Genomic DNA, 121,896 nt, shown 5'->3' on the forward strand with positions numbered 1-121,896 from the left:
ACAGTCACATTCTCAAGGTTCTTGAGCTGAACAGAGCTCTGTGTGTTTCTCAGGGCGTTCTGTCTAACATCTCGTCCATCACGGATCTGGGTGGATTTGATCCGGTGTGGTTGTTTCTGGTGGTTGGAGGGGTGATGTTCATCCTGGGTTTCGCTGGCTGTATCGGGGCCTTGAGGGAAAACACCTTACTGCTCAAATTCGTATGTATTCAAGTTTTGATTCTCATTAAGTGTAGGTGTAGCCTCCTACTTGTTTTTTTTAACACTTACAGTACATGCATGGGTGTTTCCACAGTCAGTAATACAGTACATACGGGACGAACATCTACCAGAGAGTGCATGTTCAAAGCATTTTAGGCACTGTTAGAAAATACTAGAATAGAATATATATTTGATGTTTGTATGTGAAAGAAGTGAAGATTACTTCTGTGCTTATATGTGACCCTGGACCACAAAACCAGTCTTAAGTGTAGATTTGTACAAATTGAGATTTATGCATAATCTAAAAGCTGAATAAATAAGCTTTCCATTGCTGTATGGTTTGTTAGGATTGGATTTTATTTGGCTGAGATGCACAACTATTTGAAAATCTTGAATCTGAGGGTGCCAAAATATCTAAATACTGAGAAAATCTCCTCCAAAGTTTTCTTATCAATGCATATTACTAATCAAAAATTAAGTTTTGATATATTTACAGTAGGAAATTTACAAATTAGCTTCATGGAACATGATCTTTACTTAATATCCTAATGATTTTTGGCATAAAATAAAAATTTATAATTTTGACCCATAATATGTTTTTTTTTTATGGCTATTGCTAAAAATATACCTCAGCAACTTAAGACTGGTTTTGTGTTCCAGGAACACATATATTATGAGAACTGACACTGTTCATAACACCGTACTTTGCACATTTATCTAATTTACTAATTTATCTAGTTTACTTATACAAAACCATGCTAGGTCTAACCACGCATGTCTGCGAGAAATAAAGTAATCGACCATTGATCAATAAATACCCTTTAAAATGTTTTTCACTTGCAAAAATGATAAAAAAATAAAAAAAAATGTAAAAAAATATATATAACTTTACAATCTGAGTTCACAAGTAATATTTTTGTATAGTAATATTTTGAATGTATGCATTTATTATTTAATATTTTTGGGATTTAAATTGCAAAAATTCTTACAATAGTCTAATTAAAAATTTTGTAATAATGCAACTAGAATTATTATTTTTTTCTTTTTCAGTTTTGCCATTTTGTATGCATGTATGTTTTTATTTGCTTTGACTCACACTGCATAAATTGCAATGCATTTTAGAAACTGATAAAACATTTAATTTTTTTTTTTTTTTTTTTTTTGCTAAATCTGATGTCTGCACAAACAGAAAAAAAATATATATTTTTCTCAATTTTGACATTTTTTTACATTATTCAGTGCAGAAAATGAAATCCTACAGGGGATGAGGTATAGAGGTACAATGACTGTAGTAAAGTGAATGTGTCTCTCTCCTCTCCCAGTTTTCTGTGTTTCTGGGGATAATCTTCTTCCTGGAGCTGACCGCCGGTGTCCTGGCCTTTGTCTTTAAAGACTGGATTAAAGATCAGCTCAACTTGTTCATCAACAAGAACATACAAGCCTACAGAGATGACATTGACTTGCAGAACCTCATCGACTTCACTCAGGAATACGTAAGACTGCAGGCTAGATGTTTCCAGTATACAGGCAGAGAAAATACACTAGAAAGTGAAAACGAGGAAAGGTGTAAACAAGATGAAAGGGGAAAATGTGAGTGCACAGGAGAAAAAAAGGAAACTATCCGTTTATTTGCGCCACATGCAATTACTGAAGCAGTTTCATAGCAACAGCATGACTTGAAGACTGTCTTCACTGTCAGCAGCACAGACAGCACACTTACTGAGATCCCTGTCGGTTCACGTTTCCTCATTTCTTTGAATAGTAAGATGTCCAAACTGTTTGGAATTTGGTTTATTTCGAGGCTAAAATGTGCTGACATTTAGAAGGCTACTGAAAAGGTGCCATCTGAGTCTGAAAGTTGTTGGTTTTCTTATCTGAGAAGTATTTCGTTTGAAAAAGTTGCTATTGAACTTTAAGAAATCTTATTTTTTCAACTCAGACTTGAAGTACTTGAAGTCCAAATCCACCATAAACATTGGGAGAACATTACAAGACAACCCTAATAGCCAGATTAGTGGTCATAAAATATATCTAGAGACACTTTATAGATAGATATAGTGCTTTTGTATTATAATTAAATGTATTGAGGACATTTAAGTGAATTAACCAAATCAATGAAATGCGTATCAAGAAAATACATCTTTGCACTGTAGAGGAGGCACAGAAGATGCACCGGACTCTTTAATGCAGCTCCGAGTTGGACTGAATGCATTTACACTGCAATTAAAGTTGCATAATCCTATGATATCAATTTCTTGCATATAATACTTTTTTAATGTAGAAATTTTAAATTTGACAAAAAATATACTTTATTTTATTATGTCCTTGTTACAGTGCAATTATATATTATATAATATTTTATATTATATAATAAGTACATGTAACAAGGAACTTTAAAACTAAGTCTTACCAAAAAATGATACTTTAAAATATGAAATTAAAACCAGTAAGTGGTGAAGAGTCCTTGAATAATTCATTGGTTCAAATTTGATTGGTTCAAAATGGCTGATTCGTTCAGGAATGAAGCATGTGATTCTTTAAAGTGAGTCATTGAATCATTTGTTAGACTGATTCAAATCCAAAAACACTGATTCCCTCAGAAGTGAAACATATTGCTCCTGCTACTGCAGCTTTGTTTGAACTAATATTGTTGGTGGAATACAGTAGAGCAAAATAACAGACAATACTGTCACTAAATTCTCTTAGTATTAACCTTACAACATGTAATATTGCTAAAAAATATCATATGTTGTAAATATAAGAAATATTTTTTTGTCCTCAAATCTTGAATTGTAATAATTATGGTGGCATTTTGCCCCAAGCTCCCATTAACTTCTAACACTGCTGGTTACATTGATGCAAAGTACCTATAATTACATATCAAAGCTAACTGATAAACAATAATGAGTTATATCACTTAGTTTTGGTATGCCTTTTAATAACCTATTATTGAAAACCTATTAATATTAGTATTTAATATGTTGTGAATGTTGCAAGGTTAAAAGTGCAAACATATCGTTGCGCATTATTTCAGTCAATATTTCATGGTTTGTGTTACACAATATTTCATTACTATTCAAAAACATTTCTTGCGTTCAAACATTTATTTCACGTTCTATATTTTCATATTTTATTTCATTCTATTTTCCTTTTTTTTAGTCTGTGTATTCATCATATTCTGTATTTGTATTTGATATAAATAAACCCATTAAAATGTAACAGTGGGATATACATATTAACTAATATTCTAGTGAAGAAACACAGAAAAACATGCAATTGTCTTGTTAACACTTTTATTATGTGTTTATTTATTCAGTTGCATTACTCAGTTAACAGTGTGTCATCTATCAGTGTAACAAAGTTCGGTTTCCTATTGATGATATAAGTAGAAGTTCACACTTGACACACAAATGACATCGTTTCCTGAGCAAAACCCTGCTACAGTCCCACACTGCACTGCAGCTTTACTGTGTTTTATGCTCTGTACTGCAGATGCCTTTCCTCGGGACAGATTTAATTAGATATCAGAGTCAGGCAGATGCCGTCATGTTATTTCCTCGCTGACCTTGCATGATAAAGAAGACAGACACAGAAAAGCACTGCATGTCAACATCAAATACTAGTATAATGGGAAAACATGGGAGATCACGGCTTGCTTATGCCACATCTGTGACATTGATGTGTATTAAACAGATGCATTTAATGCTTCCTATGAGAGTTTTCTAATATTTCACATTATTGCAATTTAATCTCAGTTTTGTGATGAATGTGCGTTTCAAAACCCAAGAAATTAAATTGCATGAACGATATTTGCCTTTCTTCAGTGGGAATGCTGTGGGGCGTTTGGAGCAGATGACTGGAACCTCAACATCTACTTCAACTGCACAGACAGCAACCCCAGCCGAGAAAAATGTGGCGTGCCCTTCTCCTGTTGCACCAAAGACCCAGCGGTGAGAGATGAATGTTTATGGCAACTGAATGAAAGGTATAGTTCACCCAAACATGTAAATTTGTTTCTTCATAAGATATGGAGAAATGTAGCATTGCATCACTTGCTCATCAATGGATGCTCTGCAGTGAATGGGTGCCGTCAGAATGAGAGTCCAAACAGCTGATAAAAACATCAGAATAATCCACAAGTAATCCACATCACTCCAGTCCATCAGTTAATGTCTTGTGAAGAGAAAACATAGCTAAAATTCTGGCTAAAATATGACTCCTCGGTCTATAATACTGCTTTTCCAGTGAAAAGTTGTCTTTTCTGAATCAGAAGAGAAATACAGTATGCACACATCATGCACCGTTAAACGCAAAAACAGTCTAAATCAGTACTGTAAGAGGACAACAGGACATATTATAATATTTACGTTATATTGGACTATTGATTTGTATTTTGGCCAGAAGCAATCATGGATTTTATGTTAATTGATGGACTGGAGTGGTGTGGATTACTGAGATGACTCTCATTCTGACGGCACCCATTTACTCTAGAGCATCCATTGGTGAGTAAGTGATGCAATGCTAAATTTCTCCAAATCTGATGAAGAAACAAACTCATCCACATCTTGGATGACCTGAGGGTGAGTAAATATTCAGCACTTTTTCATTTTTGGGTGAACTTATTCTTTTGACTTATTACATTTTAATTTGAATATGATGCAATTAAGACTTAAAAGTGTGGGGTAAACGATACATGACAAAGAGTGAAACCAAAGGGGAGTATTAAATAGGATTTGATCTTTGTGAACAGAGTAAAAATAACATTTCACAGAAAGTAAACAAGCACTGGGAGCACAACATCTACAGCAAAGAGGACAGAAATGATGGCCTATTATGAGCTATTAACTCATAACAGATAAACATCATTGACATGAAATGATTAGATTATGAGCCCTTCTGGGAATTCATCATTTCCTTATGAGGGAAACTGCAGATGGTTTAATTTGCTGTAAGTAAGAATAATAAAAGCAGAACTAAATGAAGTCATCTAAGTTTATAACTGTTTAACTACTACAACTTTATAACGTCTACTAATTTATGGAATGTTCCAAATTCAAACTTGTTTAAAAAGGTTCTACACAAGAGTTCCAGAGGTGATTTGAAAGAGGAGGAGTCTATTAATTTATGGAATGTTACAAATTCAAACCTGTTTAAAAAGGTTCTACACAAGATTTCAACAACTATTTGAGGTGAAATAAGTCATGAAGATTGGAAGGGTGACAGGCACATCCTGTTACTAGTTTATAAGGAGGGAGACTTATAAAAATGATGAAGTAACTCCCTCAGAGTTTGCTATTTCCAGTCTTCTCTTCACTCCACCCACACTAGAATTCTTCAAACTGTCAGCATACTTCCTTTAAACTGAAATGTTTCCGTTGTCTTCCAATAACTAATTCCCCATCAATTATGTGTTTTGCAGGAAGATGTCATCAATACACAATGTGGATATGATGTTCGGGCAAAACCGGTGAGTCTTTGCTCTCTTGTGACTTTACACTCCCTCCATCAGTGTTTCCCATGTCTTCTGCACTTCACCTCTGCGTGCTTCTGAGAGACAATATATCACCTGCACAACTCTCAAAGTTTGGCTGACTTATAAAAAAGGAAGCTTTTATTCATTTCATACACAATGGTAAAGTACAAACCCGATTCCAAAACAGTGGGACACTGTACAAATTGTGAATAAAAACAGAACGCAATTATGTGGAAGTTTGAAATTTCCATATTTTATCCAGAATAAAATATAGATGCTATAGCAAATGTTTAAACTGAGAAAATGTATAATTTTAAGGGGAAATAAGTTGATCTTAAATTTCATGGCATCAACACATCTCCAAAAAGTTGGAACAAGGCCATGTTTACCACTGTGTGGCATCCCCTCTTCTTTCTATAACAGTCTGCAAACGTCTGGGGACTGAGGAGACAAGTTGCTCAAGTTTAGGAATAGAAATGTTGTCCCATTCTTGTCTAATACAGGCTTCTAGCTGCTCAACTGTCTTATGTCTTATTTGTCGTATCTTCCTCTTTATGATGCACCAAATGTTTTCTATGGGTGAAAGATCTGGACTGCAGGCTGGCCATTTCAGTTCCCGGATCCTTCTTCTACGCAGCCATGATATTGTAATTGATGCAGTATGAGATCTGGCATTGTCATGTAGGAAAATACAAGGTTTTCCCTGAAAGAGACAACGTCTGGATTGGAGCGTATGTTGTTCTAGAACTTGGATATACCTTTCAGCTTTGATGGTGTCTTTCCAGATTTGTAAGCTGCCCATGCCGCATGCACTCATGCAACCCCATACCATCAGAGATGCAGGCTTCTGAACTGAGCACTGATAACTACTTGGGTTGTCCTTGACATCTTTAGTCCGGATGACATGGAGTTCGTTTTCTAAAAAGAACTTCAAATTTGTATTCGTCTGACCACAGAACAGTTTTCCACCTTGCCACAATCCATTTTAAACAGCCTTGGCCCAGAGAAAATGCCTGCGCTTCTGGATTATGTTTACATATGGCTTCTTTTTTGACCTGTAGAGTTTTAGCCGGCAATGGCGAATGGCACGGTGGATTGTGTTCACTGACAATGTTTTCTGGAAGTATTCCTGAGCCCATGTTGTGATTTCCATTACCGTAGCATTCCTGTATGTGATGCAGTGCCGTCTAAGGGCCAAAGATCACGGGCATCCAGTATGGTTTTCCAGCCCTGACCCTTACACACAGAGATTGTTCCGGATTCTCTGAATCTTTGGATGATATTATGCTCTGTAGATGATGATGATAACGATAACTTCAAACTCCTTTCTGATATTGCTCCACTATTTTTCATAGCAGCATTGAGGGAATTGGTGATCCTCTGCCCATCTTGACTTCTGAGAGGCACTGCCACTCAGAGAGGCTCTTTTTATACTCATTCATTTTGCCAATTGACCTAATAAGGTGCGAATTGGTCCTCCAGCTGTTCCTTATATGTACATTTAACTTTTCCAGCCTTTTATTGCTACCTGTCCCAACTTTTTTGGAATGTGTAGCTCTCATGAAATCCAAAATGAGCCAATATTTGGCATGACATTTAAAAATGTCTCACTTTCAACATTTGATATGTTATCTATAGACAAGTTTATGAGATTTGTGAATTATTCCATTCCTTTTTTACTCACATTTGTACAGTGTCCCAACTTTTTTGGAATCGGGTTTAATAATAAAAAATACTCTACATAGGCCTAATGTAAATATGCATGCATATAAAAGATATTTTCACAATTTGTCCTATTTATTCTTAAGTGCAAGTTATTGAGCCTCAGTGAGCATCTTTATCATTTAACATTAACCCTGAGATATTTGCACATTTATCATGTACAGAACCAGTCAAAGGTTTGGATATGCATACAGTACTCATTATTACAGTTTTCTGTTATTTACTGTTTTCATAACTGTAATGAAATAACATAAATTGTATGGGTATTACATAGAGACCAAAAAAAAAAAGGAATGTTACATTGACGCTTAATCATGCTTGGAAATATATGTATATATATTCAGTGCTGTCAAACGATTAATCGTGATTAATCTCATCCAAAAGAAAAGTTTTTATTTACATAATATGTGTGTGTACTGTGTATTTTATATATATATATATATATATATATATATATATATATATATATACACACACACACACACACACACACACACACACACACAGTAAACACACATACTTTTTGTAAACAAAAACTTTTCTTTTGGATGTGATTCTATATATATATATACATACATTATATATATATATATATATATATATATATATATATATATATATATATATATATATATATATATTTATATATATATATATATATATATATATATATATATATATATATATATATAATAAACCTTTGTTATTAGGTACAATTTATGCATTAAGAAAATAATAATACTTTATTTAAAATATTTTTTTCGTGAATGACATAAATGTATAATCCTTTAGATTAAAGATCTGTAAGGTGACATGGGAAATAAGTATGTGTGTTTTTAGTCTAATACTGTGCATGTGTAGAAGGAGGACAAATCACTGATCCTGATCTCACGTGTTCATCATTAGGACGCAGACCAGAAGACATTTATTAATGTCAAAGGCTGTGTGCCACAGTTTGAGAGATGGCTTCAGGACAACCTGACCGTAGTGGCTGGGATCTTCATCGGCATCGCTCTGCTGCAGGTGAGAACCATCGCCTTCATCTGCATTCGCTGACCGCATCTTCTGCTTCCACTTCATCTTTCTCTCTCTTTTTCCACAGATATTTGGAATATGCCTTGCACAGAATTTAGTCAGCGATATTGAAGCTGTGAGAGCCAGCTGGTAAGAACACACACATGCAAACTCACGACTCAAGCTCTACTTTTGCATACTACCACAGCAAGCAGCTTTTCTCTTTCAACCCGGTGCTTTAATGCCTGTGCATCTTCTACTTTTATTCACAATGCACATTAATGGCTCACTTCTTTAAAACTGTTAATGACTCAGCCAGCGTATTTAAAATAAACTCCAAACAACCTTTTTGTAGTTAGCTGTTTTTGCCTTTGAGAGGTGCCACCATGTGGACGAAAGGGGAAATAGATGAAGATGATGTTTGATCGAAACTCTCTCAACTGTCAGTGTCCGCTCACTTGAACTTAAAATTACTGTTAAAATACATCAAACTAAGATTCATTATAATACCAGCCTGCATCATATTTGCTGACTTAAATCCAATACTTGTTTCGTTCTAATTTCGGGTGCTGATTTATAAAAAATATAACACGTTATTTTAAAACTGAAATTTTGACATTTGACTTTTGTTAGCTTGATAAGTGCATTAAAGCAATAGTTCACCCAAAAATGAAAATTTGCTTAATATTTATTATTTACCCTCAGGCCATCCCAGGATAAGTGTCCTCTGCAGTGAATGGGTGCCGTCAGAATGAGCGTCCAAACAGCTGATTAAAACATCACAATAATCCACATCACTCCAGTACATCAGTTAATGTCATGTGATGCAAAACAGTAGCATGTTTGTAAGAAACAAATCCTTCATCAAGACATTTTAAGCTTCTATCCATAATATTTCTTTCTTCAGTGAAAAAGTGATCTGAATCAGGAGAGAAATATGCACTGATCATGCACCGTTTACAAGTGGAAACTGTGTGTGTATTTTGATGTGAGAGGACAGCAGCAGATGGATGAAGTGTTATTATAGATTATAGACTCGTATTTTAGACAGAAGCGATGATCTAAAGTTAAAATGCCTTGATGATGTGTTTCTTACAAACACAGCGTTTAGTTTTACAAGATGTTAACTCATGGCCTGGAGTGGTGTGGACCACTTGTGCTTTTATCAGCTGTTTGGTCTCTCATTCTGACGGCACCCATTCACTTTCCCTTTAAGTGATGCACAAATATATATTTTTTTAATCCGCATCATCAAATTAGATAATATTAGCCCTTTTTTGTATTAATATTAGAATGATATTGGAGCATTTATTTAAGATGCATGGGTGTGTAATCATTTAGCATTCACTTTAGGCTAATGTGCATGTGGTTTGACTCCTATTTCATCTCTTTGCGACACACACACACACACACTCCACTCTCTTTCCTCCGTCTTCTGTCACATCCACACCGACTCACCTCACAACTTCACTTCTCCTCCTCCATGCCTTCATCAGGGTGCCGCCTCCCTCTTACGTCGCCCGCCGCCCCCCGTCCCACTACAGCAAGAAGGCCTCGGCGTACTCCTGAGGGAGGTGTGAAACGTTCCTGCTTGTGTTGTGTGTGCTCTGTGTGCTCTCCTAGAGATCATCTGCTGAGTTAGTCAGTGTCCTCGCAGTGTTCCTCCTCCTCCATCACAGAAATCATTCCACGTTTAACCATCTCCACAACACACCTGGATGAGATTCTCTGATCGATTTTGAAGGATCAAGTGCAATTCACCATAAGAAAGTTTTTAATACCCTTGAGTGGTTATTAGAAAAATATGCTTTAAAATAATATGCATGTTAGTGCAATACGATTGTGATGTTTTCAGACATTTCATTGCATTTTAATTTTAATTAAATAAAAACGTATTATAGTTTGATTTGATATAAAGATATGGTCAAAACCCATAGCTCAACATATGTAAATTAATAATGACTTCCATTTTCTTAGTTATATGGTTTAAATGTAAAAAATTAAATAAAAAATAAAGATACATTAGTAAGTACCTCAATTAGATTGTATTTTACATTATTTATAAAATTGCACATTATTTTTAGTGAGCTTTTCACATAAGTTGTTATTCTGATAATATATTTGTAATGAAATATTTTCTATTAAAATATGTGCAAAGTTTTAGTAATTTAATTGTGTTTTTGTTATTTTTATTATTATTATTTTCTTTCTTTTTTAATGTTTTTGCTTCAGTTTATTATAAGTTACATTAAATGAAAATGAGAAATGTTGTCTTGGCAGCTATATGTTTTTATTTATTTATGTATTTATTTGAAAAAATTATAGCAAGTACATTAATTTAAATGTATTTTAAAATTTTACATTATTTGAGTATACTTATATGTATGACATCAATTACTAATGTTATTTTTTTTTTATTCAGCTTTTCACATAAATTGTTATTCTGATAATATAATATTTTGTAATAAAATATATTCTATCAAATAATGTGCAAATGCAATTACTACTTTCCTCCTTGGAGCCGGTGTTGTTAAATGTATTTAACAAAAATAAAAATTAACATTTTAAAGGAAACATTAAAATAATATTTCATTCGAAAGATATACTTTCCTTCAATTCTGTTCTCTCCAAAAAAAAAAAGAAAAGTTCTACATACTATATTCTACAAAAGTATATTTTGATATGTTTTTAAATGTTTTTAAAGTGAGTGATTGATTAAATCCGTTTTGCATGGTCTTTCATAGAGTCTCAATCTAACACACATCCTCACAGTTCCAGTCTCACAGAGATCTTCTGCAGTGAATGTGAACGTGTCTCACTCCACGCTCATCGTCATCTTAACTCCGCTCCTCTCTCCCACTTCTAGCCCCGTTTAGCTCCTCGGACCGTGTGCTCATTGCTGCATCCCTCATCAGTCGCGCTCTCTCTCTAGCTGAAACCAGTCGGTCACACTGTAGACTGCAGTTCTGATTTCTCTGATGCAAGGCCCCATTTGTCAAGTTGGCACAAAAAAAAAATAAAAGCTCTACTTTGGTTTTATTGGAGAAGTCGGTGGAGTGATGCCAACTCCTAATGAGGCCTTACACAACTGGCTCTAGACTTGTGTTCATGAACCATGCCTTCTTTTTCTATCTTTGTCTTCTGCAGTTTGTTCACATGAAGCGGCAGCTAGTCGTTCAGACACTCGCAGGTAAATAGAAAGATCTGATTTGACGTGGTTGTTGTGAAATAGCTGCGTTGTCCAAACTGTATTTCTTTCTCTTTGTAAACAGGCCTGCGCCAGCACCATCATGGTGGAGAATGATGGACACGAGATGCCAAGTGCACTGTTTGTGTGTGTGTGTGTGTGTGTGTGTGTGTGTAACCTTTCACCATCTGTAAATAGTGTTTCAAGTGTCAAAACAGGTGTAATGTGAAATATTAAGTGTTCACAGAGGTTGCGTTAACCCAAAAATGACCACCATTTACAGGACTGTAAAAGCATCACACCACAACTGGCTCGCTAGTTCAGTTTTTAAGACACTGGGGATTAGGGATGTCTGGTGCACTGCAAAAACCAGTGAACTAATGTTAAATATCACTTAAACATATTAATAACAACAAATGAGTTTATTTGGCGCAGTGACTTTCATTTATTAAGCTATAGTCAGTGTTAACATCAGGCTTTCGGGTAACGTTTATTTTGTTAATCTCCCAGTCATCATTGTTTTCTATTGCATGTTTTAAAACTCCACCGCTTTGATCATTTTTTGGAGCATTTAAAGAGACAATTTGAGAGATCCAGCGTGACGCATGATATTTATTAGAGTTTTAATTATTCCGTTATATTGTTATTGATTTTATATTAAAAATAACTTTGTATTTTGGTCATGCAAACTTGGAAACCACACCAAATGTAATGTTTAATGCTTTCCTCTCTTTGAATATGAGCTTTATGTTCCACTATTTCATACTATATGACCCTGATGTATCACATATGATACTCATCAAAAACACATGCTTATTTAAACTGTTGCATTTTTTTTTTTTTTTTTTGTTCTGACGTCTGGCTTTACAAGGTCAGTTCTTAAAATGATGATATGATCTACATCTAGGCCTAAATAATAATCCAGGGAATTAAAAGGAGAGTTTGTTGAGTGGCGAACGCAGCCTCTGTCGGGGAGTTTCTCATTGACCGTGTTTTTTATTATTCTGTTAACACGGGTTCATGCACTTCAGCTGTACATTACATTTCACTCTTACGTAGAAACATTCCGAAGCAAATCTTGCTGCTTGTGTTCAATAAAACAGTCAGGAAGTCATTCAGACATTTAATTTAGTAAACTGTAATTTACAGATTAGAGATCCCAGGAAATGTTTATCTTTCACAAGCAATTTCTGATCAGGAGAAGCATGCATTTCTGTAGCGTTTGGACTAATCAGAAGCTTGTTTGTTGGAAATATCCCAGTGATATTTTAGCACTCTCACAATGCAAACACAGTTGGATGGTAACACACTACTGTATGTAGCACACACGTGTAATTGTACATCACTAAAACGGCTTTTAACATGCTTTATGTCTTTTTTTCTTTTAAGGACGTTCTGATGTAGCTTTTACAGTTACAGTTCATTTCAAATGTGTTGAAGGGAGAGAGGGTTTGATCTGAAGGTGTGATGATGATATTAATGTTTAGGCTGTGCTCCAGCAATAAGAACAAACATTTTCAATAAATGATTTCTCAGCATTGTAATGGGGTTTCTGTATAATACAATTTTCAGTCCCATGTTACCATTTTTGCATATTGCACAAATTTTTTGTCATAATTATGAATTTCTCATCATTTAAATGAATTTTGACTTCTAATAATTCAGATGTAATTATGATCTCATAATTATGACGTATCCACAATTTAGACTTTTTATCTCAGAACTGTAACTTGTCAACTTCTGCAAATTATGACATATTGACAGATTGTGACAAAAGTCAATTTCATCTGATTATGAATATGGCTTTTTGTCAATTTTGACTTAAGATCTCATAATTGTTACTTTTTATCTATGTCAATTTAAACTTGTTTTATAATAATGACCAAATTTTGAGTACTCTTATAATTTCCACTCATTGTCTTAAATTTGACCGACATAATTTCAATGTTTTGCCATGATATAGTTTTGACTTGTCACAATATAGTTATATTGATTCCATTATTATTATTATACAGTTATATTATCTATATTAACTGCAATTTAGTAGGCTCCCATGTCATAATTTTGATTTATAATTAACTTTTTTTGTTTCTCCCTCACGTGATATAAATGGGCTTGCATATTTTACTCTATGCGTGTTTATGCATGTATGTTTTTAATAATTTAAATCTACACAACAACAACAAAAAGTCCCTGCCATTTTATTAGAGCTGCTTTAGAATATTTCAACATCCTTTTTGACAATGATGGATTTTCTTACCCCAAAATGCATCACTAGTGATTCTTGTGATTCAATCCACTTTCTCAAATCATTTTATTCCCTACTTGACGTCGAAATGGAAAAGACGAATGAGGGAGTTTTTATTCAACCTAAAGATTTATGCAGTTGAATAAAAGTCCAGTGCAGTGTGTTATTAATCTCAAGTCTTTCCCGTCAACATTCACGTAATAAAGCATTTCCACATTAAATAATATTAACTTTGACAACAAGTCAAGGTAGAATCCCAGAGCATAAATTTGTCACCAGCAATTGTTTTAATAAGTTTAAATCTTTGAAATGTACAGTTCAATGACATTTACAACTATTATTTCCGTTTATATTTGTACGGCTCTACTGTAGATAAACTGGATTGCCATGTGGATCCTCGAGGGTACAAACATGATAAATAAGAAATGTTCACAGTATCGGACATGCAAGGAGGTGCATGTTCAGAGGATACTGGAGAGGATGGAAAGAAGGACACATGCAAAAAAACTAAACAACACATTCTCAAAAGAAACATTCACAATGATTGTTTGTCGTCTGAGACATAAGTATTATTATCATTATTATCCGGTTACCTTGCTCAGCGGTTTAACCTGTCCCAGCCCTTACATGTCTCAGTAATCTGCCATGATGTCTACTGTATGTGTGTGTGTGTGTGTGTGCTAATGGCGTACTGGCAGTCATGCTAGTTATTTCCTGACCAGGAATGTATGTTTAAAAGGCATAGTCCTCCCAAAATGGAAAAACATGTCATCATTCACTCATACTCATGTTGTTCCAAACCTGTATGCATTGCATGCATTTTCTCTGGAGCACAAAAGAAGATATATCGATAAACAACATTCCCATTGACTTCCATAGTATGGGCCAAAAATACAATGGACGTCAATAGGACACAAAACATCTTTAAAATACCTTCTACAGAATGTTGCCATTCCTTTCTTCACTTCACTTCAAATGTTTAGTGACCAACATTCATCTAGATATCTTCTTATTTGTATGTATCTATAGAATGTTGGAATTCCTTTCTTCTGTGGAACACAAAATAAGATATTTTTCAGAATTTGTTAACCAAATGTTAAATGTTATGAAGATTATTTTGACGAATTTTGGTATCCAAACCGTTTCAGTCCCACTGACTTCCATAGTATAGACAAAAATACAATGGAAGTCTTTGGGACACTAAACTGTCTGGTTACCAACATTCTTCAAAATATCTTTGTTCGCTTTTCGGGTCTTTGAATTTCTTTATTTGGCTCTAGGTCCATTTAACTTTCATAGCACAGATAAAATGTACCATTCAAGTCCAATTGAATCCAAAAATATCTGGTTACCAACGTTTTCCCAAAATACTTTCTATAGAATGTAGGCATTTCCTTAGTTTGTGGAACAAATAAAAATATATTTCGAAGAATTTGGTTACCAAATAGTTTCAGGTTTCACTGACTATATAATACCATGGAAGTCAAGCCCCAAAAAATGCTGGTTACCAACATTCGTTACCAACATTCAAGTATCTTTTATGTACACTATATATGTTAAATGTATCTATTCAATGTTATTCATTTTTTCTGTGGAACACAAGATATTTTGCAGGATTTGGTAACCAAATAGTTTCATCCTTCAAAAAAGAAGGTTATTTTGAAGAATTTTGGTAACCAAACCATTTCGGTCCAACTGACCTCCACAGTACAGACAAAAATACTATGGAAGTCAATGGGACTTGAAAAAATTTGGATACTAAATTATTCAAGATACCTTCTACAGACAAAAGAAGGAACACAAAAGAAGATATTTTCAAGAATGTTGGTAACTAAATAGTTCCAAGTCCCACTGACTTCCACAGTATGGACAAAAATACCATAGAAGTCAACAAGACCCAAAACTGTTTGGCTACCATCATTCTTCAAAACATCTTTTTGTGTGTGCTAACAAAAGAAAGCAAGCCATAGAGTTTTGGAACCACTTGAAGGTGAATAAATGATGAAAGAATTGTTTTATTTTTTTGGTGAACTATCCTTTTTAAGTTATTGATACTATAATGACGTCACTTGTTTTATTGAGGTCCTGAAATAATCAAACTCATGTTTCCAAGAGCATCACATACAACGACTGTAGTCCTCGGTATCAAGATATATGACTTCTTCACACATCCATATGACAATAATCACAGATTTTTGTAAATGCAACAGACTAATGATATGGAATTAGCTCTTTCCAGTAGATATGGATTATGGGTGGCACGAGTACCAGGAGGCAAAATATGAAAAAGTCCATGCGCTGGTCCAGAGGTGCCCTATACAGTACAAACACATTTCATCTCTACTCTTCTATGTAAATTAGTAAGCAGAAGGATAGGGGGCGTGGCATATCATATGGGCGTGGCTTGAATAGCTGAACATCAACAAACTGGACAATTAAAAAAAAAAAAAAACATGCACAAGTTGGTGATTTTACATGTCATGAAAGCACAGCTGCGCTAATCCACTGCCAGCATGTTCTATTTTTATCTCGACTATCTTTATAGGTGAATTTCATATTGTTTTGTTTTTTTTATCACAGCTATGGTCTTTTAAAAATATTTTGCTGTTCGGGTATGAATCTATTGCAGAAGGCGGTCTACAAAGTATGGCCGCCTTTGGGTAACACGTCTCTGCATGCACGGGGCAAACAGAGGGCTTTGAGAGTCTGTAGCAGGGAACGCGGAGGGGACAACAGCTTGGCACATGACAACGAGAGATACGTGTGTGAGGGGAAGCAGGCAGGGAGGAGATGCTGTGGAAGAGTCCTTTAGCTCTGCGCCGTTAACCTTTGCTCTGTGAGAGAGGCCTGGTGCGCCACCGTCTTGTTCTCATGTGAGCGCAGACCGGACACCACGTCGATGAAGGCCAAGCTCTGCACTTCTTTATGCAGCGGCTCTGAGGTTGAGAAGAGGAAATGCACATATTCAAAGTGTAGTCAAACAGCATTCACAACTCATTTTACTTCAGTAAAGCCAAACATGATATTAAACTAGTAAATGATAAAGAGTTATTAAAATGTATAACATTATGAAGAAAACATAAAAAAATCAGAATAAGGTAGTGATGAATCGTTCATAATAACACTAGGAATGTGCGTTATGAACGTAAATGGTTTTCAAAATTCTCATCATCTAAAAATGGTCAAGGAACAGTTTTCACATCGTTAGCACGCTTATGATTAATGAAAAAGAAAGCAATGAATTAAAATGAAATTTTGAAGCAGAAAACATAATCCAGTAATCTTAATTGTATTGCTTTATTTACAACTTAATGCGTGTATTGCATTTTTTAACCTTGTAATTTTTATATATGTAACACTGGTGGATGAAGGGCAGCTTGTTATATGATGCATGCACTAGTCACTTTGTGCAGCATTGGTCTGCTCACTACCTCATTCGGCATGGAACTGACGTCATTCCACTACCTCATCAGTCAGTTAAATAAAATAGCTGCTCTTGGTCACTTGTCACTTTAATCAGACTTAATAAGCTTTTGTTTTTGCACTAAATAATCTTTTATCTGCACTGTTGTTCACTTCATTGATTTGCACTATATCTGTAATTTGCCTTGCGCTACTTTATTTAACTTTATTTTTAATTTTATTATATGCCTTTTTTTTTTTACATTCCCTTATTGTATAGTTGTATCTACATTTTATATTTGATCTAGATTTTTTAGGTTTTAATGTTAATGTTATCTGTATGCACCGGGGTCTGAGAGTAACGCAATTTCGAATCTCTGTATGTATGTTCTGTACATGTGGAAATTGACAATAAAGCAGACTTGAACATGAACGTGTAAAATATAACAAGTTTCTTGGTTTTTAAGATTTTTAATTGACTTTATTTTAGATAATTGCTAAAACAATTTCCATTTTTTGTTTGATATTTTCATTTCATATTTATATTTTATGTCAGTCAATGATAATGATTAGTTTCAGTTTGAGTTAACAATAACAACACTGGTATAGAAAGCAGACGTGTGAATGCGTTGAATCATTTGTTTGTGAATCTCCTGGCTCACCTGATCCCATGATGGAGCAGATGAGGATCATGGAGTTGTATTTGATCTCCGGTGCACTGTGTTCATCTGTTAGTAGTCTGTGTAGAACCTGCACCAGATTAGCAGCGACAAAGTCCTTCTCTGCACAGTCTGAAATCAAAACCATGATGTGACTCAGTTAAAAGTCCGGAATAACTCAAACAAATGCACTTCTTCGGCATTTCTCCTCTTCTCTAACTTGTTTCCTAATCTAGTGTGTAGTCTGAATATTGTTGGCTCTTTGATGAATTGGTTTTGTTTCTCTTTTGCCAGATGTTTTGGAAAAAAAACATCTGCTAAATGCATAAATGTAAAAATGATGTTACTAAAGGCTTAAATTATTCAAATAAATTTGGTAAGACAAATACAAATTGTGCATATATATATATATATATATATATATATATATATATATATATATATATATACATACATATACATACCTTTACAAAACAACAATTTTACAAAAAATAAAACAAATACTACCAATTGTGTTAATATTTAAGTTGAGCTATTTCGGTATTTCAATAAGGCTATCAACCGCAATAAATTGCAACTGAATCCCTGAATCTGTTCAATTTAGGTGAATTTAGGTAAATTAGGACTCTTTTTGCTATTCATCACAAAGACAAACGTTAACTAGTTTACATTTATGCATTTAGCAGATGCTTTTATCCAAAGCGACTTACTGTGCATGTAGGCTACAGTATACTTTTTTTTTTTACCATTATGTGTGTTCCCTAGGAATCGAACCCACAACCTTTAGCACTGCTAACGCAATGCTCCACCACTGAGCCACAGGAACTACTTTACAAGGGCTGTTACTGTTAAACGGACAGTTCACCCAAAAATGAAGGTTCTGTCATAATAGAAGAAAAAAAAACTATGGAACTCAATGACAACCATCAACTGTTTGATTACCAGCAGCACAATGAAATGACTAAACTTTTAAATGAACAAACTAAAATGAAAACTATATAAGCAACGCTAAAATGATCTTATATAAGTATATAAGATACTTTATGAAAAATATACAAGTAACACTGATATCAGCCTGCTTAAAGACTTTCAGGTCTGTCATCATCTCAACAAAAATATATATATGTAGGGGTTAATTCAGGATAATTAGGGCATATCTTCCCAGTCATATCAATGGCAAAAAGTGCCACAGTTGACCTGAATTGACCCTAACATACAGTAGTATTTGGTTTTTACCCAGGTCTAGTGCCGCTATGAGACCCAAGGCCACCAGCGCTTCATTCTGCATGATCATGTGTTCGCTCGTCGCCATGATTACCAAGTGCTTGACACCTCCACCTTGTATGACTGTTCGGACCACATCCTATTCAGAAAGAAAAAAGCAGTCAGAAGCTTCCCGAGGACAGCTAAGTAACACCCTATGAAATCGGTTTTTAATGTTTGAAAAAAAAAATTCTGCATCACAGAAATCATAGGGTCCTAAATGAGAGACCTTTGACTTGCTGTGTCGGATGAGAGCGGACAGCAGGCGGTTGGACTCTCCCATCACTCCGGCGTGGTCTTTCGCTTCACACCACTCCACCAAACGCTCCACCAGTTTTGTGTTCGTCCCCAGCTGCTCTGCTGCGTCAGCTGCGACACACACACACACACACACACACACACACACACACACACACACACACACACACACACACACACACACACACACACACACACAGCGATAAACATTAGCTACTGAACACAAACCACCATAGAATCCACCAAGAAACCACCAAGTAATCAGAGAAAAATAGGCTTAGTGCAATTACCAAATCGTAAAATCTGAGATTTAATTAAATAAATATATGGACAACATGTTTCAGAGTGAAGCATGGCACTGTGTTCATTAACACACAATATCACAAAGCGATGTTTACAGTATCTCAAAATCCTGGAATTAAATGTATTTTTTCTGTTAATCTCCGCAAAATTGGAATGAAAAGCGCTTATTTTTAATAAATTTGTTTAATATTATTTAAACTAAAATAATTTAGTTTCATATTTTAGACTTAAAATTTAAATAGAAAACACAATTTTTAATCAGAAAAATCGGAATTACCCCCCCCCCCCCCCCCATCTCTCATGGCACATTCCTCTTAAAAGCATTTTCTGGCATTAAATGTAACATAATAAATCATGTCTGATAAAAACCATTGTTGTTCCATCACATGCTGTACACATATTTCAGTAGTTGTTTTTTGACACTCTGAGATGGGTTGAAATTATTTTCTGTGGTAATTGACAGACTGTCACTGATGCTGTCGATACAGTTCAAGTTGAATTCACCCCGGAATATTCATTTTAAACCCAAGCTGTCATTGAGAGCTAACACGGCTGGGCTGTTGCCAATGAAAGACAATGCAAATCGATCCTCCGCTCAACTTAATATCAGAGACTGACTGCTGTGTGGCAGCAGCTGAGACAGGCCTGAGATCAAATCACACATGCTGTCTTTGACTCAGGTAAACAGCTGTAAAACATACAGGGACCTGTAAGCTAATCAACTTCAGTTAAATATCAATGGGATCAAGAACTGTGTCTTATTTTGTGGCTTTTAGCTCATCTTTGTTTGTGGTCATCCGCATGCAAAATGTTAGCAGGCATACACATTTGAAGCTCCAATTAAATCAGTGTTATTTTAATCTTTCATTTAAATACTATATTAATGATTATGAATTAGCTTTTATTTTTATACTTTCAGTGGCCAGTTGAATTTTAGTTTAAGTTTTAGTAATTTTGTTATGTGTTTTTTGGTCATTTTGATTAGTATTAGTAAATAATAAAGTAATTATTACAAAAAAATAATAATAATATTAATACATTTAAAAATAATATAATATTCATACTTGTTTAAAGGGCACCTATTATGCAAAATCCACTTTTACGGGGTGGAGACGGGATGAGAATATGCAGTTCATTTGCATTTAAAGTGATGCACTCCAAAACAGATATTTTTTAGGCACGCCCCCAAAAATGACATTTTCCAGCTGTTAGGTATTTTGGGCTGAAACTAGACCAATCGAAATTGTAATAGACCAATAGCAATAAATATAAGTATATAGAAGTAATTAATATAAAAAATAATACAAAATGTAAATAACATTAAATTAAAATTAAATTACATTTTTTTTAAAAACATACACTACAATATCCATACTTGTTTAATGAAAATACACAAGTATGAATATTCATATTTGACAGAATTTTTTTATTTTTTTTTACAATTGAAAAATAAATTCTCTTTCAGAAAAAAAGGAGCAAAAAAAACTAATGATGCAACCTGCACTCGTGGGCGTGGCCAATTTTGTCCAATCACTTTCTCTTTAGAATGGTATTGTCCCACCCCCTAAAGAACTAAAGGGATTGCCTGTCCCAACTCACTGTTTCAAAAGGATATATGTTAACACATGAATTCATAATTAATAATCAATAATACTTAATAACAAAAACATTTTGACATTGTATTTTTGTACATGGAAATTGTATAATTTTGACAAATTTAGTTTGAGCATCACAACCAGTCAGCACAGCAACACCAGCTCAACCAATGGTATGATTCTGGGGTTAAACTATCTGTAGATAGTTGTTTTGTTTTCAGTTAATTCATACCCTGAGTGTCGATGAGCATCCGTAATGTTCCCAGAAGCTTGAACTGGACTGGAGGCATCTCAGATTTGAGGAACTTCAGCACTACATCCGACACACCAGCCAAGAGCATCTTAGATTTGTTGACCACTAGAGAAGAGAGAAGAAGATGGAGCAGATCTAGTTTTAAGACACTCCTGCACAGGTGAGTGAATCATTCAACGGTTGAGACTGACCCGGGATGGCGAGGTTCCTCAGAGCGCTGAGGGCGGCGTGCTGCACCGTCACGTTCCCCTCTTCAACATGTCTGTCCAACAGCTCCAGAAGCTTCTGTACGATACCAGTGTCTACCATGTGGATGCAGTTCCCATCTGTACACAAAACGTACAGTATAGGGGTAACGTATTACAAGTAATTAAGAGTTACGTCATCAGATTACTTTTTTCAAGAAATTAGTAAATAACACACTATTTTTGTAATTTACAGAAATGTTATTTTTCAAATAAGTAACACCAGTTACTTTGTCTTCTCATTTGTTGATGGACAGCGCCCCTGTCCCCATGTTGAGAGAAATCAAGTGTGCTGTGTAAACATGACGCTTACTGTAACTCAATGTGAACATGCATTTACTAATCTCACTTGGAGAAAAAAACGGATTTAGTATTCCTTAAAATTAATTAAAAGAGTGAAATGCAAACTCATTAATTAAATATGCTAAAAAGCAAACATATCCTTTATGTATTTAATCCCTATTTTATTAACCAATGTCTTTGCAGTTGACCTTTGATGATCCAATTTATCCATATGAATGATTTTAGATAAAAAAAAAAAGTTGTGCTCATAATTTTGCATACCCCTTGCAGAATGTGCAAAATGATGATAATTAAGAGGGATAATGAAAATTGCATGTTATTTTTATTAAGTACGGTCATGAATAAGCGATTCCACATAACAAATGTTTACATATACTACACAAAACAAATACTGTATGTCGTTTCCTGGATGATCTACGACTGTTTTTATATTTTGTTATAAGTCTTCATGAATCCGTTGTTGGTCCTGAGCAACTGCCTGCTGTTCTTGAGAAAAATCCCCCCGCTCCTTCACATTCTGTGGTTTTCAAGCATCTTCTGCATATTTGAACCCTTTACAACAGTGAATGTATGATTTTGAGATCCATCTTTTAACACTAAGAGCAACTGAGGGGCTTATGCATAACTATTACAAAAGGTGAAAACATTCACTGACGCTCAAGAAGGCAACACAATGCATTAAGAGCAGGGGGGTGTAAACTTTTGAACAGGATGGTGATATGTAAATTTCTCTTATTTTATTTAACAATCATATTTTTTTCCATTTAGTACTGGACTTCAGAAGCTACATAAATACTTACATGTTTCTCAGAAGACAAAATAATTTCAATTTTCCCTAATCATCCATTTAAAAAGTTTACATCCCCCTGACTCTAGATTCATCGTGTGGCCTTCTTAAACACCAGTACAGTACAGTAAGGTTTTCACCTTTTGTAATAGTAATGCATAAGTCCCTCAGTTGTCAGTTATAATTAAAAGATGGTTCTTTTAATCATACATTCACTGTTGGAAAGGGTTAAAATATGCAGAAGATGCTGGAAAACCAAAGAATGTGCCTTGAGTTTGGGTATTTTTTTCTTTAGGAACTGCTCAGGACCAGCAAGGGACTCATGAAGACTTATCACAAAATGTAAAAACAGTTGTAGATCATCCAGGAAATAACACATAGTGTTAAGATTCAAGGGTGTGTACACTTTTGAATGGGCTCATTTTTATCAATTCAGTTCTTGTTCTTGTTCAGTTTTGTCTTGTGGAGTATATAAACATTTGTTATGTGAAATAGCATATTCAGGACAGTACTAAAAAAAAATTACATACAATTTTCACGATCCCAATTATTTTGTTTCAATTATTAAAATTTTGCAAATTCTGCAAGGGGTACGTTAACTTATAAACACACACAACCATAACATTTGTGATTCATTGTTTACATTTTTTTATTGCTGAAATGTGTCGATTGTTCTTCTCATGCCTCTTATTTCTCCACATCTGAAAGGTTTGTTTGAGCTGTGCCCTCTACTGTACACATGCTATTTTACATTTCACCCAGCCTGAGGCTTATTCATTTCAAGTTTGGTAGGATATTTGCCACCAAATATATTTGCCATGAAATAACTTTTTTATATTAAAAACAAACAAGCAAGCTCAGCCCAGATGAGAAAATGTAATGCAAAACAAACTCAATGCATTACTTTCTATTAAAAGTATCCAAGTAATGCAATTGGTTACTTTCTAGGCAGTAACGTAATGCATTATTTTTAAAAGTAGCCTTCCCTAACACCGCTGAAGTCTCACCATTGCGGGCAAAGTTGGCGATGGCGAGCGCTCCTGCTAGCTGGAGCTGGTGGTTGTTGGAGGGCACCCATGAAAGGACCCTCTGAAACACGCTGCCTTTACCCCCCTCAAACAGCTTCTGCATCGACTCGTCTACAGGAAAACACATCACACACGAATACATTTTAATATGACAGAACGATGCAAATTACAAAGCCCTTTAAGGCCATTCACACTAAGAGCGATAACTATTGCCATCCAAATCAACAGATCATCTGATAATTTGATAACAATCTGATAATTATAAACACATGCTGCAGTTTTGTCATCTACTGCTTTAAATGCTTGAGCTCTTTTAAGGGTGGATCCTGACTGGCTGTCAATGATTTTACCATTCATCAAGATATCAATGAACCAGCAAGGCAGGTTTTTTCTGTTTGACATAATTTTGCATGCACCAGTGTTTGTTCTTTCAATGCTTTTATTTAAAGCTAATCTCTGAGATTTGGTCCTGTACCTCCCAACAGCAGAAGGACCATGAGGTCTGAGGATGTCTTGAGCTGAGCCACGTCCTCGTCCCTATCGCTGTCCACCGTCTGAGCCACCACCTCCAGCAGACACTCCACCAGACCAGCATCCACCAGCTGAAGCTTGATCACATCTGACACAGAGACACAGATACTATAATACCTGAAGCTTCACGGCACACCTTCACTCACACGTTCACAGCGAACTGAATGAAGTGATAACTATTGGTCTTCACAATTCTTTTGAACTATAATCTGGGTAAAATTTTTAACTTTTTTGGTGTATTGTTTTATTTTATTTAAATGTTCAGTTATTTGTGTTACTAAAAAGTTATACCCCTGTTATTCTGTTTTCAGCACTTCTAATTTTCAAATATCGAGTTGGATTGCAGTAAAATGAAGTAGAAAAATGTATAGCAGCATTTATTTCAGTTCATTAATTTTGGCTACTAATCAATTTGCGCTTTTTGGCATTTGCAAATGGATTCTTGTATCAATTTTAAAGTCTAAAAACAACCTTGTAAAAGTATAATCTTTTCAGTTTTCAGTGTTTTCATCAATTTAAAACACAATATTTTGTTTAAAAAATTGTTTGATTACAGCCATTGTGAGTACATCTGATCTCATTTGCCATCATTTAATTATATTAGTTATACCTCAGCATTACATTAGTCTAACAACAGCCTTTTCTATAGAAAATCTTTTACTGTTAAATAATATAATATAATATATAAAAATATATTAAATGATATTTATACATCAGAATTGCATTAGTCTAACAACAGTTAGACTGTCTATGCATAAGATATAGCCAGTTGTCTGTTTTTCTAAAGACATTTGTTTTTGTACACGAACATACATACATATATATACATATACATTATATATATATATATATATATATGTATAATGCGTTGCATTATTCTAATGCATTCTTTATGAATAAAATCAATAAGATATAAGGTTGTTTGATTTCGGCAATCATTATACAAAATATGTCAGACCATAAATCTGGTGATTTTTAAATGCTTGTTTTCCCCTTCAAATGCATAACAGAATTACAAGAATTACATAATTCTCTGACCCAAAAAGACTAAACCAGACAAGTGATGCAACAAACGATACAGCATGAAACAATTTCTAAGATATAAACAAATGCAATTTGTATGATTCCAAAAAAATGCCAGATAACAATCCAAACAGGCAGATATTGATGATTCATACATTGTCAGCGAATGACACAACAACCCAGAGGGAAAACCCTGCACGGAAGGATGTCTGAGGTCAGACTGCTGCAGACATATGGCCGTCTCACTACGCATTCGGCTGGTTATGAAACGCCTGCAGTGTTCACCCTCTCCCCTCTATATCCCTCACACACACACACACACACACACACACACACACACACGCTCTTCCTGCGCTCCTCGTGACTGGCAGAGCTTCGCCTGTAGTGCTGTGGAGTGGATCTAAGTAGGCCGTTGTCTTGGAGACTGGCAGTATGGGATGGCGGCGCTGTGCGCTGAATGCTAACAACCAAAGCGGCGCTTTCACACATGCTCACGGCTTTCCATCTCCCACGTCTGCTCTCGCTCTCCCGCTGCTTTTATCAAAACATACAGGAATTCTTACACTTCAACCGTTTTATACATTTCATATGACTTTTCACTCATACAGTACAAGTGAAATAATCTGAACACAGAATAAAATCAAATACTGGTGGAAAATTAACCCAAAATAAGACACAAAAAAATTACACACACACAAAAAAAAAAGTTTTAAGACATGTTTTTAAATCAGGGTTATTATTATAGTTTACGAAAACCATTAAAAAAATGGTTTTTGAAATTAACATTAAATGAAATAAAATATAATAATATAAAATTTTGTTTATCTAGATTTACTAAAGTTGAAATATATATATTAATCGCGATTAATCGCATCCTAATATAAAGTTATTCTTCAGATAATATTTGAGTGTATACTGTGTACATTCTTTATGTCTATTTAAATACAAACATATGCATGTATATATTTAAGAAAAATATGTTTATATATTAAATATATTTATATATAATATAAAATATTAGAATGTATCTTTAAAAAAGAAACATTTAAAATAGAAAATTAGCAGAACCAGTTTTATTGTAGTTAACTAGAACTAAATTAAAATAAATAAAATGTACCTTGATGTACTAAAAATAAAACACAAATATAAAAAATTACAGTAAACAAAAATAATCTATCTATCTATCTATCTAGAAAATAGATGTTTAGGATGTTTTGTTGACAAAAACAAACACTTTTTTATACACAGAACAAATAACACCATATTATCTGTTTCCCTTCAATACACACTTCAACATTCAAGTTTCAGCACCATCCCAGCACACACTCGCTGTCTTTCACACACAGCTTTCTTCCAGGTGCACATTTCAAATCCTCAGACGCGCTCGCAGACACACAGACCCCTAGAGTCCTATTCTGAGGAGACCATGGTGCTGGCGACGGCAGTGATGACACTTATTATCCAAACAGAGAAGAAGCAGAGAAATCTCACGCATCTGCCTAATTGTAGCTTTCTCTCCCACGACTCAACCACAGGTGATAGCCAGCGTCTTGGAAAACTCGTTTTAAGATATTTTCACCATCAAATAAGCCAGGTTTTGCACTGCAAGAGATGTCGGTCTCTATGGCTCGGCCGGTTTTGATGTTCCAGCTTACATGGAAACTGGAACATTTTTAAGAATAATATTTTAAGCGTAAACTCTTGTTGGCTCATGCTCAAGCTTTCAGAGTCCAAACACAGCTGCAAACGCACGCATTCGTTCCATAAAGTGTCTTGTTTCTAACCACAACAGGTGTCAGAGTTGGACTCTCTATAGAAGCAGCACAACACGCTCCGTCCCTGGGTCAGTGGGTCTGAGGAGAGCTGCCTGCTCAACAACTGCAGACCCTCAACTCATGCTGAAAGCAGAAGCAGCACGACTAACTGATGCATTCTGGAAATAACAGAACAGAAATACATCAACTGTGAATTAACAAAACACTCGTGGTCATTTAAAACGCAAAGATAAAAAAAAACTCCTTACAAACACGTACCAAGATACAGTGACAGTTATTGCTATGGTACTTTATGTATACCATATTGATATATCTTACCAATAATAAGGTTCTCCACAATACTTACAGGTTCATTTTGAGCATATCGGCACTGGGCTTTTTTTATTTATTTTTTTATAATTAATTTCAAAGACTTACAATAAATACAAAAGTATATTAAAATGTATAATTTTATACTGTAATTTCTTCCATCTACAGCCTTGTTTATGGATAATTTTTTTTTTTCAAAAGTGTGAATTAATTGAAAAAAAAAACAAATATATATATGTGTGTATGTGTGTGTGTGTGTGTATATATATATATATATATATATATATATATATATATATATACTGCTTTATTTGAGCTATTTTATGTAGATCTTGCAAATCAATATGTGATTGGTGTGGGAACAATGTTTTGATTTTGTACTCAAAAACGAAACAAGAGACACTCATTAGAAAGGTTTATTGATTGATTGATTGATTGAATGGAATGTTTTTTTTATTTTTTTTATTGAAAATAAATAATAAGAATTGTTTTAGGTGAACCAGGTTTATTATAGTTAACTGAAAGCCACAAAAACATTGTTGTACTTCAAATAGAATAAGAAAAAATTGGTCTATTTGAGCTAGATGCCCAAGCAACATTTCTCATTAGTTTATTTGTCTTGGGTTTAACTTGTAAGTATGTGTAAGTATGTGTGTGTGTGTATGTATATGTATATTTATATACACACACACACACACACACTCAATGAAAATACTATAGTAATTATAATTATGGTATATTAATTAGCCAAAATAAAATATATGTTAAATTTAAAATGCAGTCCAGCAATAATTCCAGTCAGAATAATCAAATATTTATTTGCATGTCGAGCATTTACAGTAGGCTTTTATTTACAAAAGTATTCAGAATGTTAAGTAAAGAGACTGAAATGAAGGGGAAAATGGATATAAATGAATATAAAAATATAACCAATACTAATTGGATAACAATAATAATAATAATAATAGGCTAATATACAAATATTATGAGGAAAGATGATTAGTTAATGGACTTACAAGACTATAGGATGGATACAAATGCACTTTATGATTAAATGATTAAAATTATGAATTTTATGTAACATTTACTCATTATAAACTTCATTTAAATGCTGACTTTCGCACATAATAAAGTCTATGCCTATGGTTGATATAATGATTTAATAATTAAATATTATCTATAATAAATAATTTCTTAATTCAAAACAAAATATGACTGAATCCGCCTCTGATAATCCCGGGTTGCATGGTTTGTTTACGCATTAAACTCGTGGCAACAAGAAAAATAGTTCCCTCAACATGGCATCTCGAGGCCATGGCATAATTTCACGTTTCCACGAGTTATTATGTCGTGGCCATGACAAAACTAAGTGAACCGACCATCGTCTCTTAGGGGCACCATAATATATATAACACCACTGACAACAAAAAAAACATGACTTAACGTGGTATCATGCTAAAGAAGAAGTAATGTACTTATTGTGTTTCCCCAAAAGACACTATACGGACTGGTTCATGTTCAATCATTATCACTGCGATTCTCACCGTTCTCAGCCAGTGGTGCCAACACCTCGAAGATCATCTCCTTCTTCTCGTGCTCCACCTGCTTACGGAAGAGGCGAACCAGCTCCTCTGCAATGTTAGTAGAGGCAAACTGCTCCTTACTGGACTCTGTTTGAGGATCAGACAAAAGAGACGTGCAAGATTTATCCAACATGTTCTGATGTATTGTAGTAAGGCAGTGTGACTGAATTGAATCAGTAACTCACCCAGCTCTGCCAGGTTTCCAAAGGCAATGAGGCACATCTCAGTGAGGGCGGTGTTTTGAGAATGAACTCCCAGCAGTCTGACCAGTGTTGGGATCACACCCATGATGATCAGCTGAGCCTGCAGCGAGTCTAGACAGGAAACAGCAAACAGGACACGCTCTTTATTCTGGTGCATGCACAGCTTTTTCTGACAACACAGATAATACAGTATATTAGTCATTTACATTAACGGTTAAGTAATAAATATCCATAATTCTTCTGGTAATTACATTGCAATAAATTGAGCTTATCCAAACAATTTTTATTTTCATTACAGATATTTATATCAAATGCCACACAATGAAAAAAATATTTTCACAATGAATAAAAATGCGGTTACTTGCTATCCGCCACCACTGTCATCAAAAATAAGTTTGTATCAGTGTTGTTATCGATAACTACAAATGGAACTAAAACTATTGAACATAATTTTTTTAAATGAAAAAAACCTTGATAAAAAAAATGAAAACCCTTGAAAATAAAATGAGAAATTAACAGAAATTAGGAATTAATAGAAACGGTTTAATAGAAATGGATAGGAAATAACAGAAATAAATTAATAGAAATGAATAGGAATTAATAGAAATAAATATTTTATATTACTTTTACTATTTTATTTTTTAACTATGACTCATTTAAGTTTCTTTTTTTATGTACATGGTTCCATTTCTTCAGCAAAACTTCTCAAACTAAATTATGTTAAAAGTAATCAAAAAATAATCACTTGTTATGAATCAACATCATTTATATCCTGCAATGTTTGAGAACAAGCTAGAGGCTGAAAGAGCTAATTTACCAGCTCAAATGCAGCCACATTATATAATGCTCTGAGATTTCATTTTTGTAAAGTGCTTTGCTGAGACTAGCACAGAAAATATAGTCTTGACCTGAAAATGTGAAAGATAAATCAAGACCACAGTGGAATAAAGGACTTCTTAGCCATCACATTTCATGTACATACACGGGTCCTTCACCACTGAAAATACTTGTTTTCCAGTAGAAATATCCAAATGTCTTTAGAACAGAAATCTACCTGAGAATTAATTTTTAATCAAATTTTTATATATTTAATAGAGAATATCTTGTTGGTAATTTTGGACATACATACAACACATACATTACCAGGGCCGATATATCTGAAATTATTAGCATCATCCTGTAAGCTTTTCTACTTGGCTGATATTTTGACTTATTTTTAGTGGTTGACAAATACATTACCAATTCATCAACTGTTATAAAAATAAATAAATCAATATCAGCTCTCAACTACTTATTGTTATATTGCCTTTATATCAACCACTGGTCATCCTGCTCTCCAAGATATCGGTACAGATCATTTAAAAAAAAAAAAAATACTGGCTGACAACTACTTATTTTAATATCAGCTTTAGAAAAGCCATTGGTCACCCTGCTTTCTAAGATATTGTTTTGGTGATAAAAAAAAAATATTGGTTGACAACTATTTATTTTAATATCGGCTTAATTTTGCTCATAGGTCACCCTGCTCTCTTAAGATATTGGTTTTAGAAAAAAAAAGCAATATCGGTTGTTGACTACTTGTTTTAATATCGGCTTTATATCACTCATTGGTCACCCTACTCTATAAGACATCAGTATCAGCTTTAAAAATAAATAAATACATATTGGTTGACAACTATTTATTATAATATTGACTTATTTCACTCATTGGTAACCCTGCTCTCAAAGATATCGGTATCAGCTATATAAAAACCAAATAAACACATATTGGTTGCCAACTACTTATTTTAATATCGGCTTTATTTCGTTCATTGGTCATCCTTCTCTCTTCAAATATTGGAATCAGGAATAATAATAAAAAAATCATTATCGGTTTACAACTACTTATTTTAATATTGGCTTTATATCGTCTATTGGTCACCCTGCTTTCTAAGATATCGGTATTGCCCCTAAAAAAAAATCAATATCGGTTGACAATTACTTATTATAATATTGGCTTTATATCACCCATTGTCACTCTGCTCTCTAAGATACAGCTATAAGCCATTAAAAAAATCAATACTAGTCAACCACTGCTTATTTTAATCTTAAAGCTCACTAAATGTATCATTTTAGGTCTCGTTTTTACTAACAGTCAAAGTTTGCACAGCTGCACAAGTAAGCCCTTAAATACCCAGTGAAAAGATGTTTCAGTTTGTCTAGAAATGTCTCGATGAGACACCAAGATGTGGGCGGCACCGGGACACATCTGGTGCCATCAATTTGTCAGGAAGCAGCTCAGTAAATTCAATGAGGCAAAGAGGAGATGGCAGATGAGACAACAGAGAGCTGTGTTAAAGAAGACGGCCCAGGCAGAGGAAAACATCCACAGTTAAACAGGAGAAAAAGTTATTGAGTATGAAAGACCATGGAAGCAAAGTTTGGTACAAAGAATTGTAGCACATAACCTTTAAAAAAATTATGCAACAGAAGTCAAATTTAATAAACAGTTGACAGCCCAAAATGATTCCTCCCTACTACATAATTGCTTGTTATTTGCTTTATCGACCACAGAAGCTTTGTTTGCTGGTTTGAGAGCAAGAGGAACATTTGAGCAACAGCTATTGGCTAAATGTACCACCTAAGAAAACACAACATAACAAGCCTTGGCAGAACTGGACATTAGCCAGACATCATTGAGGAACTCCTGCCAGTAATCGAAGCCCAAATCACGTCAAGGAAATGTCAACCGGGGACCTGCAGATCTCACTGATGGAGAATGAGTCAGGTTTCCTAAAAGAACTGTGAAGTATTGCATCTCATTTAAAGCTCATATAAGATTGAAATGCTTTAAGTACTTTACTTTTTTAAATCTAGATTTTACCAAATAACTGAATAATGAGTAACTTTACTCTTAAATAACACAAACACATGCATTTAAAAAGATAATTCAATCCCTGGATGCTGAGTGGCCAATGTAGCTTCTCAGGCATGCTAAAATAATTGATATACTAACAGATATGAAGCAACAACATTCAACAAGTACATAAATATGCCGTGTTTATTAAGTGTTGGGTTAAAAGAGCACTCAAATTCTGCTAATAGTATTTAATATAAATTTTAACTATAATACATTTTCATTTTATTGCAATTAGCATAACATTCAGTTCATCACACTTACGTATATCATTTTAAAGAATATTATTTCTGTAATAGTTAAGATAAACTGTAATAGTTTAATGATAAAGTGTGCTGCTTCTTCACAAAGGAATGAATCATCACTGAGAGACTTGGTTCAGTAAGTATTTTGGTTGCCAAGATATATATCATATATATAAGATCTGACCAGTCAAGTACAGTGAATGATGTACATTAGGGCTGCACGATTCTGGATAAATTGAGAATCACGATTTTTTGATCTCATATAGAGATCACGATTCTCCTACGATTCTTTATTATTATTATTACTATTAACATTATCATTATCACAAGTATATAAATTAATTATTTTATTTTGCAAGGATTCTTTAAATTGATCAAGTGTGACCAAGACATTTATAACAAAATATTTCTATTACACACAATTATTGTTCTTCTGAACTTTCTATCAAATAAATCTGAAAAAAATCTACTCATCTGTTTTCAACATAATAATAATAATAATAATAATAATAATAATGTTTTTTTTTAATGGCAAATCAGCATATTAGAGTGATTTCTGAAGATCATGTGACACTGAAGACTGGAGTAATGATGCTGAAAATACAGCTGCACACCACAGAAATAAATTACATTTTAAATTACTGTTTTTGCTGTACTTTGGATCAGATAAATATAGTTTGGTGAGCAGAAGAGACTTTAAAAAAACATTACACATCTTATGGTTCAAAAACTTTTGACTGGTAGTGTATATATAATATATTTAAAACCCCAGTTTTTTTTAATATTAGGATGATGAAAAAGTTGTTTAGATCACTGATTCAACGACTCACTCATAAACCTACTACACTTGTTTCATTTCTGGATGAATCAGCGTTTTTGAACGATTCTCTTGAATGAAAAATTAATTCATTGACAAATAAATTAAGACACTTGTCGCCACCTATTGGTGAAACAATGCAATCGACACAAACGTTATTTAAAGCGCAGTACTTTCAAAAGGGGGTTTGTTATATTTTGATCGCTGCCATATAGACATCAATGTTTATATTTAAACTATAAACTTTATCCCAGTATTTCTGTGATAATATAAATGACTGTAAGACAGATATAATATTGTGTAGTTGAAAAGACTGTTTGTGAAGATGTTTCTTAACCAAACATGGTAAGAGCTCTCTCTGTGTCAGCGGCAGTGCGCGCACGGATTTGAATGATCCGGTAAGACTTTGTCAAAGGTTTAACAGACTCGGGGAATCGTCCTCTTTTAGAAATGAGATCAAGAGGGTGTCTGAATCGGGATCGCGATCTTTTAACGATTAATCGTGCAGCTCTAATGTACATACTGTAAAACGTCCCCAAGTGATAAGCTTATGTGATTAAATGAGTCATTTATATGGTGACTTAGTAAACATGATGACAGACTTTAAGTTAAAACAGATACGCAATGCAAGGAAAAGCAATCTGTTACATGGCACAACATTTGAGAGAAAGAGAGATGAGGGAAAGAAAAGACTGGTTCAAAACATTGTGAGGATGATATTCAGCATTAATAAATATCCCACTGGCTTTTTCTCCATTAAAATCATATCTCACCATTTATTTTCATCAGGAAACCAAAAAAAACTAAAATGCCTGACCTAAATTTGTTGATTTGCACTAGCCTCTGGAAGCGAGGTGTAATAGATCGAAAAAAGCTATTATCATTTCAAGCCTTGCTGGCAAACCGGGATGAGGGAAGCAGAGCTTGGCCTGTCCATCAATTATTCAAGGACATAAAGTCACAAAGATGTACATTCACTGCCTGCATTCCCTTAAATATTAAACAATGCACTGCACTGCTGAATAGCACAAGGCCAGAGCCTTATGTAACCTCCTGGGCATGCATGATACAGACACTGAAAGCTATAGGATCTTCCTGGGTAAACTATTCTTTTAAATGTGTCATTTTTTAAATGGTAAAAACCTAGTTTAATATGAACAGCCAATCAAAATGTTGCTCTGTTTGTTTAAGCAGTACAAACAAGAGATAATTATTGGAAAGCTGTATGTTATCATTTCCATTAGTCTCAATGTCAGTTGCTCAGCTGGAGCATTCAGCTCTGGAAGTAGTAAACCTGCATGATAGACTGTTCAATTAAAGGGATTTATTTTTTAAGTCAATCCACAGTAAAATTACCTCAAGTCAGTGGAAGACTGAACAAAAAAAAAAAAGCGCACAGTGCCATGTTTTTTTTTTTTTTTTGCATTTTTTTTTTTTGTGTCAAATACACTATTTTGAAAATAAAATAACAATATATATATTTTAAAAAATTTTTTTATTAAAAATATTTTATTAAATAATTTTAAATAAACATAAAAAAATAATATGTTTTTAAATTAAAAATGTTTTATTAAATACTTCTAAATAAACATAAAAAAATTATCTTACATAATTTTTTTTAATTAATATGTAATGTAATTAATTATTATTTATTTTTTTGCTACTGCATGCAACAAAATGTAACTATATTTATTATACATTGTCATATTAAATAAAAAAAGCAAGACATACATTACTAAACAGTAACACCATCTCCACCTGCAAAGGACATGGACGCTAATCACCACACAAAAGGAGCAGATTGTAGCCATTTGGTGAAAGACATTAGATTCAGAATACACAGAAGTTAAACAACACATAGGCTTTCTAAGAGTGGTCCCCTACAGATATTACCGTTGATGTTCAACTCTGAGGAAACACTGACTTCAGACTCAAACCAAAACACTTCTGTTTTTTAGAGAATCAGAAAAATCAATAAAATGCCTTATCTACTGTATGTAGTACTGAATAATTTAGAGAACATCTCAGACTATACCAATAAGGGACCATTCAAAAACATCGCCTGGTTTGGGGGATCGGTCATTACCATTATCATTGCTATAGTTCATCAGCATGCCACAAAAGACAGTCAAGAGCTTCCCGGTGGCCGGGTCAGTGCTTTCGGCCAGAGACTTAATGTGCTCGGCAACTATCTGAGCACCGCCCGCTGCGTCAACTGCACTTCTGCCCTCATCTGCAAAACAAAGAGGTCACATAAAAAAGAAAGAAACAATAAAAAAGGCAACCAATGACACAAAGAAACATCAACCTGGAACAGAATGACAGAAAAAGAGGGTGTTAAAGGAATAGTTCAAGTCTTCTCCGAACCATTCCTTTAATGGAGATATTCATGAATGCATCCTTATGGAATGTAATATGACAACTGATAACGTAAACACAAGAAAAAATAAGCATTTTGAGATAAAGGAAGAGATCAAAATGAGAAACTGTTTGCTGGAATCCATTGGATTTGTTTACGGCAGTCAGGTTGACATGAGGTGCAGACGTAACTAAAGGCAAAACCAGAGACCAGAAGTGCAGTAGAAGCACAGCAATCGAAATCCAGACTGCAGCAGAATCGCTAACAAGGGAAGGAGTTAAAAGATCCTCAGAGACGCCGTGGTCCAGCGGAGGCCAGCGTTATTTACTCAGAGCATCAAAGTCAAGAGCGTGGCTGGATCTTCCGACTGTTTTAAAAGCAACATGAAATGCAAACTAATTTAAAATGCAAACTAACTTTTGCAGCTAAATGTATCTCAAGCACAATTCAATGTAGGGTGGGACTCAACATTATACATTGGGAAAAACTCAACAGTAGCATCTGGAAAGGTTTAAATGTCATGGTGTGGAGATGTTTATATATTCACGCCGTGCAAGCCTACTTTCATGGCGTTCTTAGAATAAATTACACAAGGTGTACAATTAACAAAAAGACATTTCAAATCTACACTAGACAAAAATTATAAAACGCATTCAGGTGAAACATTTGTAAATAAATCCGTTAAACACACCTCTGAATAAAACCACTGTCTATTTACATTGAAAACAGTACAATCTAATAAAATATGCTTCCCAGTCATTTCAAGGCATGATGTTTTAAAACTCCATGTGCGAGTCTTGTATGACCTAAAAGACTCCTTGTACAACAACTTGGTCATACCTAGATTTAAAATTAGTACAATTAGTAATTACCAAAACAGCACCTAAAATTAACATTTTAATTGCACAACAATAATTAAACAGTATATAAATAACACTAAAATATGACTGCTGATGATCACCTGTGCAAAACTCAATGACAAAATTATACAATGTTATTGATGTTTTTAGCAGATTGGTATGTGGTGGGAGAGTTAGTGCTAGTCAAATCCCCAAGCCCATCTCCAAGTCTCCCGTCTTCACCATCCTGCATTACAAGATGCTTTGACTACCTAAATAAAAGTGAAGCGGAGTCTCTTACACAGCACTTTAATTCCATTTTTAGACATACAAGTTTTCCAGTAAGCTCTGTGTCCAGATGACGGTGTTTGCGTGTCAGACATGAGTCAGCTTAGCTGGTATGAAGATTCTTTCAGGTTTGTTTACACTGATGCGTGCCCACGCAGAGTCTACGACAGCTACCTTCTACCACACGAATCGAGGAGACAGAGGACACGAAGAGAGAACGTGATTTAGACGCAACAAAACAAAGTAAAAGATCCGAATACTGAAAACAAAGACATTGAACGATTCCCAAATTGGCTTCTTTGATGGGTTTTGGATGCGGTGCAGTGAAAAGACAGCTTCTGCGAGGGGTTTGCAAGCGGACGAAGCCCTTGAGTGAAACGCATGATGATGACAAAGGGTCCGAGCCATCCAGGATCAAGTTCAGCTTCACCATTAAACACATCTGTGTCCGTTTGCCAAGGGCTTCTGATGCAATGCCATTTGTGTCTCTCTGCTATAAGTATTTGGAAACTGAACCGTTATCATCACTTTTTACTTAATTGCTAGTAATACATGTGTGACACTGGAACACAAAACCAGTCTTAGGTCTCTGGGGTATATTTGTAGCAAAAGGCAAAAATACATTGTATGGGTCAAAATAATAGTGTGACGAGTGGGGCGGGGCCGAGAGGCGTGGGAACGAGGAGTGAGGCCAGGTGTAGTGATTGGAGATGAGCTGCATCTGCGACCCACCACCTGTCTCGAGTCCCACGTAGGAGATGGAAGGATATAAAACTGGAGCGACGACCGTGAAGGACGAGAGAGGACCAGGCCTGGGCAATATTTTATGTTTGCTTTTTATTTTGTGCGCACTAGTCGTCCGTGAGGGGCTGGTGCGCTGTTTTGTGTTTATTTTTGTCATTAAAGTTTCATTTTGATTGTGCGCCGGTTCCCGCTTCCTTCTTCCGGATGAATACGAAAGTTTTATTATTACTAATAGATTTTTCTTTTATGCCAAAAATCATTAGTATATTAAGTAAAGATCATGTTCCATGAAGATATTTTGTGCATTTCCTAACGTAAATATAATAAAACTTAATTTATGATTAGTAATGTGCATTGTTTTGGCTTCATTTGGACATCTACTTATTCAGCTTTCAGATGATGTAAACATCTAAATTAAAAAAAAACTACCCTTATGATTGGTTTTGTGCTCCAGGGTCACATATTAGAATTAAAAACCATTCAAATAATAATTAAAAAGCAAAATTATTATTAAATACTTATGTCATAATTTCAGATTCTGTGAATCTGTTATCTTACAATTTATCTGTCACTGATGTAGAAATACACCTCTGTCTGATGCATTCATAGTATAAAGAAAGTCATATGTATGACATAAAACATTTAAACATTTTTAATTATGATACAGTATACTAAATTATAAATCAAAAAGTCAAAAGTATGATATACTAAGTGAGACAATTGTGACATAAAAAGTTGATCTTATAAGATCTTTATAAGATAAAAAAAGAGTCACAATTAGGATGTAAAAAGTCTAAATTAGATGAGGTATCAATCAAACAAATGAGATACCAAGTCACCATTTTGAAATAAAAATTCAAATTTTATAATTATGAAATAAAATTCAAATTAATGACATAAGTCATAAGTATGAAAAAGTCAAAATTATGAGATAAAGTCACAATTGCCGATTCAAATCTAAAATAGTCACAATTATGACTATTTTTTTTACTTTATTTAATTTTTGGAGAGATTTTGACTCTTCATTTCAAAATTATTACCTTTTTTATGTTACAATTATGTTTTTTAATCCCTGTGTGGTGGAATTGTCCCTCCCTTCATATTAGCTACTTACAAACAGATAAATAAACACATACATAAAGAAATTAACTGTTTTAAAGGTTCACTGTAAAAATATTGAGCGCACTCACATGAGCTGAAGACTCATTATATCAGCTGCATAATAAAACTGCAGTTTTCTTTCTCATTTTTGATGTATTTTTTATTAAACACAAAGTTTAGGTGGTACATTACGACATGCTCGTCCATTTTTTTAAAGCCACCAGGCTATAGTTAGCTCACAGCACTGAAGCATGATTTGCTGCCTGCTAATTGGTTGTGTGTTATGGGAGTGAAATTCCCGCTCTAGAGAGCTTTTGACTGAAAAACAATCTATGCAGTGCAGTGTGAGTCAGCAATATTTTTCAACTGTAAATTTTCAATTGTAAATACCCCTTAAAAGTGAATTTGTCAATGTTAGTACATAGTAGTACACTAAAATAAAACACAAATAGAGTAAAAATCACACTTTGAGATATGATTTATGTTTAACAGGTTTAAAGAGCCACAGATTCGAGTCACTGGATTATATTCAATAAATCTCCAGAAAAACGTCTGCGTCCTCGTCTTTCCATCAGTCAAAATCTCTTGATCCTGAGAGCTCCTCAACTTCCCATTTTTCATCCATTTATTTCCCTAAACTCGACTCGTCCCAAAGTTTTCAGATATATATATAACATACAGTACATGTCACCACTGTATGGTTAAGATTACTAAGAAAAACGCATTACAGCCTTTAAATATTTGTACACTCTCTCTACAACGAAAGGAGAAAAAAATGTGATATAATTTAAATTATCAACCACTGCTAGGTCATCAATATGATTCATGTACAAAATAATTACCAATGGGCTACTTAATTATTGATGCGAAAGTGTGCACGAATTCAATAATTCAACAGTCTAGAGTCTAATTATTCCTCTTCCACCACATTCACATTGGGACGTAGTGTGTCGATAGACGATGGTATTGTTTATCAACAATAGTCAGAGATATTGGCCTCTTTATAATACTAATCAATATTAGGGCTTATTTGTTCCATCATATTTATTTTTGCATGTTTTTACATCGTTGTGCGTTATAACCAATCACACGGGACTACGTTGAGCTTATGAATGCAGGGGCCAATCAGATACGTTCAGATGAGTCATCGCTGAGTTTTGTTGCTCACTGCTCTCTCGCAAATTCTCTCATCATGGACAACAATGTGCATAACATGTGCATAATATCATAATATGTGCATAACGTGCATAAACCCGACTGAGCTTGTGATTGTGTTCTTTGCTCATTTTCTGTAGCTGCTTTTTGAATAACTCCGGAAATGTAAGCATTATAATTAGCTTACAATGTTTCTATTGAATTGTTATCATGTTAAATTCAAATTCAGTTATATGTGACCCTGGAGCACAAAACCAGTCTTAAGTCGCTGGGGTATATTGGTAGCAATAGCCAAAAAATAATTTTATGGGACAAAATTATAGATTTTTCTTTTATGCCAAAAATCATTAGGATATTCAGTAAATATCATGTTCCATGAAGATATTTTGTGATTTTTTTTACGATAAACATATCAAAACTTGATTTATGATTAGTAATATACATTGCTAACAATTAATTTGGACAACTTTAAAGGTGATTTTCTCAATATTTAGATTTTCTTGCACCCTCAGATTCCAGATTTTCAAATAGTTGTATCTCGGCCAAATGTTGTCTAATTCTAACAAACCATACATCAATGGAAAACTTATTTAAATTGACACTTAAGAATGGTTTTGTGGTCCAGGGTCACATATTAAAAACATTAGGCTGCTTTGAGCCTTGCCTTACACTGGATATGGTTCACTTTCTGGCTACGAAACTAATTAGCACGATAATATTGTGTATCAGGGATATCGCAGGCTGACGACAGGTCGATATGACAATTGAGCATATCACACAACACTATTGGGACATCATCAACCAATCAGAATCAATAATTCAGCAATGGTATAAGCTCTTGTACAATTACCTTTGCAAACCATGTGTGAAATGAAAAAGTGCTCAACTATCAGCTGCTCTGCCCGCCTCATGTCACTCATTCAGACAACTGTAGCAGCAGCTCCCCTCCAGATCATCCCAAACACTCAGACAGATCTCACAGTAGATGCAGCTGAGGGGGTGATAATGGGCACTTACGGCTGTCGTAGCAGATGTTGCCGAGGGCTCGTCCTGTCTGGAGCAGTATCTCCTGGTCCTTGGAGTTTAGCAGCTGAACCAGTGGAGGAATGAGTCCTGCTTCCACACACGGGCTCCTCATGAATTCTGCAGAGAAACAACCCTTTCAGCGCAATAAAACTTTATTAGATAAACACTGAATGACTAAAAAATGTGTTGATAATTTACCAGGTTACTTAGATGTGACAGGTTGCAGATTACACAGATTACAAATCTCACGGTTCGAATCACATTACAGTTTTTGATCCACAGTTCGGATCATTTTTCAGATCAGCAAGAAAAAATTATTTGAATTTAAATTGCTATCCATTTATTACTTCTATGATACCATTATTACTACTTCTATGCTACCACAGCAAATACTACTAGAAGAAAGTTTAAACATAATTAAAGAGACAAGAGAACAAATAAGAACAAATACACAAATTATATATATAAAACAAGCATAGATAAATACAACACAATATGTATGTAAAATAATTCATTTCGATGTTCGCCCGGCATCTGAAACACGTTTCATGTGTGTGCGGCTGTGCGCCTGGAGAACTGTGCGCGTGTAACAAAGTACCCTTTTGCCTTTTCTCTCTGGAATGGTTTAAAATACACTTGTGTGTGAAATAAAAATAAATACCGAAAACACTGACTCACGCCCACTCAAAACAGAATGCAGCACAAGACTCCCTCTCGTGACGCAACATGACACGATGTTAGAAAAAAAAAAGTGGTTTTTAAGAACTGTTAGGGAAACCGTCACTTTTTCTTCTAAATTTGTGCCCTCGCGTTTTGTTAAACATTTTCAAATACTGCATTAACTGTTCATTCGGTATTTTTCATACAATGTTATATATTATTTAGAATTTTTTTAACATGCAATATGCCTTTAAGCTTTAACAGCATTCCATCCAGATCATCAGTAGCAAACAATGTAGACTGATGGACAAACTAAGTTATTGCACCATTTCAAGCATTTTATCTGAATTATATGTTATGTTAAAAAGAAAAGGTTCATATTGGCAGCATATTCGCCGATACATCGGCGAAAGGCTCATATCGGCCGATAATACTGGCAAAATCATATTATTACATATATAAATGTAATAATCATTTAGTACACTATAATTTTGTTTATTAATATTTTGATATCCTAATATTTTTAATTAGTTTTTATTTGTATATTTTCAGTTTTTTATTTTTTTATTAAGTTACAATAATTTTGTTTTGTGCATTTGTCATTTTTATTAGCTTTTAAATATTTCTGTTTAGTTTTACTTTGTTTTTATTTAATACATTTTAGTATGTCAATTGAAATGTATTTTGTTTCAGTTAGCTGCCAATGCAACATTTGTTTTGTTTGAATCGGTTGAATTTTTTTTTTCAGATAAATTTGAATTAGCAAAAATAAATAAACAATTTCATTTTAATCAACATTAACAAGACTGACAAGCAGCATCAGTCACATAAAAAAAATAAAAATTAAATAACCAAAACAATTAAATATTTAGAAATGTTGAAATGTTTGAAATTCCAGGAAAATTATGTAAATAATGGCTTCTCATGGAAAGTTTTTCACCTAATTTATAGAATTTATTTCAGCTTTAATTCAATTAATACACTTAAAATTAAATTTTATTTATTGATTTATTCGACCATTTTTAATAGTTTTAGTTAACAACAACAACACTGGTGCTAAGGAATTACCCTAATCAATGCACCAAAGTAACAGCTCAGTAAACTGTACTGTAGCAAATGCATCGCTTAAATCCTATGTATCCTGCTCCTGTTAGAAAGTGCTGGAGACATTGCAGATGAAACGCAGAGGTTCCCCGAGGGACGCTGACAGCTGAATGCCAGCAGAAGCTGCCAGAGATCTGGCACACCAGCAGGCCACTGTCATTAGCTACCTAGCAAACTGCTAAAAGGCCATACATTATTTTAACCTTTTTATCTCAGGCATTCTCCATACACTTCCAAACCCCATCTCTATCTGTCTGAAGTGTGCTTTAAAGAAACACTTGTGTAATTAGACTAAAAGCTTAAGGTGAAGAAGCACAATGATTTTGCAGGACTGCAGGTTGAGCCTGCATAATGTAAACCAGGCTAATAAAATATATATATATTCTAAAGATTTAGTACCAGTGATCAGAGAGAATAATTAAGCTGATCAAAAACACAGAATTACATGCTGTGCTGAAGTGTTCACACAATAAATGTAATTGCCGATTTGCTGTTGCATAAGCAAGGTAACTTATCTGATGGCGAATGAATGTTTCTGTGAAACAGAGTTCAAAAACTGAATGAAATTACATCTACAAAGCAAAAAGGAAAAACAGATTCTCAGCTCCACAGAGAAAGCTCTCCTGTATTCTAGTTTAGTGTGCCAAGCTGTTATTCAACCCTGATAAAGGTGTCATATGTCGTTGCTGAAAAAAACATTATTTGGTTTAATGAAATGTGTTTATGTGGTTTAAGGTAAAAAACAAAAACAAAAAAAACATTATTTACCACATTGTTTCTCCTTATGTCCCGCCCTCTGAAGTGCATAGATTTTTACAAATCTCATCGGTCTGAAAAGCAAGGTGTGCTCTGATTGGCCAGCTCTACAGTGCATTGTGATTGGCCGAATACCTCAAGTACGTGACGGAAACAATACGCCCCTTAACAAGCTTTGTGTTGTGTTTCACGTTGTAATGCATTTTTTTTTAAGAGAAAACCTACATGCAATGAATATTAATATTTAATATTAATAACGCATTTATATTTAAAAATCATTTACTGTACAGCATACATTCACATATTATTTAATTGTTTTGCCATTTAATTTATAAATTAAAGCAATAATTGACACTTTCGAAACAATTGTTAAATGCAGAGAAATTAAATTTTATCAAGAGTAGTAAATTAAAAGTGCTTACTGCGGTTATAAATATTCATTTTCTCATATAGCACTGCCTATCTGAGGACTGCATCACGCATAGTGCGGTGTGTTTATGAGTCAACTCAATTTTAATCTGTTTGTCTGTTTTGAGATCGACTGGTTCCACTGGGCAGATCTTATAGCTTAATATTAATAAAGACATGCATGAAAAGCCACAGACTTGACTGCAGCATCAGTGAAACTGAGGGAGAAGCAGCAGAGAATAGCAGAAACAAACAAACAGACCTGAGTGGCGATCATTTCAGGTTTATTTATCATTTCAAAGCAGGTTTCTATTAGGAATGATAATATAGAGCTGTACTAAGGCAAGTGAAATGAAGGCAGTATATTAAGACATTGATTATATTATTTTACCATCAGGTTTTTTTTTCCTTTCATTACAAAATATATCTCTGAAGAACTGAACAGTCATTTTTGAACATGCACAATGTATATTTTAGTTATATCAGTAGACTAAATAAATGGCATAACATTGGCCCAGTGTTATTTTATCATCATTGGGGTAATATTCTAGCAGGGCTTTATAATTAGCTTTATTGGAGGGCTGGATAATCGAATTGAACATTTGAAGGGGAACAAAGGGGTGGGGGCCGTCCCAATCTCTTCCTCGGGGGCCTATAAAACTAAAAAATGTAAAAATTCTGCAGTAAGATTAAATAACATTACCAACACAAACATATACTGTATAAAAGTTTAACATTAGTGCTGTCTGCCAATCCATACAAAAAATTAACTAATCACAATTTTTTGTAATTAATCGTGATTAATCTCATACTAATATATTTATATTGTCAATTTCACACTGAACCTCCAAATTAATGTAGAATCAACAAATATGGTATATTTTAAATATTTGTATTATTTAGTTGTTTTTTTTTTACCAAGTTACCTATTTATTAAGACCAGTACCATGATATCAATAATGCTAATGATGTCACTATTCCATGAATTCCCCCTCAATTTTATCCATTAATTATAGCAGTATTATTGAAAGCCATTATTTTTAACATTTAATATGATAAAAATGTTGACATGCTTCTGGCACGCTGTCTGATTTGGCCGAACGCGCAGACTTTCAAACTATACTCCATTTGACAATCATCTTAGTCCAGTGTCTGCGCTATTTCTCTCCAGAAGTTATGACTGATAACTAGGGCTAGGCGATTTGGCAAAAAATAAAAATCTAGATTTCTAGCTATTTTTAACTAGTCATATTAAAAATGTAACTACAACATGATTCAAATGACTTTTTCTTTATTAACCCTCTAGTTAAAGAAAATTCTTTCAGCCTGTCACCATGATGCAAACTTGATATATAAGACATGCAGTAGTGGTTCTTTACAGGTTTTTAATTTGCTTGCGCTGCTTTTCCATAGATTTCTATATAAACATGGATGCGCTTCTCATGCATTAAACTGCACCCTAAAATAATGCCCCTTAAGTTAAAAGTTCGCTCCCATCTTCTTGCATTTTTTTTTTATTATTCCACGGCCCATGTCACATCTTTGACGACAAGGGAGTGCATTCTGTGTGAATGTCAACTAGCGATATGAGCGCGTCACACACGAGCGGTTAATCTCGTATGCTGACATGCGACTGATTGTTCTTCTCTATTAACTGTTATCAACGGCATATTGTCAGTGTCTAATTCTAACATTTGGTAATATTTCTATTCAAACTCGTGACCCCTCGATTTAAAAAAAAAAAAATAGTGGCAAAACATTAAATTTGAATTAATCGATAAAATTAGAAAAATCGCCCAGCCCTACCGATAACACTGCCATTTTTCGGTTGTGAAACGATAGCCCACCAGCGTTGCCACCTTGTGGACAAACTCGTTAGTGCAAATTAGGCATATGTGCAACCTGCGTGTACTCTTCCCTCGGGCTGCCAACTGAATAGCCCTGTAGTTTTGATTACTATTTTAAATGTGTTTGTTTGTTTTTCTACCATTTAGCAACAGACATAATAGATTAGATTTGTTTTATACAGGGCCATTTTTGTCCAATTAAGTGGCATTTTTGCCCGCAGCCAACACACACTCTGCCTATGATTGTGTTGTAAATGTAAGGATCTCCTTGTCAGAATAGGCTGGTTTAAGCCACTGTGAACTTCTGCATGAAGTTGCATCCACACCACTAGGTGTCAGTATGTCCAAAATGATGTAGCAAGCAACAACTGGCGATCCAGGAGCACTTACCATTTTTGGCCACCTCTGCAATGATGTTGGCTACTTTAGGTGTGCATGAGTTCTGCGCAGACAGAAGAGCAGGCATCATGGCAAGAACACCCATCTCCTGGATCTTTCCACTGGTCTCCACATCTGAAAACAGAGCGAGGAACATTGGTTATGATGGTAAATTTGACATCTTTCACTCTTCTGACAGCCATAATCAAAATCTATTTCTAGCTTTCCATTTACTTTTAATCAGGTTTTCAGTTGGCTACTTTTTTCTTGCCAATATGACACAGCAGAATAAAAAATAGCTGCAAGGTTTTTTCATCAAAATGGATTTAGTTCAGTCCCACATTAATCTGAATATAAGAGGCCTACGCTGTCCTTAAGTCAAGGCTCCTGCCCTTTTCAATCATTCTTCATTTCAGCTGATGCTGTGAGGAACGAGGAAAATGAACAGCTATATAAAAGACATGCAGACTTACTATTGTGGGCCAAAGCTTTGAGCAGGCAGTCCAAGCAGCCCTCGACACTGTCCGCCGACGAGAGCTTCAGCGTCTTCAGGGCTTCGCTCAGGTTATCTGCTGATGGACCAGAAACAATGGACAGCTTTATCTCTTCAGTGGTTCACAACTGCACAAAATCATGAAACGACAAATCACCTATTTCTATAAAGCACGGCGTTCTCAAGGAGCCCACATCAATAAACTGCTGTAGACAATCTACTGCATGCTACATCTACCTCTGTCCTCTGATTGATAGTTTAGACTTTTTTGCAAATCAAAGGCCTTTTAGTATCACTCTGTGATATCTTTATTGATTTTCATAAAGTAATTTTAAGATTAACTTCTATTTTTCAAAGTAATATTTCAAGATTACCATTTACAGAAGCAACTAATGACATAATAAAAAAAAGTTAGAGGTTTAGAGAGCTTTGATTATATAACGTAAGCATTTTATTATCCCCTTAATACATTTTTTATTTCAAGATTATCATTATGGAAGCAACTAATGACATAATTGAAAAAAAAAAAAAGGTAGAGCTTTGGAGAGCTTTGATTATATAACTTTATATATTATCCCCTTAATACATTTTTTATTAAATAAATTCCTAAAATAAATCCCTCATTCATTCATTAGTAAGACATTTATTGGGAAATATAATATAAATAATAATAATATAATCATGCATTATATTTACATGCATTTGATTTACTCAACAAGCTATCATGATTTCATATTAATATAGAAAACGGCATCTTATTTTAGATATATTTTAGCTCAGTGTGGGCCTCAAAAAAAAAAAAAAAAAATTATATATCAAATATATATATCTTTGTCCTCAAGTATGACCTCTATATTGTCTTATGCTATATATATGTATATGTATGCATGTATGTATGTATATATATATATATATATATATATATATATATATATATATATATATATATATATATATATATATATATGAGCCATAATACTTTTATGTATCAAATATGATATGCAACATATGAAAAAAAATAGATTGGATTAGACTAGATTTTTTTCAGTGTTTTGTATATAATAGGTCAAGTAAACTGTAACTTTTTTTTTAATGTGATTTTTTTCAGAGTTACTTCATCGTTTACAGGGACAGGGTTAATTTGATAACTAAACATACCAATATTAGAATTACTAATAAGAAAGTTTGTCTTACAGTCTGTATGTTTCTGAACTTCAACCTCAAGACAGAGCAAGGGTTGACAGTGAGCACTGAGGTCAACAGGGTCGAGTCCAGATCTCGGGGCCCAGAACTCATCATAATACACTCATTTTGCTGACGCTTTAATCAAAAAGTTTTCATGCATTATCTGGGAACTCGACCCATGACCTTGGTGTCGCAGATGCCATGCTCTACTGTCCGATTCACAGAAACATCTGTCATGATTGGAAGCTCTTTACTAAGGTAGAAGAGCTCAACCATAAGCCAATTAAAGTGTGAATGGTGATTCTGAAATATAGTTGTCACTCTGGGGATGTTTAAAGCCAGTGAAGCCTTCGTTCCATTAACAGACTCCAACAAATCACGTCGAGATAAAGGCCAACAGAGACCATGAGTCAGATCTATCATCAAATCACCCGTCTACTTTATATTTAATCAAGAAAAAAGAAATAAAAGCACAAATTCCCTAGAACTTTCAGATGCAAATTAACTACATCATTCTCCTGCATAAAGCATAACTACTATAGTATACAAACATACTAATTAAACCAGCTCCAAGTTCAAATGAAAATAAAATCAGTGTTTTCTGCAAAAAATAAATAAACAAATATATGGTGCAATTTTCTACACAAAACGATTGTGTCTTCTTTGTGTTCGTTTGGATACCAAAAAAATGAATTTGAAAGACAAATTGTTCAAAACAGCTAAAATTACTTAAAAGTTTCATATGTTAAAAAAATAAAAACACTGCAGTTGAAGGTAACAGAATCAAGCATGCTTTTGGTGTGAATTAATATGTTGTAATTATACCAAACTCCGCCAAAATAGTATGCAAATAAAATTAATTATCTTAATTTTGTTGTGCAATATTTTCGAAATGCACACATTTGATTTAAATAGAGGGATAGCACATATACAAATAATAATTTTGTTATCATTTACTCGCCCTCATGTAGTTTCAAACCTGTATGAGTTTCTGTCTTCTGTTAAACACAAAAGAAGATGATTTGAAGAATGCTGGTGGCTGAACAATTGCTGGTACCCATTGACATCTATAGTATGTGAAATTAAAAATACTATGGAAGTCAATGGATACCAGCAACTGTTCAGTTATCAACGTTCTTCAAAATAATGTTCTTCATTGTTTAACAGAAGAAAGAAATGTGTACAGGTCAACTGATCAAGCTCACTTTTTTTCAGCTCTATTTTCAACTCGGCATGAAATCAGAACTGATTCTATTTATTTTCTTGATGCATGTTACTGATAATATTGTGAATTATTCATTCATGCATTTTTTTTAAATAGTTTTACTTTGTAATCTGTAATGGAAATAAAAGCTTTAAGATTTCATTAGCTGTTTTACTTAGTAAAACATCATACTACGGTAGTTGCAATGTCGGTTTCATATCAAATGAGATTTTCTTTTAAATTTGTCAGCGTTTTGTTCATTAAATGGAAGTCAAAGGAACATTACAGTAATAGCATGAGAGTACATTTCTGGTTGAACTATCCCTTTAAAGAAAGAAAATAAAATAATGTGTTTAAGCCCTAAAACTTGCACAGATGACACACGTAACAGAGTATAAATGATAGCATCAGTTAATAAGAACTAGTGCTGTCAAACGATTAATCGCAAAATAAATGTTTTTGTTTACATGATATGTGTGTGTGCGTTATATTTATATTGTGTATATTTATTATGTATATATATAAAATAATACACAGACATATAGTATATATTTTTAAAATATTGACATGCATATATTTATATTAATTATATAACAGATAAATACATTTAATATATAAATAAAATATTTGTCTTCTATATATGTAGGTGTGTATATATTATATATAGACATAATAAATATACACACATATATTATGTAAACAAAATGTTTATTTGGGATGCAATTAATCGTGATTAATCGTTTGTCAGCACTAATAAGAACATATTTCTGATTTTATGTCAAATAACGTTACTTGTGCCTACTGCTGGAGCAAATGTCTGCTCATATGTGACCTGCTTTTCTGCCGACTCACCATCTAACGGTTTCATGATCCAGATTGTTCAAATTCATGTGAATCGGTTTGACAAGGATGTTCACCACACATGCACTGATCTCCAGGTGTCTACTTCACATATTTGTGTCAAGTATTGCATCACAGGCTGTCAATCAACACAAGACTGGGATGCGCTGGGGATGTCTATGAAATATGAGACGTGTTTATTAATCCCACATCTAAATACTCATTGTCTTCAAGCACTGGTGATCATCTCACCGAGCCAGATTAATATAAGTAGCTCAGAAATGAAAGATGAGCATGTGTGATCCTGTTGTGCATGTGTTAATAATCCATCACAGCCTGTCTCTGAAGGATGGGCTCTATCTATAATGTGAACACGCTCTGTTACTGTCTGAGCCATTGACTCTCACACTCACTAGCGTGCATTAATCATTTGTGTGTTTAATATTAATTACTGATCATGAGGAGTTCATATTCTTCAGCAGATATCTGCAAGTCGTCATGTTTCGCGATACTCACCCATCTGGCAAGAATGTGATGGTCCTGACGGGCTCTGAGTGTGCTCTCCGGAGGACTGAGTGTGCTGGTTATCTCGAGGCGGGTACCGGATCGGTCTCGGTTCGCTCGTCAGACAGATATCCGGGCAAGGCCCACCTTAACCCTCGCTGCTCCGGTGAAAACAGCCTCTGCCGCTATAGATGTAACGTTACCGGAAAGATGCATACAACCGGGTGAAAGCCCTCTGTGCTGATGTTAGGGATTACGTTATTTTACCAGAAGAGATGAAGACTCGTGTGCATCAAAATAAATACAGCTGCACTTCCTTCTAGTGAGCGAGCGGACTGATTCTCCGCACCGTAAGCCCCGCCTTCCACTCAGCTGATTGGGTTGTGGTCCGCACAGAAGGTTCTTGTCTCCACGCTGATTGGTGGACCTCGATATCGTTAAAACAAGCCACGCCCTTTAAAGGGTTTCGAGTCATGTTGCTTGTGTGGAAACTGACTCGTCAACGCGAATCGGTTCTTTCGAACGGTTCGCTTTAAATCGCCGGTTGTAAAAATAAAATAAAAAAAAAATCAGTTATTCGTGTGCGCCATGACGTAATTACGTCATCACGTGGTCAGTAAAGCTGTTTGTTAGTTTTTATTTCAAGTACTATCTATCTATCTATCTATCTATCTATCTATCTATCTATCTATCTATCTATCTATCTATCTATCTATCTATCTATCTATCGATCTATCTATCTATCGATCTATCTATCTATCATAGAGCATAAATATAGTTAGCAGTTGCATTTTATTCGTTCGCATTACGTTTTATTTAGAACATATGAACGATAAACTCTCTTTTATCCCCGTGTAAAATTAGTGGTGAATTGAATTGCTTATTTCATTTTTGATCAATTTTAGAAAACAACAGGAAGTAGAACACCTCTAAATAATAACAATAATAATAATAATACCACTAAATAATAATATTACGCCCTCTACTGGACATTTTTGTGAAGTAAATGATCGAAACAATTGTAACTGTGAAAATAAATATGACAATGGTGTAATAATTAATATTATTTAAATATATTATACAGCTCCAAATCCAGCAAATTCAGCAAATTGGTTATACATGAACAAAAATACATGTATTTATGCAGAATTAAATTTTGGTGATTAACTCCCTTCTATGAAACACTAATGACCTACTAGATTTGTATTAAATCAGAGGAAAGCAGTGTTTATTTGTTCATTTCAAAATGTTAATCATAAGATAATTATCTAATTTATAAAAAATAAATAAATAAGATTAAGTCTAGTGGGATTGGTTGCTATTTGTCAACAATTTAAATACAACCTTTTACATGATTTGGCAAAGCATTAATTATTAACTAAGCAAATAAACTATTAAACGAACTATTAATTGCAACATTATTATCACATTTTATACTGCATTACATTCTACAAGAAGATAGCCTTCTAAAGTCAAATACATATCTGATAAAACAAAGCTCACATTAATTAGCTGCTCTAATTTTCTATAATAGTAAATTTTATTATAAAACATTGCATATTTCGATTAACATTGAACAATATTGTTCTATAATAAAATGTTCTTATATAAAGAATTAGAGCAGCTAATTAATGTGAGCTTATTGTTTAATCAGATGTGTATTTGACTTTATATTAATAAAAAAGCAAGCAGGCTCATTAGCTCTGCAGCTGCAAACAAAGCAAATACTATTTTGTATTTAAATACATTTTGTCTTAGTATATTTTGTATTTTCAAAATACATACAATATTTTATTCCAATCTACCTCTTTATTAGACGGCTCATTTCTGCATCAACAAGTATACAAAAATTCTAAGATTAAATGTATTTATATATAAAATAGGTTTTCAAATATAAGTATATCCCTGCAGGGAATCAGCAGTCTAATAAAGAGGTTGATTGGAATAAAGTATTTAAAAAATACTAAAATACTAAGATTAAATGTATTACAATTATTTTTGATTAATCACGATTATAATATTTGTGTGAGTATTTATTATGTATATATAGACACACAGCATATGCTTTGAAAATATTAACATGTATTTAAGTGTATATATTTATATTCTTAGAAATTATGTCATATATAAATACATTAAATACATAAACATATATACATGCATGTGTGTGTTTATAGACATAATAAATACACAAAGTACACACACATTATGTAAGCAAAAACTTTTACTTTGGATGTGATTAATCGTGATTAATCATTTGGCAGCACCAATTTAAATGCATTGTTTCTTTTTAAAGGTATTTCAATACAAAATAGTAATACTGAAAAAAACAGCATATGCTGGTGAGGTATGTTTTGGTGCTGGTTTATGCCAGTCCTTTGCTGGTCATGTGCTGGTTTATGCTGGTCCTTTTGCTGGTTTATGCTGGTCCTTTGCTGGTTTATGCTGGTCTTGTGCTCGTTTATGCTGGTCTTTTTGCTGGTCCTTTGCTGGTTTATGCTGGTCCTTTTAGTGGTTTATGCTGGGCCTTTTTCTGGTCCTTTTGCTGGTTTATTCTGGTCATGTGCTGGTTTATGCTGGCACTTGCTATTTTATGCTGGTCCTTTTGCTGGTTTAGGCTGGTCCTTTGCCAGCACATTACCAGCATAAACCAGCAAAAGGACCAGCATAAAACAGCAAGCACCAGCATAAACCAGCAATGGACCAGCATAAACCAGCAAGTGCCAGCATAAACCAGCAATGGACCAGCATAAACCAGCAAGTGCCAGCATAAACCAGCAAGCACCAGCAAAAAACAGCAATGGACCATCATAAACCAGCAAGTGCGAGCATAAACCAGCAGTGGACCAGCATAAACCAGCAATGGACCATCATAAACCAGCAAAGGACCAGCATAAACCAGCAAAAGGACCAGCATAAAACAGCAAGCACCAGCATAAACCAGCAATGGACCAGCATAAACCAGCAAGCACCAGCATAAACCAGCAATGGACCAGCATAAACCAGCAAGCACCAGCATAAACCAGCAAGTGCCAGCATAAACCAGCAATGGACCAGCATAAACCACCAAGTGCCTGCATAAACCAGCAAGCACCAGCATAAACCAGCAATGAACCATCATAAACCCACAATGGACCATCATAAACCAGCAATGAACCATCATAAACCCACAATGGACCATCATAAACCAGCAAAGGACCAGCATAAACCACCAAGTGCCAGCATAAACCAGCAAGCACCAGCATAAACCAGCAATGGACCATCATAAACCAGCAAGTGCCAGCATAAACCAGCAAGCACCAGCATAAACCAGCAATGGACCATCATAAACCAGCAAAGGACCAGCATAAACCAGCAAAAGGACAAGCATAAAACAGCAAGCACCAGCATAAACCAGCAATGGACCAGCATAAACCAGCAAGTGCCAGCATAAACCAGCAGTGGACCAGCATAAACCAGCAAAGGACCAGCATAAACCAGCAAAAGGACCAGCATAAAACAGCAAGCACCAGCATAAACCAGCAATGGACCAGCATAAACCACCAAGCACCAGCATAAACCAGCAATGAACCATCATAAACCCACAATGGACCAGCATAAACCAGCAATGAACCATCATAAACCCACAATGGACCATCATAAACCAGCAAAGGACCAGCATAAACCACCAAGTGCCAGCATAAACCAGCAAGCACCAGCGTAAACCAGCAATGAACCATCATAAACCCACAATGGACCAGCATAAACCAGCAATGAACCATCATAAACCCACAATGGACCATCATAAACCAGCAAAGTACCAGCATAAACCACCAAGTGCCAGCGTAAACCAGCAAGTGCCAGCATAAACCAGCAATGAACCATCATAAACCCACAATGGACCAGCATAAACCAGCAATGAACCATCATAAACCCACAATGGACCATCATAAACCAGCAAAGGACCAGCATAAACCACCAAGTGCCAGCGTAAACCAGCAAGTGCCAGCATAAACCAGCAATGGACCATCATAAACCAGCAAGTGCCAGCATAAACCAGCAAGCACCAGCATAAACCAGCAATGGACCATCATAAACCAGCAAAGGACCAGCATAAATCAGCAAAAGGACCAGCATAAAACAGCAAGCACCAGCATAAACCAGCAATGGACCAGCATAAACCAGCAAGTGCCAGCATAAACCAGCAGTGGACCAGCATAAACCAGCAATGGACCATCATAAACCAGCAAAGGACCAGCATAATCCAGCAAAAGGACCAGCATATAACAGCAAGCACCAGCATAAACCAACAATGGACCAGCATAAACCAGCAAATGCCAGCATAAACCACCAATGGACCAGCATAAACCAGCAAATGCCAGCATAAACCAGCAAGCACAAGCATAAACCAGCAATGAACCATCATAAACCCGCAATGCACCAGCATAAACCAGCAATGAACCATCATAAACCAGCAATGGACCAGCATAAACCAGCAAAAGGACCAGCATAAACCACCAAGTGCCAGCATAAACCAGCAAGCACCAGCATAAACCAGCAATGAACCATCATAAACCAGCAATGGACCAGCATAAACCAGCAAAAGGACCAGCATAAACCAGCGTAAACCAGCAATGGACCATCATAAACCAGCAAAGGACCAGCATAAACCAACAAAGGACCAGCATCCCAGTGTCAAAACATACCTAGCCAGCATATGCTGTTTTTTTCAGCAGGTATGACAGCTTTAACAGCTATATTTAGCCTAAATTGCCTGAGGAAAAAAAAAAACATTAAAATAGGTCTATTTTAAGTCTAATATCTTTACAGAGACATTTAGAATTCAAAGTTTGCCATAAAACAAACATAACAGCAGTTAAATAGTTGTAAGCATGAACACCATCCCCGTGATAATAATTGTCACAGAGAGACAATTATTGTCAAAAAGGTATTTGAGAAAGTAAATGAGAGCGTGTCCTCTTAATCTGAGGGTTAATTGTTAATCTGACCAAACACTTACACATAAAAAATAATAAGAAGAAAGATTTTTAATGTTTAACTACTGAGTGAAAGAATTCGATGTTTATATTGTAAGATAACAATATACCAGATTACGTTGCTTAGCAACATCAGCACACATGTCAGTGATACGTCGTGCTTTCTAAATGTTAATATTTTTATACCTCCTTTATAGTCCTATGAGACGAAATGACGGTAAATTATTTTACTAAACCGGAGGTCAAGTTGCAATAAACGAGCGATCAAAGGTTATCACGAGAGCCAAGAGCCCGTGTTACAGACAGCAGCAGCAGCAGCAGATGACACCCCCTCCCATCAGCAGCAGCAGCAGCTCACATCACTCTCCAGCGAGACTCAGCCACGGAAGCAGGATTCACGAGCCTCCCGTGTACTGTGTGTCTGTCGGTCATGGATGCGCTGGGTAAGAAAGAGCGGAGAGAACGGGATGTGAAGGGCTTTTTGAAGAGGAACTGGATTCTCATAGCGACCGTCAGCGCGGTGATTCTGGGTAAGATGGGCCACATTTCTCCGCATCGCAGATCTCGCTTCGACGTTAATTATGTATCCAGTGCTGTGGTTTTATTTTCTCTGTCTGTGCTCGCTGTTAGATGGATGTGCAACGCCGCTGTGATATCATTCAGTGCCTGGTTTGACAATAAGGGCAATTCAAGTGTTTGTGTTTGTGTTTGTTGCACTTACATATCTGCAGGTGTGTTGATGGGTGAGTGTGATGAATGAAGGCATTGATCAGTGTGTGTGCGTGTGTGTGTGTGTGTGTGTGTGTCTAGATATTTTACTACTGGCACAGAGAAACGTGAGCAGACTTCCAGTATGCCACAAGTAAAATCTAAAAGCTAATTGAACGTGCCCATAGTTAAAGGTTAGAAAAAAAGACTGGACTCACTGGACATGTGTTGATCTTAATTTAAAGGAATAGTTCACAAAAAAATAAGTAGTCGCTGATAATTTGCACCAAGATGAGTTTGTTTCTTCATCGGAGCTGATTTAGAGAAATTACATTACATCACTGGCTTACCAGCGTATGCTCTGCAGTGAATGGGTGCCGTCAGAATGAGAGTCCAGTCATCTGATAAAAACATCACAGTATTCCACATCAGTCCATCAGTTAACCTCTTGTGAAGCGAGAAGATAATCATGAAGATTGTAATAAATCTATCATTAAGACTTTTTTAACTTTATCAACCATTGCATTGCTTGCTAGGAGTCCTCTGCCCATGGTACAGCTTTCTCCATGCACTGTATTTAATCAATTTAATCTCAATCAGGAGATAAGTTTGCATAATTTGCACACAGTTTAAAACCGTTCTAAACAAATATGTGTGTGGATTTTAATTTGAGAGGACAGCTACAGGAGAAGGACGTTTTCACAGGAGGAAGCGTTATTGTTATTTCGGATAGTTTAATGTATTTGCTGCTTTCAAACACGCAGATTTCACTTCACAAGATGTTAATTGATGGACTTTAGTGCCGTGTATTACTTGTGGATTATTGTGATGTTTTTATCAGCTGTTTGGATTCTCATTCTGACGGCACCCATTCACTGCAGAGCATCCATTGGTGAGCAAGTGATGCAATGCTAAATTTCTCCAAATCTGTTCAGATGAAGAAACAAACTCATCCACATCTTGGATGGTCTGAGGGTAAGTACATTTGAACTATTCCTTTTAAAAAAGGCGTATTTTACTAAACGTTTGTGTTGAAAATGCTAGAAAATGTGCCAAAGATGATTGCTGGTCTCACAGTTTGACAATTTGGAAAGCATCTTGAAATAGATAAAACCAGCAAACTAGCTTGTGAAAAACAAAACAATTCAACATGCCACGAAACACAGTCAGATGTGATGCAAAATCCGTAATTAATAAATAACAAAATGCAGAACACAAGTGAGAAGCTTCTGAGAACACAGTTGAACCTTTCTGTTAAGATATGTGCTCAACATAGTTGTCTTAATGCATGCCAGCATTAATTATGTGCATTAGTTTTTTTTTTTTCGTTGTTATTTTGCATCTTGAGGCCAGTATTCACAGCATTTAATACTTTAATACAGTTTTGATGCGGAATTTGTGTGATTAAAATATATAGCTTTACAGTTACTGAGACAACTTTACCTGAATGCCAACTCTCCCCTATACATTTTTGTGCAGAAGTGTACAAAAAAGTATTTATGACGACCAATTTATAATAACAAATGTGTACAGTTCTTGAAAATAAAAGCATGGTATAATAAATTGTAAATAATCATAAATGAGCAGTTATTTGCCTTGCACAAACTGGCCTGTTTGTGAAGGCTTAGTCATCACAACATTAATGGTTTAATGCTTGGAGAAATGCTCAGAACTTATGGGCTGTCCAATTAAATCTCACTATTGCTTTATTAGGCATTTCTTATCTGATCCGTGAGGCAATTAAGCAGCGGTCATAGATTATACACTATATGTATTGATGAGAAACGTCTTGACTGCAGTGATGGCATGTACTATTTTATATCAAATGAATAACTTATGCAATACTGCTATCATAATATTTATAATAATATTATTTTGATTGCATTTTTTAGTGGTTTTGTAAATATAATTTTACATTTAATTAGTGTTAAATGTTTTAAACTCTCACTCTTCTGCTTGTTTTATACTTAAAGTTAATCATGCTATGTTTATTTTATTTTATTTTATGGATTTATACGGCCATGTTCGTGCACTGGTCAAAACACAGATTCACTTTTTGATGTCTTGCAAGCTTGTGCAGAAACCTACAATAAAACAAAAGGCAGGTCAAGCCAGTCACTCTTTCAGTGTTTTCATAACATCTTTTATTTACTCAGTCATAATCATTATGATGCTAAAATGTAATAAAGATATGTTACATTACAACAGAGACTAGATAATTGTCTGTGGTCACCTGGCTTTGGTTTAGCCTCGTTAAACATTCAAGACGTCTTCAGGACGTGTACTCAAAACGGAGAATATCAGATATGGCATTACATGTTAGAAATACGAATAGTTGTGAAGCCATCCCTCATGAAAAAGAATCACGTTTTTGCATACTTAGTACTAAAATAAAATACTTTAGAATAAAACCGAATGTAATCTTTGCAGACACTTAACTGCGTGTTAATTTCAAGCTAGTTTACATGCAATTAGCTTAACTTTAGGGTGACACTTAAGTAGGACTTTTCATCTATAATTTCAGAATTACTATTATTGTCTTTGAACATTTGGAATGATGTTGCAGTTTAATACATTTAAAAATAATTGCTTTAAATGTAATATTAAATAAACAGTTTTTAAATGTACTTTAGCATGTAAGTCAACAAAATAAGTGTAATTCTTTTAAGCGTTATTAAAAAAATTATTTAAAATGTACTTTAAAGTAAAACTGTTCATTTCATTTTAAGCATTACAAAGTTCAGCTTTTAGAAACCTTAAGAAAGTGTCTCTCTTTAAGTGCACTTAAGTGGCCTTTTATTTCATTAATATTATAAAGTTGTCCAAATGAAGTGCTTATCAATGTGTATTACTAATCAAAAATTAAGTTTTGATGTTTTTACGGTCGGAAATGTACAAAATATCTTCATGGAACATGATCTTTACTTGATATCCTAATGATTTTTGGCATAAAAGAAAAATTGGTCATTTTGACCCATACAATGTATTTTTGGCTATTGCTACAAATATACCCCAGAGACGTAAGGTTTTGTGCTCAAGCGTCACATATAGCCAAATCCATCTTCATAAAAGAATGAAACTGAGATGATCCTAAACTCAAAATGACATCTGTCTGACACGTGTCTCGTTTTGTGCATCTGATAACATTTATAGGAATATTATTTTTCCCCTGAACATCACAAAGCATTTACAGCTCGCTATTCTTAATGTCAGTGAGATTGGAGATTTGGAAGATCTCTAACTCTTGCTGTGAAATCACTCTGAAAATCAGTGATGACACTTAGTTTTTTATCTAGTAATTACAAATGAAGATGATCTTGAGATATTATGGGAATATTTAGCTCTGTACATTCAGACTGGCTTGTTTTGGGGTTTGTGTAGATTAGGCACAATGGAGAGTTTCCCATCTGCACTCAGTTTGATGTGCTCTCTGTCTGTCTGTCTGCAGGGATCGCGCTGGGAGTGCTGGTGCGGGACTACACCTCTCTGTCCCAGCTGGAGAAGCAGTACTTTGGCTTCCCAGGAGAAATCCTGATGAGGATGCTAAAGCTGGTCATCCTGCCTCTCATCGTCTCCAGCATGATAACAGGTATCGCTCCCTCTTCAGCCCAGATCACATCTCCATTTATGTCTCGCAGTCAAAATTCAGAGGTTGTAAATGTTGCCCTTATGTTACCATTGTCCAGGGTCACCTTCAGGGACGAGGGTCCACCCATAAAAGATTAATCACAGCCCTGCAGGGGTCTTCTGCCTTTTTCAATCACATGGAATTTCAGAATCACCCACTAGCTATAATGAAAAAAGTAAATTATATTTAAAAACCATTAAATTTGCAGCATTATAGTCATATATATTTATGACTTCCAAACATGTTTGTCAGCCAACCATTGTTAAAGTTAAAACTACAGCATAAAAAAAAATCAATTTTTCCCAAAAGATAACATTTCTCGTTTTAATTTGGTTTAAGTTGAGGTCCTAAAATAACTACAACTAAAATAATGATAAAAACTATAAGAGCCTTTAAGGAATACAAATGACAAAAATTAGATTAATAATATATTATATTAACAACTAACTACAATAGTAGGGTACAATAGATACAACATTATACTTTGTTATGTGATATGATTAATACCATATTTTCAAATACAGTTGTTTCATTATAAATATAGTGATGATTATCTCTAAGGTGGTGTTACGCCACGTCTAGGGGTAAAGGACACAACATGAAAAGAGAAAGGAAGCAGGGATTCTTTTGAGGGTTTTTAATGGAACCAAACAAAAATAAACTCTTTCCTAAACCCTAACCAAAATTAAATAAGTAGAATATTTTAACCTGACTCCCTAACCAAAACAGATCAAAAAGGTTACAATAAACAAAATGGCATCAAACACCTTACTTTCTCCCAACCCTCTATATTTACAATAATTTACAAACTATTTACAAAATCAGGCAAACAGAGTTAAAAGGAAAATCCAAATCTGTGTCATAACAAGCAATAGGGTCAAAATGTCAAACAGTTCCTACTTATAAGAATCGTATAAAAACTCAACCAAACAGCCAAAACCCAGCAACTCTCGCTCTGCTCTGGAGAAAGGAAGTGACATCAGGGCTTTTAAGGTGTGGCTAGTTTTAAATGCACCAATCCAGATGGGCCAGTCATTAGCCTGCAGGAACCAATCAGCATCCTACCTGGTCACAAACACTTTCAAAACAAAAGAAAGACAGAAAGGAGAAAATGCTAAACAAAAAAGGGTTGTAACAGGTGGACAACCAACTTAATATAACTGATTATTATTTACCACCTGAATCTAACCATGGCATGTCAACAAATGGAAAAGTCAGCCAGCTATTTATTATCATGGTGATTATTGTGTCATTAGTAAAATCTATTGTGCTTTTTACCATTACCATAATTTCTAATTCTTCTGTTACTGAAGATCTGTTGCTTTACTTACCTTAAATAAAACTGAAAAACATTAACAATCTGTTTGTCTCAAAACCTTTGCTACATAAATCTACAACAATTTAAAGAACATGCAATATAAGATTAAATTAGCTTTGCATTACTGTTTGTGATCAGACAAGGAGCAGCCAAATTTTTAAGTGCAAAGTGAAGGTGCTGAGGTGAATTCTGTGCCGTAGTGTTTTATAAGAGTACATAGTTAAATTCAAACCCCACTGTGTTACAGTATTTTCCTATATAGAATTTAAGTTAATATTTCAATAATTGAACAAACCATTCACGTACAGTTCTTTGATGTTGGTCAATGGTTACATTCAGGTGGAAACTCATCATCTTTTATCTTTTTTAGTAAGTGGTTTATCTTAATTGTTTTTATTTAAAAATTTAAATTTGACATTTTGTGTTTTAATTAATTAACTTTTGTTTAGGAAACACTGGCATATTATAGCCAAATGTCTTATTGCTGAAATATGTACAGTCCGAAAGGATCCGTCCGTCCGAAAGGATGGAAACGCACTCTGTGTCTAAGTTATCAGTGGACGATATCAGTTTGTGTTTTGGACATCATCTTTATCATTTCTGGGCATAAAGGCAGTAAAGTTCTTACAGTAATCATTGAAGATCAGCAATAATGATTTTATTTTGATTACATACTGTTATAATGCCAATATACACACGTCACAGTCAGATGTGCAGCTTTGGCAGATCCAGTGCTTGATTACTGGATTAAAATGGCCCAGGTTTATTCATCTGACTGAACACCAATTAAGCTTAGTGTGTAATAGACCAAGCAGTACACAGTTAAGAAATCATTTATAAATACCTATAATATTTTTCCATGTTCTAAATGTGTTCAAACTTTGCATTGTCACTTATCAGTGCAAATCATCTGCATTTATGCTACTGATAATGTCTGAAACCTCACATCTACAGCGCTTCCAAACGTTTGGAGAGTAACTGGAGCTACAGAGCTTTTTTGTTGCATTTAACCCAATTGCATTGGTTAACATTCTTTGTTGGCATTGTCAAGTGTGTTCTTTGGAGAATGCATGAGAAGTATTAACTCCAGGTCTTGTTTGTGAAGGAGTGGCAGCGCTGGACTCCGAGGTGTCTGGAAGGATCGGTCTTCGTGCGGTGGTTTATTACCTCTCCACTACCATCATTGCTGTCATTCTTGGTGAGTCACGTAAACATGACATCAATAAGCTTTAAAGACATAAATTGTGATTGTTTAACAATGATGTTGTGCTTAAAAGGAATCGTTCTTGTGACGACAATTAAACCCGGGGTGTCTCAGAGTGCTGATAATATCGAGAGAGCAGGAAGCACTCCCAATGTGTCCACCGTTGACACCTTACTGGACCTGGTTAGGTAAAAATCACACCAATTACAGGATGTTTTTATATGTTTTCCAATGACCTCATACAGTATGGCAAAAGTTCAAGGGTTATTTTTGGTTTCTAAGTTCATGACCCCTTTAAGGAATACATAAAAATTTACAAAATAACAAATTTGTGCAATGACTTGACCATTTTAGGTATGGCTTAAATGCACAGATAACAATATAATGTAATGTAATATAATATAATATATTAATTTGGTTACACTTTAGTTTGGGCAGCAGTTCTCACTATTAACTATGATTTTTGCCTCAATAAACTCCCAGTTTGCTGCTTATTAATAGTAAGTTAGGTAGTTTAGGTATAGGGTAGAGTAAAGGATCTAAAATAAGGTCTTGCAGACCCAAAATATGTGCTTAATAAGTGCTAATAAACAGAGAGTATGCTAATAATATGCATGCTGGTGAGCAACTAGTTAATAGTCAGAATTGGTCTCGAATCTAAAGTGTTACCAATAATATGATCATGAATCTCTTTATGCGAGTGGTTTGTTTATCTCATTCCTTCATAGGAACATGTTTCCTGAAAATCTTGTGCAAGCCTGTTTTCAGCAGGTAAAATATACAGTTTATACAACTTCTATTAAGTCAAGCAAATATACTATATAGTTTGAATAAACATCATTTGTGTTTTAGTATAAGACGCAGCGCAAAGAGATTGAACCATCGAAAGCCAACATAAGTACAAGTAACACGACTACATTTCCACCGTTCACCACCATTATCTCAACAGTTGCACAGGTGAGAGAAAAATCAAGAGCAAATGAATGGTAAAGATGGAGAATGTACGTACTGATTTTTGGCTTCTTTTTACTATAGAATTTGAGCAAAGACTACAAGATCGTAGGCTCATATTCAGATGGCATTAATGTTCTCGGTCTGATCGTATTCTGTGTGACGTTCGGTCTGGTCATCGGCAAGATGGGAGAAAGAGGCCGGATCCTGCTGGAGTTCTTCGATGCTCTGAATGAGGCCACCATGAGACTCGTTCAGATTATTATGTGGTTAGTTCTGAATGACCAATTCATTTGTCAAGTTCATGACAAAGCATGGAAGATACATCAGCCAATAAATAATGTGTTTCTTGGAATATATCGATTATAAATGTAATGTATTTTCTCTGGCAGTTACATGCCTGTTGGCATCTTGTTCCTGATCGCTGCCAAGATCATGGAGGTGGACGACTGGGAGATCTTCAGGAAGATGGGCTTGTACATGGTGACGGTGCTCAGCGGGTGAACACGCTTCTTTAATCTTCTCTTGTTGATTAGCAGAGGAGCAGATTTACTGTGGGCTCTGTTCACTCACAGATAAGAGCCATGGACATTTAAAACTGCTCCAGCTGCAGATGTGCTTATTATACATTTCATAAACTCCACACTTCCACTAATCTGAGTGATAAAGGTGATGGAGCATCAGTCAGGAGATTCTGTAGCTGCAGTTAAACAAATGCCATCTGCACTCGTGTGGAATGAACTGAACTCACACTGCTGAGGCAGACAGAATACAGTGTAGCTCTTACGAATAGAGAGGATATAAATCCAAGTGACCTTGGTAAAAATAGAGGATGCCTTTTAAACCAGTGATCCTCCAAGAGGTGCGTGAGATAACTTACAGTTCAAGTATGATATATTTAATACTTTCATGGTTAATAAGTTAAATAAATTTAAATATATTTGTGACCCCGGAGCACAAAACCAGTCATAAGTAGCTGGGGTATATTTGTAGCAATAGATAACAATACATTGTATGGGTCAAAATTATCCATTTTACTTTTATGCCAATAATCATTAAGATATTAAGTAAAGATCATGTTGCAGACAGATATAACATAACCGAATGAAATTTCTATTGGTGGAACTGAAAATAACTAAAGTTTTCTCAGCTTTTTGTTCAAAATTATCCTTTTTCTATGAAACTTGCAGATTTTCGAGAGTGGACAAAACATTTTATTTAACATATTGCATGTTCAGATATTCATACGACATTCTGGAGCTGTGAGATGATCAAAAATGCTTGCAATGGCTCACAACTTAAAAAAAAAAAAGCCATTTTTTACAAATATAATTTTTATTCTATTCTAATGTACATTGCTTTAAAATATGTTTTCCTTTCACAGACTAGCCATCCATTCCATCGTATTCCTCCCCCTGATTTACTTCGTGTTTGTGAGGAAGAATCCATTCACCTTCTCTCTGGGAATGGCACAGGCTTTACTAACAGCTCTCATGATTTCCTCAAGGTGAGTCGATGAATATTTTAGCGCCGGTATATTGACTAAAGACTAAAAGATGCACTTAGTGAGTCGAAAAGCTTCAGCCAGTTTGCATGTAATATAAATGTAAAATCTAATACATTTACAAGTGCTCTTTTTTAAAATATGCTAAAGTGTACCTCTGATCCTTAAAAGAATATTTTATATATCAAACCTTTTTTATTACAACTAAGAAAAAACAATTTAAAAAGAAAATATTTCGTTTTTTTGATGCAATAAATTCTGACATTTTAGATGGGACTTTAGTGTGCCAATACATTCTGCACAAGCAAAAGACACATTTTCTCTTTTAAATGCTATGAATAATTCTTTAAAAAAAAAAAAAAAACTAAAAAAACTTTAAAATAATCTGAGAAGCAGCCTTTGGTTTTGTGTTTTTATCATTATTTTGAACTTTTTATAGCAAGGCTGCTCAGCCCTGCTCCTGAACACCTGTTATTCCAGTTTTTAATATTTTATTTTGACAGAGACTTTTTAAACCAATTTAAAATGTAAAGAAATTGCTATTATGCAATAACAAGAGTCTTTACTGTCTCAGCTCAGCCACTCTGCCCGTCACGTTTCGATGCGCAGAGGAGAACAACAGGATCGACAAGAGAATCACTCGCTTCGTTCTTCCAGTTGGTGCGACTATCAACATGGACGGCACTGCACTGTATGAAGCTGTTGCTTCTATATTCATAGCTCAGCTGAACAACTACGACCTGGACGCTGGCCAGATTGTTACCATTAGGTAAGTGGGATATAAGCCAACTGGTGTGATATAATAGAGTTAAGTGGCTTCATGAAGGACAAAGGCCCGAGTGATACTTTTTTTAAACGTTCATTCCACAGTATCACGGCAACCGTCGCCAGCATTGGTGCAGCAGGAGTTCCAAATGCTGGACTGGTAACCATGGTGATAGTGCTCACAGCAGTGGGCCTTCCTGCCAGTGATGTCACCCTCATCATCGCTGTCGATTGGCTGCTGTAAGTATCTGGTTTCCATGACCAAAATGTCAGGTGTAATTAATGTGCCAACCCATATCACCCAGGTTCCCACTTCAAAAACCCAGTAGGATTTTTCCATTGGCTTTTGGATTGTTGCAGAAAATAAACTCCAACAAAATGAACACAATTAAATTTTTATGTTAAATACAATTGGCAGAAGTATAAAGCTAAACGAAGGCTACAGATTAACTAAACCAGTCACATGACTTCAGTGTCACCACCATTAAGTTTCTGACAATCCATCCTAAAAGTTTAAGTTAGAATAGTTTGCACCTATTAAGTATTTTACCTGTTTATTGTGATGACGTTTAACGTTGTCCCATTTAACCGTTCATTAGCAACTGCCTTTTTCAATGTTTTTAAATGTTTTACTGGTGTATTTTATGCCGTAGAATGATACGTGAAAATACACTGAGCCATTTTTCACCATAGACCTTAACTGGAACCAGAAGTGCTAAAATGCTAAGTAGTTTCTGGGTTTTGGCTTACAAAAATACATAATTCCAGCAGCAGTCTATCGGTTCATTCAAGTCATCCTGGAAAGTTCGTATTTACGATTTGAAAAGTTGTTATTACAAAATCAGATGTGTTTAAATCACTTTGGTTAGGGCAAGATGGCGAAGTACTCTATATATTCTATCATTACGGTACAATACTGTCATATTTAGTTTATGCCACTTCGCTTTTTTTTTTTCTTTTTTTTTTAGTTTAAATGGAAAAATTATTATAATTCACAGTCACTGTATACATTGTGCCATATTTTCTTACTGACATGCCCCCAACCCAGAAACTGGCTGAAAGAAATGGTGCATTCAAGTCATGTTGGAGAAATTGTATTTATGCATTTAACGCACATGAATGTCACTCGTAATTACAAGTGGAAAACTCTGAACTTTCTTTAAGCCTTGAGTTGGGGGCATCAATGACAAACATGCCAGACGTGATGGCTGCAATGTTTTTCATTTACAATAAGCTACTGTATAAATTAAAAAGAATTATTGGTCGGGCAATATATCAGCAGATATTAGAAAAAAATTCAAATATCGGCCGCAATATTTTCCTTGGCGATATATTTGTCGACCACTAATTATTTTTAATTTATACAGTCCAACGATAAGTTTTTCTGTTTGGCTGATGCGTTCAAGCCGGAACTTCTATTTTGATAGAGCGACAGACTTTTAACTTTAATAAAACGTTAAACATACTTTTTAACATACTATTAAATTACTAATAAATTATGTTTCATTGATTTTTTTATCCATTATTTAAAATTTCTTTATCATAGCTGCTTTATATCGGCCATCAGCCAATATCGGCAAAATTGGTCGACCACTAAAAATAATTTAATTTATCTAAGCATGTAAGAAATATGATAATATTGTACAATTATGAGACACATTGGCATCTTTTGGAAGCCCATTTCTGTCATGGAATAAAAAATAAAAAAAGTTTATTTCATAATTTTGACTTTTTCCTGCAATTCTGAGATGTAAACTCAGAATTATGAGAAAAAAATGTCGGAATGGTAAAATGTAAACAGATTTGCAATTGTATAACTTGATATAAGATGAGATAGTTATAAACTAACAATTGCAACAAAAAATTAACATTTTGGGAAGAAATTTAGTGAAATAAAACATTGTGTGAAAAAAAAATTGTGGTTGCATTTTTATTTTCATAATAATTCTTTATATAATTTATTAATTAAAAAAATTAATATCTCAGAATTATGATCAAAAAGTCAGAATTATGAGTTTAAATTTTTTTTCTCAGAATAAAAAATAACAAAGTAATCACAAATTTGTATCCCACAATTGCTACTTTTCTTTCCAACATTTTCTTGCAATTGGGAGTTTAAAACTCACATCTCACAATTCTGACATTATATCTGACAATTTAAAAAATGCGAGTTATAAACTCAGAAGTGAAAGAAAAAAATCTGAATAGTGAGATGAAAATTGCTTTTTTTTTAATTATGTGATGGAAACAAGCCTCAACTCGCTCTCACCAAATGACTTCAACACACCTGACAAAGTAAATATGACTTCCTAACTCATAAATACAAACTCCCTAGGCTGCAGCCCTCCAGGAATTGAGTTTGACACCTGTGTCTTAGGAGTTCTTAAATATAAACTTCTGACATGACTTGAAGTACATGGTTTCTGAAGGACCATGCGATTCAAAGACTGGGGTGATGACTGCTATAATTTGAAGTTTACATAGATTTTTCCTATTAAACCAGCGATCGTTTCCGTACCATGATCAACGTGCTGGGAGATGCCTACGGCGCTGGAATAGTCCAGAAGCTGTCAAAGCGAGAACTAGAGAGGATGGATCTGACTTCAGACGTGGACGCAGTCAACCCCTTCGCCCTGGAGACCACGATGGACGACGACGAGTGCGAGAAGAAATCTTACGTCAACGGTGGATTCACTATCGACAAAAGCGACGCTATTTCTTTCACTGAGACCTCGCAGTTCTAGAGGTGCACGGTGCTCACTGCTGAACATGTGACGGTGTAAAAAGGAGTTCAGAGAGGTAGGAGCCATTCATAAAACCAGTGCCATGATTAGGACGGAAAGTCATTAGCGAGGACATGATTGAGCACCGACATTAGCAATACCACCTTCTTCCTTTATTTTCCCAACCGTGCTCTTGAACTTACGTGTGCGCTAGACTGAGAGAAAACTGTGCTTCCATAGTTCATTAACATGTTGCCATGAATTATGCAAATTGCTGTTTTCTTTTTATTAACGGCCGTTGTTTCCTTTGGTTTTGTACTAACGAATAGCTTTTTAGCAGTAGGCGATTTTCGTATTTGTGTGTTTGAGAAGGAGCTCTGTGCAATATCGTGCATCGGCAGATTAGTGTAACGTACGCATGTTGCTAACTAGCCAATGTTGTTATACTCAGAAAACGCTGATTTTAAGGTTATCGAATTCCGCTTTCGAAAATTTTCTTCGCAAATTATGTTCACTTTTTCAAATTCGGTAATGTGTGAAATGTTGCCAGTTCTGTATTTGCACTTGCTATCGAAAGCCAAATGTTTATGAGCTTTGCGTGTATTTCATTTCAGGTTTGTGCCAAATTGAATGTGTTGATATGAAGGGGAACATTTTTATTCAAACGTTGCATGATAAGGACTTGATATGGGGTACAGAAATGGCCTTTGGAATGAAAATGAGATCCTTTGTACACAATTATTTAGTCATGATACTACAGGTGGCAAGCCTTAATAGTTTCTTCAGCAAGCCACTAATTCATTATTGTTCTGCTTTTGTTGTTGAATCAGAGCTATTCTGGAGAATATTTTGAAAAGACCACACCGATGATGTTGTCAGTGCCAAATTTCTGCCATTGAGCCAGTTTGAATTTTATTTGACAGTATTTAATTTCTTTATACTTTGGGTTACATCAGAAATTAGAGAAAATTGTCAATGTGAAGCATTAATGGTCGGCGGTTCTGAAACTGAATAAACACTGTAAAGCACACCATTGTACAACTGTATTTATACAGTACAGTAGTCAAATTATTCACACTGTATGATCCAACGAGTACTGTATGTGTATCCACAAAATAATAAAGACAAAGATGTCAACACCTGAAAAAACATCCCTGAATTGACTTTTTTCCATTTATTTTTTCACTTAAAAAATTATTCACTTTCACTTAGATATAGATAGATAGATAGATAGATAGATAGATAGATAGATAGATAGATAGATAGATAGATAGATAGATAGATAGATGTTCTTCGTTTAATACTCAAGGGGAATGTCACAGAACAAGCCTTTTGTACTTGACTATCAACTAAAGGAGGTATTTAATTTGACTTGCTAATGAATGAGCAGCATTTGCATAAAGATGCTAAAAATAAGAAGAAAGAATGTGATCAAAGCACTACTGATTTGTCACTTTTGATGATTTTATTTCTCTTTTTAGGGGGTGGACTTCTGCCTTTTTTGCTTTATATAAGAATTGCATTATGACACAATGCAGGCTGGTCTCAAAACAAACTATGATCTATTACTGCACCACAGCTCCAACAAGGGAGCCAACCTTTTTGTTATGAGGGTTATATTAAGCACATGTACCATTTTAAGTGTCTGGAGAGTCCGTTTTGCTCGCTGTCTCCACTGAAACACACATTTCAAGTGTTTCTGAATCAGGTGTGAACAGTTGGGGGGCCTCCAGAAATGGTTATAAACCAGCAAGCTTCAAAAACACTTACTACACAACTACAAACAAACACACTCGTAATTGAATGGAAAAAGATGGAAAAAGATGCAATGCCACAGGAAATCACACAATCCTCTGATTCATCTGTGGATAAAAAGAAGTCGAAGTAAACAGTCTTTGTATACAACCCTTGTGCACTCAAAAGTGTGCTTTACTGTATTAAATGCAAACTAGTGCACATCAAACCTTGTTATATTTAAGTTATATTTAAACAACTATACTTCTAGATATTATAATATTAATGAAATAAAAGGCCACTTAAGTGTACTTAAAGGAAGGGCATTTTAACGACTATGTTTCTGAACACATTTAAGCACACTTTTAAAAGCGCTATGTAATCTTATCAAATTACAAATTTTACTTTTTAAATCATGTCTTTTTAAATCATGTTTCAATAACCTTTTTTTCGTGCTTTAAAGATAAACACTTATCTATAATGTGGTGACTAACACAATAAAGCACATGTAAGATATTCGATTATAATTTTATAATTTTCACTTAAAGTACCATGTTTCTTAACACACTTTTAAAAAGTACACTTTGTAGTAATGTCAAACATTTTACTTTATATTTCAAATCATTATGTTTTAATATGTTGTTCTGTTTTAAAGAAAATGTACTATATGGCAACAAATATATTCAAATCCGAGGCATACAAGTTTCAATGGAAATTACAATAAAGTATATTTTAGTTTATCATAAATGCATGTCAGAACATTCAGCAGTACTTTAATATTTCGAAAACAATAGAAGGAATTATAAAATTATATATACAGGTTTACTTAAGTGAGTCAAAATGTTTTTGCTATCTGTGTGTAATATAAATGTACACTATAATATAAATTGTAATAGTAGTAGTAACGTTGTAATAGTAGTTGCGCTCACCTTTGACCTTTCAAAATCTCAGAAAGTAAATTAAACGGGGTGAAACACGTGCTGTACAGATATGGGACGTCCAGGTACGGAAGGTCAAAGGTCAAAAATGGAAACTCTAGTATTAGTCATGTCGAAAATGTCAAAATCGACCCCAGAGTATATGAAAGGTCATGGGTAAACAAAGAAATACCAAATAAAAGGACAAAGACCATAATAATCCCCAGAGATTATGAAAGGTCAAAGATAAGCGTGACGTGGGTGGTCAAGGTCAAAGTTTACCATTAGTCAAATTTTTTGTCATTTTGTGCTCTGCATTTACTACTAACACATTAATTTAATTGCAATTAACCTGCAAGTGTCTGAAAACATGACATTCAGTTCACAAATATATATATATATATATTTGTGTATATAGATAGTTACTATTTTTAAAAGTATGCAAAAGTGAAACAAAATAAATATCCATGTATGAGAAAACTTATTATATTTAAAGACTTGGCCATTAAGTGAGCACATACATACCACTTTGTTATCGTACACGCTGGTGTTTAGAACGGGCATGAGTGGGCCAAAACAGATCTACGTGTCAATACCTCGTCTATCTCCGAGTCGGTGGCACCCTGACATCAAAAACAGAGGCAGAGGAGGCTTAACGATCCATCCCACGATGGGCATGACATTACACAGCGTTCATTAAAAACAGGAGTGTGTGTGTTTGTTTGAGAGGTACTCACACAGGCTAGTCTATGAACCGCTTTGGGAGATGTTAAAAGACTCTGAACCCGTTCCTGAACTTCCTCCCACAGGTCAGCAGAACCCAAGAGAGATCTGCAGAAAACAACACATCATTTATCTCAAAAAAAGGCATCACTATTACTTTTGTTCATATAAGGTCAGTGATTTGAACATACTCCTTGAACGGATGTATTAGGCAACTTATACTCCTATGAACATGAAGTATACTTCAGATTGCATGGCATGGATGTGGTGTTCTACAAAAAAACATCGATCAAATCCATTCATGCAACTCTACCTGGGGAACACAGTAGCAAACATACCCATTGTGCCTCTGGCAATCCATACTAGAGTGTCTGGAAGATCCCTCATATCCCATGAGGGAATGATGACGGCCAACTTCCTCTGCGTAGTCGAGGAGATCGTCTGTGTCTGAAGAGTCTTCATCAGCCATCTGAAATAATGAAGTACAGTGGCAGTTCACAACATTAGTAAAACAATAGAATATGCAACCAAAGTACAGGTCGAAATAACCTTGTGACAAAAGAAGTGCACTTAATTGTATTCAATGTGATCTTGTAGGGTATATCTTAAAACACTGTACTTGCAGATCAGAATCAGAATCAGAATCAGAAAGAGCTTTATTGCCAAGTATGCTTACGCATACAAGGAATTTGTTTTAGTGACATAAGCTTCCAGTACACAGAGACAACAACACACAGAAAAAAAAAAAAAAAGAGATGTACAAATTGGCAAATAAATAAGTGTTTAAACAATTGTGCTATAAATGATAATGGAATAGGATTGAGTGAGAAGCAGGAATGTTCTAGGATGGAGGGTTAACAAATAAATATAAGGATATTGCACGTTTATAAGCATAAGTGGGGAACATTTAACTGTTCATGACAGCGCCGGCCAGATGGCAAAAGTTCAAAGATGGGGTGACTTGGATGTGAGGGATCCAGAGTGATTTTCTGAGCCCTTTTCCTCACTCTGGATGTATACAGTTCTTGAAGGGTGGGCAGGGGAGCACCAATAATCCTTTCAGCTGTCCGAACAGTTCTCTGTAGTCTTCTGATGTCTGATTTTGTTGCTGAACCAAACCAGACAGTTATTGAAGTACAGAGGACAGACTCAATGATGGCCGAGTAGAACTGTTTTAGCAGCTCCTGTGGCAGGTTAAACTTCCTCAGCTGGCGAAGGAAATACAACCTTTGCTGGGCCTTTTTAACAATGGAGTCAATGTGATTGTCCCACTTCAGGTCCTGAGAGATGGTGGTTCCCAGGAATCTGAATGACTCCACTGCAGTCACAGTGCTGTTCATGATGGTAGAATGGAATCAATATGTAAGTAATGAAGTAAATCGTCACTTAATGGGATAGTTCAGGCTACAATAAAAATGTGATGTTTGAGATGTAGGTGACTTTGTTTCTTTAGTGGAACACAAGCCTAGATTTTTAACTCAAACTGTCGCAGTCTGTCAGTCTTATAATGGAAGTGAATGGGAATCACAGCTTGGGGGTCATTGACACTCCTACTTGAGATTGTAGATAGAGTGTCAATGGTCCACTTGAGATATAGGTGGCAGAAAAGCTCTTATAAGTCTGCGATCCGCCATAAAGCAAGAAGAAGAAGAAGACGCCTCACACGCCTGCTTTTGAGAAGGCGCTCAGGAAAGTTTGGACATTGCGGTGAAACAGACTTACATTTTAGTCTGGGACTAGGCTTGTGAAACCTGGGGTACGTTTCTGAACACATTTAAATGTGCACTTTGTAATGTTATCAAATTAAACGTTTTACTTTCAAGCAATTTTAAATCATGTATTAATAATCTTTCATCATGCTTTAGAGAAGTAGACTTATTTTAATGTTGACTAACACACTTAAGCTCACAAAATATTTTATTATAGTTTTATCTGTAGTCTGTTATTCAATATTTAAGGCAAATATATTTTAAATGCATCAAATCACAACGTCATTGCAAATATGCAAATACAAATATATCTAAATACATGACAACACATTTGAAATATATTTCAAAAACAATAAATTTAAATATAAAATGACAATGACAAAAACACTCTGAAGACTATTTACAGCACATTTAAATTATAATCCATTTCCATTTCATTGCGACTAACATACATTTTAGTGTCAGTTACAGTAATGTTACAGTATGTTTACACTTAAGTGTATTCTTTTAAAGTCTTTTATTTCCGTAAGTACTCTTATTGAAAGTAAACTAAAGAGTATTTCTTTTTCACAAAGGTTGTCCTGCCCTGACTTATCTTTTAGTTAATCTAGACTGTAATTTACTTCCAGATCCGTATTATTTGTTTATTGGTGTATAGTATAGAGAGGGACGAATAATATACACAACTAACCCAAGGTCTGGAATAGCTTCTTCTTTGGTCTCCTGAAGAACAAATAAATGCAGTTAATAGTATAGTCTGGTTAACCGGTTAACATTATGTTGCTAAAATAAAATAACTCAGGTAAATCTTATACAGATCCACAGCATGGACCAGTTTGACAAAAGTGCATGAAGAGTCTAACAGTGTTCATACTTGATTCTCCTGATGGTTTTGATTGATGTGGTGACAGACTCATTAAACTGGAGTTTCTGGCAGAGACAGGTGAATAATGGGAAGAGGACCGTCCACGTGACCTTTGAACCTACACACACACACACACACACACACACACACACACATAGGAACTGGAATAAAAGTGTTTAATCCTACAATAAGTTGTTGTGCCTTCTAGCCCTCACTAATTCATAAATAAATAAAAAAAAAACACTTCAACTAGGAAAATATTTTTTCAATATGCTACATAGCAAATGTGTAATTACAAACATATATATATATATATATATATATATATAACTTACAGGGTTAGATACAAATTGCATTGAAGTATAATGTAGTGTATTATAAATACTTGTCAGTACATTTACACTTAAGCATATTTCATAGACATTAGAAATAATAATGAAAATGCATATAAAGATGTACTTATTTCCCTCTTAAGTGGGTCAAAATCACTCTTAAATTGCATTTGATATATATTTTAATTATAATACATTTTCATTTAATTTCAAATAGCATGCAATTAACTGGCTAAAAACATTGCATTTAATTCAAACTTAAGCATGTAATTTCTAAATATATTATTTACACAATTACTGCTATTTTAATAAGTGTACTTCTTTTTAACAAGGGCACATTAGCAAGTATTTACTCCTGTTCTGTCTTTAAAAAAGTGCAAATGAGAAACATCTGATACCTGATCTCTGTCGTGATGCTCTCTTGGACTGCATGGAGCAAAAGAGAGATGTCTTCGGGATGAAGAGCTGCCCTGCTTCGGTGACTTTTCTGAGGTTTTTCTCGTCATTGCCCTCTAAAGACGATAAAGCATCTTACAAAACTTTATAAGGCAATCTAGCTAAAATCTTGCATGTCAAAATCTGTATTTTTACCACAGGAACGGTCAGGAAACTATTGTCACTGGAGATTTCTCTGAATGTCGTCTTTGTGGAGAACTCTAATCTTGGAGAGATACCCTGAAATTGAATTTAAAGACCTTTTTTATTTTAGCTTAATAATGCAAAAACTCATTATTGTTGTGTTTAAGCAAAGCAATTCAATTAGTGCGGTAGATAAATACGCACTTACAGGAAAAGTGGGATGCCGTGTCATCAATACCTCTCTCTCTACTCCAGAGAAAGATGGGACAAGCTTCGGTTCTGGGAAAAGAAAACTGCGAGCATCTTCTTCAAAACTGGCCAGTATTTCTCCAGCTGCATAAAGGGAATTTCAAAAGCAAATACCATTTTCTTCAATCTGCAACATTAATCATTTAATAAAGCCTGAGAGTTAATATCAGTTGTACCTGGAGGAATCAACTGAATGAGTTCAATTTTCACTGTTTCGCCTGAGGAAGAGGAGAAACACACTAAAATAACCCAAGTAAACAAGAACTGTGTTCAGAAGTGTGCTTATATTTGAGTGTGCACTTCAAATCTTAAAAGTACACTTAAAAAAAACATATTTGCATATAATAAAACTGAAAGGCCACTTAAAGCGTGCTACTTAAAGATAATAGACATTCACGATGTAACACACTTAAGTACATTTAAAAAAAAAGAGTAGTTTATTACGATGTCAAATTAAAGGTTTTAATTGTTTTTAATAATATTTTGTCATGCTTTAAAGAAGTATTTTGATGTGTTGACTACGAAAGCACATGATATTTAATTAAACTTTTTGTTGTAATGTTATTTCATTTTGCATGTAAAGTTAAAATTTGTATCCACTAAAGTGGAAATTCTTCATTACATATGTGTAATTACAAATGTATTTAAATACATGACATCTTGTCAGTGCATTGAACAGTACTTCAATCATATTTCAAAGACAAAAGAAATAGTTATGAAATTACAAAGATGTAGCCTACTTAAGTGGGTCAAAACCTTCTATAGTTCAACTAACTGATATTAATATAGATGTATATGACCTATAATACATGAACACTTTATTTAATTGCAATTAACATGTAAATAAGTGTCTGAAAACATTATAACATCATATATTTTATTTTTGTAATAAGTACTCTTTTTAGTTAGTGGAAAGCATGCTTAAGCCTACTTCTTCTTCACAAGGGAAGACAGAATTAAGGAAAAAAAGAAAGAAGCATCATCTCACACTGCAGGAATTCTGCTATCGCTGAAGGATCGGTGGCATAATTCAGGATCTACAAGGGAAAAGGCGAGAGTTTATAAAACAGTGAGACTGCTCTTGAAAACGTTATTTAAAATAGATAGAGTAATAAAATCTCTCCACCTTTTCAAATCTTATTTTCTCCCGGATCAGTAATGGAAACACTGCAGGAACACATTCAGTCTTCCTGTATTTATTCATCAGACTCACACTGACGTAAACATCATCTTTGGCTGGTAGATGCACCCCTGGACAGGTTATCTAACATACAAATATAACCAAATAATTACATATCCGCATGTAAATTACCAGGACTAACGTTACACAAAACAGATCTTCTCAGTTAGTTCAGTTGATCTCGCTAAGCTTTATAACTGTCAGGAGATCCTCACCGCCCTCAGGTGGACTTCAGCGACCACTTTCACTGCTTTTCGAAGCATGTTGTGTCTCGTTACCGCTAACTAAATAACTATTATTTTCTCGAGATCATTCATAACATGGTCTATCCAGGAAAGCGTCGCGTTTCCATGGCATCATGGAAGTCTGACTCGTTTCCGCGAATCGGTTCATTCGAACGGTTCATTACAAAGAATCAGTTCAAACACGACTCAAGTGATGCCTTTACGCAAGGTATTTTTTATAAAAACATTATTTATTGTTATTAATAATAAAAAATTCATGTATTCAGGTTTGTTGGCTTTTCTAGTTAATAAAAACAAAGTCTTCTAAATCCTAAATATAATTTGAATTCACCTTAAACATTAATAAAATAATTTTATTTACTAACACGAATTTTAATCTCAAGTAGTAAACCATCCGGGAACCTTTGGCATAACTTACTTTTTAACATAATATTATGACTTGGGACATACTAATTCTATTTAGGATGGATAACATGCAAATTGGGAAGCAGCAAGTGCATTTTATATGCCATGAATAAAGTTATTAAATATTTATTTTAAAAAAGTTATTAGTTATTGCTAAGTTTTTAATTATTTATTGTAATTATTGAAATTTAATGTGTCCCAGTTTGTTGACTTTTTCATAAAAACGAAGCCTAAATATAATTTGAATTAACCTTAAACATTAATAAAAGTTAATGTAAAATGTATTTGCCTGAATAAAAGGTCACTTTTCTAAAGATGTTATTTATTAACAATTATTATAACCGAATATTGTCGACAATTCAGTCATATTTGTGAACCGGTTCAACAGATGAAAAGATTCTCTAAGTAACGAAGCGGACCTTTATTTTGAAACGGTCCGGAAATTAGATGTTACCCAACATGGGAGTTGTAGTTTTGTAGCTCATTTGTAGTTTACACTACTTTGAAACACCATCAACAATGGCATGTCAAATAAAGAACATATTGTATATCTATCTATCTATCTATGATGTATTTGTATATGTAGTACTTCTCACAGTTGGGACAAACTGAGACTTAAGGAAATAAATAAAATCCTACAATTGTGGACACAGTAGCTGTGGAAAATTTAATTATTGCACTGCTGATTCCATCCACATCCATATTAAATCTTAAATAAAGCGGTTTATTTCACCAGCTCTGAGATAAAATGACAACAGACAAAATTGGTGTGCACTTGGTTTATAAGGTCATTGTCAGGGGTACCAGAAATACAACTGAATACCAAGATAAAAAAAAAAAAATTAACTGCAAATAAAACTTGCACTTCAGATATACAACTTAAAATAAAGCTACCCATCTACATTCATTTAGGTATGATAATAAAAGCAAATCAAGGTAACAACAGCATATTAGACTTAAGCTGATAACAGAATACACTTTAGTCCCATTTCTGGACTGACTGACCAGCGAGTGCTAGTAAGAGACCAACTAGAAGAGCAAACGTTCATTTATAACCAGAAATGTGTGAAATGAGCTTGACTAGGAAAGGTCTGCATGTTATTAACGGATACACAACTGCATACAAGCAGAAATCAATTCGAACTGTAACAGTATCAGTGGCATTTTCATAGCATTAGAGCTTTGTAAGAACCGGCATCTCGGAGAATTCTTAATAAACATCAGAAATGACTGTCAGACCAAAGGATAGAAACATGAGAGAAGATATGACAAACCCAAAGTGATAAAAAAGTGCATCTTATGCGTCAGTGCAGAGAGCTCTAGGCTGCCAGCATGACGTCTATAGACTGATTTAAAAGGAAGAGAGAGAGAGAGAGAGAGAGAGAGAGAGAGAGAGGGGAAGAGGATGAGGGTCGTTTCTCTTTGGCTTTATTCTCCATACACACTCTCGTCACTGTAGGCAATGTAAAGGAAGAAATCTTCTTCATGATGTTCCTGTGTGTGAGAAAGTGTAATTATAAGAGATACAAACTGATTTTGGTGTTGACAAACTAATCAGAGTGAAAGAAAGAGAGAGAGAGAGAGACCTGGTACAGTTGGCCCATGGTGGCGGAGGTTGGGGGAATGACGTTGTTTACAAAGAAGAAGAGAGCATCCTCGGCTCGCAGGTGGATTCGCTTTCGGATGAGGAAGTAAAACTGGCCCACTAAAAAAAAACAAAAAAAAAAAAAAAAAAAAAGGACAACAAGCAGTTGATAAACAAACAGTCTAAAAGGGGCAAGTTTTTTTATTTTTTTAAGAATAGAATTAGTATAAAGAGTGCTACAGTAAGAGGGTCAAAATAAAATAATAATAATATATTCTAATACAATCAGCATCATTTAAAATGAACATCATTTAAAAAATATATATATATATATATAGTCATAAAAGCACTTACCCGTCAGGTCAGAGGGCACCAGGTATTTCTTCTTGTCTAGGTCACCTATTCTGGCTTTAGGTGCTTTTTCCACAATTACCTGACACAGAATCACACAAACACTTGTAAGTGTAGAAAATGTAGTGTACGGTAAAAAAAAAAACGTTCACCCAAGAGTGATATTCAGCTGACAGTGTGCTCATCTTCATCAGATTTGGAGAATTGTAGCATTGAAGAAACAAACTCATCTCCATCTTGGATTGTCTGAGGGTGAAATTTGCAGCTAATTTTCTTTCTTGGGTAAACCACTGGTTTACTTTCAATTCCTTTTTACTCTTCACTTTGTGTGATTTTTGACTCCGAGCAAAGAGGATCTGAGAAAAGCTGTGCTATTTTTTGATAATTAGGCTGCAGATGAGGAACAAGATAACACTTCAGACCCATGACTATTTAAAACTACTATTCAGGGCTTTCCCCCAAATGCAAAACATCCATCGGAAGGTCAGAAATTAGCCAGGACTTGAGGAAAATGCCACCAAAAGTATGAAATATCTTATAAAATTGCCCCGTTACTGAATTCTTCAATTCATGTTTGTAAGAAATTGCGTGTTTCAGTTGTGTTAACTGATTCAGCCGAATCAAGCGGTCAGTAATCTTTTGGTTAGGTTATGTATATTGTGGATGTAAACATGTTGACTGAAGGACATCTAGGCTATTTCAGGAATCCTCACTTCCACATGGTCCTACATGTATTATTTTACCCCACAAAATCAGATCAGTCAATTTAAAACACCTGAACAAATCTTTAACTGTTCGTCTTTCTAAGCAGATCCGATTTGAAGACTGATTTCAGATACGCTCTTAGGAACCATAACACGAACGCGCATGTTATTTAAATCATAATAAAGAAGCTGAGAGGTCAACAAGGCCCTCAGCAGCTTCGCCCTTCACATGCTATTAAAGATAAACCCGAATAAACACAAGACGAGCTTGTTTTAAGACGGACGAATCGGTTAAATCGTGGAGATGCATCACGCGCTTTACTTGTTTGTTGTGATTCATCATCGCGCTAGCTTCTGTTTACGTTATATCAAACCGACTTACAGGAACCCTGTCTGGATATTTCTTCCTGATTTTCTCTCCCTCCGATCGCCTCTTCTCGAAAGGATGCTCTTCTTTGTATTGAAACTTCATGGTTGATAAAGGAAAAGTAAATTAGTCTTAGAAACAGAGGGACGTAACCGAGCGTTTCACACACAGCTGTTGTGCTTCCCTTCTGCGCATTGATACCGCCACACTATATTTACATTATTTTTGTCAACTTAAAATAGCATTTTCCCGAAAATAACACATCCAGAAAAACGATTTGAAATATTTTATACAAGGCTTATTACAGTTACCAAATATGTTTCTGATATCGCGTTATGCTGTGTTTGTAAGAAGGGACTACTTTTTCTGCTCACGCAGTTATACGAGCGGTGCTGCGGTCAGTCATATGACCATCTGCCCTCACTTCCGGTATCCGAAGTGACGCAGATGGGTTTTTAAAAATGTTACTCGAATGATGTAATAAAACGTAAAATAAAACTAATTTAATTCATACTAAAACCCTGGAGCAAATGTGACAAAGGTTATGTACACCCTTTATGTAAATATCTTCGAGAGAGAGAAGAAAAAAAAATCGCTTCGCTCGTAAAGTGAGGATACCGAACATATTCTTTACAAATAAATGATACGCATAAAACAAGATTACTTGTATATACATATGGTTTAGAAAGGAATTCTAAACAATTTAAATTTTGTAAGATAGGATTTCTTAATATATTGGTTTTATTACCCCTACAACAAATTACCTTCCCGTATTTTTGTTTTTAGGCTAAATTGAAACTACATTAAAACAAGTTTAAACCTAAAACAAACTTATTCTATTTTGTTTTCGTTTAGTTTCGTTTTTTTTATGTAAAAAAAACTTTTTTTTTTGCATCAAGAGGAATGAAATATGTTTTGCCTAAAGAATGTTTAGCATTAAAAATTATTTCTGCAACTGGTCCATTAAACGTTAAATAAGATTCTAAAAGAAAACTGAACCCATAGTATAGTGACACGTTTTTATTAGAAACGTGCACAGGTCTATGGACTTGTGTCCCAGGAAGCTGCCTCGAGACTCGACAAGTGTTAGATTGATGAGAACAGAACTGACATTATCTGAAGTGTGCAGAAAAACCACCATAGCCTTGAGTAAAGAAAAGAAAAGGTGTCTGTTGCTCAGTCGGCTCTTCAATACAATGAAGTTTTATAAATTCAAGTCTTGCCATTATTACACTTTCAGGAGATAGAGAAAAAAAAACACATTTGTAAAAAGGCGTCCAAGTGGTAGGATTTCATAACCTACCACATACATTCTGTAGAGAAGAATCAGAGCAGATAGGCTTAAAATCTGTCATTTGGCTTCTTCAAAGCTCGTATCTACTACATCCTCCCTGATAATCATGACAATTTCATTTACTGCCCAGAATAAAACAGGATGAGAACTAACCAAAAGAATAAAATTTAAGAATCTGCCACATAATCCATGAATTTGGACAGGTCTACCATTGAGAAGTCATTAAAACCCCATGTCTTCCAAGACTGTACCTTAATAACAGCATATACAACTCTACCATGATGACCCTGAAGTCCATCAGTCCGTCATAATCCATCTCAACAAGAGTTTTCCAGTGAACTCTATTAGATGTGCAGAGTGCTGCTGGCCAGTTATGAGCAGATCTCCACCTTTAAAAGTGAGGTATGACGTCCCAAGCGGAGTCACGAAAAGGTCTGTTTTCTTGCCTCAAATATCTTCAAATGTCCTCATACACACATACCACAAACATAACTCACACACGCGATCAGCACAGGTAGAGCTGTAAGGCAGAGACTCCATCTCAAAGAAGGGAAAAGAAAAAAAAAAAACGGAGGGAAAAAGCTTCCCAAAGACTTTGCCTTTTCCATCCCATCTGAGTTCGGGACAGACTCTGCTCCCTGTGGCCCTTACATAAGGGCGTTTCTGAGAGGTGAAGAGTCGAGGGAGAACGGACAGGCAGATGTCACGTAGGGAAGCAGTTGGGAAAAAAACTAAAAAGAAGAGCGGGCTTGAGGAAAGCCCTCGGCCGGATGATCACCAGAGTCGATGCTGGTGGAGGTTCCTGCTCAGGACGGACCGTACGTCTGCTGTGAACCTGAGAAGAGAGCACACAGTGAAGTGGGGTTCAAGTTAAAGGGTTAGTTCACACAGAAATGAAAATTAGCCTGCGTTTTACTCACCCTCGAGGCATCCCAGGTGTATACGTCTGTCTTCTTTCAGACGAATCCGGTCAGAGTTATATTAAAAATGTCCTGGCTATTCCAAGCTCTATCGTTGCAGTGAGTGAGTGTTTTTTTTTTTTTTTTTCAACAGTCCACAAGACGTCAAATAAACAGTGCACATCTGTGATACAACATGCCTCACGTGCCTCCGGGGCGTGAATAAAGTCCTCATTTAGCAAATCCATGCATTTCTGTAAGAAAAATATCCATATTTCAAACGTAATAAACACTTTTCTCTCACAAGCGTTCCAGCAGATGATGTCCGTTCTTTGGAAACCAGTACTCCCTTGGCTTATATAAAAATCATCATTTTTCTTTGCAAATCCTCGGTTTGTACTTATTCATACTAATTTATTATTATTATTCATACTTATTCGTACTAATTCATGACCGGCGTTTTGTTTTCTGTCTCTGCGCTTGTCACTAATCACATGACGACTACGTCATCCGCCGGAACTACTTCCGCTTATGAAAGCTAGACGAAGTGAGAGAAAAGTGTTTATTACACATAAAATATGGATATTTTTCTTACAGAAATGCATGGATTCACAACAGGAGGCCTTCATTCACCCCCCGGAGCTGTGTGAGGCACATTTTATTACGAATGCACGCACTTTTTATGACATTTTTTTTATGTATTGTGGACTGTTCAACAAAAACACCCACCCACTGCAATGATAGAGATTGGAATAGCCAGGACATTTTTAATTTAACTCCGACTGGATTGGTCTTAAAGAAGAAAGTCATATACAGCTAGGATGCCTCCAGGGTGAGTGAAGCACAGGCTAATTTTCATTTTTTGGGTGAACTAACACTTTAACACCATTAAAAAAAAAAAACATTTTTGCATGTTTTGAATTTTTTAGCTCTTTACCTTAGTGCATCCAGCATGGGCAGCAGGTTAAGAAGTGCTGTGTCGCTTGGGTCACTAAACCACGACTTTATAGGTATTGCATTATCTACAGGCAAAAAAACAAAAACAGGACATTTGTTTTTACAAATCATCACATATTTATAAAAATCCCCCCCTCCACAGTAGTGACTTTACATCTCGCAAATCAGATTTTTCTGGTTTTCATTCTTATTTCATGCATATCTTGGTTTAATAATGTTTAGCTTTTTGAGGATATTTGCTTATTGCAGTGCATGCCACATTTAATGCCATGACTTTATGAATTTAAGACCTTTTTAAGGCAAGGGGAAATTTTGAAAAAGATTTTTTTAAGACCTACAGAAACCCTGTATATATTTTCAATGCAGAGTGCAAATGCTTTAATTTGTGCTATAAATGACAGCTATCACAAGATGTGTATATTGGTGTAAGGCTGTGAGCCTGTTGCATGAAATAGTGAACTGCAGTGTGTGCATTTGAGGGAAACTTTGATGCTTGTACATCAATTGTAAAAAAGAGTGTAAAATACTGAAATAATAATAATAATTTGCAGTCTTTTTTTTGTTACTATTAAAATATTGTTAACGAGTCTTCAAAGATCACATTCCATTACGTCATTCCTGATAACCATGATAAATTAATTTAGTGCCAAGAATAATACAGGACGGGAATTGACCAGAACAAAAAACTTTTTCATGCCCCTTTAAGTAGATTAGCAACCTAAAGTTCAGATGTTCTCAACATTAGATTCATGTGATCGATCCTTTTAAAGCCAGCATTATAATATACTTCCATAAAGTCATGCATCTGAGAGTAAAATTATTACGGGGCTTTGTTTTTATCCAAACTAATTGAATTCTGTAATGTTGTCTTTATATGACTACATAATATAACATATAAAACCTGTATTACATCTGATGTTTGCTTATGATTCACATTGCTGTGATAATGAAACATGATAAACATCATGCAGAGAGACCAGCTGGACAACCGCTCACACACACACAAACACACGTTAATCCTGGTCTTACCTGGATGACTGCGATACGCTCCCGGCGAGTTGTCAAGAATGACTATACTTGATAAGTCGGCATGTATGACGGACAGGTCTTTAATATAACTACCTGAATCCAGCGTACAGTGCTGCACACGATAAAGACAACACAAAGACGACAAAACATAAATTGCATATCCTTTACTAATTTCTTCCATTTTCGTTCTTCTCATGGCAAATGTTGATGCGAAATGAAACCTCAAGAGTTCTAGCGGTCACCTGTCTGTAGTATCTTCTTTTGAGGATTCCCTTGTTGTTATCCAGTTTATCAGCTACTGCAGAGCCGTAGATCTCCATACTAGCAGTGAACACCACCAACTCATACCACTGACTGACCACCTCCAGGAAGAAGTCCACATGAGGCCTTTTATGCACAAAGAATCGCACCGGATGTTTGTCTATCACCACCTGAAAAACAACAACAAGAACAGATATTTCCAGGTGTTCGCTGAGCGTGGTAACCTTTGTATGTGCATTTTTAAAGCGTCAAACGTAGCAAACCCTTACTTTGAGGATGAAGTCTGGCGGTGTTCCCGGCCGCACCGTAGGTCTGAGAACGCCATCGTGATGCGAGTGGATCAACGTCTCGTCCAGATCTAAAACTAAGATCTTTCGCTTCACGCCGTCTGAACAGAAACACACACTCCTGTGTTACTCAATCAGCATTTGGAAACACTGCAAACAAACAGCGGTCTCAAAGACACACTCACACCCAGATCAGGCTTTCTGTTGTCATACCACTAACTTTTAACTCGAGGGGAAGAAAAGAAACACTCACCGAGTCTGTTTCTGGATAGAGGTGACAATGGTAAGATGTCGTAGCGCACTGTTTGATACTGGATTATCTAGAACAGGAAGGAGACAGAACAGGACACAGACACCTCAGCACACATGTATGATACAGAAGACAACAATCAACACGCTTTTAACAGTTCATTTAACATGCTACACTGGTTTTAATTAAACTTTTTTACATTTTTACTAAAAACATATTAAAAACCCACTCATCTTTAAAGACAAGTGAATAAAGGACGTTTAAACAACACATTACATGACCCAGAATTTAGATTAAGAAAAAAAAAAAACATACAGTAAATATAAATACAATCCATAACTGGCCAGTTGAGGGATCATTCAAATTACTGTTTCAAAAAATAATAATAATAATAAAATAAATAATAATAATATTATTAATATTTTATATATATATATATATACATATATATATATATATATATATATATATATATATATACACACAAACAAATGTGTAATATATATAAATTTTTTAAACAATATTTTAATTTAAATAACTGAATATTTAATTTATCTGGACTGCTCTCTAGATATCAGGATTTAGAATAGGCATCAGCAAATAAATAAATCTGAATCAATAATAATAATAATAATAATAAATATTAATTGATAATATTTACTATTGCCATTTTAATTTGTTAATATTAATATTTACAAAATGTTTATTAGTTAATATTGAATTTATATTAATTATAAAGATTTACAATGTTTTAATGAGTCATATTTTAATGAGATATGATTATTAAACTGATATATTGGCATAAGGGTACTTCAGACTCCAGATATCAGGATATAAGAAGGCATTAAAAAAAATGAACAACAACAATAATAATGTATTGGATAAGCATAAATAATTACTACTGACATTTAAATAAATGCTATTAAATACAGTAGTCGTCATTTGAAGGGGAAGACAAGAATGCATTGTGGTTTAGGTTTTAGGACAACTTTGATGAAAGATTTTGATCCACTTAAAATGCTGACAAGTGCATTCATACTAATATTCATCATTTATATTGGTTGATCATTAATATTAACTACAGAAATTGCTACGGCTAGTGTGTCGCTAAAATGTTCTGTAACAGTGGGAACCCTGAAGTAATAAAAACAAACGTAAGAGCTGTTGTGGAGTTGGCCCTTTCACAACTGGTCATTTAGCAGCTTACTCAAACACACATCCATCTGGAACGAACCTGAGCTCGAACTCAGACGGCTGCCCCTTTAAGAGCTGCGAGACCCTCGCCTCGGCCACAATGAGCATACTCTTCCTCTCTTTCTCCAAATCCCTCTCTTCTGAGCTATCTTTAGCCCTCCCAGCTGTCTAACAGTGTCAGAGGAACTTGGGAGAGCACAGCTGAGGGAAGCTGCCAGGGTGACTTTGAGAAGGGGGCAGTTTATTCCCAACCTGATTTAGGCCTCATTCATAATGTTGTGACTGTAAAGTGTGTTTAGTGAAGTGACTGCTCCTCCAGTGCCCAGATCAGAGTCCCAGACAAGCAATGCCTTTATTATTGTGCCTTAACGATCATCTCCAAGATTATTATACAACTGGATTGCCAAAGCCTGCTGTGCACAGGCGGCTTACAGCATGGTTTCCAAACCCAAGTGTTTACATACTCTAAGCTAAGGCATGAAATTCAGTTATCAGCTACTTCTGAAAAACATTTAACCTATTGGATATTCATTCACATATGTGAGCATGGACCACAAAACCAGTCTTGGTGTCAATTATTCAATAGCTGAATAAATAAGCTTTCCATTGATGTATGGTTTGTTAGGATCAGACAATATTTGGCTGAGATGCAACTATTTGAAAATCTGGAATCAGAGGGTGCAAAAAAAAAAAAAAAAGCGAAATATTGAGAAAATATCCTTTAAAGTTGTCCAAATTAAGTTCTTAGCAATGCATATTACTAAACAAAAATTAAGTTTTGATATATCTACAGTAAGAAATTTACTAAATATCTTCATGGAACATGATCTTTACTTAATATCCTACTGATTTTGGTAGATAATTTTGACCCATACAATGTATTGTTGGCTATTGCTACAGATATATCCCAGCGACTTAAGACTGGTTTTGTGCTCAAGGGCCACGTGTTATATTGCCATTATATTAATTAGTTATATATTAAGTATATTTTTAATTTAATGCCATGTCAGCATCTTAGGCTATTTTCATGGCAAAAACAATAAAAAATACAAGTATAATAAATACAATAAAAGCCAGCAAACAAACAAACATTTTTTTTTTTTGGTAAATTATTTTCTAACATATATTTACTAACATACATAATATTTTAATTTAAATTATTAAAGACATTTAATTTAATTTATTTGGACATTATTAGGGACCAAATCATATCTTACCCTGAATTTGCTCCATACTGAAACTTTCTACTGATTTGTGTAATTATGTTAATTTTGCTGGTAAGTGTTATTGTACTCTAATGGTTAATGCTCGACTGTCCATTAACACTTTAGGCCCACAGCAAAGTGTCACATCAGCTAATTTTAGAAGCTGAGGAACCTGCAGCATCCGTTTGTAAATGAATGAAGTCAGTCTAACATTATTCACAACCAGCAGAAGTCATTGCTCTTCTCTAATTGTGTAGTTAACAACGAAACAAACTGGTCTTAATGGACACCCAAAGGGTTAAAGGATACATACCCACAATAAAAAAATATTAATAATAATAATATAGAGATCTATATTAAACACTAGCGTTTTTAAAGCATACTATAGTAAAGTACTTGAATAAATGTGTCAGTTGCAGTGGTAAAATAACAACTATAGTAATATAAACAAATTAATGTTACTAACAATACACTGCAGCAAAAACTAAAGTATACTACAGTATTTATTAAAGTTTATCAGCTTGCTAATACTACAATATGCTGTAGCATGCATTAACAAAGCACTGTGATACTATACTACATACAGGATAACACACTTAACTGTAGCATTGCTCAAAACACTAGTATGTTTCATGTGGGTATATTAAAACAAAAGTTTGAGAACAAACTGACGGTTTAAGAAGCCAGGCAGGTGTCTGCAGTCTCTTTTTAGACACTTGGGTTAGAGTTCAGAGTCATGTCATGCAACAGAAGTAGCTCAGAGGTGTAAAAGTCTCTGTTTTGGTGATTAACTCACCGTTCGTATGTGCTTCCTGAGGATGTACAAGAACAAGCTCCATATTCTGGAGGTCAGTGCGAGGAAGGAGCGCGCGCCGAGCAGACACTGGCGCGTCTTGATCATGTCCACCATAACCCTGGAGTCCGAGAGGAGGGATTCACACCGGAGACACGAGCAACACCGTCACTAAATACAGTTTAAATCCGACACTGGAGAGCAGCACGGGCCGCCATCGCTTCCTGACGTCACTTCCGTGAAGGCACCTAAAGTTCGTGCTCACGTGGCCTCGGAGGTTTCAAACGGACCAGTGTTAATTTTGACACGAAATTTTAATTTAGTTTTAGTCTTAGTCTTTTGACTATAATTCTTTTTAGTTTTAGTCAAGTTTTAGTCATCTGATTGTTTTAATTTTAGTCTTATTTTAGTCGACTAAAATTGCTTGGTATTTTAGTCGACTAAAATTGCTTGGTATTTTAGTCGACTAAAATAAGACTAAAATCAATAACAGATTTACTAGACAATTTTTTACAGCTGGTATAGGAAACAAACTTAACCAAAATATATAAAACACAAATTCAACTTTATTTCAACACAACTGTGTCTTTATTTCAATTCAAAAGCTTTTATGCAGCAACAAACACTGTCATGATAATGTAAACAATAACTAGCTGCCAATTGACCATCAATAAAAGAAAAATAACGTTAGGTCCAGGACCTTAAAGCTTACAGCTGAGCTGAACAATAAGTGCATACATTTAAAGTAAATATTTAATAAGTTGGGTGGATAAAAAAAGTAACAAGATTTTATAAGGTATTCATTTGTCTAGCAATATTGTATGTTTTAAATACTACAATATTGCTAGATTTGTATGTATAATGATAGGATGTGAACATTCATGTTTCACATGACTAATATAGAAATATTTGTGATATTGTCAACAAGTAGAACATTATAAAATATACTAAACATTAGTATTAATCAAATGTATTTATCATGATATTACGTATTAGTATTGTGCTCGCATCTTAATTTGAAGAAGGGGCTATTTTACAGTACTTTTCAGTTCGTAATATTTAATGCTACAACATCTATACACTGCACTATTCCAATTTTGCTTAGCTCAATAAACAAAAGAACATCGTTGTAAAATTACATTTGAGAAAATGTCCGGGTGGCTCGTCTGTAAATGTCTTTTCAAATTGGTTGTGTTCTTGCCACGAATGAGCGCTCTGCGTGCTTTACACTTTGTTTTGTTTTGTTCGTCGTCAAACGTGAAGTGAGCTGTGGACATTTTGTCGCTCTTTTAGACAGTAGGGACTTTAAGCAACAGCTGCGAATGGAACGGCTACAGCGACCGGAAGTTTGCCGTCACACCTGTAGCCAAGAACGTAAAAGTCACTAAGCAACGGTAAAACAGAACAGCGCAACGCAGCATTAATTCATTTATTGAGATCCAAAAAAATATATAATTTAAAAAAGCAAGAGAATGATTGCTTTTGGCGTTAAATGACAATCTTTTGTCAGAAGAGGAGTTTTTAATATTGTATGATGTAAATAAGTCTAAAAACATAACATTTATTTACCTAACCTCTCACGTTGTAGCGACTCCGGCAAATCAGCTGTTCTCCCGTAGTAGACCGTTAAATTAGAACGTCACAAAGTAGCAGTTAAATTCGCGCAGGCGCAATACAACGCCAGAATGGCGTTGCCGTTCCACCAGAGGCTGTTGCTTAAAGTCCCTATCACCTCTTCGAATGCCGACTTCCCGGGAGCTCATTAAAACTGAAAACCTTCGCTTCACGTCTCAATAAGTCAGGCTCTGATTGGTTCTCTTCTCTCATGCAGTCTGTTCTGTTTTGCCGGTTCTTTTGCTCATTCCTCGCATCTCTCCCGTCTGCTGATTTGATTTTCGTCACAGTCTATTTTCGTCTCGTCCTTTATTCGTTGACGACAATGTCAATCAATTTAGTCATAGTTTTAGTCTCCATCAGTGCCTTCTATTTTAGTTTTCGTTTCGTTTTCGTCTGCAAAAATATATTCGTGACGAAAATAATGACGAAAATATTTAGTCAACGAAATTAACACTGAAACGGACTCGGCTCTTGAGTTACATTTTTATTTACAATTGTCATTTCATTTATTTGGCCCTTTAGCACTCTCTGTTAATATTCTATTTTATCTATTCGTTTTCTTTTTTTATTAAAAAAAATATATATATTTTTTAAAACTCCTTACATTTAGCAGAAAGCGACTTACAAATGAATCAATAGAAGAGCAATGCTATTATCTTAACGCAGTACACGTAGCAAGGCTTTTTTATTATATAATAAAAGAAAAGAAAACAGAATTGAAAAGGAATAGATCAAGCTAGTTAGATGGCTTTTTTTGCTTTTGTTAATTGTTTAGTAAATAAAAAGAAAATGAACAGATAGAATAGATAAAGAATATTGAAGCTAGTGTTAGTTTTTTATGTAAACAAGCAGTAAATAGAGGGCAAGTCTAAAAGTGGCAAGTTTTTGTAAAGAATAAACTTACATTTCTCAATTATTTATATATTCTATTTGTTTTCTTTTTACCTGTCATATTATTAACAAAATAAAGTGCCATGTAATTTATTTGGCCCTCTAGCACTCTCTATTCTAATTCTATTTTATCTGCTTGTTTTCTTTTTAATCTATTTTTAAACTCTATTTGTTTTTAATTTTGTTTGCTAATTTTCTGTAAAACATACAAAAAAAAATACAAAAAAACCTCGAACACTAGCTCTCTCTATTCTTATTATATTCTACATTCTCTTTATATCTATTTTAACATAAAAACATGACCCTCTCACTCTAGCACTCTCTATTCTATTTCTATTTTATCTGTTTTCTTTTGCTGTCAAACAATTAATCGCATCCAAAATAAAAGTTTGTTTATATATTCTTATATTATTATTCTGTTTCTTTTCTTTTTATCTATTATATAATAAAAAAAAAAACCTTGCTATGTGTGCATTGCATATCATTGCTCTTTTGTTGATTCTGATTGCTTCCATTGTCCTCATTTGTAAGTCGCTTTGGATAAAAGCATCTGCTAAATGACTAAATGTAAATGTTAATATATGTTACTGAATACAGTTGGGGCTCTTTGATTATTGATGATGTGGGCTGTCTTCATTTACACATTAAGATCATCATCTGGATCCTCCTTGTTGGCATCAGACTAGTACACTAATCTAAATATTGAGGAAATCGTCTTTAAAGTTGTCCAAATGAAGTTCTAAACAATGCATATTACTAATAAAAAATTAAGATTTGATATATTTACAGTAGAAAAGTTACAAAATATCTTAATTGAATAACAACATCCTAAGGATTTTTGGCATAAAATATATATATTTTTTGGCTATTGCTACAAATATACCACAGCTACTTATGACTTATGGCTCCAGGGTCACATATGTTACATCTAGCATGACTTTGTGCGTCTTGTGGTCTTTGCCACAGAATGGCGATCATTGTCTGCAGGAGCCACAGAGATAACAGTTCTGGCTAAATGGCACACAATACCCACAATGCCTTGCCCATGCATGTCTGAATGCAATGATAGTTTTAGCTTCTCCTAGTGGTCAGTATAAAAACAATCAAACAAGAGCATTATTTCCTAGATCTAAAATGTCAACAATCAAAAGCCAGTCTTTATAGAAGTATCTGGGCCAAAACGTTTCACCTTTCCTGAAACGTTTTCCTTATTAATGGCTAATATTAATAATATTAGTAAAATGTAATACTTTTGCTGATGTGTTACAATATGTATGTTAATAAACAGCATGAATAATAAACGAAATAATAAAACGTATTAGCAAAATAAACAGACATACCCCCCCCCCCTTTTTTTTAAAAGCTGTGCATATGTCGCCCAAATTATTTAAAAGAAGTCACTTGATCATATGGCTAATATTATTAAAATATAATAGTTATATTATATTATATGAATTATATTATATACCATAATAAAATTCTTGTAAGTTTGGCATCTTATTGTATATTAATTAATAAGAATAAATAAACACATATATTTTAATTTATGCATTCTAAATAAATAGAGAATATTATTCAAATTAATTAATTAATCCTTAAAATCTTTAAAGATTAATAAATGATGAAAAATATATTATACAATATAATTAGTAGAAAAACATAATAAATGTAACAGATATGTAACAGAAAATAATAATCAAAATATGATTTTACACATATTTATAAAATCATATTTTCACCCTTTAACTGGGTCTTTACACACTAAAGTATGAAGATGCTGTCTCAGTATATTTGAGGAGCCTGTGGCATCTCAAAGACGGAAAACCCCTTGCTTAACACATCTGATCTCTTAACCATGATTAGTATTATCAGTCCTGCTGTTTTTAGCCTCTAAGTCTGAACATCTCAGTATCGAGCAAGGATATCTTTATCTTAAAGGCACTAAAGCTCGTCTGTCTCCTAAAGGCCCAACATTGCCCTCTATCGATATTAAACAGAACATGGGAGGTATAAACAAGTCATTAAATTATGGCATAGCATATTTTCTTAGCGATAGATGATATTTACACTATGTTAAAATAGCAGGATTTTCTATTTGGAAATAGTGGTAATTATCTGCACCTCAGTATTATAGTACATTATAAAACAATATGCAGTAATAACGTATTGAGTGTCAATTATAATTTTAATTAAAATTAAATGACCCATTTTTTTTTTTATTCCAGAAATCATTATGATGTTAAGTAAAGATCATGTTCCATGAAGATATTACGTAAATTTCGTAAATATATCAAAACTAAATTTAGATTAGTAATATGCATTGACTTTATTTAGACAACTTTAAAGGCGTTTTTCTCATCATGTGGATTTCTCATCATCATTCAAAAATAGTTGTATCTTAGCCAAATGTTGTAATATCTTAACAAACCATGCATAATGTATAAATAAAAACAACTGACCCTTATATTTTTTATGCTTTCATTTTTTGCGGTTTTGTACTCCACATATATTTATTAATATATTAACTTATTTTATATAATACATCATACATAAAATATATTTCACAAAACCCAGTAAAACAGTGAGTTATTTTTTTATTATTATTTTAATTTAATTTTTAAAAACAGTAAGTAAACCACCCGTTTATTATTAATATTATTGCACAGAATTACACAATCCATACAGTAACAATAACAATACAACACAATTAAAGCTAGGGGAGATGTAAACAAAATTATAGGAATACATTAAAAAAGTGTACATGCTTGCAAAATTCGAAATTCTTTTTGTTTCTTTGAGGGTAATATAGATTCAATATAGTTTTTACCTAATTTTTAAATGCATGTTTTTTTACCTGCAAATTTACATTTATGAATATGAAATTTAGCCATTAAGATAAAAAATAATTAATAAAACAAATACAGGACTGTTTATCTTTGGAGTTTATGCTGCACAGACGCTCGAGGCGCGGATCGGCTCCTCTGTGACGTCATCAGCGCGCGCCGCTGGTCTTCAGTCTGCTGGCCTCCGGAATGGGCAGATATCACCAGCCCACACTGAACCACTGATTTATTGACCGAGCTCCAGCGAGAGTGTGTGTTTTTGCTCGTCGTCTACACGATGCCATGCGGAGGTGAGTGTTTCCGTCGAGGAGCGCTCGGAGAAGCGTCTGTTGAAGTCGGTGGGAAAGCGGTTAGCCTGTTAGCGGGGCTCCGCTGTAAACCCCAGCCTCTCGTTTACTCCTGCTTCACTTACAAACACGTTCTGACTGCAGAAACTAACTTTAACGGACTGAAACCAACGCACCAAACCTATTTCTACAAACTAATGGTTGTGTTTCCCGTGTGAAATGTGTGGTTAGTGAGGTTACAGGTTTAATAGCAGCTGGCTAACGCTCGAGTCTAAATGAAAACATCAGTAACGTTTGAGTCTCTATCTCTGATTCACCTCAGTGCTCACTCCCAGAACATCTAAATCTGCTTCATTATGTGCTTAAACATGTCTCATCACTGCTTATTAAGGGTTTTCGCTTTTCTGTGTCAGTTTGATAAGTGTCAGGATAAGAACGAAGTTTCCGCTTCAGAGAAACTCTTCATTTATGCGTGTAATTCTGTTCATTTTGTGTGATTCGTGTAAAAGGCTACTAAAACGAGATATTACTGTATTTATAAATTAGGAAATCCGTGTCACTTGTCACGTAGTGTCGTTTGCTACTGAAATGGGCAATTTTTTAAAATATTCAATTTTTCGGAGCATTTTGTGACCTTTTAGATATGCTTAGATTGGAATATACCACACAAAAAAATGATAAAATATCTTTCTTTCTTTTTCTTTTTTTTTATAATAAATGCCTTTGTGGCTCTCGGTTTCGGTTATTTTTTTGATATGGCAAACGTGGAGCCCAGCGAATGAGAATGAGTGTCTGTTTCTTTAAGAGAACAAGGACAGAAATGGTGCAGGCTGTTTCTATTTTGCACTTGAATGTGCATTTTCTTTCTCTTCATTGAATTTACTGTGTGTAAATCACAGAAGCTTCATGAGCACAATACAGTTAGCCTGGAAGAAATGCATTTTGAGTGCCTTATCTTTTAGGCCTAATTCTATTAAGTATTATGGCTGTGCTTGGTTTTTATTAGATTTTTTCTTCTGTGAGATACAAGGTTAAATAATATTGTTTTATATGAAATGGTTGTAGTATTCCAGCTGATTTATTTTTTTAGGGTAAGATAGCAACTTTAGTGATTAAAATTAAGTAAAATATGGTGAATTTTACGTTTTGTAGTAAATTAATCTAGTTTTCTTGTTTGTGTTGATATATTTAGGTTAAACTGGAAGACATGTTTGTGCATTTCCTCGGTAGTTTCCAGTGGGTTTTTAGAAAAGTGACCTGATTTGATGAGTAAAAAAGGTCTGTGGTTTAACGTTACTCAGACTTCCACATTTTGCTCTATAGTATAAATGACACAGTCATACTGCAAAAAAATATGTTATGTTTTCAATGGAAAACTTTGACAATTTGTAACCAGCTTCATAATGTTGTGACGTTAAAGTTTATGTCCCACTTTTGTCATTTTTGTAAGTTTTTTTTTATTTTTTATTGTTATATAAATATATTTATATATAATATAATATATATATATATATTTTTGTTTTAGTCATTTTAGTACTTCATCAAAAACTTATCTTGTTGTGTATTATTATTATTATTTTTTTAATATTTATTTTTAATTTGCAAAATAAAAAGCAAAATTGGGTTATAAGTGCATAGTGTCCAAATAATCTGAATGGATTCGAACTCTAATAAATCTAAAGGTTTGCATCAACGCTGACAGAGATTTTCAAACTAAGATTTAAAGGGCAATATCTGGGTGCAGGTAACAAAGAGAAACACAGTGTTCATTATTCACATGTACTACTGACATTGCAATACAAAACTTGTTGAAAATTGACAGACTTGTCTTTTAAAAATGTTAATAAAATGAAAACTAAATAGCTATATTGTACATCATCTTTGTAAATTGCTTACAAATTAATTACAAATTAATAGTACTTCTAATGAAGCACATATTCTGCATGACCATATTCTACATCCCTAAGCCTACCTAAACTTAACAACTTCCTTGCTAACTATTAATAAGCAGCAAATTATGAGTTTGGGGCAAATGTAATAGATGAGAATTAGACCTTAAAATAAAGTGTTACCAAACATATTTAGTTTATACATTATTTCTTTCTGCATTCAGGTAAGGTGATGGAAGCGGCCAGCGGGAGGGTTTCAGAGCTGATTCCAGTGGTGCTTTTTCCGCGGCTGCCAGGCTTTGTCCCATCCTCTGTTCAGTAACAGCACCCATTCTCATCCCCAATCACCATGAAGCCAGTCCACGAGCGCAACCAGGAGTGCCTCCCTCCCAAGAAGCGCGACCTCCCTGTTGACAACAACAGCAACACCTCTACCAACAACAGTCACAGCAGTAGCATCAGCAGCAGCTTTGGGAGTGCAGGAGGAGGAGGAGGAGGAGGAGGTGGTGAGGATGCCCCGTCTTCACAAAGCTCTGGAGTGAGTGGAGAAGGTAGTGGCGAATGGGTGCGAGCCCAGCAGAGCATGCATTATGGGGTGGAGTGTGCCGAGGGTCTCGTTGGGCTTCCTGTGGATCAGTATAGCATGCTTTATAAAGTAGCTCTGCCCGCTGGCACCTACTCGCCCACCAATCTGCACCCCGTTCTCAGCCACATTTCTCCTGCCTACACCGTTCCCTCCCCGGTGTTACAGCACACGAGCGTTCCCTATCCTCCGCTCTGCTACACCCACATCCCTCACTCCTCCCTGCAGGAGTTTCCCTTGTATGGTTACGCCATGCCTCCGGGATTCGTTCCCAGCCCTTTGATGCCACCTCAGTCCGCTATTTCCCAGCCACACTCCGTTTCCCACCTGGTTCCGTATCCATCAGTCATTCAGGAAGGAGTTGGCTCTTCGCAGCAGCAGGTTTCGACCCATGCATACACCAAAATGGGAGTTCCTCTTGTGCAAACGGCAACACAAGCACAGCTCGGGACTGTAGGGATGCTGCCTGCCGGGGAGCTCAGCCCGAGAGCGCTGTACTATAACCCCACCATTAGGGGTGTCCAGCCACAAAGAGACCTGCACAGCAGCTCCATGGAGCAGGAGAGGGAGGTGAACGGAGGAGACCGAGAGCACGGAGGCAGGGAGAGCCATCAAGATGTAGTTTATTTGGCCAGAAGCACACAACTGTTGCAGGCCACTGCGCCCGAGCCACAGCAAGACAAGAGCTTGAAAAGCCGCAGGCCGGAGGGCCGAATGTCACCAGGACAGAGGAGCACACCGGACACTGATCTCGAGGTGAGGGAAAGATGGTTTATTATTATAGGCTCACTCAGAGATTGCTAAAAGAGTGCCTAAATAACTATTTGAAAAGAGAAGTGATTTCAGAGGAAGAGCAAGTTATTACAGTATCACCAGGAAAGTGCTTTAAGTAAATAGAGTGATGTTTTGATTTCATGTTGACTACATTTTCCACATCGCAAGACATTTGAGTGCACATTAGAAAAGCTGAAAAGTGTTTAAGAATAATGGGAAACTTTAATTCAACACTTAAAACAGTAGTGAAAATGTTTATCGGGCAGTTTTTCTGATGTTACTCATTTTGCAGCAACACATTTTCATGTTCTTTTTGTCTAATCCATGTATTGAAATCAAATCTTTGTTTGATCTATATATATATATATATAATATGAGGAGAGCTCAGTTAAACAAATAACAAAATGTTTAAAATTTTAATAGCTGTTTTTAAATGATCAATTATTTTGGTTTTAATGTGTTCGCTGGGTACCATGAAAAATCCTATGATGTTATTTATTTTCTTGTTGAAATCAGATTTTCTGGATTTTTGATCTGACTGTGCCAGTGTTATTTTAGCATTAATATTAACTTATGTTTTTTTATATTTTGTATTAGCCTTTATTTTGTATAAATTTTTAGCTAGAGTAATTATTTTGTTACTTGCTTTTGTCATTGAAATTATTTTTTAAATGCTTCTGTTAAGTCTTACATTATTTTTTTTGTTTGGTTTTTGTTTTATTTATTCTTTTTATTTAATTTTATTTCTCCATCTTAAACCTGATTTCAAGGAACATTTCAAATTTTCGGTTAGGTTTATTTCTCTGGATCGGGATCATATAGCCCATTAGTTCTGTGAATGTCTCTTACTTCATCACTAATTAATTCATTTTCAGAATTTTGCCTTTTTTTGAGGCAATTCTTGTGAGTCAGCAGCTCCAGTTACACCACTTCCTTCCTTTATTAGCTGTTCTTTGGGTGTGTTAAGGATTGAGTCACTCAGGCTACTACTTAGAAAAAAACAGAGATTGTTTTTCGATTCATATCAAAATCTCCTGTGAGTCCAGTCACTTTCCAGTTGGTGCTGCTTTCCAAAAAGCAATTTCCCTTTCAAATTCTAAAATAAAATGACACTTTAAATGTGATTCCTTTTCAGGTCCAGCAGGTGGTCGGACGACTAGCCTCTCCTATCCACGGCATGAGCCGCAAGGAAGCAGCACATGTCCCTCTGAACCTGTCTCAGAGCTCTCAGAGGGGTCGAGAGACTCAGGGCGAAGTCAGAACACCTTATGCATCAAATCAAGCTGAATCTAGAGCACAAACGCAGCAGTACATTCAACAAGGCCATGCCGTTATCTTGGCCAATGGGCAGCCTGTTCTTGTGCCTCTGGACTACCATCACCACCAACAGCAACAGCAGCAACATTTCCAATCCAACGATGTGGCCTCCGCAGCAATCGCTGCTTCTCCCGCTGCATATACTAAAGCCATGGATGCAGGAGCATGTCTCCCAGACCGGGCAGTGGTGGATCTGCCTCCCCAACAGGGGCAACAGCCCTCCCAGCAGCCTCCTGGTACTTTCTCACAGGCTCCTCTGCTGGCACCCTCCGGCCCGTCGCACTTCATGAAGGGCGCCATCATACAGTTGGCTACCGGAGAGCTCAAGCGTGTAGAAGATCTGCAGACTCAGGACTTTGTGCGGAGTGCAGAAGCGAGCGGCGGGCTGAAGATCGACTCAAGCATGGTCGTGGACATCCGCGCTAGTCAACAGCGGCCCGGTCTAGTGGCGCTGCATTTCAACGTGGGGGAGCAGCAGAGCAAAGTGACTATAGATGTTCCCCCCGAACACCCGTTTTTCGTTTTTGGCCAGGGCTGGTCATCTTGTAGCCCAGAGCAGACTGCACAACTTTACGGTCTAACCTGCCACCATCTGCAAGTGGGTGACGTCTGCGTGTCTGTGACGATGCATCAGCAAGCCGCGCCGCAACAGAAACCTCCTCAGCAAGTGCAGGCCCGGACTCCAACCAAAGTCAACTCCACGTCAGGAGCCCCACCTCAGCCCATGGGCCCCCCTGCACCCCAGCACACTCCTCGGCCACAAAGCCAATTAAAAATGGAGCGTATCCACCGAGAGAGGGACCGGGACAAGGAGGAGCCCATGCAGGTCGGGGGTTCGAGACATGTCGACATGCTCCCAAAACCGAACAGGACTTCAGCAGAGCACAATCGGAGCCAGAGCAACTACTATTTGCACACTGAGGGTCATGCTCCACCGGGAACTGGAGCGGGAGCCTCCTCCGTAGGAGCGTCCCAGAGGCGCTGGTCTGCGCCTGGCTTCCAAAGATACAGCTTCAAGAACGAGGATGGAGGGAGTTTAGCATCAGCTGCCACCTCTGGCTCCTCTCGGCTGTCGTTTATCCCTCAGGAGGTCAAGCTTTCCATCGAGGGCCGGTCAAATGCCGGGAAGTAGCAGACAAAAGTGATTGTCCATGGGAGCGAAGTGTCAATCGGGCGAACAGATGCGAAAAAGGGAGCGTGGTCGGAGGGAGAGAGAATGTAGCCTCAGAATGTTTGAGATTTTGCACATAATGGAAGATTCCCCCTGCCGCCCCCTTCTTCAGTTCTGGTCTCGAGCAGAGGACTTTTGTGTCAGGTCATAGTCAGCGTTCGCAATGATCTGCATGGGCAGCTTAATCCGGTAAATCACGTACCAAAGCCTGCGTCGTCTGCGTGTTCCTGTGGGTGAACTATCATGTTTGGCAGTGATCACTTGCGCGAAGATATCTTGCAGTTCCTCGAGTAGATGTCTATTTCAGAAAGGCCAGGGATAAGAATGGGATACAGCCATAGAGTCTTGACAAGCCTTTACAATAATAATAAATATATATTTTAAAGAAGGACATAAGAGGATGGATTGCTCAACAACATTTCTCCCCTAATAGACAGGCTCTTTCTCTGTAAATGTTGACTGTTTCCCTTACAATTTGGACAGGTTTTAATGCGTGTCTCTCTAGAGGTGTGTTTGTCCTCACTTTCCTACCCTTTCCTCCTCTCCCTGCCTCTTCTCAGGGTGCTTCTGCTGAGGAATCCTTTCTAGTCTGGAGTTTGAGAACAGTTGCCCAGTGCCGTCACATCAATCAATTGATCCAACAATCTTTCTGCAATCGGGAAATATTTCCAGATGAAGTCTAGCGTGCATCTTAACCGTTGCATTAACAACTCCTCAGAGGTTTTTAGTTTTGATTCAGCAGTGGTTCTGAATCTGCATTCCAGTTTCAGTGTGATCTCTCCTGCCCAATCCATTGGAGTTAACATTTCCCAGAAAGGCCGGCCTAGGAAAACCACCTCCAAATTGTACCTCATGGTTGGAAGCATCCTTCAGTCTGATTATTAACATTATTAACTTATATTGTTGTGCCCTTTTCCTGGATGGTGTCAACCAAAATCAGCCCTGCTTGCGAAGATGAGACCAAATGTGGATTGACCCTGCTCGGTAATCAAAATCAAAGCAATATTTGTCCGAACACATTTTTCTTGTTTCCTTTCTTTTTTTTTTTTAAATCCCATACAAGAAAGATTTCTCCTTGTATTTCAGTTTTTCTATGTGCAGCAGTTGCAGTCTGTATGTAGAAATGTTTTTAACCTTATCCTACGCTTCTCTTGATTTTCTAAGATGATGCAGTTTTACTTTGTGATAATCCTCATTCATTTAAAGCATGCAGTTACCCTTAAAACAACACCTCTTTCATTTAGGTAGGTTTTCTTTCTGACTTCAGAGATGACTAATATGAAGGCACACCTCAAAATGGGGCTTTTCTAAAACACCCACTGATTAGGATGTTCAGAATCAGCTCTTGTACTTCATAGAAATGTCTTAGCGCTTTACATTGTGTCCTAACCAGGTATAACCCCGTAAGTTGCAATGTGTCGCGTCTGCCAAAAGGACTAAGCAACAGGACGCTTAGTCTTTTACATTTGTTGGTTTTTTATTTTTGTGGCATTGTGCTCGGTAGCTCCTCCCACTTTTAACCTCAATGGTCCAAATTCGTTCCATAGGCTTTGACAGGCAGGCATGTTTGGATGGACAAATTCGCTGGGAACTTGTCACATCATGCCTGGCTAGGATCAGTGTTGAACTGAAACAGCTCTTCTATAGAAAGAGCCTCATTAATATACACTTTCTAATCTGTGCAGAGGTTTCTTCTTTGGGTTTTGTAAATGATGAACTCTTGTACAGTATTGCGTTCTGTCTCTCTTCTTGGCAATATTAACCACGAGCGATTTTAAATACTTTTACTGCAGGTCTTGTATTGCACAGAGAAGTTCAATTGATTCACGCTGACTCTTTAATGGGAATCAGATATGCGTTTTATTGTTTTTGATAATGAAGGGAATATGTTTGTGTTTTGAAGTATTCATTTTAGTTGATGGTTTTTGGCTCATGAGAAACTGACAGGCAAGGTTGACACTGTTTACACATTAGCCAAGAGGAAATGCTGCAGTTTCACTTTTCGTAGTTACTGAACATTTTCAGATGGATGAAATCATGACTTAAGTGCAATTAGACCAAATATTATAAACATGAAGAAGCTCATGTTTTATTTCAAAACAACATTCCAGAAAGAGCCTGACATTCCCACTTTTTTCTAGTTTTCTTCTTTCTTTCTTTTTTCTTCTTCCCTGTCAATATTTTGATGCCACTTACGGATTTGTCAGAAACCAATTTTTATTTCCATTTTGGCCCAAGTTCTTACATGAGACCTTTAACATTTCTCTGCATTGTTGGCTCTTGGCATTGCTGGGCTGTCTGTGTTTGGACCAGGATTTAATTAAACTCTTTTGGCCTCTTACAATCACTCAAGGCTTTCAGAGAAGATTATTATTTTTTTGGTTCTTTTAGGTAAGAAATAATATATTTTTTTTGTATAAATGTAGCTCTACGCTAGCATTGGACCAGTTAGATTTCGACTTCCACCAAACTGCATCGACCTCAAAGATACCACATGTCTTTGAAGTTTTTAGTCCTCTAATGTTAAAGAGAAGGATTTCTGAAGGGTTATAAGCAAATTATGGTGGTGCGTCCCCATTGATGACGACCCTGGTATAAACCCACCTGGTTTTCCAGCATTACCAACAAGTCTGATTTAAACTAAATGAAGGAGTGGCAGTGTGTGTATTCAGTATAACAGGATTTGGTTTTGATTTCTAAAATTGGTTCAAATCCATTTGTTGTTTCCATTTCACAAGCTGTCATCTGTTAGTATTTTGTTTAAAGAAATCCTATTCCTTCTTAAAAGGAGTCCCACTCTCATGCTATTTATAATCTGGTCTCAAATCTAGTTCATGTTATTTCTTCCTTCCTCTGTCCCCTTTGTCCCAGAACGTTATGGTGGCCCTTTAAGTTCAGAGAGGTTACGTTGTTAGTTCATGTTCAACCTGGTGGGAACCATCTAAAAAGGCCAGAATTGCCACCCAAAGCCTTGTAGACAAATTGAATATCTTTCCGACCAGGAAAAACTGCTTAAACTGGCCTGATCTGGTCTTCCTGGCTCAAGCCAGTTGGTCTACCAGCTTGAGAGGCCAGCTTCAGCTGGTTTAAGTTATTACATTGTTCCTTCACAGCCAGGAAAAATGGCTTTGTTATTCAGAATTCAGACCTGTTCCATTATTTTAAGTATTAGAATTGAATAAAAGCAATACTTAGCAGATATGATACAGCTTTAGCATGAGCTATGCAGTAGAGACTCAGTCAGCACCCTAATGCAGTTTCAATACTCAGATCTCACCAGAAGTCAGCTGCACGCTTTTCTAGTAACCCACAGGCTGTGTGACCTTTATGGTAGTGGTTAGTTATCTCACTACTAAGTCACGTAACCCAAAGCTTATCTGGTGTGGCTTGTTTGGTGCTGTATGTTTTTTGTATCCGTCAGCAGTGGTGCACTGTTCTCGGTCTTCTCAAATGCACTGCCTTACCAGCCATCTCAAGTCGAGATGAAATCTCCAGTCTGCAACCTTCGAGGCAGAGATGGACTGAGTACGCTTTCATTAAGAACTGAGCTACTATCATGTGCACTGTAAACAAGGAGAGTTGATGCTATGTTTGTGCCTTCCCAATGTCTTAACTTTACTCTGGTCTGTCTTAAGCTTTGTTCTCTGGGAGAGTTGTGTGTCTCCATTTTGCTCTTAATGTCATCACGTCATGTATATCTCTCACAGGCTTGAAAACCCTACTGTGCTGTTGAGGGCCATTTTGATCTTATCTAAACATCAGTTTGAAACTTCATGGCATCATACATAGATATAACAACAGAAATTTAGTAGAAGAATGCTGCAGTGATGGCCAACCTGAAAGTTCATCATCTTTGTTCCCTCAACAAAAACCAATAAGACTTTTCCATTGGATTTCAGATTATTGCGGAAGATAAGCTCTGTGACTAACAAAAGTTTATGAATCTTAAATGTTTTGTTCATCATATGCTTCACAAATGAACACGAATTTATTGAATTTTTAAGCCTTAATCCAATTGCCAAACGTAGGCTGTAAGCGGACTACAGTCATTGCATGACTTCAACATCAGCACCATTAAGCTTCAACTTTTTGAAAACCTTTTCCTGGAAAGTCTGAGTTAGAATAGTTTACAAGAGTTCAATTATAAACACACCATGGCTATACAAGCAACTAATGAGAAGATTAATTTACTTCTCTGGCCTGATGCTATTCAATTTCCAAAAAAACACTGTAGTCCCATTTAGATGCTTGTTAACATCTGCCTTTTTCAAGACAAGTGAAAGCTTTAAAAAAAAAGTGTTACTGATTCATGTGAACATATCTTGAGATTGTGTTCAATAAAGACCTTATATTTCAGGCATTTAACCAAAAACACATTCTAGAAACCCCACTGACTTCAGGATGATGTAACCAGAGGTGCTAAACTGCATTTTTAGGTTTTGGTCTACAGAATCGAGTCGTCCCTGCAGCACGAGACCAAATTTGGGGGGAAATGTGTAAAATGTGACTATCAAGCTGAGATTTTAATAATTCAGGGTAAATTTGGTGTTGCATTTTCAATGGTAACAGCACAGGAGGGTTTAGCACAAGCTAGATTCCTATAGATATTTCATGTCTGAATTTCCTTCCCTCTACGGATGTGTGAAAATTAATCAAATCATGTCCTTAACTCACCCTTGCATAAATGTCGAGTACAGCCTTCCTTTTAAAAGCATTTAATTTCCCTTTAATGATTAGGGCATCTGCATCCTAGATAAACACAGGGTTTCATGGTTAGGGTTAAAGTTGGATAAGTTGAAATAAATTGCGAATTTATTTTCCATAAAGCACAAGCATTCCAGTCTGCAAAAGAGTGTATTGCAGTTCAAATTCAGGTTTTGGTCACATCACATGATGTGATGGTTTTCCTGTTCCCCAACTGAAATCGGAGGATATTTCTAGAGTATATCTGGTGTGCAGAAGCCCTATTCGTCTTCGCATTAAGGGAATCCCATGTTGTTCTTCCATAGAGCCTCACCTAATCATGTAACATAGAGGTTTGTCACTTTGATGCAGTGAAATGTCCAGCACTTATTTCCCCTCACCTGTAGTGTTATAATAAATGTTTTGCCATCATACTGAATCATTTGAAACTGTGTAAAACAATCATCCATTTGTATGCTTGTACAGATATGAAGATAAGTTTTGTATAGTATTAGCTTGTTAATAACGCCTTACGATGTGCACCGTTCGTAAACGCTGTGTAGAAGTGACTCCCCGGTCGTATGATATCGCACGTTGTTGTGACCGTGGACTCCTCTGAAAAGGTGGTTTGGGGTGCTCACTGACAACAATTAGTGACGTTGCACTTACTGATTGGAAGACGATAATTTGGGACTAGCTCATAATGTGTATCTTTGTTGAACACAATGTAAGCTTAACATGCGTTCTAAATCTTTAATGTTGTATTTATATTTTGCTCTTGTTAGGAGGGCAGAAGTGAAGTGGTTTGAGGAAGTGAGTGAAAGCGGAGTCTGTGTTAGAAGATGCTGCGTATAAAGCGAGATTATCTGCAGTTATTGATAATAGTGTTGGCTGAGAGTCCTGGGAAAGTCCATTTTAGTCTCCCGGTTGACTGTCGGTGTGAATGGCGAGTTTTGAGCTGACATGTCATAGTTTGTGAAGTGTGAGACCGACTGAACCCAGCTGAGGATAACCGTCTGGGTTATGAATGAAAGCGCAGCTCAGTATCAGTAACATTTCAGTGTGTAATAGTGGTAACATTGCTTTTTTATATTTCATTGAATGTGTATATATTGTTTTGGAAGGCTTTATGAAGCTAACACAGACAGAACTCGGTGGCACGGCAGGCCAGAGTCAGTAATGTCGGCTGAAATCAGGTTTCAAACGGTTGCAAGGTTTTAAAGGAGTCATTATATACTCTCGAATTTGACATTGTACTTCTTGGCACTAAGTGACACTGCTTTTTATGTGATGTGTGACCGGTTTGAAAAGAAATGGCATCTTTGTTTAATGCATAAAATCTGCGAAATATATGCAATGATGTACGTGTAATATTCAATCCTCAAGTATAATCCAGGTTGTATAAACTTTGTATAGTACATTTTAATATCGTATGGCCGTACCAATATGTATTAATTCTTCTCAGAAGCCTTAGAGTCGTCTACCCAAAGTGCTCCCTTAGACTACCCTACACCTACCTGAACTTTACAAAGCATTAATAACTATATTTTGTTGCGTTTTTATTTGTACCCTTTTTTGAATAAAATAGATTTGTACTGTATATTTGTACCTCTTTGTGAACTACTTAAGGCTGTTTTGTTTCATTTTTGTTTTCCTTGTTTGTTTTAATTCTATGTAAGGACACAAAGATATTGTATTTTTATTGTTACAGCTAACTTCTTGGAAACATTGCATTTATCATGTTTGTTAAGTAAACACAATATAATATAATATATATATATCTATATAATATTAACATGCTGGCTTGACGTCTGTTTTTTTCATGTGTTCCATTCATTTATAATTGTAATGAATTCTAAATAGAGTTATAAAAGTGCATCGATGCACCTGAAGAATACAATGTAGGATCAATATTAATTATGATTACAATAATATCCAATGTATTATGCATTCTTTTTTTTCTTCTTTGAAATGCAACCCTTTGTGTGAGTGTGTATACCACTTTGTGTTTTGCCATTTAATTTTTTTTTAAATATATATTCCGGAAGGGGTTATATTATTTTTAATCATGCTTTTGAATCAAAATATATTATGACCACATTTAAGATGAAATGCATTATATCTACTACAGTGCATCTTTTTATTAATGTGGGGCCTTAAAGTCTGAGACGAGAGAAAAACAAAAGACAAAAACAGACTCCTAGCAGTAAAGTCAATGTTTATTCCACATTCTGTTCCTGCTTTTATCATGAGCTTTCAATCTGTTAACCCAATAACAGAGCATGGCTTTCTGAACAGGACCATTTGGCATTGTGACTTTTAAGTTTCATTCATTTTGGCCTTTTAGATTTGTAAACATTATCATGAAAATATCTAGATGGACTGACAAAAAGGCAATTCATTACTGAACGCCAATCCTAAATGAAAAGCTCCTATAAATGCATTTAGAACAAGTAGTTTATAACATGCAAGGTCCATTTCCAGGGGTTTACTGACTTAATATACACAGACATGTAAAATAAAATAGTTGTTAAATACACAACATGTCACATTGCAATTCATACCACTAAAAATACTAGTTTAGGAAAGACTAAATAGGGTTAATGTTTGAAAATACTCTTTTATATTTTATCTTCAAAATAGACAATGCATCCAGCCATATCATTCTGGAATATATAGAATCATTTGATTTTATCATTGCATCAGAATGGGTTTCCACATCTTTGATGCTATTGTATGAAATAACTCTGCACTTTATTATGAACTTCGGGGGAATTGGTCATAAAAATTGCATTGTTCTTCCTGAATACATCAACTCGGTCCTTATCATCAAGGGTGCAACTGAAAACAAAGCTAAGGATGGATCTGGTGGGCGAGGGTTACGGACTTGAGGACCAATGGCTTGACTGTCAAGAGTTGCCTGAGGTTTGTGATCTCGAGCATGAGTCCATTTACTTTCATATAAACTGCATAGTAGTAATACAAAGTTTCTTGAGTACAGCTCTCAGTTGCATAGTGATGCGTCATCACATGTACATTAAATCATTTCTTTTACTTAAGGAGCCCATCATTAATACTTCACAACAGCATAAATGTGGGACCAGTATCCGGTTGCATTCAACTGTGCGGGAAAGCTCAACTGCTTCACTTTGAGTATTGGAGGTATCTCTAAAGAAGGTAATGACAACATTGTGAATTTAAAACATTGAAATGTGCATCATTCACTGCAGTAATAAATAAATTGTAAGTATTGGAATGAAATATAAGACAAATCATACACAGAAAGTCTACCCTGTTTTCAAGAGGTATTTAAAGATGTACAGTGGTCCGTTTTAACATGACATAACTTTTTGCCCAATATGAAACACTGAAAAGTGAGTAAAGTTGGTGTGTAATGTTCTCTCAACTTGGAAAGTGGTTTTCAAACTGTTGTGTGCCAGTTTAGACAATAAAAGTAAATAAATAAAAGCACCAACACTGAATTAACTGACTAACCTACTGAATTGATACTCATTTTATGTTCTCAAATTGGACGTAAACTTTTCATCCAATTTCTTAGCCAGCAAATAGTTGGCTCATCAGTTTATTAGCTAAAAGAAATGAGTTCCTATAAAAAAAAAAAGAAAACAGCCTTCTTAAAGGGCATTGAATGAAACCCCTGATTGAGATTTGGTGGTCTGCCATTGTTGTTTTACTCTTGAAGTGATTGACCCAAAAAGTTTTAGAACCACTACCATAAACACTGTGGTGCTTTTTCTTTGTATGTCAATATCTGAATTGGTTAAATTTTGGTGGGGGATTACCTGTTTGGTGAATAATGGAAGACAGGGGGCAGTGTTTGGGATGCAAGTGTTACTTTGGCCATCAGATGTTGATCAGCAATTCTACACTTCACCTTTGAATTGGTGTAAAACGTTGGCAAATGTGTCTACCTTGTCATTTAAATTTTTACATACAGTGCCATCACTGCTTCATATAGGAGGGATTTCTCTCTGGAAGTGTTCGTCCTGATTGTTTCATTGTACATGCATTTGCTAAACCTTTACATCATTGCACATCTCACAGAATGACCACACAAATCCATTTAAATCATTAAATATAAAACCAAAGCACAAATTTCCAGTGAAAAAGGCAACCGTTTAAATTTGTACACTACTTATGTTGCCACAGAGATCGAGCACACACTAAGTGCCTCACCATCAACAACAAGCATTCCCAGGTCCAGTGTGGGACCATACTGGTTTAAAGAGGTAACATACACATTATACAGTACATTGACAGCAGCAGAGGGCAGAGATTGGTTGGTTAGTTGAAACGCCATGGAGTTGCGTAATATCCATTTCGACATTTTGGCTCACGTGAGGAGTTTGCAGTCTGAACAACAGAAAAAAAGGCCAATGTGACCAGTAAAGGTGAGTAAAAGGTAGTATATGATCTGAGCAAGTGGGGATGATAATGAAGAATGAGGAAGAGGAGGTCTCCTGCTCCTCTGTATTCTCAGGAGGATGTTAGTGATCCACACCATCCCCGAGTTCCTAGACAAATATCAACCCGTGTAGCATTGTGATAAGGTATAAAGCCTTTGGGAGGTCAGAGAAGTGTATCTGAATGTGCTTTGAAACGGATGCTTTTAGTATTTAACAGTACATCCGGAGAATGACCGTCCTCTTTTAAAAAAGGACAAAGTCTCCAATTGAGGCCTTGTCCCAAATGGTACCCTCAGCCCTTAAGTCTTTCATGGAGTTCACACTTAAGTAATATAATGCCATACAGACTGTCAGTTAGTAGTCTGTTTTCAAAGTCCGAACCAGGTTGGGCTCAACTAAAGGGTGCATTGAGGGACACAGTGGTTGCAAAGGTGGAATCCTTATAAAGCTTGACAAGTAGGACACCTTATGGTCTGTATAAGCAAAGACCATGAGCCCACTTGGATTTCAGCATATGGGTCAGAGGCACTCAAACGCCATTTAAATAAAATGTAGTTGTTTCTGCAAACATGTAGGGCAATGATTATACCAGAGGTGTCCAATCCTGCTCTAGGACGGCCAACAGTTTATCTCTAATCTACTCCAGCACACCTTCTTGGGGGTTTCAAGTAACCCTGAATACCTTGGTTCGGGGTGAACTCTGAAGGATTAACCCTCAAAAGCAGGACTAGTGGACCCCTGGACAAGAGTTCATGTTGGCATAGAGAACATTGAGTCAGTATGTGGACCTGCACAACCCCTGTGGTTCCTGTCGAGGTCATAGGTGTGACTAGGCCATGCAAAGATCCCATGATGAGGTAGTTGGTTCTGTGAGTATGAGCTAGTAGTGACCCAATCTTGGGTTCTGGGAGGTGAGCCATAGTTGCAGGTAAACTCCAACCTTTAAGACAGGCAAATTTGAACAGTAGGCTGAGTGTGGAGTGTGGCTAAATGTCTCACTCCTGTCGCTGTAGGTCCATGTGCAAACAGAGAACCTCCTTCTGGAAGGATTTCACTGCTCTGAAGAAAGACGGCTAAAAGTCTGAGCCTTGAAAACAAAGTAGGTAAGTCTCCTGAAACATGCTTACTGAGAGGGTTTTCCTTCAGTGAATGTCGGAATTTCTTATAGAAGTTCAGTTAATTATGTAATACGTTACAGAAATCCATAAAGGGTTGTTCACACTGACAGCAATTAAATCATTGGATCTGATCATTGGCAAGTCGACGTGGTCCTGGTCGCTAGTAGGTGTTCCTACTTGACTGATGGTGATTGTGGGACTCTGGTGCCGCAGGCTCCTCTATTCTCTTCTGCCTACCAGATGGGAACATTATCTGCATGATGCCTACTCTTCTATTTTATTTTTCACTGAGATATTAATTGCCTTGTCTGTCATGTAGAACCAATTCTGTACTCAACTACAATATCCAAGTGTATCAGGCAGCAGAACATGTGAGCTTCATTGTCTACACTCCCACTGTCACTCTGCACAACACTGTTGCATTGCAACTCACGGTCTTTCATGTTGCCTCCAATCTGTCATTGAAAGTGAAAGCCATCTGGTGCCTACATCACTGCAAATCGCTGTCAGAGTGAGCACCTCCTTGAAACTGCAAGACTATAACCTTCTCATCACAACTTTGGCCAAGATGGTTATTCTTTAAGAATGGCAAATTCTTCTAAAATGTTGGGCTGAGAGGTGTTTGGAGCTGTGCTTGTTAGGGAAGCTTCATAAACAGTCCATTGTCCATGGAAGGGACGGACATGGGAAAGGAAAACTGGAATAGACTCATATCTGCAGTGAGAGCAGCCATCGCAGCAGGGTCATGCTCGATCTGGTTTCTCAGGGATGGGTCGATCTTCTCCAAGCGCCGCTTTAGCCTCTTTGCCTCCCTTTCACGGATTAGTCTTGCCTGCCTCTTCTCAGGCGTCTCATTGGCCCGCTTGAGTCGCATGGCTTCCCGGTCTCGCTGCAGACGACGTGCCCGCTGTTCATCCGTCTCCTGCATCCTTTGCATACGCTTTGCCTCACGGTCTCGTAAGCGGCGTATCTCCCGCTCATCTGGTGTCTCACATGATCGCTTGTTTTTCTTGGCAGTTCGTTCCCGTTCAAGCCGCTGCATCCGCACCTCTGTGGGTTCATTCTTCCTACGGATTGCCCATTTCCGCATGGTCGGCGACTGGGCATCCACAAGCTGCTGGTAGGCTACACAGCTGTTACAAACCAACAAAACCCCAGCTGGGTACACAGGCATAGGGTTCATAAGGTCTGGAAGAGGTGGAAGTCCTGTATTTTGAGGACTGAGGCTGTCGGGGAGTGAGGGAAAAGGAGGTGCAGAAGAGAGAAGACCATCTGGTAATGAGGTAAGTCCAGGACCAGGATTTGTGTTTGGGTTAGTCATAGTGCTTCTGGGTAAAGAGTCGGACATGGCACAGGCCTCACCCTCACTGTTGATCTCTATACTGCTTGTGTCGAGGAACTCCTTCAACTTTTCCCTACAATTTCAGACCAGGAAACCATTAGAATCAACAATGAATAACAGCATCCTAGTAAAATCACATCTCGAGTAAAGAACTGACCTGTTGAAGTTGTTAGTGTCTGTGAAGCGAGCCCCACATACGGCACAGTTGGACAGTCGGTCCTCTGAATGGATGAGAAGATGACGACCAAGAGAGCCTGGAGAACTAAGAGCTCTTCCACAAACAGGACAGATATAGCTCTTACTGCCACTCTCAGCTGTGTGCTGATGAAAGTAAATAAGGTACAAAGAGATTTCATACATTAATTCTTCTCAAATGAAGAGACTTAAAGAAACGGTCACTATTCACTTTTGCTGTTCCAAATCCATATGAATTTCTATCTTCCAGATGATTTTAAATATATGTACCAGTCATTGTTTTCAAGCAATTACAATAGGGACTAGAGCTTTCAAGCTTCAAAAAGGGTGAAAAGTAATCATTTGATAAGTCTCCATTTATTATAAATGGTTTGAAAAGAGCAATTAGAAAATCATTCGTAATTTCTGAGTTAAAACAAACCAATATCCCGGAGTAATTCATGCACTCAAACAGTACACTGACTGAACTGCTGTGAAGAGACAACTGAAGATGAACACCGAGCCGAATCAGATAACGAACAATAGACTGACTCGTTCATGAGTCAAGAACCGGTTGCATCGGTGTTCGGATCACCAGTAGTTCTTTCGGACAGTTCGATTCAATAAACCGGTTGAAGAAAACGGTTCACCGGTTCTTTTGCGCTCGACGTAATGCCGTCATTGGCAATGATTGCCATTGATTCAAGCCTTCAGTTTACCCGCGCTCATAACACTAGCACAGAATCAGTTCAGCTCTTTGTGTCGGTCTGCTTCACGCTGAATCACACATGCGCTGTATCATCAGCTCCTCGGTTCTCGAATCGGAAGCGTCTGACAGAAACGGTCTATTTTTCGCTATCTGGTTCGACTCGGTGTTCATCTTCAGTTCTCTCTTCACATCAGTTCAGTCAGTGTACTGTTTGAGTGCATGAATTACTCCGGGATATTGGTTTGTTTTAACTCAGAGGGAGTTTCAGCCACATTAAAAAAGTTAACAGCTTAAGTCATTTGTGGATTCATGCGTATTGGAGACACGAACCGTTTAAAACGATTCAGTTTGATTTGGTGAACGGTTTCAAAAAGATTCGGTCACATTGAATGATTCGTTCGCGAACCGGATATCACAAACTGCTTTGTTTTGAACTCTTTCTCACAACAGACACGGAAGAGAAGACAATGCTGAATAAAGTTTTCGTTTTTGCTATTTTTGGAACAAAATGTATTTTTGATGCTTAAAAAAATTCTAACTGACCCTCTGATGTCACATGAGCCCCTTTCACACTGCCATTCCGGCAAATACACGGGTAAAGTGTTCCGGCAATTGTTCTCTGGTCACTAGATTTTGCACTTTCACACTGCCAGTGATTACCCAGGATATGTGCGTGCTTTCACACACAACTCGCAAAGATTCCGTAACGGCACGTGACATCAGCGCGTGACGTGTAATGTACGAGTCGACAACGCTAGGCACGTTATACTTTCACTGAAGCAAGCAAACGATCTCTGCGTCAGCGCGGAAAGTGAGGAAATAACTGATCTCTGCTTCATTACAGTTTACACATTTTTTTGTCGCTAACGTTGATCTTCCTTCAAAACAGCCGGTAAAAGAGTCGCGCGATGACGTGCATCATCACTTCGACAAGGCATTAGATTTGGCTTTTGTTCACACAGCACTCGTCCCGGGTGTTACTAGGTCCCCGACCCGGGTTCAATGACGGAATCAATCCCGGGATGTGTTTGCTTTCACACAGAAGGCGACACGTTCCGACGTGCAGTGTGAAAGGGGCAATGGACTACTTTAATTATGTTTTTCATACCTTTCTGGACATGGACAGTAGACCGTTCACACAGCTTCAATGGAGGGACTGAGAGCTCTCGGACTAAATCTAAAATATCTTAAACTGTGTTCCAAAGATAAACTGTGGTCTTACGGGTTTGGAACAACATGAGGGTGAGTCATTAATGACATAATTTTTCTATTTGGGTGAACTAACCCTTTAAGTAGTGGTGTCCTCACCTGGTAGACGTGTGCGATGAGCTCATCTGGGCTATTGAACTCCAGGGAACAAAGAGGACACGCAAAACTGCTCCCCTGGTATGTCCCCTCCTCGTTCTCCTAACATACATTAAGCACCAACAAACAGTTAAATCGATGAGTAACAAGGCTTCTAGTCTGACATGTAGTGTAATATTTTTTTATATCGTATGATTGCACACAAGTGACTATTCCCTGAAACTGCTAATGACTGAAGCTGTGGCTGACTGATGTGGCACTGGTGTGGTATGGCAGACAAATGAATGCATAAGCTATCGTGACTCATTCCAACTGTCGTCTCAAATGGGTTGCTATAGAGCCATGAGTCACCCTACAAAAATATCTATCGACCCTTAAAGGTGCTGTATGTAAGATTTTGACTCTACTAATGCATAAACATTTCTGTAAAGATGTTTTGCGTCTAAACAAATGCAATTCTTGTAAAGAAAAAAAAAAGAGAAAGAAGCAGCAGTCATGCACCACCCCTGCGTTAACAGGGTTAAAAAAAAATTACACTGTTAAACTGGAAAAATAAATCGCCTCCGTTAACGCGCTAATTTTAACAAGCACTAATATATATATAATATCCAATGATGGCTTCTTCCAAGCTCTCATCTCAATCCAGGGAGCCACTTATATAAAGCAGCCTTTACTACTACTTGCACTTGCAAATATTTTGCATTTATATGAATGGGCCAAAAATCACATGAATAGCATGCAAAGCTGGTAAAAAAAATTAAAATGAATCTCCAAAATATTGTGACAAACGAGTCCCCAGAATACCAAAATATGTGGATGTTTTAATATCATTCGAAACACATTTTACATTCTGGTTACATTTTTTCCTTTTCTTTGCAAGTTATTTTCCAGTAAAAACAGCTTTCTGAGCACTGTCTGTGACAATGTTATCATGCAAATCATGATAACAGAAGAATTCAAGATAATCACACAACCATCTACGTCTTGCATTAAACCTCCATCGCTCACCTCCTTGACATCATCCTGTAGCATGTGGCCGTGGCTCTTATTACTCGTCATGCTGTCATCAGCAGAGGCATTTGAGGAGTCGTCTTTATCAAAATCACTATCACCGTCGTCTGGCAGCATAGGGGGAAAAGTTAGTTCATGTTATCAATGGCTCCATCACAGGTCACCTTGCCTTTATGTCTCAATCGCAGCTGTCTTCCTGTTTTTTGTTTGTTTTTTGATGAGTAGTGTGTGTCTCACCACTTGTGCTGTCTTGCTCTTCAGGTTCCTGTGAGTTGTTGCTATGGCATTCCCCGTCCTCAGTGAAGTCCTCTCTAGCATCCATCTCAAAAGTGTGCTGCGGGCCGGACAACCCAGTCGTGTGAAAAGGCCCTGTTAGTGAAACGACATGGACATTGAAAATGCCACTATATTCAAAAGGCTTTCCTGCTTTGTATGCTAGGGCATTGCGGTGTGGTTTCTAGACTATTTTGAGAGTTTTTGTGCATTTCTGGGTGATTGCTAGGTTGTTGCATACAGGCCCAACTAAAGTCACTTCTTAAATATAATACTTTTTTGTTGTTTTGTCACCAAATATATAGATATGACTTGAGGCATCATTCATGACTGTTCTTACTTTTTCCTTTTTTGCCAAAAATTACAAATCTTTCATGTTGTTCCAAACCTGTGGAACACATTCAGGAGAATGAATCATAAATACATTTAAATTTAGAGGGGGGTCTAGTGTTGTTTAGACCACTATGTTCTTCAAAATATTGTTTAAATAATAATAAATTACAGAAAGAAGTCCCATGTTCTGTCATCTATTATTCAGTCACTTAGTTTTCCCATTGTTTTAGGTTTTTGCTGTGGTATCCATTCACGATCAGTATATTAAGATATTTTAATTATCATATCAAAGTCATAATTTTGGTATCATGACAACATTACTAATTTATGAGAAAATACAACATATTATTGGGATCTTAGAAATAAGGTTCCATTTGTAACCATTATTTAACTGCATTGGTTAATATGAACCAACGATGAAAATAGCATTAATTCATTATTAAAAATCAAAAGATGTATCTGTTAAGATCATTTAATATATCTAAGCGCACATAAACTAACAACAAACAAATAACCAAGTCTTACAAACATTGTAACTAGTGTTTTGCTCACTGTTAGTCAATGCATTAAATAATGTTTAACTAATAAACCTTACTGTAAAGTGTTACTGTTTTTATGTATATAAGGCATTATGCAAGCATTATAAGGAATACCATTATAATGCATTATCACTAGGAAAGTGTCACCAAAAAGCATCCTGGATGTACATCAAAAAGCCCAAATCAGAATGATTCTAGCTTCAATTTTGAATTTCAAAGAAAAGACGGACCGCTTCAAACAGAGGCCAGAGCTGTGGTGGTGTTGTGTGATCAGAACAAGAGTTGATACTGCATTACAACATTACACACACTCTAACCAACCCCCACATTACACGCTCAACTCAACATACACCGCAGTCCCAGAGGAAACGGCCTGCATCTCCTGCACGCAGAGTCAATGCCTCTAATGTGAGAATCATCTCCAGAAGCAATCCATACACCCACACGGGGATGCTTTTCCCACTGCATGCATCCCATTACTCCAAACTCCTTCTGCAAAGCTGCTTTAATCAGTAACATGAACTGCAACCAGCATACGAATAAACCCAGGTGTTATGCTTTCAAGTGCCAGTGCAACACGATACAGTGTTCTGGAAACTCAATGTTTGAATGGTTCAGAAAAGATGAATCACTCTCTAACAAATTTTGATCTGGAGATTAAGGCTAGAACCATGATTTATGGGTATTACTAAAGCACACAGTGAGCATTGGTGAAAAATGGGTTGTTTTATTAAGATACAACTTGACATTGGTTTTCTAAACCAGCGATACAATATTTGCCTGCGACTGAGATTATGCACCTATTTAACACAACCAGTTACAATTTCTTTAACTCACAAATGCAACCAAAATATAGCAAAGACAGTTAATTGAACTCCTGTATCTAACCAGACATCAACAACAAATAAATGAATCCACACAAGATCATCAATCGTCTGATGACAGCTTGAACAATGGCAAGTCTTTCTCTTAGGACAAAGACAACAAAATAAGGTACTCCAGTTGTTCAAAAAATACATTTATCCAGAAAAATCCTCTTTATGCATTGTATAGTCATTTGATCAATGCATCGTTGTTGTTTTTTAATCCTTATATGGATAGTTGACCCAAAAATGAATGTCATCATGTAGGCTACTCAGCACCCTCAAGTCATCCCACATCTCTGCTAAACACAAGAAGAATAACCAAACAGTGACCATTCATTTCCATTGTAAACGCCTAAAAATAAAGGTTATTTTTTTTGCCATCGATGGTTCCATGAAGAACCTTTAACATCCATCCACTCTTAAATTTAAGGCTTTGAAAGGATGTTTTTGCATAGAAGAACCATTTTGGGTTCCCATTTCAGTGAACAGTTCTTAAAAGAACCATGATTTTCTTTCTTTTAATAATCTAAAGAACCTTTAATTTTTGAGAGTGAGAAATCTTTCCATTCCACAAAAGGTTCTCTTTAGTAGAAAAAGGTTTTTAGAAGCAAAAGTAGTTCTTTATATGGCATCGTATGTGAAAACTCTTTGTTGGAACCGTTGTTTTCAAGAGGCTGTTTATACGACAACGTTTACAGCCAAAAACCTAAAATTTTGCCTGTTCGTTTACACTACAATGGCGTTTTGGGGAACGAAAAAGCATTTTTTTTTTTTTTTTACTGGTTTCAAAGTGCACATTTTTGAAAACACCTCCATTACTGTTTCCGTATAAACACCCAAAATGGGAATCTTTGAAAACAGTGACGTCATGCTCGTGCACAGTATGTTTTAGGTATCTAGACATGCACGGTATGTGTCGATTTTAAAGGCAAGCGCGAACAAACATATGCAACAATGGCGGAGTACATGGTGCGGTTGTTGCTATTTAAGAGTTTGCTAACGCTTCTTCAGCAAAGTATGGATTTACTTCACCAATATTACAACCAACAGTGGAGACGCATCATATACAACATATAATCATCACTTTCCTACAGGAACTGTTTACTAACAAGGTGACAGCGCCAACTACTGGCCTGACACACATAATACAGCGTTTTTTGGTGGTTTTCACGGATATGTGTAAATGCAAATCATTTTGACTACATTATTGTCGTGTAAACATATATATTAAGAGTGTTTGTACAAAAAAAATATAAAAAAATCTGAGATAATTCAAATGTAGATAAAATGGAACGACATGAAGGTGAATAAATAGACCAAATTTTCTTTTTTTGGTTAAACGATCAGCAAGCTTTAGTCTACATGCCTCCAGCACATATTGTTTTCCCATCTGAAAAACAACAGCCGACACAAGTAATGTTTTACATCAACTACTAATCACCAAAGGTTGTCTAGAGCTTGCACGCCATACTTTCCCAGCATCCTCAGGATGGTTTCAAAGGGTTTTTGGGAGCATCTATAAGGACAGAAGACTTTGCCAGAAGGATATCGGCGTTAAACTAAACGGATAACTGATACAACAGAGCGGCTTCACGGCAGTCAGCCCATGATTGATGCAAGCGTGTTCCCCATCCCCCTCCACCAGTTCTGTCCGTACATCTGTCTCTCCACCCTCCCTCCGTCTTCTCCTCGCCCCCCCTCTCTGTGTGCCACTGTGATGTTATCTCAGAGTCTGTGTGTCTGTAGGCAGGAGGTGACGCAGTGTCTGTCTGCATCCAGACAAAGAGACAAACTCATCGGCCAACAGACACCAGAGAAAGGCTGAAGTCATTGGAGGGGGGTGGGAACAAAAAAGACAAAAAGAGACAAACTTAACTCGGATGCCAAACAATGAGAGCGCTCCTGAATTCAAACCATCCCAAAGTCTTTACAAACCCACCAACAAAACAGAAAACAGCACAAATCCTGAGAACGGGCAGGGGACGGGGCCCTCGCATGCTGTCTAGTTTGGTGGGCTGGAAGAACAGTCATAGACAGACATCAGATAAACCCAGACAAGCAACTCAGACCTCACTTTGCCTAACTGAGAAAAGCCAGGCATGATTGAAGAACAAGATAAGACATAAACGTTCCCATGGAGTAGCATTTCCCAGAGTGCATCCCACTGTGTCTGCTACAGTCCTTATTAAATAATACATTTTAGTGCCATCAAACAATTAATCGCATCCAAAATATACGTTTCTGTTCACACAATACATGTGTGTAGTGTGCATATTTATTATGCATATATGAATACACATTTACTTAATTTACTTACACATTTACACAATTAATATTAGAATTATTTATTATATATATATATATATATATATATATATATATCTTGAATAAATAGATGCATGTGTATGTGTGTATTTATATATACAAAATAAATAAACAATACACTCATATATGTAATGCAAACAAAAAACATTTATTTTGGATGCGATTAATCGTTTGACGGCACTGTAACACTCTTCTTTCAGCTTTGAAAATCTTTAAATCATAAATATGAGACTAACAGTAGATACTGGAAACTTTACTAAAAAATGGTGTGGGATTTACTTTGAAACTATTTTTGCTAGTTAATTTCACAAAATAATGCAAAGAAAAGGCAAGTAACTTTTTTTCTTTTCTTTTAACAGTGTGTGAATATATGATCAAATGTTATATATATATTTTATATTAAATATAACTTACTTTGGTCTTCAGTCATGTGAAACCTTAATAAATTATCAGTTTTATACACCCCAAATTGCTATAAAACAAGCCCGACCTTTCAATAACACTGTCTGCATCGTAGCCAACGCGCAACCTTACAAAAGAAATGGTGCAAATCAACCTAAAGAAAATATTATTGTTGATAGTCGCATGCATTAAATTATGGAGTATGTGTCTCCCAATAAAGAGAGAATCACAATGGCACGAAGGGTAACACTGTAGAAGTCAGATACTCATTCAGGAAAGCGGTTTCTTACATTAACATGATAGTGTTCGTCACTCCACTGTCTACCATAAAACAATCTTAAAAATGTTTTCTTTTTTTGTGCATTACTAAAAAAGATGTAAGTTAACATGTTTATGTTCCTACTGATGAAAACAAGTGAGGGAAGAATCTGTGAAAATTAAAAAAGGGGGAAACCTGATAACTAGGGGAAAAGTGATATTAAAAAGTGATATTAAAGATATCTCTATAGATATTATGAATTATTGTCTATTCTCTATAACAGAAAAATCTTTTTTGTTTTAGTTCTCGAAAGCATGTCCAGAAAAAGAGTACATGCTTCACGCAGAAGAGGTGCAATAGTTTGCAGGAAGTGGTTTATATTTAAAGACATTATTTATGGCCTATTGTTGGGTTTCAGTCTCTTCGCAAGAATACGTGACCCAGTCTTAAGTGGCACAGGTGTATTTGTAGCAATAGCCACAAATACATTGTATGGGTCAAAATTATTGATTTTTATTTAATGCCAAGAATAATCATCAATCAAATCAATCAAGTAAAGATCATGTCCCATTAATATATTTTGTAAATTTCCTACCATAATTATATCAAAACTTAATTTTTTATCTATATTATGCATTGCTAAGAACTTAATTTAGACAACTTTAAAGGTGATTTTCTCAGTGTTTATTTATGTTTGCACCCTAAGATTTCAAATAGCAGCATCTCAACCAAATATTGTCTGATCCTAACAAACCATACATCAATGTAAAGCTTTCAGATCATGTACAAATCTCACAAAAATGCGTCCCTTATGAAGTGTGTTTAGTGCTCCTGGGTCACATATCTTGACATTATCAGAAGTAAGTGAATGTGAGGATATATTCGGCTCGTGGAGTCAAACATCACACACTAAGTGTTCAAGTATCTATTTAATCGTGTGTATATCCTCCTCTAGATTAGGTTTAAACCAGCTGATACTGTGAATGTACTGTGATGAGAGTGTGTGAACGCCTGGCCTCTAAAGCAAACACTGTATCACGATCACAGTCACCCCCAGGAGACTAAAAGCCGGTTTTATGTAAATGAAAAGTGTTTACGATACCTGGGATACCTACAATTCACTTTGAAAGGGTTGGTCTGTTTGCGTCTGGACATATTATCCCCGACTCCCGGGTGAAGAAAGCCGAATCTCTCTTTGATCCGAGTGATGTGGAGATGCTTTCAGCCAATGCAAGGGTGCATGCACTAAAACCATACAGTCTATGACTAAAGCACACAACAATCCGTGAACAACACGCAGAAGGGAGCAGCAGACGCTACATTGACTCAGGATCATTTGACTAAAAGAGAATTAAAGAGGACTTCTGCGCACATAGACATCTTGCTCTCGGTCGATGAGAGCGCGTGCATGTCGATTGAGCTCGGTTTCCAAACACGAGAGAGACCGGAGGAAGATGAGGAGAGTAGATGTGAAAGCCTGCAACACTGTAGCCGGGGAAATGCACTGCGGAGCCTCTTCACCTACATGCATTTTTTTTTTCAAGCGATGAGCTGAGAAGAATGACTAATGTTATTACATACCTCCCACTATTCATCAACGAAACACGGGTGCTCCTGTAGGGGGCGCTCTGCGGCTCACTTACCGTTTAAACCAAGGGGCAAGGAACTCGACCGGAAGTTGAAGTCGGGTGGGGGCTGCCATCTTTTAGCAGAACTTCACTTGCGTTAGCATTCCCATTGACTCCCATTCATTTTGGCGTCACTTTGACAGCGAATAACTTTACATCTGAGGCGTTTAAAGACTCTGTTTGTCCATTATTTATTTCTAAAGATACACGAAAATGTATAAAGGGCTCCATTACCTTCTATGTTACATTATGGCCCCGTATAAACAGTTTTTGTAAAAAATAGGCTAACGATTGCATCATAACCACTCGACTCTCTGTCGCATTACCGTACAGACAGGAGGAGAAGCTCGCAGGCAATTAACTTAATATGGCGTACGGGTGTTACATTTTAAAATACTATACAAAATAATTAATCAGAATACTTACTCCTGCTCACTCACGCCAAAGAACTCCCCGCTCAAGCTCGCCGTCTCTGCAAGATTAACGATGGCAGTTTGCACGCACAGCTACTAGAAGATTTACATCTGTCAGACAGGTTGCTGACGTCATCAAGCTTCGTTTGAGTCTGCGCGTCAGAAACGGAAGTGCTAAAAAACGCTAAAACTGGGCTTCATTTGTCTCAATTGAGTTCCAATGGGGTCGCTGTGTCCATTTCTTTTACTGTCTATGGTTTAAACTCGTGTTTTTTTTTTTTTTCATTTAGAAACATTTATCCTCGTGTAAACATGCTCTTTTATATTATAATTTGAATGTTTTTACTTGATGTACAAGGGGAAGTATTCCGCGACATGTTCTGCAGAATTATTAAACGGCTAATTTATCGACTCAACGCTGATTGGTTGCTCCTCAACAGCGCTGAGAAAAGTAACACTAGCCACGTGATATTTTCACGTTGAGTCAATCGCTCTTCTGCAACGATTCAAAGCTGAGAAACACTGTGAAAATGTTATATATTTTTATGCAGTGGCTACTATATTGAATCCATTATAAACCTCTTTCGCTCTCCACTCGAAAATAATTTTATAA

The 121,896-nt window shown here is 35.8% G+C and overlaps 8 protein-coding genes across 13 annotated transcripts in view; 3 read left to right on the forward strand and 5 right to left on the reverse strand.

Annotated features, from left to right (window-relative positions):
* tspan5a (tetraspanin 5a) overlaps positions 1–13,140 on the forward strand; it is a 24,532-nt gene extending 11,392 nt beyond the window's left edge. Inside the window, exons 3-11 of one of the 2 annotated variants that reach the window (XM_026268353.1) lie at positions 54–200; positions 1,523–1,693; positions 4,025–4,150; positions 5,620–5,667; positions 8,302–8,418; positions 8,498–8,559; positions 9,906–9,983; positions 11,557–11,599; positions 11,682–13,140. In XM_026268353.1, the coding sequence (XP_026124138.1) occupies positions 54–200; positions 1,523–1,693; positions 4,025–4,150; positions 5,620–5,667; positions 8,302–8,418; positions 8,498–8,559; positions 9,906–9,978 (744 nt within the window). In that variant the 3' untranslated portion in view covers positions 9,979–9,983; positions 11,557–11,599; positions 11,682–13,140. The remainder of the gene's footprint in view (positions 1–53; positions 201–1,522; positions 1,694–4,024; positions 4,151–5,619; positions 5,668–8,301; positions 8,419–8,497; positions 8,560–9,905; positions 9,984–11,556; positions 11,600–11,681) is intronic. The other variant, XM_026268354.1, reaches the window with a different exon arrangement.
* A 968-nt stretch (positions 13,141–14,108) lies between these two features.
* Positions 14,109–50,575, reverse strand: LOC113106433 (rap1 GTPase-GDP dissociation stimulator 1-like). Of its 3 annotated transcripts, none has more exons than XM_026268350.1 (15): positions 50,226–50,575; positions 46,461–46,556; positions 46,000–46,122; positions 40,826–40,951; positions 35,409–35,555; positions 29,347–29,475; positions 29,123–29,248; positions 24,416–24,559; positions 23,920–24,051; positions 21,769–21,903; positions 21,557–21,682; positions 19,398–19,537; positions 19,142–19,268; positions 17,909–18,037; positions 14,109–16,780 (listed from the first exon to the last, which is right to left on the reverse strand). In XM_026268350.1, the coding sequence occupies exons 1-15, from the start codon at positions 50,227–50,229 to the stop codon at positions 16,653–16,655; spliced, it is 1,812 nt and encodes a 603-aa protein (XP_026124135.1). In that variant the 5' UTR covers positions 50,230–50,575; the 3' UTR covers positions 14,109–16,652. The 3 variants fall into 3 exon arrangements, with proteins under 3 accessions (XP_026124135.1, XP_026124134.1, XP_026124137.1); XM_026268349.1 differs by having other exon boundaries at positions 46,461–46,559; XM_026268352.1 differs by lacking the exon at positions 35,409–35,555 and having other exon boundaries at positions 46,461–46,559; positions 50,226–50,574.
* A 4,811-nt stretch (positions 50,576–55,386) lies between these two features.
* slc1a1 (solute carrier family 1 member 1) lies at positions 55,387–69,141 on the forward strand. Its single transcript, XM_026268355.1, has 12 exons — positions 55,387–55,719; positions 59,346–59,486; positions 61,949–62,041; positions 62,121–62,235; positions 62,776–62,818; positions 62,900–63,004; positions 63,083–63,267; positions 63,391–63,498; positions 64,383–64,505; positions 65,077–65,271; positions 65,373–65,507; positions 67,771–69,141. The coding sequence occupies exons 1-12, from the start codon at positions 55,620–55,622 to the stop codon at positions 68,009–68,011; spliced, it is 1,584 nt and encodes a 527-aa protein (XP_026124140.1). The 5' UTR covers positions 55,387–55,619; the 3' UTR covers positions 68,012–69,141.
* Positions 68,548–76,705, reverse strand: spata6l (spermatogenesis associated 6-like). Of its 2 annotated transcripts, XM_026268356.1 has the most exons (13): positions 76,494–76,704; positions 76,225–76,362; positions 76,087–76,135; positions 75,275–75,316; positions 75,058–75,182; positions 74,862–74,945; positions 74,669–74,782; positions 73,948–74,056; positions 73,765–73,796; positions 71,703–71,833; positions 71,379–71,472; positions 71,167–71,264; positions 68,548–69,852 (listed from the first exon to the last, which is right to left on the reverse strand). In XM_026268356.1, the coding sequence occupies exons 1-12, from the start codon at positions 76,539–76,541 to the stop codon at positions 71,193–71,195; spliced, it is 1,038 nt and encodes a 345-aa protein (XP_026124141.1). In that variant the 5' UTR covers positions 76,542–76,704; the 3' UTR covers positions 68,548–69,852; positions 71,167–71,192. The 2 variants fall into 2 exon arrangements, with proteins under 2 accessions (XP_026124141.1, XP_026124142.1); XM_026268357.1 differs by lacking the exon at positions 75,275–75,316 and having other exon boundaries at positions 76,494–76,705.
* A 987-nt stretch (positions 76,706–77,692) lies between these two features.
* Positions 77,693–80,154, reverse strand: gabarapb (GABA(A) receptor-associated protein b). Its single transcript, XM_026268359.1, has 4 exons — positions 79,951–80,154; positions 78,868–78,946; positions 78,515–78,633; positions 77,693–78,422 (listed from the first exon to the last, which is right to left on the reverse strand). Exons 1-4 carry the CDS (start codon positions 80,038–80,040, stop codon positions 78,357–78,359), a joined length of 354 nt encoding a protein of 117 aa, XP_026124144.1. The 5' UTR covers positions 80,041–80,154; the 3' UTR covers positions 77,693–78,356.
* Positions 80,155–80,940: 786 nt separating this feature from the next.
* Positions 80,941–88,376, reverse strand: LOC113106437 (CTD nuclear envelope phosphatase 1A-like). The gene is made up of 7 exons (XM_026268358.1): positions 88,108–88,376; positions 84,916–84,982; positions 84,645–84,763; positions 84,357–84,545; positions 84,115–84,226; positions 83,066–83,150; positions 80,941–82,064 (listed from the first exon to the last, which is right to left on the reverse strand). The coding sequence occupies exons 1-7, from the start codon at positions 88,219–88,221 to the stop codon at positions 82,004–82,006; spliced, it is 747 nt and encodes a 248-aa protein (XP_026124143.1). The 5' UTR covers positions 88,222–88,376; the 3' UTR covers positions 80,941–82,003.
* A 5,114-nt stretch (positions 88,377–93,490) lies between these two features.
* Positions 93,491–105,954, forward strand: LOC113106440 (ataxin-1-like). The gene is made up of 3 exons (XM_026268360.1): positions 93,491–93,745; positions 95,856–96,970; positions 98,124–105,954. The coding sequence occupies exons 2-3, from the start codon at positions 95,981–95,983 to the stop codon at positions 99,435–99,437; spliced, it is 2,304 nt and encodes a 767-aa protein (XP_026124145.1). The 5' UTR covers positions 93,491–93,745; positions 95,856–95,980; the 3' UTR covers positions 99,438–105,954.
* Positions 105,955–106,360: 406 nt separating this feature from the next.
* On the reverse strand, positions 106,361–120,819 carry znf821 (zinc finger protein 821). Of its 2 annotated transcripts, none has more exons than XM_026268361.1 (6): positions 120,358–120,819; positions 114,483–114,614; positions 114,243–114,352; positions 113,238–113,336; positions 111,204–111,367; positions 106,361–111,119 (listed from the first exon to the last, which is right to left on the reverse strand). In XM_026268361.1, exons 1-6 carry the CDS (start codon positions 120,395–120,397, stop codon positions 110,342–110,344), a joined length of 1,323 nt encoding a protein of 440 aa, XP_026124146.1. In that variant the 5' UTR covers positions 120,398–120,819; the 3' UTR covers positions 106,361–110,341. The 2 variants fall into 2 exon arrangements, with proteins under 2 accessions (XP_026124146.1, XP_026124147.1); XM_026268362.1 differs by having other exon boundaries at positions 120,345–120,818.
* Between the last annotated feature and the right edge of the window lie 1,077 nt (positions 120,820–121,896).

The sequence above is a fragment of the Carassius auratus genome, chromosome 7 (genome assembly GCF_003368295.1).
Source record: "Carassius auratus strain Wakin chromosome 7, ASM336829v1, whole genome shotgun sequence".
NCBI classification, from domain to species: Eukaryota; Metazoa; Chordata; class Actinopteri; order Cypriniformes; family Cyprinidae; genus Carassius; species Carassius auratus.

Coding starts and splice junctions, on each gene's coding strand:
- LOC113106433 (XM_026268349.1), bottom strand. Junction 29,476..35,408: donor GAACTATAGCAATGATAATG/GTAATGACCGAT, acceptor TTTCCTGTCTAG/ACTCGCTGCAGGCTCAGCTG. Junction 18,038..19,141: donor CATAGCGGCACTAGACCTGG/GTAAAAACCAAA, acceptor TTTTGATTTCAG/ACTGTGCAGAGAAGGACTTT.
- slc1a1 (XM_026268355.1), top strand. CDS start 55,620: ATGGATGCGCTGGGTAAGAAAGAGCGGAGAGAACGGGATGTGAAGGGC. Junction 62,236..62,775: donor ACCTTACTGGACCTGGTTAG/GTAAAAATCACA, acceptor ATTCCTTCATAG/GAACATGTTTCCTGAAAATC. Junction 64,506..65,076: donor GCTCTCATGATTTCCTCAAG/GTGAGTCGATGA, acceptor TTACTGTCTCAG/CTCAGCCACTCTGCCCGTCA.
- spata6l (XM_026268356.1), bottom strand. CDS start 76,541: ATGCTTCGAAAAGCAGTGAAAGTGGTCGCTGAAGTCCACCTGAGGGCG. Junction 74,783..74,861: donor GTTTCCTGACCGTTCCTGTG/GTAAAAATACAG, acceptor TATCGTCTTTAG/AGGGCAATGACGAGAAAAAC. Junction 74,057..74,668: donor AGCATCACGACAGAGATCAG/GTATCAGATGTT, acceptor GTGTGTGTGTAG/GTTCAAAGGTCACGTGGACG.
- gabarapb (XM_026268359.1), bottom strand. CDS start 80,040: ATGAAGTTTCAATACAAAGAAGAGCATCCTTTCGAGAAGAGGCGATCG. Junction 78,947..79,950: donor AATATCCAGACAGGGTTCCT/GTAAGTCGGTTT, acceptor ATTCTGTGTCAG/GTAATTGTGGAAAAAGCACC. Junction 78,423..78,514: donor CCATGGGCCAACTGTACCAG/GTCTCTCTCTCT, acceptor TCTCACACACAG/GAACATCATGAAGAAGATTT.
- LOC113106437 (XM_026268358.1), bottom strand. CDS start 88,221: ATGGTGGACATGATCAAGACGCGCCAGTGTCTGCTCGGCGCGCGCTCC. Junction 84,546..84,644: donor CGCCAGACTTCATCCTCAAA/GTAAGGGTTTGC, acceptor GTTGTTTTTCAG/GTGGTGATAGACAAACATCC. Junction 82,065..83,065: donor CCCATGCTGGATGCACTAAG/GTAAAGAGCTAA, acceptor CTCTCTTCTCAG/GTTCACAGCAGACGTACGGT.
- LOC113106440 (XM_026268360.1), top strand. CDS start 95,981: ATGAAGCCAGTCCACGAGCGCAACCAGGAGTGCCTCCCTCCCAAGAAG. Junction 96,971..98,123: donor CACCGGACACTGATCTCGAG/GTGAGGGAAAGA, acceptor ATTCCTTTTCAG/GTCCAGCAGGTGGTCGGACG.
- znf821 (XM_026268361.1), bottom strand. CDS start 120,397: ATGTCCAGACGCAAACAGACCAACCCTTTCAAAGTGAATT. Junction 113,337..114,242: donor TACAGGATGATGTCAAGGAG/GTGAGCGATGGA, acceptor AATGTATGTTAG/GAGAACGAGGAGGGGACATA. Junction 111,368..113,237: donor TCATCGCACACGTCTACCAG/GTGAGGACACCA, acceptor TACTTTCATCAG/CACACAGCTGAGAGTGGCAG.